Source organism: Alexandromys fortis, unplaced genomic scaffold, assembly GCF_014885135.2.
Source record: "Alexandromys fortis isolate MF-2015 unplaced genomic scaffold, M_Fortis_MF-2015_v1.1 scaffold_157, whole genome shotgun sequence".
Lineage (NCBI taxonomy): Eukaryota > Metazoa > Chordata > Mammalia > Rodentia > Cricetidae > Alexandromys > Alexandromys fortis.
The window spans coordinates 70,035-202,974 of NW_026068041.1; the positions used below are offsets into that span (position 1 = coordinate 70,035).

At 52.9% G+C, this 132,940-nt stretch overlaps 1 protein-coding gene across 1 annotated transcript; it reads right to left on the reverse strand.

The window, feature by feature from the left end:
- Nucleotides 1-19,592: 19,592 nt before the first annotated feature.
- Nucleotides 19,593-116,118, reverse strand: Cacna1i (calcium voltage-gated channel subunit alpha1 I). Its single transcript, XM_050165686.1, has 36 exons — nt 115,889-116,118; nt 96,103-96,214; nt 95,149-95,282; nt 80,113-80,210; nt 69,131-69,290; nt 62,459-62,774; nt 61,106-61,198; nt 58,239-58,551; nt 55,051-55,460; nt 48,091-48,242; nt 46,930-47,115; nt 46,535-46,652; nt 46,248-46,403; nt 45,724-45,817; nt 44,932-45,134; nt 43,950-44,423; nt 43,651-43,751; nt 43,082-43,205; nt 42,816-42,884; nt 42,192-42,376; nt 41,600-41,726; nt 41,205-41,330; nt 39,746-39,835; nt 38,054-38,246; nt 37,263-37,414; nt 35,956-36,065; nt 35,230-35,363; nt 34,032-34,102; nt 26,994-27,072; nt 26,360-26,481; nt 25,422-25,790; nt 25,041-25,187; nt 24,012-24,134; nt 23,199-23,367; nt 21,406-21,599; nt 19,593-20,240 (listed from the first exon to the last, which is right to left on the reverse strand). The coding sequence occupies exons 1-36, from the start codon at nt 116,116-116,118 to the stop codon at nt 19,593-19,595; spliced, it is 6,582 nt and encodes a 2,193-aa protein (XP_050021643.1).
- Between the last annotated feature and the right edge of the window lie 16,822 nt (nt 116,119-132,940).

Genomic DNA, 132,940 nt, shown 5'->3' on the forward strand with positions numbered 1-132,940 from the left:
CTCGTGGACTCCTGGAATGTGGAGCCCACACTTGTCCAGTCACTCGAGAGCTTCCCAGCTGGTTGGCACCCTGGCACCTTGAGGTCCGACCCCAACCTTACTGCTGAGACAACACGATGAGACCAAGATGATGTCATTCTCTTGGGACTGAATAGGGACTCTGAGCTCCATGGCCCTTCCACAGATATGATCCACTGACGGCTGCAGTACCCAGCAGGATGTGGGGCAGGCTGCTGGCTCGATAACCCTGCTCTCAGACCTTCTTGCTCTTTACTAGAGAACTCACAGTGGGGATGGGGACCCCTTAGGGCAGGGCAACTGGTCTTGCAGAAGCAGATTCCAAGAACTGAGGAGCCCAATGGCTAAGACGCTCCCCAACACAGCTGTCAATCTTCTTTTGGGGTCCCCCAGGCACTAGCATGGCAGCCAGCTTGTTTAGGGACTGTTTCATTATTTGGAGTGTTCCAGTTGTAGCCTGCAATTCGGGTCACAGGAAAGACAGTCAGTGAAGTTTATAGGCTGGAATTTGGAGGGGAGGTAGAATTCTGGAGAGACAGGACAAAAGTGACAACTCCCAAATAGCCAAACAGGCAATGAATTCATGTAGTATAGTGCGGGAGAAGTTCGTAGCTCAGGGAGAGCTTCCTGAATGAGGAAACACTGCAGATGGATCTTATAAAAACTAGTATCAGGGCTTGGAAGTGGCCAAGTTGGTAGAGTTCTTGTCTGATGTACCTGAAGTTCTAAGGCCCAACACTGAATAAACCAGGCATAGTAGTACACACCATATCCCAGCACTCTGGACGTGGAAGCAGGAGACCAGAGACTGTACAGAGTTCTAAATAAAACAGGCATAGTAGTACACACCGTATTCCAGCATCCTGGACGTGGAGGCAGGAGAACCAGAGACTGTATAGAGTTCAAGGCCAGCATGGGTTACACGAGACCTTGTAAATAAATAAATAAAAATAAAACTCACAGGAATTGTTTCTTTTAGCAAAGCTCAGAGCTCAGAGAAGTAGAACATTTAGGCTCCTTAAGGAGAGGAGCGGGGAACAACAGAGGACACCCTGACTGGACTGGGACTGGAAGACAGAGGGTTAAGATGCTAGGCACCTTCTGATGGCACCAAAATCTGCCGAAGGTGAAGGACAGGTAGAGCAGGCCATTTGTGTCCACCCTAGATCCTGGATGGGGGATGGACTGGGGGTGCCCACTTCCCCACTCAGTCCTCAAGCCCCCTGCCATGGAGGGGGTGAAGCTCTGAAGTTCTCGGAGCTTAACATCCAGATTCCTTTGGCTCGGGCCTGAGCACAGACAACCGCAGGCCAGGGCTGACCTGGTCCCAGAGCCCAGGGAGACATCATTCTGCTGGTGGCACTGGAGACAATGACTGTCAAGGGAAGAGGCCCGAGGAGGCAGCAGGCCAGAGGAGGCAGCAGGCCAAAATCATTGAGCAGAGCCCGGTAGAGGGAGATGCCTCCCGGGGCTATTAAACCCAGGCATTAATTTAAAGAGTGGAACCTTCCCTAATGATAGCCACGGGCCGTCTGTCCCCAGAGGCTTCTGGGAGGCTGGGTGCTGCTTATCAGCTCCAGAGAGCCTAAGTGGCATTAGCGTATCACAGTCTCAGCCCTGGGACTCGGCTTTTATGTTCTGAAGACAGAGGATAAATGGCCATGATCACTTTTATGACACTGGTGTCACTGCAGAAGCTTTTTGTGAAGGATCTGAGTGTGTGTGTGTGTGTGTGTGTGTGTGTGTGTGTGTGCGCGTGATTAGGCACATCAAAATCGTTCTCCACCAAGAAGGGAAACCTGAACTGAGAAATGGTTCTGCCCACCTTGGAGCTGGGTTACTTACTCACACAGGTCTCATTTAACCAACTCCATCTCTGTGGGACCCATGGGAAGACCTTGAAATCCCAATTAAAGATGCAGGGAAGAGGTGAGGAGACAGTTCAGTGGGTAAAGTGTTTTGCTGTGCCAGCATGAGGACCGGAGTTTCTATCCTCAGCACCTCCACAAAAGCCAGACATTGTAGCACACATCTGAACTCTGAGTGGGAAGTGGAGAAGGGACGATCCTAAGGCCTCACTGGATAGCCAGCCTAGCCAAAATGGCGAGCTCCAGGTTCAGTGAGAGACCCTATCACAAAAAAGTTAGGTAGAGCGCAATAGCAGAAGATACTCAACATCCACTTCTGATCTCAATATATTCACACACACACACACACACACACACACGCACTTCAGGGGGATGTGGGGAGAGTCCTTGAACTGGGCTGTCCTTGGCTGCAGTCCCTGCTTCCATCCTATAGTGTCCCATTGGGGAGCAAGTGGCCTGGATCAATCGACAGCTTGGCTTGACAACTGGTCTCAAGGAAGTTGGCCTCTGTCACCAACTGCCCAGGTGGGACAGAAGACACTGGGCTTCAGAAAGAGCCTGAACAGCTCACGTTGAGCATCTCTGAGACTGCCGTGCAGGCTGGACGCTAATGGCCATTCAGCAGTCATGACACAGAGGTTCCCAAAAGACAGTGCCACTGCGACCACAAGAACACGCCCCTACCCATGTTGTCTGTGAGGCTGGAGGATCAAATACAGATCTCTGGTAGACAGGATCGGGACTTTAAAGCCACCCACCCTGGGCAGAGCCTCTTTGAGTTGAAAGCTGGATGAGTTTGGGGACCTCTGTGAAGGTCAGAGCTGGAACTGCGGCATGGCGTCAGGTCTCTAGACAACTAATCAGGACTCAATCTATTTTCTTCATTATGGGCTAGACTCCTAGTTCATCCTTCAAACTAATGAGAAATCTTGTTTGGGCGTGCTGGGCTGCTTCTGCCTTCTCCTGGTGTCATTATTATTACTACTTCCCCACGTGCCCAGCGCCCTCGCGGCTGAACATTTCACCGTGGTCCCGTTCGAGCTCTAGGGAGCCAGAAGGTCACCCTGAGAAACAGGGCTAAGCCTCTTACGACGGGGCTTGTGGGACGGGGGCTTGTGGGACGGGGGCTTGTGGGACCGGGGGCTTGTGGGACCGGGGGCTTGTGGGACCGGGGGCTTGTGGGACCGGGGGCTTGTACTTGGGCTGCAGACACTCCTCCAGTCTGTCAGGCTCCGCCTTCCACAGGGAATCAAAAGCCGGCAGGTGTGCTGCTGGTGCTCCCAGCTGCTGTTCTCTGCCATCTGGAGAGGAACCAAATACAGAGTGGGGCACCTAAGTGTGGGAACGGGGAGGGCCTTCTGGACCTGCTTGGGGGACACTGCCATTGTGCAGGGGATGGACTTTCCACGATGGGTGTGGCATCCCTGGTTTGCCGCACGGTGACCTCAGAAGGACTAGGAGAAACACGCTGGTCCTCAGACGGGAAGAGGCACGCGTGACTATCACCTAAGGATATTGGCTATCTGGACCCCTATCTATGTAGGCAGGTATTTCTAGAGGGGGTCTTTCTCTCCCCTGACGAGGCTGGGAGCAGTGAAGCCATTCACATAAGGGCTCATGATTAATCGCGAGGCAGGTGATCAAGTCAGATCTGCCTCTCTCCTGGTGAGAGGTTTGAGGAGCAGCAGCAGGAGATGAACGAGAGGATGAGCCCTGGGATTGGATCGGCCAGGGCTCAAGCCCACATAACAACCACATAGTTTGCCTTGTACAAGCCCCCTTTCCCTGCTGTGAGGACACACTTCTGTCTTCCAAGGCAGCCCACGCCCAAGTAAACACTCAGTCAACATGGGCTGCAGAGCTAGGCATGCGTGGTGGGGCCATACCCTTCAGCCCACACTTCCCAGGGTCCCAAATCTCCAGGGAAGGTACCTCAACCAGCACAGCCCACGCCCACAGGCTGGGCACTGAGTCAGAACCCAGTCACAATCATTTCCTGGGCAGGGACCGGCCTTGGCATACACGGACCAATTAGTCAGAGATGGATAGTGACGGGGGACGGGGTTGGCATCTGAGCCCAAGGAAGGTGCAAGAGCTGCTGTCTGGCTGTTAGTTTGAGAAAGTTCAACTACCTATTCATGGTGGCTGCAGGGGGTTCCAAGATGCACCCTACTCCTCCAAAAATGATCTAGCTCCTCTGTTCCCGAATGTATCTCAGGCCGCTCACAAAATCCTTTCCACGAACACAGCGAAGAAGCCCTCCTAGCCTTCTGGTACCTTCCCCTTGGGCATTCGCCAAGTGGGAAGGAGGTCCCTATGGCAGCTTGTTTAGGGGTCCCTTGGAGGACTTCTCAGCAGAAAACTGAGCTCTGGAATGGACCTTCATGGTGCCTGCATTCCCCAATTAACATTCGCCCAAGCCCCAGGTGGTCTCTATCATGGGTGCCCTTGCCTGCTGGCCCAACCCACAGGATCCAGATTAAAGACAATCACCAAGGATAGCTGAGACCCAAGCCATACTGGCAATTTTTCTCCTCCCAGGACTCTCACTCTTGGGAGCCCTCACGGTCTCCTCCCACAGACAGCTGACGGGGCTGCCAGCTGGGCCGGGCCCATTTCAGGCCTCAGAAAAGAGGATGTCTATAGTGCCGGCAGAGGCTGTAGATAATGCTGTTGGGGGAGACCAGTTCTGTCCATGGGCCTCCCAAGCCTGAGCCATCAGCATCCATGATCCAAGGCGGCAGGCGCTGCTCCTGCTGCCGGAGTCACGGCCATCCCTCACAGGTGCCACAGCCAAGACATCGTCCTGGTATTCAGCTCTGTTTCAAACCATTCTTCCTCATTACTCCACTGAGCACTCCTCGAGCATCTGCCTCCTCCGCCTCCGTGCCCTGCAAAGGACTACAACAGGACTCATTTCTTGGCTAAGGGACAGGCCATCCGTCTTCTTAATCTGCCCTCATAAATCAACCAGCTGAGCACCTCAGGCTGCCCACCTCTGCTTCCCTAGAACTCTCCAACCCTCCGGATACCTCCCAGGGAAGCCCCCAGGCCCCAGTTCTTTGTGGAGGGACAGTCATGTCCCCAGGTCACCCAGCAAGCCTCTCTACCAGAGCTCGCCTCACATGACAAGGTGGGGGGCCTGGCAGATGCCTCTACAGGAGGCTTGCCAGCAGCCACAGCAGCTGCTTCTGCTGTCAGCAGGGCCTTCTCCTGGAACGGGATGTCTTAAGCTTGTTGGGATCAATTGCCCGTGGTGTTCTGATTAAGGCCCCTGCCAGGTGGCTGACAACTCCAACAGAGAGGGGAAAGAAGAAAGAATTTGTTGGGACCCTGACCAGATCTAAGGGACAAGGGCCTTGGGGTAGAAAGTGGAGGAAGAAAAGATGGAGTTGAAGGGCATGAGAGGGGCTCAAAGGTGTTTCGCTGGGCAGTGACCTGCTCTGTAGAAAAAGACCCAAACAAAATGCAAACCAAAACAGCTCTGAGACAGCATCTTTCACAGATATCAGAATGGCTAAGATCAAAACCACTGATGACAACTTACGTTGGAGAGGATGTGGAGTAAGGGGAACACGCCTCCTCCATTGCTGGAGGGAGCGCAAACTTGTACACCCACTTTGAAAAATCAATATGGCAGTTTCTCAGAAAATTGGGAATCAATCTACCTCAAGACCTAGCTATATCACTCTTGGGCATATATCCAAAGGATGCTCAATCCTACCACAAGGCCATTTGCTCAAGTATGTTCATAGCAGCATTATTCATAATAGCCAGAACCTGGAAACAACCTAGGTCACCCTCATCCAAAGAATGAATAATGAAAATGTGGTACATTTACACAATGGAGTGTTACTCAGCTGTAAAAACCATAACCTTATGAAATTTGCAGGCAAATGAGTGGAACTTGAAAAAAAATCATTCTGAGTGAGGTAACCCAGAAAGACAAACATGTTCGTAAGTGGATATTAGAAGTAAAGTATAGGATAACCAGCCTATAATCCACAGCCCCAGAGAGGCTGGATAACAAGGAGGGCCCAAAGAGGGAAGTATGGGTTTTCCTGGGAAGGGGAAATAGAAGAGATCTCCTGGGTAAACAGGGGAGTGGTATGGGGAGGATGGGAACTTGAGGGAGCAGGTAAGCCAGGCTTGGCACAGGAGGTGGGTTGGGGTGGAATGGGAGAGGAGAGTAAGTAAAGGGATGTCTTGATAAGGAAGCTCATTTGGGGGTTAGGGAGAAACCTGGTGCCAGGGAAACTCCCAGGAATCCATAAGGATGAACCCAGATAAAATCCTAGCAATAGCAGAAAGGGGGCCTGAAGTAGCCATCTACTGTAATCAGATTGGTGACTACACCTTTAAATCCACCACCCAGAGGCAGAGGCAGATGGATCTCTTGATGGCAAGGCCAGCCAGAGTTATGTATTGAGATCCTGTCTCAAAGAAGAAGAAGAAGAGGGAAGAAGAAGAGGAAAGGTAGAGAGATTGAGAGATATACCAGAAGTCAACTCCTAGCCTCTACATGAGCACAAATACACCTGCACACACATACACACACACACATACACACACACACACATTAATAAATATTAATTTAAAAAACAAAAGCAGGGTTGCTGCTCTCGTCTGACATTGTCATGGACATTGAGAGGTCAGACCTTGCTTCCTGCTCATCTCAGACTTTCAGAAATGCCCTTTACCTCCTTGCAAACTTATCCCTGCACTGAATAAATACATTTCTGGCACCTGCCTACCTACCATACCTTTCTTTTTTTTTTTTTTTTTTATTTTTAAAATATTTATTTATTATGTATACAATATTCTGTCTGCATATANATATGCCAAAGATCTTATATGTATATAAGAATGTGTGTATATATGTGTGTATCTGGGTGTAATATTCTTTTTCCCATTCATCCTCCAATTTTGTGTGTGTGTGTGTGTGTGTGTGTGTGTGTGTGTGTGTGTGTGTGTGCAAATGCCTGTGGATGGCAGGAGAAGGTATCAGAGCTCCTCAAGCAGAAGTTACAGGTGGTTGTGAGTCACCCTCTGTGGGTGCTGGGAAGTGAGCTCAGGTTCTCTGTAAGAGCAGACAACACCAGCCCCTAATTTCTCATTATTGTTGAAACCTTTTTTACGCTTGTTTGATCTTTATATTATCTTGCTTCAGAAAATAGAATTAATTTCACATACCCAGTTCAGTGATGCTCTTGCCTTACATTTAATTCATTGCTCCCTGTTGGTGGCAGGCTAAGTCCTGAAAAAAGGATCCATTTCCACACATGAGGAAAATTTCTCTCCAGAGGACTGCAAAATAAGTTTATTTTCCACTCTCTGTTGCTGATTGTGAGTTAAGCAGAACTTTAGAGCTGACAATTTAAAAATGGGTGTGTTGACTCTCTTCATTTTAACACATATTTTGTTTTCATGCAGCTAAAATATCCTTATAATTAATTTTATTGGGCTCTACATTTTTCTCTGCTCTCCTCCCTGCCTCTCCCCTCCCCTTCCACCTCTCTCATCATCCCCACGTTCCCAATTTACTCAGAAGATCCTGTCTTTTTTAAAAATATTTATTTATTATGTATACAATATTCTGTCTGCATATATGCCTGCAGGCCAGAAGAGGGCACCAGACCTCATTACAGATGGTTGTTAGCCACCATGTGGTTGCTGGGAATTGAACTCAGGACCTTTGGAAGAGCAGACAATGCTCTTAACCGCTGAGCCATCTCTCCAGCCCTACCATACCTTTCTTTATTTGTGGCTCCCAGCTGGACTGCATTTTCAGCTTCCCTTGCAGCTAAGCATGGCCACTATAGTACAAGTGATGACTGCTATTCCCAGGCTCTCCCTACAAATGCCTCCCACGGTGAGTTCCCCAAGCTGGGAATAGCGTTTCCCTAGGCCACTGATCCTGCTTAGGGGAGAGACACACGCCATCCTGGACATCGTTTGAGCAGGATGACTTGAGTGATGGACTTGACATAACAGCTTGCACACCTTAGCCAACGTCAGTCCATCGTTGCCAGGATTCACATACCCTGTGCAATGAGCCTGTGCATTAGTGCTGTGCTCTAAATCTTTACAAGATCCAGAGACAGGACCGGGACACAGAGCCTGGGGGGCCTACCCCACTGCAAATGGAGAGATCCAACCGAGAAAGCCTTTCGTACCTCCCAGCATCTTAGAGCCCTACCTTAAGCCCTTGGTTGGTCCACAGGGTTTTTACTTTCAAGGAATTCCTCGGTAGATCAGGACATGAGTGCCCACACAGGCGACCTGAGACAAAGGGGTGATGGCTGTTGTGGCTCTGAGGATAGACGCTGTCCCTCAAGGAGATGATGGCCTATTCAAGCTGAGGTCATGAGGCCTGGGTGGGACTGTGCCTGACAGAGGTTCCCTGTGGCTAGAGCATTGGAAACAGAGTACCAGGCAGGGCCCTGCCTAGTCTGGAGTAGATGGGACCCTTGAGAGAAGCCTGGCTACTCCCTGGGAAGGGTGTGGGCATGCCGTGGTGACGGTCTCGGGGCCTGGAGCTGGCAAAACTTCAATCCACAGTGTTTAGTGACAGCTTGCCTGGCAGTGGTCAGAGCCTTCTGTGCAAACATGTCAAGCGACCATCAATCCCTTGATCACTGTGGAGGTTTGGACTGCCCTCCAGCTGCTAGTGACATTCCTGAACAGTGTCCGCAGTGACAGGCAAGCAGGAGGAGATGCAGCTAGGACCTGACACTCATGCCTCCCATTGTCTTTCTCAGCAGCCTCCTGAGAGGGATGAGATTCAAATATGCCGAATGGCTTGCTACTAGCGAGGCCGGAGTTGAAGTCTGAGCCAAGCGGTGATGGTTGGTTCCAAGGCAACACAGGCGGGTTACTGAGCCAGATAGTTTAATCAAACAGAATCTAGGTGTTTCTTAGCAGTGCTCTGTAGATGCCTTCACCTTCAATGAGTTTCCTAGAAGAAACGGAGAGGGCCCTTGGTGACGTGAATGACCACATCCCATCACTTACATAGGGAGTCTGCTTAAGGTTGTGACAGGGTAGTTCCAGCCTGCCATGCCCTGCCCCTTGGTGTTTGGAGTTACCATCCCCACAATCATGTCAGCCAATCCAGCACCAAGGTTAAACCATATTGACTGATAATGAGAATCCATTCTGACAAATGCATTATTTAGGAGATTTTGTCATTGTGCAAATATTACAGCATCTACTTGCCCAGAGCTGGGTGGCGCAGATATACACACTCAGACTATATGGTACAACCACCATCATGCATGCAGTCCATCATGGACTAGACAATCGGGTGGCACGGGGCATACATGTGTCGTATTGGCTGCTTTTATGTTACTTTAACTAAAATATCTGACAGAACCAAGGCAAGGAGATGGTTTATCTGACTCAGTTTCAGTCCACTGTTGCCCTGTGTGCCTAGCCAGGACATCATGTCGGTGGGAATGTATGCTGGATACTTCTCACATCATGGTGGACCCAAGAAGTGAGGTAGGGGGCCGGAACCATAGGCCTTCCCCTAGTGACCTGTTTCCACCAGATAGACCCTGCCTCCTAAAGATTCCATGGCCTCCCAAAACAGAGTAACCAACTATGGGGCAAGCAGTTCAAAACATGAGCCAGTAGGAGATCATGTGGGATTCCCCACTGTATGCTGTGAATATGTTTTATTATCGTTGGTTAATAAAGACGCTGCTTTGGCCTGTGGCAGGACAGAATAAAGCCAAGTGGGAAATCTGAACAGAGATATTAGAGAGTAGGCGGAGCCAAGGAGATGCCATGTAGCTGCCAAAGCAGAAAGACACAGCCTCTTGTTGATACACAGATTAATAGAAATGGGTTAATTGAAGATGGAAGAGCTAGCCAGGAATACGCCTAAGCCATTGGCCAAAGAGTGTTGTAATTATTATAGTTTCTATGTGATTATTCGGGTCTGGGCAGTCAGGAAAACAAAGTGTGATCTCCAATTACAAGGATACAAACCTTAACGTGTCTTATTCCCATGGGGACTCCTGGGTGACACACCACCATCCTTCTCTCTCCACTGCAGTTCCCTATGTCAGACCCCAGCATACCTGTCTCTCCAGGAGTTCGTGGTTGGTTTCTGCTTTGGACTAAATGTTTTTGCCCTAACCCCCAACTTCACAGTGAGACCCCAAATCTCAAGCAAAGGTTCTCTAGGTGGAGGCTCCGAGGGCTGATTTGGATTAGAAGAGGGTAGAGCCGCCACGACAGGAATGTGTCCTTACAAGGAGGAGATTAGAGCTGGCTGTCTCCTCACAGGCACAAAGGAGGAGAAGTGAGGACCCACAGGGAACAGTGGTTTCTCTAGGGGGGTGGGGGTGGTCCATTTAGGCTAACGTCATAAAGCCTGGAGGGACTGAGTCTGTAAACCAGAATGATGAGTCTCACCAAGTACTGGGAGCAGATCTGCCCTTTACCTTTGCCTCCCAAATGTGAAAGGGGGGGGGGGGAACCTTGCTGCCTAAACTGTAAAATCTCCCAATCACCCCATCAGTGCCCCATCCATGGCCTGTTGTAACAGCAGCTGGAGCTGGCAGGAAGTCAGAGTTCGGATGACGCCAGTCAAAGGGAAAGCCGTGGGAGTCAGGAGGAAGGATACCTGACTCCACCTGGCCAATCAGCAAAGACTCAGAAGCCAGGCCCCGGGGAAGGAGAGAGATGCTGGAATGGCACTCTGACTGGGATCAGATCCCAGACCCAGGTCCTGGTCCAGCCCAGGGACATGAAAGTCCAGGGCATGGCCAGACAAGGGGACTGCCCTAAGGTGTTATAACAGCCAGGATGGCACACTGCAATCAGCTGTAAGAGGGTTGTCAGGAGAGGGCTGAGAGTCAGACCGAGGTCCGCGGCTGGCTAGATTCTGGAATGTGACAGGGTAAACACAGAAAGGTCAGGGGAGGCTGGCGGGGCCGGGGCCGGGGTGGGGGTGGGGGCCGCGGTGGAACAAACCAGAATGCCAGCACCAGCAGGGCTCCTCGCTCTGCCCACCGCTGCATCTGCGCTCTGCCCACCGCTGCATCTGCGCTCTGCCCACCGCTGCATCTGCGCTCTGCCCACCGCTGCATCTGCGAGGAGGAGCACAAAGGCTTCATCCCCAGGTGTTCGGGCCCAGTCCTGAAGCCTCTGCCAAGCAGGCCGGTACAAGGTGTGGCCCGGCCTGGCACTATGGCCCTGAGGAGACCAGACCCCACCATGCCTGGAGAGCTGTGACACACCCAGGGCTGTGTGCTGTGGGGTGTCTTGAGGTACCTTGAGTTTTCTCTTGAGGAAACTCAGAGAGGCATGAACCCACTTATCTGTACCCCGAAGACAGATCAGCGGCTCCTTGAGAGTGTGTGCCTTGGAAGCAGAGCCACTGACTCACCAAGACCCTCAGGTCCTGGGGCACGAGCCCATGGCGACTCTGCTGCCAGACTCCTTGCAGGGTACACAGGATTCCAAAGACCTTTACTAAGTGGATGTCCACTGTGCTCTCCTCTCCTCTAGGGGTCAGCAGGCAGACTCTCCCTCCTCTGCAAATTCCAGGGTTCCTTCTGACCTTTGGAAACAAAAGTCAGGAAGTCCTGACAAAGTCACTCACCTCCCTGAGACAAGCAGGCAGGTGCCGGCTAAAGAGAGTAGAGGGAGGGAAGGAGAAATACACACACACACACACACACACACACGACCCGCTCAAGTGGGGAAAGGCGAGGTGCTGTGACCAGCAGGGAAGCCAGCACCATGGAGCCTGGCAGTGGCCCTCACCAAAGGGGCAGCAGAGTTTTTGCCACTGACCCCATGATCCCACTTGGGTGATACACGAAGGAGAGGCAAAAGTAGAAACTGCCCAGAGACGTGTACATTTGCAGCAGCTCAGCCCGCCACAGGCAAAAAGTGGCTGCAAATGGGGCGCCTACCAATGACGGGTAATTAGCGGGTGTTCATCTACATGGAGATGCTCCTCGGTCTCCGTCAGCCTCAGGGTAGGGGGGCCAAAAAGGACGAACACTGTGATTCCACCTTGTGAAGTACTCAGAGGAGGTGCTCAGAAAAAGTAGAAGGGAGCGTCCTAGGGGGCTGGGGGCTGTGGAGTTGTCTCCCCAGAACTGAAATTCTGACTGGAGGGAAGCTACGTAAGGCTCAGAAGTCAATAACTTATCAGATTCACAAGGATAGAGGACCGCCCCAAGACTATATAAGCTGTAGGGACTGTGGGGCAGTGGCGGGGAGGAGATTCTTGGACCTGTCAAGTTGCTTGCCTGTCCCGCAAAGAGCTCTGGAGTTCCAGCTGCGGTGAGCTGGTGGTTTTCGATGGTGTAGCTGCCTTTCAACTGTCACGCTCCTGTAAATAACCCCAAGGAACCGACTCAGCCACTTGGACTTTGGACTGGCAGGGGGTTCCTCGTCTGGGCTAAGTAGACATTTGTTCTACTCCCCCAGGAATGGTGTCACACAACACTGCGGGAGGAAATGAGTAGCTAGTGTTTGAGGGGGTGCAGAACCTCCTTTTGGAAAAAATGGTTTTGCGTGGATGGTAGCAAAGGCTACACAACACCGTGGATATATTTGATGCAATATGGTCTCAACGTCATTACATAGTTAAAGATGGTTTTGAACTCTTAATTCTCATGTCAGCGCCTCTCAGGTGCTAGGATTACAGATGTGTGCTCCCACCCTTGGTCTATGTGGTGCTGGGGATTGAAGATATGAATGAATTTTTGTAAAGCAAGGCGCTGAGGATCAGCGCGGCATGGCCTCAAGCTGGAGCTGCGGGGACGTTCCTAAAGATGGCGATGCCTGACTTGGGCCTTAAAAGCTTGACAAGGCGGAACCAGCTCGGGAGAGGCTAGCAGAGGAAGCAGGGTCAGGAATAGAGCGGCTCCAGGTGAGATTTTGTTGACTGTGGGTAAGGAACAGTGTCCCCAGGGCTGGCAGGGGTCACACAGGTCCTGGGAGCCACCAGAGCCATGCCATCCAACTACAGAGTGACAAGAATGAGATCAGATGGCATGTCACCTAGATGCCATGCACCCCAGGCTCAGACTGAGAAGGGCTGGTAGGATAGTGAGCATCCTGCCACAGGACCTGGGCCACGTGAACAGAGATGGACGCCTCTGCAGCTCAGTACCTGGGCACATCACTTCTGCTCTCTCAAGGCTGGCTGGATTTAGAAAAGAATACAGGACGGCCAGTGAAACCCAAATGTCAGGTGGCAACAAATGGCTTGCCAGGGTTGTCCCTGACTGCATGAGGCACACATGCCATAAGCAATTCTTTGTGGTTAATCGGAGTGTGGAGTGTGGCTTGTTTTCTTTTCCGGTGCTGAAGTTGGAACCCGGGGCCCTGTGGATGCCAGGCAAGCATTCTGTGACTGAGCTCACCTCAGCCCCTATTTGCAATCCACTTGGAGTAGGATATCCTGGCTTTGTTCTCCTGCCCCTTATTTGGAAGGGGTGGCTGCTGCCTTCCACATCCCTCTCTCGCCTAGCGGGTATCCCCTTCTTGCGCTCCCCAGACCATGATGGCAGAAAGATGTACCAACAGCCACACCTTTGGCCCATGACCTAAGTTGACCTTGCTTCTGGTTCTATTATCTGCCCCTTGCTCTGAGAGGCTGCATCTGTCCGTCCCTCTGACATGGTGGCTTCCACAAGCATGGGCACCTGTGGCTATGCCCCCAGAGCCTGGCACAGGTCTGACACACAGTAGGCACTCAGTATGGACAGACAGATGCCAAGACTGGCTCTATGAAAGAGCTACCTAGTGCAGAGGGGAGGAGGGAGGTAAGCGTGGGGGGGGGGTGCTCTACCCCCTACTGTTTTACTGTCTGCCCCCTCTCCAGCCTCTCACACTAGCCACTACTCCCCACTTTTCTTGATGCTCAGGGTTGACAAGGGGGTCTGCCCTCACTCTACCCCACAAGCCCTGCCTCTAGTCCACACATTCCCATGGCAGCATGGTTACCATGGCAATAGCAACCAGAGGTCACAACGCTGTAAACCAGAGGATGCCTGCCCTCCTGGAACACCACCACCGAGGCAGAATCTAATTTTCATTACAGCCATAATACTGGTTTTGCATAATGGTACATATATTAATACCTAACACGCCTGTGTTTATTTGGTTAGAATTCATGAATGCGGGTCTAAATAAAAAGTGCTGATAGCTGAAGTTTGTCACTCGCCGAAAACACTCTTGGAGTGTCGACTTAGTCCAATCTCTCCTCGGCAGCTACTGGCTTCTAATCTCATTGCTAATGGGTAGTCAGGGACACAGAGTTGGGACAAGGTGAAGTGGACACTCAGCCAGGTGCTAGACCTTCCCAGGCTGCTCACCTCTGCCACAGCGGGTGGAGTCACACTCCCCTGCCAGTCAGTCTCCTTGCAGGGGTGGATGCAGCCGAGGCAGGACCTGCTGGGGCCTCCCACTGTCCCTTTGCTGCCCACTGGCCAGTAAACGTGTAATGGAAGACATGGAGTGTGTTGTCGCCCTGGCAGCTCAGTGGGCTGGCCCTGCGCTCGCAGCTGCCTTTCCGCACCTGCCACCTGCAGAGGGAGGGAGCAGGCAGAGCTGGAGCTGCCAAGGCAAATAGTGGAGGCCTGGAGATGATTTGGAGCCAAAAGGAACATGGGAGGGGGCGGGTGGAGGGACAGTGTGGCCAGTGACACAGTGATCCTCTCTGTCCCCGACCCCACTCTGGGACCTCAACAAAAGAAGTCACAGCAGGCTCTCCTACAGGTCTACTGTCCACTCAACCTAGCCACTGTTCTGCTTCAACTAGCCAGTTCCTCCGTCTCCCCTCCATCCACACTGCCATTGCTACCTGAAGTACTGGCCCTGAACCTAGGTATGTTGCCACTACCATGCCCCCAGCCAGGCAGCCACATCTCTTATCCCTGCTTGTTCTTCCTTCCTTCATCACGTCATCCATCCATCCATCTACCCATACAGACTCCATCTATGACTCTCACCTGACCCAGCCCAGAGCTACCCTCCAGGGCTCAGAAACAAACAGAGGAGAAAACCTTGGGAGTGAATTCCCAACACTCAAATGCTATTGGAACATGGTAGCACCCACAAATATCAGACAGCCAAGAATCAGAAAGCCCTGCACTCATTCTAAGAGGTCTCCCTGAAGTCTGGAACACGGAACTCAAGGGGCAGAGAGGGCTACCAGGAGAGAAGAGCTGGAAGAAGGGCAGCAGGGGACAAGGAAGAAAGGAGCCAGGGTGTTGTTTCAGGGCTGTGACAGGCCAGGTAGGTAGGGGGCCTTGGTGGAGCAGGGCTGGGGAATGGTGTGACAACCCATAGCCTCAGAGAGGAAGAAACAAACACAGAAACAGCAGTCAGGAGGCAGAAAGACCATGTCCTAGAGACTTGACCAGAGCCTTTGATCCAGCAACGCCTGAAGCCAACACTACATCTGGAATTCTTAAAACTTTGAACCACTAAGTTATTTCCATCTGTGTCCTTCTTGCTTCTCTTTTCTTCTGCTCTTTTCTTCTTCTTAAAGATTTTTTTAATGTGTGCGTATGTGCAACTGCGTGAGTTTCTGTGTACCACAAGCATGCAGGAACCTACACAGGCCAGAAGGAGGTGGTGGATCCCCTGGAACTGGAGTCATAGGCAGTTGTGAGCTGTTGGGACTAATGAGTCCTGGCCTTCAGCTGCTCTTCCCTCCTAGAACCTTCTAATTAAAGTTACTAGAAGCTGTGCCTAGCTTAGAGGATCAGAGGATGGGATTTTCACCTGTTGGCCAATGACTGCAGTGTATTTAAGCCTACATGGTGCTAATAAAGAGGGGCTTTGGTATCAGTGTTAAAAGTTCTGTGTTCTCAACCTCCAGCCTCTTGCCCGAAGCTCGCAAACTGGGGTCTAGCACATAGAGCACAGACCGGGACCCGCAGTGCGCGCGGCAGTGAGCCACATGACTTGCATGCTGGGAACTGAACCGCAGACTTCTGCAAGAGCAGTGTCATGGTCCAAATAAGAATGGCGCCCATAGGCTCATGTATTTGAATGCTTGATCATCAGGGAGATGCCTGAGAATGATTAGGGGCTGTGGTCTTATGGGAGGAAGTGTATCACTGGGGGCGGGCTTTGTGGTTTCAACAGCCCCAAACCAGGCCCAGGGTCACTCTCTTTTCCTGCTGCCTGAATATCCAGATGTAGAGCTCTCAGCTCCTTCTCCAGCACCATGTCTGCCTGCATGCTGCCAGGCTACCCACCATGAAAACAATGAGCTAACCCTCTGAACTGTAAGCCAGCCCTAGCTAAACCCTCTCCTTTGTAAGAGTTGCCGTGGTCACAGCAATAGGACAGGGACCAAGACAAGCAGCAGGCACTCCTTCCCTCTGAGCCGTTGCTCCAGCCCCTATCTTTTGCTTCTAAGCCCGTTTGAGTTGGGTTTTTGTGCTTTGGAGCCGTGAGCCCTCGTAGTACCAGGTCTATGAATTCAGGCTGTAGTGTCGAGGGTAAGCAGCTTGACCTCTCCCCGCCTCATTCCCAGCCCTGAAGGTCCACCCAGACCCTGAATACAAGGGGATCCTTCCACAGGGTCTCTGAATCCCCCCAAAACCCAGACCCCACAGCTGCAGGATGAAGACATTATCACGCTTCCCTTGGCGGGGTCGGGGAGGCAGAGGACCAGCATGATCCCAACCCTGCAGGGAAGGAAGAGCAGAGACATGGAGAAAGTCCTCCGTAAGTTTCTGGGGTTTTATTCAAAACAACGCTGGCTGGCGGTACGGCTTGGTTTCTCTATGCCCGGGCCATCTGGGCCAGCAGGGACCAGCGCCTTCAGCAACTAAGAGGGAAGTTCATTCACACTGTAGAAACTGTAGAAACTGTACAGTGACCAGAAGGAAGTTAGAGTCACGGCAGCAGAGCCGGGCTGGGGGCTTGCAGGACGAGGTGGCCTCTGCCTCCCCTCGGGCCCCAACTCTGCTAGGGACACTGATTATTGCACAATGACAAAAAGAAAAAGAAGAGTATGTGTGTCTGGGTTAAACAGCAGCTTCTAAGACCCCAAGCCCTTACACAGAGTAGCAAAAGGGGCTGGAGGTGACCCTGGGAGCTGTGAGTCTAGGAGAAATATTGGGGACAAGCAGATGGGTGAGTACTGCTCACGGTTCATCCTCCTCAGCGGGACTGCCTGGACCAGAGCAGGAGATAGCAAGAAGGCAGGGCAGGCTCCGTCTGGCTCCAGATCCTTTTCTACAGATGCTGTGTGCCCTCCACCCCCACACCACACAGCCTGGCAAATTGACAGCTTCCAGGCACTGGCACCTGCGTTCCCATTCTCCTCACATCCAGGCCCATGTGGATTGGGAGAGTTTGTGCTTTGGTGATGGACAGGCTCAGCCTGAGGCCACAGCCTCAAGCCACAGTGTTGAAGAAGGGGTGCCCGCCCAATCCTTGCCCATTAACAACCCATCTTGCCAGCAGCTCACACCTTTCCTGGCCCCTGACTCCCCACTCACAGACACTAGGCCAGATACCTGGGATTGGTCCTAGGAAAAACCCACCCTGGGTAGTGTCTGTGCTTCTGGGCTCAGCAAATCATTCTCTCTAGATGCCCTGCCATACCTAGCTACAGCCCTTGCATAGACCTTGTCATTTCCCTAAAACAGCCTTCAACACATCTGCCTGCTCTGGGGTCACACAGTTCAGCGTGAAGGTATAGATGCCTGAACATCTGCACCCAGCCTCAGAGGCACGGCAGGGGGAAAGCTGGCTGTGAAGAGCCGCATAAGCACACACGCACACAGAGGCAGCCTGAAGATGACATTGTACCCAGAAAGCAGAAGGTGGAAGATGCTATCAAACACCACCGTTGTAAAGCCTGAAGACCATGGGCCTGACCCAGCCCTCTCTACCCCAGTCAACTCCACACTGGGCTCCTGGAGTCACCTTCCCTTCAACCACGGCTGTGTGTGCACAGTCCAAGTGCCCTTCACAGGTGACCCGGGATCTTTGCTGCACTCACCCAGAGCCTCAGTTTACTCATGTGTAAAGTGAGTTTAACAACCACTTTCCTCCTCCTCGCCTCTAAGCACTTGGCAGGCAGTACCCCTCAACATCCTCTCCTCTTCGCTTCCTCACAGCGCCCTGATCCCAGGGTCCCTGTGCCAGATGGGGACACCCCAGAGCCTACAAACACAGCTGCTGCTCACTAGCCTGGCTAGAAGCCCACTTCTGTGAAGTCAGAATCTGGGAGCAGGGACAAGAGATGCACATGCTCTTAGCAGGACCCACAGCAACCCTCAGCCATGTGGCTGAGCACCCCACATCACAGCCCTTGTCAGTAGGCCACCCGCAGCAGCAGGCCCCGCCCTTCTTCAGGCTGATTGTAAACCCACCCACTTAAGAGCTGAGCCTGTGAAAGTCAAGGGCTCAATACAGAGTAAGTTTTTTTTAAGATAAATGGGTAACCATTCCAATAAAAAAAAAAAAAAAAAAAACCCCTACCCATCCTGAACTCCTCCGGAAAGCACTACCACGGGAGACCCGACGTGCAGCTTGAGACAGTGAGACATACCCAAGGGTAAGCAGGAGTCGGAGGATGTGAATGTCCGGGTAACTCGGTGAAGCTAAGGGTGCTGGGGTGGGGAAAGGCTGGAGCCAGGCTTTAGGCAGGTGCTCAGAGACCCCTTTAGATTTGTTGCTACCCTAAACACTCCTGGGGCAGGGGTGGGGTTGATTAGGGCGAGTGACCGTAATCCCCAGGAGCTGCTGCAATTTGAGGCCTTCATGGAGGACAAAAAATAGAAAGTTCTCGTGTAACTGACAACCCAAGCTCGGGGAATCTTTGTGGACCAAGCCAGTCCGGGGACCCCTTCACCTGTCCTCTCTCTTGCATGAATTATTCCTGTTTACTGCCTTCCTGAGGGGCTGATTTGCCCCTCCCCACCCCAAGTACTCACAGAAGTCAAAAGTTGACCCAAATCCTGAGCCCCCTGCCCAGCTTCAGAAATGCCCTGTTCCCCAACCCTGCTCTAAGAAATAAGACTAAAATCCCCCCCCCGCCCAGTTTTTCTAAAGAGAACATCTAACTGGCTAACTAAGAAAGTCTGTGTGTCAAGAGTGTCTACAAAAGACTTCACAACAACACGACAGAGGGACAAGACTGACACCCCGACGTGTGGGTAGAGGCTGGGGATCTTAGCAGCATCTCCTCTTTAAAAGGGAAAAAAAGTGCACCCTGAATTGCTTCTCTTCTGTCTCCTGGGCCCTGAACATCCTCCCAAGCTGCTCTCAACTGAGGGAGATACCCGAAACTACAGCCACCGAAGCCACAGCAGGAGCGTCTGTGCTGTGCAGGCCTGTGTCCTAATCAACAGACGAGACCCCCATCTGGGCCCTGGCCTGCACCCTCAACTTTAGCACTTTCTGGAATTCATAAGCTCTCCGTAAAAAAAATAAATAAATATATGTCTGTCTCTATATATATATGTATATATCTGCATATACACTGGAAGGGCCACGGATGGGGCCACACATCTGAGCCTCAGCTAACCCAGACCCTCCTCAGTCGCCTGCCCAGTGGCCCGGCGCTGGCTGGCCCCTATGCCACTCCCAGGTGTGGACAAAGTATTGCTGTCTGCTCCCTGGCTCCTGAGGTAAAAGAAGGCAAGATGGGGCAGGCGGGCGGACAGCAGCTGGCAGGTCCCCCGCAGCCCCTGCGGCCCCTCATCTTTTCCTCTTGCTTGCAGCATCGGTTGACTCCAGCTTCCCAGGAGGTGGCTGTGGCTCAGGTGCTGAGGAACCCAAGCCTGAGGCCAGCTGGGCCTGACCTGGTGGGTCCTTGCTGCGGTCTGCAGCCCATGATGGGCTCCTGGCCAGGCCGCGGGCTGAGACTGTGGTGCCAGGACGGCCAGGTCCAGCAGCTAGGCTGCTGGTACTGCTGAACTTCCTGGCGGGGGTGAGGCCCGGGGGTGGCAGCGTGGGTGGTGGACAGAAGAGAGACGTGAGCGACAGGCTGCTGAGGGTCTCGGAGTGCTCACTGCCTGCACCCCCACCGCTTGCACCCCCGCGGCCCTCCTCATCAGAGGGGTCCATGGAGTCGTGGTGGGTGCACCCAGGACTGGTGGAGCCCCCGCTGCTGTGGCTGCGCTGATGGGCTCTCAACCCACGCAGACTAAACAAGCCACGGCCCCTTAGGCTGAGGCGGCGCCGGGTGGCCGGTGACAGGCCAGCACATGGCCCTGGCACCTGGACCGGCGGTCCCAGGGCATGCCGGGGACTGTCACTCAGTGTCAGACTGTCCTCCAATGTGGTCTGCAGGCTGCCCGCTGAGCTGCTAGGGCTGGCATCCAGTGATGTGTCACTGACAGTAGCCTGCAAGGAGGTAAGAAGGGATGAGGCTCCCTGAATCATCTTCCCCTGGTCCTTAGTGGACAGTCTGATGATGGGGACCCAGGATGCTTCCCTTCTCAACATATCCAGGATCCCACCGCATCCCTTCTGCCATGTCACCCGTCCCTGGGACCTCTCAGGGCAGTTACAGCGAATGTCAAACAGGCTCTCTGTCCCCTCGGGGCAGCCTGAGCCATCTTTCCTAGTCCCAGTGTCCAGTGACAAGACCTTCCCTGGTATAGTTCCCAGCTGACTCGCAGCCACCCACATCTCCAGCATCACTTCCGCCACCTGTCCCTTCTTCACAAGCCCTTCCACCAGCTCCCCCATGGCCCTGCTCGTACCAGCTGCTCCATCCTCTCTCCTAGGTAAGCCTCCAGCCTTTGCTCGCTCTCCCAGCCACCCCTCACCTCCCCACAGATTATACTCCAGCACTCATTTGCTCTGCACACACACACACACACACAATACACACACACATACACACACACACACACACACACACACTTTAAACCCTGAACTGCTTGGGAGGCAAGAAGTCGGTCCATTGCCTGCTGCAGAGCACAGCCTGGTGAAACTGGAGATTAACCGTGTCTCACTAAGTGATTATTAGGAAGCCTGCAGGCCAACCTCTACTATTGTATGGGATCACACATGGCCCACCAAATGTGCTGGTGGATTTTTGTTTCGTGCTCCAGAGGCCCTCTGTGCCCAGCTGGCATGTGGGCTGTGGCTCCAGCCATCCTGATACAGACGACCATACAGCCAAGACTTCCCACTTCCCAACCTGCCCGTCTGCAGTCAAGCAATTTACAGTCTACAAGCAGTCTAGCAATGACACCCCTACCACTCACCAAGAGCACTCAAAGCATGGTCCCTGACCCCAGCACTGTGTCACCCCACAAAGCCCCCTCAATGCCATTCTTTCCCCTCATCGCGAGCTAGGACCCCTGTTTCAGTCATCTCAACAACCTTGGGGCTCCTCAGGAGCTGGTCTTACTCATACACATCTTTGGTGTCACCTCTCAAGTCTCAGAGGTTCCCCAACTTTCCCAGACTCAGCTGCCGTGGCTTTTTTTTTCTGTTCTTTCCCTTCCCCTCCCCACGCATCACCCGTGGCTCTTCAGAGTCCAGGAGGTGCCTGTACCTGACGCAAGAGGGTGCAATTGACACTCGGAGACCTCAGGGATGCCCAGGAGCCCTGAAGGGCGATCTTGGGCAGGGTCCCTGTACTCATGCCCGGTTCCTGTCCCTTCTGGCTGGCAGACACAGCAGGGTGGAAGAACTCAGCAGGCATCTGCAGGAGAGGGCTGGAGGCATCCGGGGAGAAGGGACTCGATGCTGCAGGGAAGGAAGTGGAGGTGCTGGGAACAGCCCAGGAGGCAGGCATAGAGCACCAGCTCTCACGTGAGCAACTCAACAACGACTGTGAGAAGACTCTGGGCAAGTCTCCAACTCAAAGCCTCGGTTTCACTCTGAGCATGTCTGTGAAGAAGTGTCTAGATTGGGTTGAGGTGACAAGACCCACCCTCACTGTGGGTGGTGCCATCCCACAGGCTGGGGTCCTGGGATGAACGCAAGGGAGAAAGTGAGCTGAGCACCAGCATCCATCTCTCGCTCTGCTTCCTGCCTGTGGAAGCCATGTGACCTGCTGCCTGTTCCTGCTGTCGTGCCTTCCCCGCCATGACGGACTGGACCCTTGAACTATGGGCCAAAATAAGCACTTCCTTAAGTTGATTTCACCAGGCACCTGGTCACAGCAGTGAGAACAGACACAAGAGGAGGGACGTGGGGAATATCAGCAGGTATGGAACACCTGGCCCAGCACCATGCACATAGTAGGTATTCAATCACTGAAACTCATTATCCTTTGGACCCTGACAACTCCACATGGCTAAGTCAAGCCTGGGGCCTCCTCCTGGACAACGCAGGGTCGAGTCTCAGGTCTATGCCAGGCCCTGTGTTGATGGTATAGAAGCTGCTGGGTGGGCCTGTTCTGCTCCACTGTGGATAGAAAGGGACAAGGCCAGGTTGGAGGAGCCTGAGGCAAGGCAGACGTTTGTATGCCAGCTCCAGCAGCTCCGCCTACAGTCCCCTCTGAACCTCACAAAATGAAGGAAGAATGTGAGGTTCAGAATATGTGACTAGTCACCAGGCAGCTGTATAGGCTGTGTCCTGGTAGGTTGCCGACTCACTGAAGGAATGTTCAAATAAACAGTTAACTGAACACTCCATCAGAACAAGCCTGGGGGCAGACCAAGGGCTCAGGTTTTGAGATCAGGGAATTTGGGGTTCTGGCACCCCAGCCATCATGCCCAGTAGAAGTCACTGGCTTTACAGAGGGTCCATGGAAAAGCCGGTCACCCAGCCATCCCAGAAGACATCTTGGGGTGAGTTTGGGGTGTGAGGGGGTCACTCTTGTGTTAGACTGTCTCCCCTTCCCCCCACCCAACCCGTGATGCCACCCAGATCCTTGTCATCTTCCAAGAGGGAGGCACAAGTGACAGGCAAGCCAGCTCAGTCCCTTGCTATATCTCAAGACACAAACCAGCTGTGAAAGGAGGTTTGGGGTAGAATTCTTTATCAAAGGGCCATTGAAAACACCAGGCTTCTGGTCATTGTGTCCCCCTCAGATTATTCTCTATTCCACCTCAATAATCTGTGAGCCTTCCTTCTGCTTGATAATAAAAGCTGTGGGCAGCAACCTGGCTCCCTTTTCATCACTGAACACAGGAAATTCAGCGTGTCGCTTCCTTCAGGCCAGGCTTCAGCTAGCATTAGCTCATCGACCGCTCCTTTGCTACCAGTGTAGCAGGCCTGAGTCTCTAATTCTCAGAACCCCACTCGCTTCTTTATGGTGTGGGGAACCTCTACCGCCTCCCTCATGCAGCAGATGCTTAGGATCAGGGTGTGGGGAGCTGGCAGGGCTGAAACCCTCACCTTGGCTGCTCTCGTGTTTGAGCCAGGACTGGACGGGATTGAACGGGATGGCCTCCATCTCACACTGCAGGCTCTCTGGGCCTGCAGACACTGGCGCACTGGCAAAGGGGAAAAAGCATTCATCCAGATCTCCTGCCTGCAAGGGCTCCTCCGGAGGCTCTAGCTCACCCTGCAGGCAAGGGAGGTAGGTGGTATTGAGGGAGACAGAGGCAGGGTTCCTATATAGCTATCCCCATCCCTACCTCGGAAGCCCTTCCTCTCGCCTCCTCCACCTGACCAGCAGTCACCACCTTCCAGTCCTCAAGTGGAAGGTCCTGACCTCTAGGAAGCCCTCTTGGATGCTCCTGGGCAGCTGTGGTTCCCCTGGCTTCTCCCTTCCTGACTCTAATGGCCTTGAGACAGCATGGGCTCTTCTTCACACCTATAACCAAATGCTAACTCAATGTAGTGGTCGCTCAGGCTGAAGGCATCGGAGCAGAACATTACATGAACCCCTGCCTTTGCCAGAACTCAGTTTCCACATTCATACTTAGGGAGAGGAGTTCATTTCTGGCTGCTGCCCGGGGTCTTGTACATGGAGCAGAGGGTTGTAGCGTCTCTTTGCCGACTTTCTCAGCTCTGCAAGTTCCTTGAGAGCCACCCAAAGTCTACTCTGAGGCGGATGGGCTCCCGCTATCCCAGCCTGAAACTTGCTGCTGTGTCTGACAGAAGGTGTGGCCTCAGTTACCTAGACTGTACCCACCTGAGCCCAACCTGGCCAGATAAACTGGCATCGCACATGGAGAAAAATGTAAGGAACTCCTGGCCACCTACCTTGCTCTCCTTGGGGCCCTGTGGGCAGGCTGTGGGGTCCTCAAGACTCAGGTCATCCCCCAGCAGGATGGACGAGGACCTGTCTGAGTTCAGGGAGAAGGCCTCTGTCTCAGCCAGCTGCACCTGCAGGGGGAGGTGGTGGCCTCGGGTCACCCTGGGGCTGGAATGGGGCAGCCTGGGCCTGGAGCGCTGAGCAACAGGTCCCTGAAAGGACATGGGGCAGTGGTCAGAGTGGTTCGCAGGCCTGCTGGGCATGGATGGTGGGCACACTCTGTGTAGGATCCCAGCCTGGGGGACACATGATGGCACAGGGGCCACTCCCAATAGAAACCAGGTCTGAGTGGCCCACCTTGGTGTCTGAACACAAAAGAAGACACGGTACAGCGAGCTACGGAGCTCTGTTGTCCACTTGCCCCAGACCAAGAGTCCTTAGAGCTGGGCTGGGCATGGCTTCTCTGAGGGCTGTGAGGGCTACTTCTACTGCATGTCCCTGCAAGACTGGCTAGACTGACATGGGGCAGGAAAGTTGAGTAACCTCCATGTTCAGCTCCTGCCCAAGGCTCTTGGGGATGACCCCACAGCCCTAATCCTATAGAACAGCATGGGCTGAGCCCCGGAGCACCGTGTGGAGGATGGGGTATATAGGAGGAGCTCTTGGGAATAGCCTGCCTGAGAGATGGCGCCTGAGCAGGGTGGGGATGAGCTGCCTCTGAGAGGAGGCCCAAGAGAAGTATTGAGACACTCAGGGGGACCACAGTCACTAGGGAAGAAGAGGCACCAGGGACCCTTTCTTGGATCACAGAGGACAAAATGCCCCAGAGGGGACACAAGGACGAGCAGCTTCTGAACACTTTTTATATCCAGGTGCTGAGGTGGGCTCTCTAGGCGACACCACAGGGCCACACTTCACAGACAAACCACTATGACCAGTGGGACCAGCATGTTGCTAGGGGCCTAGAGCCACAACGTCCCTCAACACCTCACTCCCAGGTGACTCCCGGGAGCCAGCTCCTCTGAGGCTGCCAGTACCTCTTGCTTGTCATGGTGACACTTGTCACAGCCAGCAGGTGAGGAGTAGTGGTGGAAGATGGAGCCAGACAGGTTGTCAATGATGGTCAGCTCCCCCTCCAAGGAGTCCTTGATGATTAAAGAGACGCTGTCCAGCCACAGGGTCTCCTAGGCGGACGGGGCAGGGTGGCGACAGGTGGGATTATCGGCTGGGTCCCTGGACTTTGGGGTGGGTATGGCAGAGCTGCCCTCCCGTTCTCTGTGCCCACAGCCTGGGATCACCCTATCTTAGAGCTGAACACAGAGGGACCCCAAAAGATAGGGCACCTCCAAGCCCAGCTGCCCAGCTGGCCCCGTGGCGCCTGCCCTTTGAGCCCCATTCACCTCTCAGCCCCTGCCCACCTGGGCTGGAGAGTAGCAGTGCCGGCACAGGTGACCCTCGGTGTCACCCCCAACGCCCGGCCCTCCTGATCCACGACTGGGGGCTCCTGGTGAGTTAGTGGGCAGCCTCGGGCCAGGACAGGGACACGGGCCGGGGCTAGGGCCAGGGCCCAGGCCATGGGCCATCTCCAGCTCGATTTCAGCATCCATCTCCGCGTCCTCCTGGGCCTCCTTGTTGCTATCGTCCAGGTGTTTCATGAGCACAGCAACCACCACGTTGATGAGCACGAACTGAGCCGTGAGCACAAAGCTCACAAAGTACAGCGGCGACACGAACTGCAGGCTGCTGAGGCAGCTGCGCTCATCATGGGTGCAGTCTCGCAGAGTGTCCTACCACAGGGATGCCACACGCAGGGTCAATGCCATCCACCACACCTGCCCTGCCACACACTCCACCTCCATAGCACAGAGGACACACATGCACGCACGCATGCCTGCACGCACACACACATACACACATGCACGCGCACACGCACTCACGCACACCAAGGGGCCTAGATTAATCCCCCTCCAGAGTTCTAGTAGCCTTCATTGCCTTCATACCCATAGTAGCCTGAGCTTCCCTTAGCTTCAGCCAAGTCCCTAGGGCCCTAACCTGGCCCTTTTCATGCCCTACTGGGGCTGATCCCACCTCTCAGAGCCCCTAGCAAATCTGCGAAGAAGCATGCTTTCTCAGGCACCCATTGTTGCTTTTCAGGCCAGCCCAGGAAGGTCCTGCCTGACCTGAACAGGACTCTCTGGAGTCAGGGAGGTTCTGGACGTCTCTGGTCCCTGACTCTCCTCCTGTGCACAGTAGGATGATGGGTGTGCATACTGGGTATGTCTGGATCAGTCATACCACCATGCATCCAGGACTTGAAATTACCTGACCGCCCCCCCCAAAGCTGGCCCATGAATACCTTCATGATTCCATTCCAGTTATCGCCCGTGGAGACCTGGAAGAGCGTCAGGAAGGCCATGCCGAAGTTCTCGAAGGTAGCGTGCCGGCTCATGCCCTCACATGGGTTCTCATCGTTGCAGACTGAGAGGGAGAGGTGGTCAGCTTGTCCACCAACAGTACCCCAAGCCGCCACCCCTCAGCATCCTCTCAAAATATCCCCTGCAACCATGTGCATGTGGACTGTGCCCAGCCTACGGATGGGACAACTGAGGCTCAAGGAAGTGGTGCGCTGGCTGGGGGCTCAGTCTTAGGAGCAGGTGGCTCTTCTATCCAATAGTCAGCTCCTGAGAGAGGTAGTGGGGTGAGGTGAGGGTCAGCCCCTCAGGGAGCCCTGATTTCTGGAACTGACTTGATATGCAGGACTGGGCTATGTTATTGGGGTAGCCCTGGTTCAGGACAGGCAGTGGCTGGGAGCAGAGGATGGAGGCTCCCCCAGAACTCCACCACACAGGTCTGATGAACGCTCATGAGCCAGGCCTCAGCAAATACCCCATGCTAAGAGCGGGTTTGATGAGAATCCTGCTACTGAAGCATCTCCCCCGCACAAGGGCCTTGGGTGGCAGGCTGAGGAGCCCGGCCTAGGCATCACTCACCCAGCTTCCCAAAGAGCTCCACTCCCAAGGCGGCATAGATGAAGAAGAGGAGCATGAAGAGGAGGCCCAGGTTGCCCACCTGTGGGGAGAGATGGCTGGACTGGGGCCAGAGGCCTAGGGGCATCCAAGGGGAGAAGGGGGAGGCTTGGGGGGAGAACAGGGAGTAGGGAAGAGGAGTCCTAGGTCTGGAGGAGGGCAGGGAAGGTAGGGGATGCCTGGAGCAGGGGGGTAGAAGTGAAGGACCTCGGGTCAGGGTGACAGAGGCAGGGCCAGGCTCAGGGCAGCTGTATTGTTACACCGGGCTGAGTATCCATGTCTGCTGTCTCCTTGTAACCTCCTGAAGGGCAAGACTAATGAATCATAGGTTACCGAACAAGAACTGAATGTTTAAAGTCTTTGCCGTGAGGATATCACTTGTTCCAGAAACCTATGAGGGAGTCGGGATGACTCAGTGGGTGAAGTGTGCAAGCAAGGGGACCTGGCTGCAGTCAGCAGCCACGCAGAAGCTGGGCACAGCGGTGTGCATCTGCCCGGCTGATGACAGAGACCGGCAGGAGTCTCTGGGGTTCATGGACCAGGTATTCATGAGCTCCAGGCTCAGGAAGAGAGCCTGCCTTGAAAGAAAAAGAAGGAGGGAGGGAGGGAGGGAGGGAGGGAGGGAGGGAGGGAGGGAAGGAAGAAAGGAAGGAAGGAAGGAAGGAAAAGAGAGAGAGGAAAAAAGAAAGAAGAGGAAGAAAGGAAGGATGAGAAAAAAGAAAGAAAGAAAGAAAGAAAGATAGAAAAATAACAGAAGATACTAGATGCTACACCCTCACACACATGTGTATACACACACATACACCATCCACCCACCCTCAAATGAATCTACATGTCATCTCAAGTGAAAATGAGACAGCTGAAGGACCTGTTTAATCACATGGATCTCAAATAATGGGTCAGAGATTCAAGTCCTTTGTTAGCCTGGGAAAAACTGGATGAAGTCAGACTTGCCTCCACAGGCCAGCACAAGGCTGGTCACGAAAAGGAATTAGGAGAGAAATCACACACAGCCGTGGTCCCAGGAGCCTCCTGCAAATGTAGCCACCCCTGTCCCATGGCTCCTACAGAACAGAATGCCCCAGATTCTGAGCCTGGTTCAAACCCACATGTCAGTGGGAGACTGCCTTTACCTCGCGCTACAGATGAGCCAAAAGGCATTCCTGCCCTACAAAGAAAATCCCTCCTGGTCCTCCAAAGGCTCCTGTAAATTGAGCCAGGCGATGGTTGAGGTAATCACTATAAAGTAAACCCCTGTGGATCACAGACCGCTCTAGAGGAGGCCTTCCTTCCCGGCCACTCCACAAGGAGCGCAGACTAATTAATAACATCCTTCTCATTAAGGACGCAAGCACTTAGTGGACACTGCAAGCCACAGTGTGTGGCCCTGACAGCCAAGGAAGACTCCGTCTCACCAAGGCCCGCAGAGCTCATCTTCTGCCCTGCTCGGACTTGGCTGGTGGTGTTTCCTAACCAGGAGCGGGTCCTCCTCATTCCCATCAGTCCCCTACCTTCACCCCCGGGCCCTCGGGGTCTGAGAGCTCCAGCAGCCTCCTCATCTACCTCCTTGCCTCCAGCCTTTCCTCCAGTCCCCTCACAGAGGCAGCTCTGCTTGAAGCCCCCTTGCCCAGATACTCCTATGGTCAGAGTCCACAGCACAATGCCCCCATGTGTTTTGTCTCAGAGCCAAAGACCTGCTATGGCATCCCCCGCCCACGCCCTTCCCAGGATGATCCCCCTGCTTCTTGATCCTAACCATGTGGAAATGGACGGCTGGGGTCTCTATGCGCCATGTTCTGCTGCAGGGGAGATGCTTCGCCCCTCATCCTCATCTCTCAAAGCCCAGTCCAAGTCACCAGTTTGAGCAGAAATGATGCTCAGACTTCGGGATACCTGCAGAATTTGTAGCAGCCGTATCCTGGAGTATGGACTGAGGATAATCCACCAGGACTGGCCATCCACTGAGCACCAATTATCATCCAGTTACTAAGTGCTACTGCCCAGTATGGGTCAAAAAGTACCCTGTGAACCAGGAAACCAAACGGGGTTGTTAAACTCAATGCCTGGCTAGAGAAAGCAGGGATCCTCATCCCCTGCCATTCCCCTTGGAACACTCCCTGCTCCAGGTCCAAAACCAGGCACTAGGGACTACAGAACTATGAAGGATCCCAGAGAGATAAACAAAAGAGTGGATACAGCCCAACCCATGGTTCCCGACCCTACACCCTCCTGAGTCCCCTGCCAACAGAAAAACAAGGATGTGTTGTTCTGGGCTTAAAAGATGCCTTCTTTTGCCTCATTTTGACACCTATATGCCAGTCCATTGTTGTCTTTGAATTAACTAATCCTGAGAGAGGGTTTACAGCCAATTGACCTGGACTAGGCTGTCCTGAAGGTTCAAAACTTCTCCCACACTCTTCAATCAGGCCTTAAGTGAAGAACTCCTTTTTGGCAGAGGGTTCCAAAGAGCACCCTGTTATAGTATGTGGATGACCTCTTGATGGCCTCAGAAACAGGAAAGATATAGGAAGGCCAGTGGGGGCCTGATAGGGACAATAAGGTTCCCAGGATACTGGCTCTCAGCCAAGAAGGCCCGATTATGTGCGCCCACCCCAGGTCACCTATGGAGGGTACAAGTTGGGAGGAGGCAAATGAGCACTTTCCCAGAGCCACATCTACTATTCACACACAGACACACACAGACACACACAGACAGACACACACACACACACACACACACACACACACACCTTAAACAAAGAAACAAGTGCAGGAATTTCTGAAAAGGTCAGGTACTGCGGCTTGTGGATACCCGAGATCTTGAAGGTACCTAAGTCACTGTGTACCAGTACCGCTGTGGTGGCACCCAGTCACTACAATGGACTGATCTTGAATGAGGAGCTTCTGAGGCCTTGAAGAAGACCCTCATTTCTGCACCAACCTCGCCCTTGTGGATGTCTCTAAGTCCTTCTACTTGTATGTGAATGAGGCCTAGGCACTTGGACCCTGGAAGAAGTCAGCAGCCTACCTATCCAAAAGACTGGATCCTGTTTCTGCCTGTCGGCCAGTTTGTGAGCAATTGTCTCTACAGCCATGTTAGTGGCCGACAAGCTGAACTTGGGCCAGGAACTGTTCCTAACCACCCTGTTGCTCTGCAGAGGCCTTGCTGAAGGGGAATCCCCAAAGGGTGGATTCCGATACCCCAATAATGCCCTATCAGGCAGTTCTGAACCAGCCCCATATCAGATTCTGTAAGTCATCAGCCTTGCCTGCCTGTTGCCAGGTGATAACCCAACAGAACCCCTCCATGACTGCCTGGAAGTGACTGAGGAGATCCAATCTGCCACACCTGATCTACCAGATGTCCCACTGAGAGAAGCCAGAGAAGTAATGTACCCTGATGGAAGCAGTTTTGTTCAAGACAGAATCATGTATGCTGGGATGCAGTTGTCACCTTGGACAGGATGGTGTTGAGGGACCTCAGCACAAAGGGCTCAGCTTCTGGCATTAACTACACTGGGGGAAGGACAAAACCATCATTTATCACAGTCCTTGCCCATGAGACCCCTCAATCAAGAAAGGGGACTCCTCACCTTGACTGGAAAGGAAATAAAACAAAAAAAAACAAAAAAATCCTGGCTCTCCTAGAAGCCTTATGGCTTCCAAAACCAAGTAGCCATTGTCCACCATGACAGGCATCAAAAAGGGGATTCCCTAAAGGCCCAAGGGAACCAGTGTTGTCCCATGACTTCACCAAAACCCAGTTGAGGCTACAGAGGACAAAGATGGATGGGCTGTCACCATGTCCTCCAACCCAGTAAAGATAAGACTGGCACAGGCCTTAAGACTATGATTGTCCTATTTTGTCTTCTTTGTGTCCCTGTGGAAAATCTTCAAAATCCCCAAGAGCCAGGACCTTGCTTGAGAGAACTAAGAAAGAACAGAACTGGAGAGCTGACAGCCAGTCGATATATACGCTGAGATCAACCCACCTTCCAGGTGGGTTTCTGTAAAATAGGACATCCAGAGGCAACTAGGAGAACAGGCTGCAAAGAAGTATGCTCCTGGGGTTGGGGGTCCACTTTTGAGGAGATGGGGCTCCAATCTACCCAACTATGCCTGCTCTACTGACGGCCCCCCAAACTGCCAAGAGCCAGGGGAATGCCATTGTGCTCAGTGGGGTTGTGGACCCAAGTCCTCCTAAGGGCACACTGACCCTTTCATGGTCCTAAAAAGAAAATCATCATGGTCTGCCTGTAATTTCACAAGTCTTGGGCAATGCAATCCCATATCCATAAAGATAAGGGCCTGGCAGAAAACTGAAGGTCATTATTGGGAAACTGGCAGAATCCGCGGACTCAAGTTGTATGTGAGGGGTCAAGACCCAGGCAGCAAATTTACTATCCAAAGAGAACCTCCACCTAGGGTCATCTGGCCCATGTTCCCCAAACTGGCCCATCTTGGTACCCCTGGAATATGAGATCCCTAAGGTGGCAAGCCCCAAAATTTCAATAGCTGCAGGAATTCCTTCAGTGATCATGGAGGGTAAAGGTCCAGGAAGCAGCAGAAGCCAGCCCCTCAGTGTTTGGGATGCTAGAGGGAGTGTATTGGTTCCAGAGCCATTCTCAACACGACAGGTGATGTCTGCTGGCTACCTCTGCATCCCAAACCCCGTAGTATGGGATAGGAACTAGTCAAACAGTGTGCTCTACTTCCATTCCTGAAAACTGTAAATGGGACCAACCTAAGCTCATCCTGGGAGACCACCAAGAAAAGACTGCTCAATGGCACTAAGATGCCCCCTAGGTAACTCCCCCTTTGCAGATTCCTGTAGCCATACATGGTAGGTTAACTCCAAGAACAGCAAGCAAGTGTATTTCCAGGCCCCAACCCCTACTTGGCTTGCACGCATGAACAGCTTAACCAAGTGTGTATCTTCTGAACGGTTTGCACTGGAGGAGACCCTACTCCTTGAGTCCTTATGTGTGCCATTCCATCTCATCTGTGATGAAGGACTGGGCAGGGCTGACTTAAATCTAGACGGTGGGCTGCCCTGTGTGTGGCAAGCCATTCCCATTTTCATTCCCCTATTGGTGGAGGAATGCAATCACAGGCTCCGCTGAAGCTGGAACTTCAGCCTTAATTGCAGGGAATAAAAACTTTAAGGAACTCGGCACTCAAGTGAGTGAGACCTAGGCCATCTGGGAAACTCTGGTCCCCATCTGGAAACTCAGGTGGATTCCTTAGCGGAGGTTGTACTCCAAAACAAGGAGGTCTCTGCAGGGTACCAGGAGAAACCTGCTGCTTCTGTGCCAACCAGTCAGGGTGATTAGAGAGAGTTTAGCCATGGTCAGACATAACACTGAAGAAAGAGAAAAAGACACCAAGGATCTGACAACTGGCATCAGTCCTCGTTCTTCTGGTCCCCTGGTTAACCACTCCACTTAAGGCCGTTGCTGGGCCAGCAATCCTGTCGTCCTTAGTCCGCACTGGAGGACCCTGCTTGCTCAACTGTCTACTCAACTATATAAAGCAAAGAATAAATCCTTTCAAATTCTTAGCGCTAAGGGGACAATGTAACCCCTTGCCCCAAGATGACACCAGTTTGACTCATGCCCATAGAACCAGTAGGGAATGTAACAGACCTTGGCACACTGAGACCATGTTATAGGCACCATCCTGACCTTAAACCCAGCACATAGGCCGCAGCACCTGCCAACATGGGAGCAAAGTCCTAATCCATCAAAGACCTGATCCATAGCTCTAAGGAAGTCTCTAACTGCACAAATCTTGCTTTCTTTTTTCTTCTGAGCTACACTTCTTGCTAACTGAAGTGTGCCAACCAGAATGTGCTTTATCTGCATAAAAATCCAAGAGCTGCCAGGTAGCAACTCTTTTAAACCCGGTCCTTCAGGAGGCAGAGACAGGCAGATCTCTGTGAGTTTGAGGCCAGTCTGGTCTGCAGAGCAAGTTCCAGGCCAGACAGGGCTGTTACACAGAGAAACCCTGTCTTGAAAAAACAAAATCAAAAATACAAGAGCTTAGGGTTGCACGATTTGGGTGAGTTCCCCATGCATCGCTGGAAGGCGATAAGGACTTTATATTTCCAGCTTTAAGAGTGCCTGTGGTGGTCTCTGGTGGGCTTACCTGTGACACTGGTAAGCTCACACCAAACTCAAGAACGGTTCTCAAGACATAAAGCTCCCTATGGGCATCATAATGAGTGATGTGTGCATTGTGTGTGCAAGGGTCAGCTCAGCACAGGCACTCATGTGCAAGGGTCAGCTCAGCACAGGCACTCGTGTGCAAGGGTCAGCTCAGCACAGGCACTTGTGTGCAAGGGGTCAGCTCAGCACAGGCACTTGTGTGCAAGGGTCAGCTCAGCACAGGCACTTGTGTGCAAGGGTCAGCTCAGCACAGGCACTCGGCACGAGTGTACGCAGTGGGAGGGGACTATAGCTGCCCAAGCACAGTGGAGAGAAGACAAATGCCCCGCTCTGTGAGCCAGATCCCAGCTCACCTTCCTCTGGACAGGGACATGGTCCTCTCACTCAGCCTGGGGCTTGTGCCTCTGCCCCTAGAAGGCTGTGTGGGGACCTCACTGTCCATTAAATGACATCTTCCCATAAAGCCACTTTTCTAGGCCCAGATCCAAAGTTACATTCCCTGATTTCCTAGGGAGTAACCTGTGCCTCCTCCCTCCTGGGAGCAGAACACAGGTCTCTTCCCATAGACCCTGTCTAGCTCCCCCACAAACCTAGGGGCTCCTAAAAAGTACTGAAGAGAGCCTCAGAGTCCTCATAAGGCTGGACATGGAGTAGATGCTGGTAACCATGTTATGAGTTACCAAAGAGAAGCTCAAATAACTTACCAGGGAGCAGACTCTGCCCTGGGTCTTGGCAGGACTGGAGAGGAGGAAAATCGAAGCCCGCATCCCTCCAGGCCCAGTCCCACACAAACCCTCGATCTTAGGGCAGGGTTCCAGGAGGGTGTGGCTCTTACCTGGGGCAGAGCCTGTACCACTGTGTCCAGTAGGGCCCGCATTCCTGTGGCCATCTTCAACAGCTTCAACACTGTGGGTGACATTCAGCCCTGACTGTTAGTTCAGGCTATGAGTGTGTACACGCAATTGTGTACATGCAAGTGTGTGAACTCGGGGAAGAGAGGGGACACAGGGCAGCATGTGACCAGGGCACCACAAAGGTGCCTCTTGGGCACCACACAGGAATATGGCTGCAGGGTCTGGAGGGATGGCCTAGTGGTTCAGAGCACTGGTTGCTCTTCCAGAGGTCCTGAGTTCAATTCCCAGCACCCACATGGTGGCTCACAGTTGTCTACAACTGTAGTCCCATGGGATCCAATGCCCTCTTCTGGTGTGTAAATGTATACGTAGACAAAATACTCATTTACACAAAGTACACAGATAAATATTTTTAAATAGTTTTTTAAAACTATTTTAAAATTTATTTTAAAATATTTTTTAAAAGCTACAGCTGCAGAGTGAGGGGTTTATGAACAAAACAGAACACAAAATGGGTACAGAGAAGTTCAAGACCACAACACGGACAGTAGAGTGAGGGGCACACAGGTATGTGGATGGACGAGCCAGTCAAAGATGGCTGACACAGGGGTCCACATCCCTTCTTGTCCCTTCAGGCTAAAAGGGACTCTGGTGTCACCCACAGAGTTTCTGCACATCTCTCTCTCTTTAGAACGTGAAGGCAATGGGCAGGAGGTGGGCAGAGGATCAAGAAGCACCCAGCCATCGCTGTGGCAATAAGACTTTGAAAAAGTAGGGAAAATTTGGGGATGAGAGAAGGGATTCTGGGGAGAAAAAGAGGATTACAAGACACGTTGAGGGCTGTGCCCTGCTATGGTGCTGGAGAAGTGCCAGGTAGCACACGAACCTGGAACTGAGTCCTCGTGGTACAGCCTGAGACTCGACCACCCAGATTATGTTACCACGAGGAAGCAGAGGTGCACACAAGTATGGGGGTGGGCAGCTCAGTGTGCAGGAGGCTGTGCACATATATGGGTGACATGGGGGCTTCTTTTGGATCCTGCTCTGCCCTACTCAGCAGAGAGCCCCTCTTGCTCACATGCTCTGTCTCTCACCCCACTCCTACAGGCTCTCCCCTAGGCAATGGGGAGTCCCCTTCCTGACCCAGCTTGTCTCTGTCCTGTCCTGTCTCCTACTTACCCCGGGCGATGCGCAGAACACGCATGATACGGATGATGGTGGGGTTGATGGGCAGAGCTGCATTGATCTCAATCTCCTCCAGTGTAATGCCCATGACGGACAGTAGCACAATGGCCAGGTCCAGCTGGTTCCATCTGTACAGCAGGGCAGTGGGAGGAAAGCACAGTGGCTCAGGCACCAGTGAGTGCAGGGTCTTCTCCCAGCACTTCACACTCCTGTGGGGCCTACTACAATGTGTGAATACCCTAGCTTCTACCCATCCTCTGTGGTACCAATGAGTCTGCCTCCCCCCACCTCCCACACGTGCTTCTTTTCCTTCCTAAACAGGGAGTTGCCTGAGCTGAAGAAACATCTCTGTCCTATTATAGGGAGGAGGCATGGACTCTAACTTCTAAGTCTAAATCCTAAAATATCTAAATATCCTCAACTGCCTTCAGGTAGCATTTGACCAGTCTGTTGAGCTCTCTGAGCCTCAGCTGCTTCCTCTGAAAAGTTAGTATGAGGCAGACCATTCTCTATCTTCAGGTTACAGAAGGCCCACAGGAGATGAACTGAGACAACCTGCGTCCATCCAATGAGATTTAATTGCTTCCTGTCCAGGGATCTAGTCAGCAACTAGGAGTCTGTGACCATAAATAGACAAATGTTACTGGCTCCTTCAGGTTGTTTCAAAGATCTGGACTTCTTCCTGACCCTGCTTTGCCCTAGTATGGCTCAGCCACTCACCGGTCCTTGAAGAAACGCCTTAGGCCAAATGCCACCAGCTTCAGCACAGCCTCCAGCACAAAGACAGTGGTAAACATGTAGTTGCAGTACTTGAGGGCTGTCTCCAGGGACTATGGGAAAAAGAGAAGCATGGTCCAGGATTATGATCTGCCCCAGTACTTTTCTACAATCAAAGAGTCTCTGTCTTTTAAATGGATAGTTTAGTCTATTTACATTTAATATAATACTTTGTTCCTTTTTATTTATTTATATTCTTTTCCATCCCTTATGTCTTTATGTGTGATATTCATTTCACATTGTTATCTCCTTATTTGTGCTGGCCTGACCCAGTTGCTTCTCTTTGGAGACAGTATGGGATAGTGGTTAAGGATCCCCAAACCAGACTGCATAAATTTGAATACAGGCTTAGCACTTGTTCCTTATTTAATCTGTGACCTGGGAAAGTGCTTGACCTCTCTGGCACTTAGTTTTTTCAATTAAAAATTTAGAAAATAATCCCAGTTGCCTGTCAGAAAGCTCCTATGATGATTAAATGAGCTAGCAATTCAGTGTTGGGCACAGGACAAATGATTGGTTGTTGTAAACTAAAATAATCCCATTTCTTCACATTAATTTGGAAATTCTATAATTACTGTTCACTCTGCCATGGTTCCCTTCCTTTTGACTTCATAACAGTCTTCTCTGTCCACTAAAATACGATGCTAATTCTTCACTTGGAGACTTGGCTCCACCTTTCCTGCCAACTCTGCCAAGTGGAGCCTTTTAGAAAGCTCCTTCCCCTTAAACTCTTCTCAGGAATACTGTTTGACCCCAAGGATGCTTGCCATGGACCTGCCCCCAGAAAGTCAATCCCTAGACCCAGGATACTCAGGGGGCAGGGGAGAACCCAGTAGACTTTGAACACAATCTAAGTTCCAATTCTATCTCTGCTATCTACTCTCTGAGGCTCAACCTCTTCATCTGGAATCCCCAGACAAAGGTTCTCCCAGCATTGACATTACTGTGAGGATTAAAACACACACCATGCCTTGCACAGTCCATATTAACACACCGTAACCACTTGTGCTCTAGGCCGCTCACCAATGCCACCTCCCCCGCACTCCTGGAAGGAACGGTCTTTTTCTTTCAAGCTTCTAATTCCACCAGCATCTCCTCCCCACAAGTGCCTGGCATAAGCATATCATGGAGGGACATCATGGATGCCGCAGTCAGCTGGCCCTCTACCCAACCCTGTCCCTGAGGTGGGATCCTGTTAAGGCTGGTTCTTACCATGTGACCTTAGACTAGATGATGACCCCAAGACTCACTGTAGGCTGGTTGTAGTGCTCCAGGGACATGGTGACCACGTTGAGGCAGATGATGAAGGTGATGAAGATGTCCAGGTAGTGGCTGGTACACATGGAGTGGATGAGCAGCCTTGTGGGACAGTATGTGGCATAGTAGGGCAGCCTCTGGGCCTCTGCAAGGAGTATGGGAGAGCGGCACAGACCATACAGGGTTGGACCAAGCAGAGAGATGAGCACAAAGGAGGGAGAAAGCAAGAGAGAAGCATGCTGGCTCATACCAGGTCCTAGATGAGAGTTAGTATTCCTCTACCAGCCAGAGCACCCACCAAGAGGGAAACCAGGAGATACTGGGGTCAGGTAGCAGAGATGTTGGGGCACACATTATTTCTAAATACCCAAAAGGCCCATGATAAAGACTCTAGGTCTGATAGGCAGAGACAAGGGTCCTCAGGCTGGCTATCCAGGGGTGGATGACTGTCCCCAAAACTATACACAATTTGCATGAGGGAGAACATAAGGGGAGGTGTGTTCTGAAAGTTCCCACTCAGTGATGCCCACAGGGAAGGCCTCCTCTGTCTCTGCCTGCACTGGACAACCTGGGGCTTCACTCAGATAGACAATGGTGTCATTACTGATGGTCTCAGGTCACCTGCACAAGCAGATGCCAGGGCATAAGATGGATTAAATCTTTTGTTCCCTTCCAGTTCCAAAGACTCAACAGGCCTCAATCAAGTGCCCGCTAGGACACCGCCCAGTAGGCACCGCAGTGAGAAGAGAGACCCTGCCCATCCCAGCATCCACCATCTGCTCACTACGGCGCTTCTTCTCCAGGCGCCTTAGCCGCTTCTCCTCGCGCCTCCGGGCCTCTTCCGCCTCCTGGTGCTGCCGGCATTTGTGGAAGTTCTCCACCACCACGCCCACGAACATGTTGAGCACGAAGAAGCTGACGATGAGCAGGAAGGAGATGAAGTACAGCAGCATCCAGGGGTTGTGGTTGGTCACAGGCTGCAGGGGAGGCAGAAGGAGGGCTGAGGAGGCTGATCTGCACAAGGCCACAGGTGTGCTTGACTTCACCAAGCCTCGGTGTGAGGGGGGAGTTAGGACAGCTTGCCTCCAAAGAGTAAGGTGAAAAACAACACAGCATGGGAAATGTCTGGCCTGGACCTGATGTGAGGAAGGAGGTCAGCAAACGATCCCCCTTCCCTGCTGTACTTGTTTTCTGCATACATTGGTCTTCTGTCTTTACATTGACCTTCCACCCATTCACCCATACAAGCATTCATCTACCATCTACCCAACTCATCTATCACCCACCTACCTACCTACTCAACTATCCACCCACCCACTCACCTACCCATCCATTCATCCACCCATCCATCTACCCATTCACTCATCTACCCATCTACCCACTCACCTACCCATCCATTCATCCACCCACCCATCTACCCACTCACTCACCTACCCACCCACCCATATACCCACTCAACCATCCATATTCACCATATATCTAATTCATCATTCCATTACCTACCCATCTATTCACTCATCCACTCATCCACTCATCTATCCAACCTATTTATATCTGCCCATCATCCCACCCCCTCATCCATCTGTCTGCCCACACATCTCTCCATCCATAAACCCAATCATCTATCTGTCATCCCACCCCCTCATCCATCTGTCTACCCACACATCTCTCCATCCACAAACCCAATCAGTTATCCATCCACCCAGCTACTCATTCATCTTTTTGTTGTTGTTGGTGGTGGTGGTTTGGTTTTTTGTTTGTTTGTTTTGCTTGTTTTGTTTTTCAAAAGTCGCTTTCTCTGTGTAGCTCTGGCTGTCCTGAAACTTGCCCTGTAGTCCAGGCTGGCCTCAAACTCAGAGATCTGCCTGTATCTGCCTCCTGAGTGCTGGAATTAAAGGCATGTGCCACCACTGCCTAGCCCCTCATCTATCTATCTATCTATCTATCTATCTATCTATCTATCTATCTTCTATCTATCATCTATCTATCCATCCATCCATCCATCTATCCATTCACCCACTCACAGACTCATCTATGCACCTGTCCATCCATCTATTCATCTACCTTCCCACCCACACCCATATCCAACTATCCACTCACCCATCCTCCCATTCACGCACCAACCTACCCACTTATCCATCTATCCATCCATGTACCATCCATCCATCCACCAGCCTTCCATCCACTCAGCCTGCACTCATCCACCCACCCTCCCACTTATCCATAAACAAAGCAGACAAAGCAGAAAACTGAGCAGGAAGCAGCCAGCTCAGAATGGTGAGTGGAGTCCATCGCTAGGAAGAGGAGAGAGGCAGTCAAGGACAAAGGAACACTTACAGGTCTACTCATCACCACTGACCCTCCTCACCTCCTCTAGCTCCAAACCTAACCTGGTGGTTCTAGGAGACCAAGAGCCAGAGGTGACTTCAGGTCCCTCCCCGCCATCCTCATCAGCTGTGGCCCAAGCCATGCCCACCTGCTGGTCCACGGCAACAGCATCCAATCCATTATACATGATGTTCACCCAGCCATCCTTGGAGGCCAAGACAAAGAGGGACATCAGAGCCTGGAAGACAAAGGAAGGGGTAGAGGTGACAGATGTGGGTACCTCAGGCCTCTGCTGTCCTGTCTCTAGGAGACTAAAAACAAAGAGGTCTCCCTGAGTGGTCGAGCTGTGCCCTTGATGGATGAGGCCTCTGTGAGCATCCCCTGTGTGCCTGCTGGGTGCCCACGGCTGCTATTGTGGAGTTAGAAGGCGAACTGGAGCCAGAGTCCTGAGCCACCCTCTCAGTTCTAGTAGTAACTGGCTGTGAGATGTCCAGCAAGAGAGTCCACGAACTCCCATGCCCCGGCCCACAGCAAGAGCACAGGATCCCGTGAGGGAGCAGTGAGTCTTTAGATGGGACGCTTCCTGGCAAGCCTGGGGCTGTGCCATTGTCACCCCAGGAGTCCCCAGCACCTGAATCAGAAGCTCAGGAGCCCTGAGCCTCAACCCAGCCTCTGGTGTTAACTCAGGTATGAGAGTGTGGACCTGTGAGTGAGAATCAGGGGATCTACCACAGGGCCACCAGCAGGGGTCACCAGGGGAGACACCAGTGAGGGGGACACCAGTGAAGGGGATACCAGTGAGGGGACACCAGTGAGGGGGACACCAGTGGGGGACACCAGTGAGGGGGACACCAGTGAGGGGGATACCAGTGAGGGGGATACCAGTAAGGGGACACCAGTGAGGGGGACACCAGTGGGGGACACCAGTGAGGAGGATACCAGTGAGGGGGACACCAGCAAGGGGGGCACCAGCGAGAAGGCACCAGCGAGAAGGCACCAACCTGGACCCTGCTTCTTCTTACATCCCCAGAGAAAAAATAGCCCCCTCTCTGGAAATACCTAGCTGCTGGAGTCTTTGTGGGGCTGAGGAAATGAGGCCCTTTGGAGGCAGCTCTCACCTGGAACCATCCCCAGGAGGGGACCAAAGGCAAAGCAGGACCCTGCAAGCTGTCTGAATTATTAGAAAAGAGAAGATGCCAGGCCAAGAGGCCCAATGGACTAGTCACCAGCTGAGTTTGTCTACTGGACTATCATATGCCCATTTGACAGAGGAAGAAACTGAACCTCAAGAGGAATATCCGTACCAAAAACAAACAAACAAAACAAAACAAAAAAGCTGGGGTGTATGCCCAGGTGTGGACGGCTCTAAAGCCCCCATTACCAACCCTTGGTTGGGAAGGTAAGACCAGAGCCAATGTTCATGAAGCACCAGCCAAGTTTCACGTGCTGGCAGATTCTGCACTCAGGGTCCCAGCCTCACACCTCCCGGGAGCAGAGCTCCACCCCTACCCACTTTGCAGGATGGGAAACTCCTGCTCGGAAAGGGAAAAGGGTCTGTGGCAACAATGCAGGACCCGAGCCGGGCCCATGACCCCTGAAGCGCTCACCTGGCCCAGGTTGTCAAAGTTGTACTTGTGATGCACCCAGCGATAGTTGGCGGCCACGCAGTCAGATCTGTTGGTGATGTTGCGGGTGTCCACTCCCAGACAGTGGTAGAACTTTCCCTTGAACAGCTGTGCGCAAGGAGGGGAGAGCTGGTTGCTCGGGGTGAGGGAGGCACAATCAGAGGAGGGGAAGCTCCCCCAGGAACTGACCCACGCAACCCGCCCCTTGCTCAATCAACCCAGGTTGGCTCTGCCTCCTTCAACTGGTTCCATCAAGACCACCTGAGTCCCCATGTGCGTGAATACAGGTGCAGGGGCAGAGCGCGCGGGGGGGGGGGGGTTGGTATGAATAGGCTGGGCTGGGCTCTTTGTCACCCGCCAAGTGGGCACCCCCTCACCTGCACCCCCAGGATGCCGAAGATGATGAAGAAGGCACAGCAGATAAGCACGATGTTGCCGATGGGTTTAAGGGAGGAGATGAGCGTCTCTACCACCAGCTTCAAGCCAGGGGCCCGGCTAATGACCCTGCAGGCAGACAAGGAAGGACAGGGCACTGAGCCAACAGAGAGACAGCCCCAACTCAGTTCACAGCCACCAGGCCTCCTGAGAGGTGAGGTTCCAACAGGGAAATGAAGAGACAGTTGCCAGGTGACCTAGGATGGGGGTGAGCAGTGATCTCTACCTAGGTCAACACACAGAAGGACACTTGACTCCTCACCCAGTACCCATGTGGTACACATTACACCCGAGAGATGGCAGTGAACCACCCAGGAACACAGAGGAGGTCACACTATGGAAGCCATTTGAGCCCCTGCCCTACGCTCTCTGGCTCCTCCCCCAGCAGTGTGGTATGCTTGGCACAATGCTCTTGGGAGCCTGCATTGTCAAGCCAGAGTGACAACCCACTTAGACTCAGGTAATTTCCCTACACGGCGCAGCCACCTTGTCCTACACTTCACCCCTACTACGCATTTTTGGCAGGGTCTCTACCTCAAAGGACGTAAGGTGCGTAGGAGTCGCAGGACCCGGAGGACTCCCAGAATCTTGGCTCCCCCCGCGGAGGCCACAGATACCACGATATCAATGATGGACACAAAGACCAGGAAGCCATCCAGTACATTCCAGCTGCTGCGTAAGTACGCCTGCTCGCCGAAGTACAGGCCCAGAGAAACCACCTGGGGACAGGGTTAGGGTCAAGCCTTGGGAAGTGGAGGTCAGGTCCGCCCCCTGTAAAGAGGTGATGGGTGGGGTGTGGCACATGATGGCTCTTCTGAAGACTGGTAATGGGCAGGAAGGAGCAGGTCTGGGCCCAGGGAAGGCTCCAAGCTATGGTCTCAGAGAACAACAATGAGATCTCAATCCAAAGCCACCCACACTGGGAACCCCCAGGGTAATGCTTCTACCCAAACACGCCCTTCTAGCTGGGTTTAATAATTGGAGAAGAGGGAGGCATTGATCCCCTCTCATCCCAGAGCTCCACCCAGGGTCTAGAGCCCAACAGGAAGGACCTCTGGGGCCTGTGGAATGTTGCTGAGCACCAGGCCAGCAGGAGGGGTAAGGCCTAAGCCAGGGGCTCCAGGTGGGAGTGGGAAGGATGCAGGTGAAGCCCACAACCTTCAGTGTCATCTCGCCCACGAAGATGGCTGTGAAGATGTAGTTAGACACCGTGAGGAAGATGCGCTCCTGAAAGAGTGGGAGAAGCCGTGAGTACAAGTCTTCCACAGCTGTCCATGTGCCTAATCAGCCTCTGCTTCAGCCAGTAGCAGCCACGACAGCTGCCGCTAAGTGTCTGGCTTAGCCGAGCTCTTCCTGGGCTCCCCCACCTTGGCCATCCCCAGTGTTGAGAGCCTCTGCCCAGCCCCAGGGTGGCAGCCACTCACAGTGCTCCCGGCTTCAATCTGAGGCCTCTCCAGAGCAATGGTGATGCAGTTGAGGAAGATGAAGGCCAAGACCACGTAGTCAAAGAGCTTGTGAGCAATGATGGTCTGACAGAGGATCCGGAACCTAAGTGGAAGTCAGGAAACCCCTGCAGGGTCAGTTTGACCAGAAGGAAGATGGAGGACCAATACACACTCTCGGACCAGAATGGCTGAGAGGAAGAGATCCCTCTCCCTTCTTGTAGCCATTCAACAGGTGCCAACTTTACATCTGCCAAAGGTGCCCAACTGGAGCCTCCTCCCAACCATACACCTATGTAATGAGGTCAACCAGCTGCCTCCAACACCCAACACAAAGGCCTCTGATGGGAAGGGCTCCATCTGAGCTTTCAGGCTGGATTGTGCATTTGCCCAGGTTTGAGCCCAACACAGGAGATGCTCAGGAAAGCCAAGGAGGGCCATCTGGACTCCCCCACTTCCCTTGAAGACCCTCCTCTCTCTAGCATATGGAGGCACTCTTCCAAACATGTCACCCTCCTCCCTGGGCCTCACCCCAGCCAGCCACCACTCACTTGTTCTCAGGAGAGAAGAGGTAGACGGACCAATCCTCACGGACTTCACACCAGTCAGGCTTGTAGACATCAATCATCTTGCGGACCCGGAAACACAGGGTCTGGCAAGACAAGGAATTGGGTGCCAGGGTTGGTGGTGCACAGAGCGGCCCATCTCTTCCCACTCGGTCAGCCACCCAAGGAGGTGGGGGTGGGGCTACGGGATGAACTCTGAACTCTTACCCCGACCCCAACCATAGGATTGGCAACAGTAGGTCTGGGGTGGGTAGTTCTAGGGGTCCTGTCCAGTCCCAACTCACGTAGTCGATCTCCTCCTCGTCTTCTCCACGGTCGCGGCGGTCATCCATCTTGGTGAAGACATCCTTGGCGATGTTGGGCATTCTGCCATTGCAATCCTCATGCCCCGGAGTCTGCCCCGCTGCCCTCCAAACAGTCCGCGAGTGAGCGCCCACCACGGGCACCAGCTCTGCCAGGTCCACCGAGTCTCTGGTATCGAGGGACAGCGTCCGGCGGTGGTGGCGGTGACGGTGTGCAAGGTGGGGTCCATGGTGAGCATGGTGGGCATGTGGGGCATGCAAGGGTGCCGTGTGGCATGGCGCCTCCTCCCGGGCACCCTCACAGGCCCTGGCGCAGCTGCCACCATGCTCCCCCGACAGCAGGGACTCGTGCTCAGCTGAGGGTGGCTTGTGCTTCAGGCTGTTCCAGCTGGAGCGGCGGCTGGCCCAGGTCCCGCTACGTCCCCAGGGCCCATAGTAGGAGCTCCGGGAGCTGGACTGCGGAGAGGCCCAGGCTTGGATCAGCAGTCACCCACACCGTAATCCTAGCACCAAGGCCCGAACCTCCTGCAAGCCATGCTAGAGTGAGCCCACCCACGCCAATGTATGACGGGCATTAAACCCCCTCCTTCTTTGAGGAAAGTATATAGTAAATAAGGGCCTGCTTTACAGGTAAGAAAACTGAGGCTCAGGGAAAGGTGATAATTTGCTTGCTTTTACACAGCTCAGAGGTGGCAGAGGCCAGATTAAATTTCCACTTGGCCTTACTTCCAGTCAATACACTGCTGCCAAGATGAAATCCCAGATCTCTCCACCAGACCACAGCCTTTCATTCCAGCTACCAAGACCTGTTCTGGCACAGAGCACCCAGAACTGCCATAAACACAGACCCTGCCTGGTTTAGACTAGATAGTAGGGTACCCTAGCCAGGGCACTTCCTACCACGGTCCCTCAGAGCCTTCCACCTCCAGCAGGGAGCGTCCATCATGGCACCCACAGGACTCACCAAGGAACGCTGGTCGTAGCTCATCCTGCCCAATGACATGACACTGCTTTTGCGGGAGTCAAGGGCCACCAGTACCGGGTCTGGCTGCAGTGAGAGGCGAGGGGCAGGGCCCATGGCACCAGCAGGACCCAGATGCCCACCTAGGGGGAGGCTAGGGTCCAGATGTCCATTGGGTGTCATAGGTATGGGGCAGAGCTTGAGATCTGGAGGTGTGAGATGAAGACAGCAGACAGACAGACAGACATGAGCCAATCAGGAGATGTATGTATATGGAGAGCTTTTTCTGGGGAGACATCCTTGACCAGGAAATCCCGGAGGTTGCCATCTACTTTGCACGCCTTCCTCCATCCTCCTTGCAAGGCTGTTTATTTGCTTCCTCATGAACCCTTCCTTCTGTTCTGGGGCCTCGACCTCCACCCAGCAGGAGAACCTCACTCCCATGCTCACAGGCAGACACTGTCTTCTTGGGTTACCCTGGCCACTGGGCTTGGTTGGAGAAGGCTACCCTAGTGGTAGCAGACATAACCAGAACACAGGCCACATCCTAAAACACTGGGGCTTTAACTCCGGGTCCCATGTAGGAAGGGCAGCAGGTGGGCTTTCTAGGGGAACCCAGGAGGTCTGTGAATGTCCATTTCTGAAACCACGCATCTCTTTTGGATATAATTGTAAAAAAAGAGACCAGTGGCAATCCCAGAGCCCAAGCTTCATGGGGAAGTCATCGTACCCTATGCCCACCTGGGAATCTACGGAAGCCTCCTGACCCTGAGTGGAAAGTGGGTGTGTGCTTACCCCCGCTACTGTCCAGGCCCTCTGGGAGCTTGTCAAACTCCTCCATGTTGGATGAACTCTGGTCCTCGTCAGAGTAGGAGCGATTAGCATCACCCTGGAAATCAGCTCACATTGGCACAGGTCGGCCCTGCCTTTTCCTACCCTACCCTTGGGATTTTTCAATGGGTGCTTCCACCCTCCTTTTACAGATGGGGAAAGTGGTTCAGAACGGGGACCTGAGAGGTTAGTGAGGACGTCGGCCACAAAGCCCAGTCTTCCTGATCTCCAGGACTCCCCAAAGCCTCACAGATGGAGGGAGAGGCAGGCTCTGGAATGCCAGGTCTTGGAAGCTTTAGAATCTGAGGTAGTGAAGACACCCATACTGGATGCAGCTTCCATTTGCTTCCAAGATCGGGATGGGAAGCTTGCTGCCTCAGACAGCTCTACTTCAGGGGGACATTTCTTGCTAAAATTATAAGCTGGTACTTATCCCCCAACCAGGCTCCCTGTCCCCTGCCCAGTGACCCGCCCAGGGCGATAGTTACCTCAGCCTGGAAGCCCTCTACCAAGATGGCCACCAGGAGATTGAAGAGTACATAATTGCCAAAGGTCATGAGGGCAACAAAGTAGAGGGAGGCCCATGGAGTGGTGGAGGCCATGCCATTGTAGAGGACAACGTTCCAGTCCTCCTGCGTGAGGATCTGTCGAGAAGGATACAATTCACCCCTGGAATCCTCCCAAGCCCAGGCTGTAAGCCTAAGACCGTCCAGGACCTGCCATACAGACGCTTCTCCCTACACACCCCATCCAAGAGCTGTCAGCTATCACTCACCTGGAACACTGTGACAATGGCCCACAGTAAGGAGTCAAAGTTCTTCCTGTCAGGAACTGTGTCTCCAGTGTCCGTGCGGAGGCTGAATTTGCAGCCAAAGATATGCATCCCAAGGATGCTGTGCAAGAGAAAGAAGCGGCTCATGAGACTTAGCGCACTGAGCTCTCTGCAGCTGCCGAGACCACCCAGAGCCAGAAGAGAGGGCAATCTCAAGTCCATGTTAATAGAGGGGAATGTCGAGGCTCAGAGGAAGGACCTGCCCAGAGCCCTCAGGGTTGAGTGATGGCGTTGGGTTCACAGCTAGATCCTCCCTTCACCAGCCTCCACATCCCAGGCTCATGCCCACAGCCCCTATCAGGTTCCCCAGTGTTGAGTCCTGGCTGGGCGGGGCGCACCTGAAGATGAAGATGAAGAGCATGAGCAGCATGCAGAAGGTGGCCACGTTGTCCATGGTCTTCATGAGCACCACGAGCTGGCGCCGCAGCGCCGGCATGAAGCGCACCAGCTTCAGCACCCGCAGCAGCCGGAAGGTGCGCAGCACCGACAGGCCTCCGTCTGCCTGTCCCACGATTTCCCAGATGCTGCAGCCAGTGTTGGGGGAGGGAGGCAGAGGGGTCAGTGGGAGGCCAAGAGGACGAGAAGATGGAAGAGGTAGACAGGGCAAGGAGGACAGAGAAACAGCTTGCATCATCCATCCATCCATCTAACAAATGGTGTTGGGTGCTACTCCACAGCACCCCTTAAATCAGGTTTTCTTAGCCAGGAGCCCATGGGTCCTGCATTAAGAAGCCTATGGCTCTCGAGTTGGTGAGATACCTAAGCAGGTCAAGAAGCTTGGAACCAAGCCTGACGACCTGAATTCAATCCTCAGGACCCACATAGTAGGAGAGAAGTGACTCCTGCCAAGTTGTCCTCTGACTTGCAACACACACACACACATATGCACACACTGCATATGCACACTTATAAAGAAGGACAAAGAGGCCAGGTGGTGATGGTGCACGCCTTTAATCCCAGCACTTGGGAGGCAGATATAGATGGATCTCTGTGAGTTCAAGGCCAGCCTGGTCTACAGAGTGAGTTCCAGAACAGGCTCCAAAGCTGCACAGAGAAACCCTGCCTCAAAAAACTTAAAAAAAAAAAAAAAAAAAAGACAACGAGAAGGCAACAGTCTTTGTCTAAAGCCTCACAAGGCTCTAAATGTCACTGTCCTCTCTCTGAGGTTGCGTGCTTCTTTTGATTACGAACATAAACAACAAACCAGAGATTCAGCCAGAGCCATGACGTCATGGGCAATCAGAATAGCTAATATCTTCAGGTGGCAGAATGACTGATGAGGCCATTTCTGTGTTTCCAACCCCTGTTTGGAACTCGGTGGCCTCAGACTCACTGCGACCCCGACTGAGCGCATTAATGCAGAAGCATAGATTACTAAATGACCAGTTTATTCGGTATTTGTCAGTAAGAGTTTCTCTTGTTATTCAGAGACTTCCTGTGCTATCAGGGCTTGGGGCTCTCACTCCCGCTCCTCAGCTTCGAGGTGGCAGTGTGGTTACCTGATGATGACAATGATGCTGTCAAAGATGTTGTAAGGGTTTCGCAGGTAGTCGAAGAGCCCAAAGGCAGCCAGCTTCAGGATCATCTCCAGGGCAAACATGCTGGTGAAGACGACATTACAGATCTCCAGAATGTTGGTCAGCTCCTCAGGCTGTGGGATGTAGGGTGAAGAACGTGTGACCCTGGCGTGTCCCTGTCACGGCACTGTAGTCTTTAGGGCTTCTTAGCTGTGCTACCTTTGGATCCTGGGGTGGTGTCTGCTAAGGAGTGAGGCAGCCCACCAGTGATGTTGGTACTGTGCACCGGAAGGCATTACTACCCATGCTACAGATGGATCAGCCGCTCACACACTGCCAGGAAGCAGAAATCAAAAGACAGGGTACCTACTGCATGCCAGGCACAACCCTCGGCTCAGACGCCTCCACAGTGACTTTCAGGGAATACCACGGAGATCAAGGGAAGTGTCCAGAGTCACTAGCCGGTGGCAGCGGACCCCAATTCTTCAGCCACGGGCCTCCCTCTACCCTGGAGCTATTTCTCTCAGGGTTTCTTTTAAAAAAAAGTGGTTCCATTTTAAGCAGGTAGCAGCTTAAAATGGAACCACTGAGAACCCTGCTTTGAAACAGACGGTGCCATGGGGATAAAAAGGATGGATCCAGGCATGGCCCCTGCCTCTGACCCTCCCTCCCCTTATCTACAAGCAAGGTGTAGAAGACACAGCCTATGGCTAAGGGTGAGCCAAAGAGGCTCTCCTCTCCATGGTGAAGGGCCTAGCGCTCAAGGGAACACCAATGGCTCCTGCCTGAATCCTAGAAAAAGAATGGGCCGCTTATTCCTCCATCACTGAACCTCAAAGCCTGATAGGCCATCGCTGACCTTTCCATTTGAGAAGTAAGGGAACCGGCTGGGTGCTGGGAACTGGCTTACATGGAACCACCCAGCAGCAATAGCAGACTAGAAGGAACCGGCTGGGTGCTGGGGACTGGCTTACAAGGAACCACCCAGCAGCAATAGCAGACTAGAAGGAACAGGCTGGGTGCTGGGGACTGGCTTACAAGGAACCACCCAGCAGGAATAGCAGACTAGACTCCGCTGCAGCACACAGAAACTGCCTGAACCAGCTCATCCACTCATTCATTCATTTGGTTCCTCCTGGGTGCATCACATAGGTCTTCCAAGAGCCCACACTGTGCTGGACCTTTATGTTCCTGAGGGGGCCAGGGGATGCCCACTTTCATTGGCAGAGTCCCACAAATCACCCCAAAACAAAGCAAGCCGATACCCACTACGCTGGCAAAGCTAAGCTTGGGAGACAGTGCTGGGGAGCCAGGCAGTATCTTGGGGGAAGTCAAAGAAGAGGGCCAGTGACACGGGAGAACAAAGCAGGCTAACCAAGCCAAACTCCCAGCCAGCAAGGGGTGGGTGGCAGGCAAGTGCAATGACAGCTAGCCATCCCCCACCCTGCCGGCACCCTAACTCCAAGCTCAGGCCTTCCACTGAGCGGCAGGGAACCCCAGAGGCCCAACTTTGATTCCATATGATTTACAAGAAGAAAGAAAAATTTATGCAGCCACCAGCTTCCCATCTAGTGCCCAGGAAATCCAATAAAACTGCCAGTTCCTCTCAAGTCCAGATAAAAGGAGAGGGACCCATTTCCATCCACAATTACATTTGACTCGCAAAGCGCAAGATGAGCAGGACCCTGGAAAGGCCGTGGGACGGAGGGACTCTGATGCTGCTCGCTCGGCCCACCCAAACCAGATCTTTGGAGATGAGAAGGGAGGCTGCTGACGGGTCCGTGATGGCCCTCCGCTGGCTCTCAGCCGCACACAATGTGTACGTGTTCCTTCCAACTGTGCTCGAGCCGAGCCACGGCTGCGCTTCAGAAAGGTCACTAGCTCGCCTCCCTCCTCCCCCGCAACAGCCTTGTCTCCAGGCAGCGCACACCTGTTAATCTCTCTCTAATGGACCATCCATCACTCCCAAGAGCATTTTTCTGGGAGAGAGGCAGGCTGGAGAGAGGCAGACAGATGAATATAGACACCGCCAGTGGGAGGCCACGCGGGGGATGGAAGGGACGAGGCAGAGATGCAGAGAGACGCAAGCCAGGTGGATGGACAGACAGACAGGAATATGGAGAGCACAGAGCAGAGGCGAAAGCCCTGGTGAAGATGTAAGGAAGGTGGTCTTGGGACCTGGCACGGTCGGTGGAGTGCTTGCCTAACAAGCACGAGGTCCTAAGTGCAACCACCACACCCATTAATTGTAATCTTAGCAGTCAGAGGTAGGCAGCAGGAGGATCAGAAGTTCAAGGTCATTGTTGACTATANGTTGTACACATAATAAATAAATAAAATCTTAAAAAAAAAAAACTAGGTGTGGTACACATACCTTTAATCCTAGCACTCAGGAGGCAATCAGATCTATAGAGTTCAAGGCCAGCCTAGGTTACCTGACGTCCTATTTCAGGGGAGTGGGGAGGAAAGGGGTGGATTGAAACACAGCGATAAGGTAGAAATCAGAGACAAGCCAGGAGAGACAACACAAAAATCACAGACGGACAGGCAGACAGAACAACAGATAATGAGAGGTCTGATGCCTAACATGCTCCCTGTGGAAGAGCAGGTGGTCCAGAAACATCAGCTTGCATCTAGAAGGTACAAGGGGCTCGTTCTGGCCTAGTGCTGGGCTTAGCGGTCCTAGACTGTCCAGTTCCTGGACACCTCTATAGAGGTAGATGAAAGGACATACAAGGGTCTTTGAACCGTCCAGGAACCCCTCAAGCCCAGTCTATCACCATGGTGACAATGGCAGCAGGTGTCAGCTAAGTTCCTCCTGGGGGCAGGCCTACAAAGCACTTTCTAAGTGCCTATCATCTAAGTTCCAATCTGGCCCACACTGCGCCCATTTAGTAGTTAGGAAATACATGGCTCAGAAAGAAGTGAAGGCTCAGGGTCAGGCCAGGCCAAGATGGAGTCCACTCGGGAGCCGTGCCTTCTCCCTCTCCTGTGAACCGAGTGCCATCACCTGGCCACGTTTTAGCAGAAGTTTGTTCAGCACGTGTTATTCCCCTGCTTAAAGCCTTCCCTGGCTCCCCACTACACAAGGGTAGAAGTGTCCTTGAGGCCCTCGGTGGACAAGCAGCCCTGCTTGCCCCACGGGCTGTCCACCTCAACGCCATCTCTTCCAGGACGCCCTCCCTGGTTGCAACCCTTGTTAGTGTCTCTCTCCCGAGACCCTTACAGAGTTAAAACTTCAGGCACCAAACCATACCATAATTCTCTTCCCAGAGTCACCCTAAGCCTGGTTTATGTTTACTTCATAGGAGCTACCCAATGAGCTTTGAGTTGCCCACAGCTGGGGAGGTCTTGAACACATTCCCCTGGGAGCTAAAGCCAAAATGATCCTACATCCTAGATGGGGCAGCCCTAAGCTGGAGGGACCCCTTCCTGGTGCCCATTCCATAGAACCTCTGCTTTCCACTCTCCGCCTTGACCAGCCTTCACCGAGGCCAGGATGAGGCTTTGGGGTGGCCCTGCCCAGCCTGAGAGGAGGCCCAGGTCTAGTCAGAGAGACACTATGGCAGGGCCACCCCAAAGCCTCCGAGTGTCTTCCTGGCCTGTGCCCCCACATTTGTTGTGCTCATCCACAGCTGCCCTCTGCACCCCAGAACCAGTCCTGCTGGCTGCTTGCCAGGTCACCCAGGCAGTCTATTTGCCTTCCTCAGTTTCCCCACCTGCCCCCACCTTCCCACTTCTGTGAAGATGAAGCCTGGCAGTCAAGTTGACCTGACTCTCCTTATGGTCCCACAACTCAACCAGAGACTACCCAAGGGGTGTGGGCTTCTCAAGTCTCCCGGGTCTCCTGGGATTTCTCTTTTTCAGTGCTGGGAATTAAACCCAGGACATGCTAGTCAAGTACTCCGCCATCAAGATACACCTGGTCCTTGTTGGTCATTCTCTCTGTCTTCATGAAACACAGGCAGGTCCATAACTGGCTGACTTCCTTTCACCTGTGAAGTCCCTCCAGGCCAGGCCCTACACGGAATACCCACGCCATACAGAGCCTGAACAAACAAATTGTTCACAGGGCTGGCCCGCCATTATTTGAGCAGCAGTGGCCATGCTATAGGCCATGAGCATCTATACTGAGCTCCCCATAGTTAGAGAGGCAGGGGTGACAAGCCAGGACCTCAGCACTTACCCCCTTACAAGTGGTATCCAGAGTTCTCTGCAGGCTTGGGTGGGGTGCAAGGCCCAGTGGAGGCGGGGGGGGGGGGAGGAGGACCCATGACCCTCTCCCCTTTTTCCTTGCATGCCATCTGCAGTCCTGGGCCACCTCACACTGTGGGGCCACCTCAGTGGGGGGATGCTCGAAATAAACCTGGGGGCGGATCAGTTTCCCGCAGAGAGATGTCTGAGAGCCCAGGGCGAGGAACAAAAATACCAGCGGGCTCTGCACAGAGCTCAGCGGAACAATGGCTGCCACTCGGTACTGCTTTAAAAAGCATGGTTTAAAAACGCTTCCTCCTCCTCGCTTCTTCTTTAATTAATTTTTGAGGCTCCAGACAGTGGATGGGAAACTCACCCAGGCTGGTGGCAGAAAGCTTAAACAAAAGATCTGCTAGTAGTCATGGAGTCATGAATGCCTACTAGACAATCAGAATTCACATGTTTGTCCTTCCTGGCCACTGTGTGTGTGTGTGTGTGTGTGTGTGTGTGTGTGTGTGTGTGTTGGGTGTGTGTGTGTTGGGTGTGTGTGTGTTAGGTGTGTGTGTGTGTGTTGGGTGTGTGTGTGTTGGGTGTGTGTATGGAGGGAAGGGTATCTGACTTTTCTGTAGATAGAGGCACTAGCTAGGTAAGCATGTGACTTTCCCAGGGCCACTGTCCGTCAGCAGCAGAACCAAGGTTGAAATCTGGACCATGAATAAAGGATATGGCCCCCGAGTAGCGGCCTTCCAAGTGTGAAAACAAGAAGCCGTGATGCTAGCCTGGAAAATATTTGTGAGGACTCAGGGACACCTTGCTCTCTCTAGGCCTAGAGCTTACTAAGTTCCCAGTACACAATCTGCCTCGGAGGGAGACATCTCAAGGCTGAGGTTGATCTGGGTAGACCCTACTCTTGGGAGGAGCCTCTTCCACCAGGTGGGGACTCCAGGTAGGAGGCAACTGCACACCACGTGACTTCTGCTGTACCAATGGGAGAAGCTCCAGCAGAGTTAGAAAGTTTGGGGCCCGACAAGGTAGCTCGATGGGTAAAGAACAACAAATGGTTGATTTTTTTTTTCTTTTCGAGGCAGGGTTTTTTGTGTAGCCCTGGTTGTCCTAGAACAAGCTCTTAAGACTAGAATGGTGTCAAATTCAGAGATCTCTCTGCCTCTGCGTCCCAAGTGCGGGGATTAAAGGTGTGTGCTATTGTGGCCAGCTCAAAACAATTTTTTAAAGGAAGTCAGCCTGCTCAAGTGGGATACAGCAGGGTCAAGAGGTGAGTCAGAAAAGACCCTGAGCAGACTCATGTAGAGACCGTGACTAGCCCGAAGTCAAGCAGGGGGGCAAAGGAAGAGCTGCCTCTGCTGTGGTGCTGCCTTGGAGAGGCTTCAAAAATCAGAGACCAATGGGGTTCAAATAAACCCACCAGCAAGAAAGAATCCTGATTTGTGGCCAAGTTCCATGGTGTAAATTCTTTCCCCAGAATCCATCTCAAACAAGCAACTATTTGACAACTGCTTGCTACATTCCCAGGTGTGAGAAAACTGGTGCTCACCAGCTGGTTCCAGCAAGCCACAGACAGTGCCCCCTCTGGTAGAGCAGGGCGTAGACACCAGAGCCAGGCTCCGGAGAGCAGCTCTTCCCCCAGCACCTTCCCCAAGAGCGTAAGCCCAGCTGGGTCCCCTGCGCTCTGACCGTCTAGAGCCTTAAGGTGGTAAAGTTTAGTCCTCTCCTCTCACCAGCTTCTCCCTGCAGAGATCCCACCCAGCAGCCCTCCCCAAAGATCTTCTTAATTAAGTCAGAATAGCTGGCAAACCTGCAGTACCAACCGAGTGTCGGGTGGCAGCCCCAGGGGCCACATTTAACTAAATTGAATGAAGCCTGTGCTTGGTGAGCTAATGAGCAGAGAAATGAGGAGTGTGGCCCCCTCTAGGCACAGGGGAGGGCTCTGCAGAATGACGAGGACACCATAGCCAGGGGGGCTCAGAATCCAACTCCTGCTGGGATGTCAATCTTGCCACAGGAGGTGGGTTCAAGCCGGGCTGCTAGCTATCTCTGGGACCTCAGGTCAGTGAGCCTGGGCATTCCCAGCTGGGAAGTGGGGGTGCCCCACCAAGCTGAGGAGCAGTCCAAGGAAGCCACACCCTCCAAAAAAGATTAGTGGACAGGAGCCAGGAAATAGGGTTACTCCAAATGGAGCCAGCATTTGACAGGAGTGCCCTATGAGCTGCAGACTTTGGGGCAGCTTAGGAGGAAAAGAAGCAGGCAACCTCTGAGTTGGGTCCTAACCCATGAAGTCTTATCCTGCCAGTGAACCACATTCATCATGAACCACATTCATCATCCAGTCTTTTTTTTTTGGGGGGGGGGGGCTTCGAGACAGGGTTTCTCTGTAGCTTTGAGCCTGTCCTGGAACTAGCTCTTGTAACCCAGACTGGACTTGAACTCACAGAGATCCACCTGCTTCTGCCTCCCAAGTGCTGGGATTAAAGGCGTGTGCCACTACCACCCAGTTCCATTCATTCTAAAGACACCCAAGAGCATCTACCCCCAAGTGTTGCTTTGGGCAAGGATTTGAAGCCATGTGAAAGGATTAGACCACCCTAGCCAGGGTCAAGGAGATAGATATGGTGGTGGGCTCAGTCTGGCCTGGGTGTGCCCCTCCACCCCTGCCCAACCTGAACCCAGTGCTCCACACTGGCCTGCTTCTCCCTACCCCCCACCTGGCCCAAGCCCTGTACCCTCACTGGCCTGTTCATGGTGCTCGATGCCCATGCTGACAGTGTTGACCAGGATGGCCATCATGATGCCTCTGTTGAAGTACTTGCTGTCCACGATGCCCCGCAGCTTGGCTCGTGTCTCTCTCCACACATCACCACACAGTCGGGCTGCTCCGTCCTCCTGCTTCTCTTCCTTCCCCAAGCCTGAGGAGGCCCCATCCTCACTGCTCTGGGGTCCATCCCCGTCGGCTTCAGCCTCCGCGGAGCCACCAGAGCCAGAGCCTTCCTGGCCTGAGTCTGTGCTGCCCGGGCCCGAGGGCCGCCTGCCTGCCTCATGCTGGCAGCGTGGGCAACTACTAGGGTCAGAGGTCAGAAGAGCAGAGATGGGCTGCACCAGAGTGTGGGGCGTGGGGTCCAGGGGACTGTGTCGTGGGCACAGCTCTGAAAAACAAACAGAGAGCAGCATTAGTGTCCAAATCGGGTCCCCAGCTGCCACTGCCTGAAGCAAGTGAAGTCCGCCTGGTGGGCCTGGTGCTGCTTGGGAAAACATTTTATCTCCACCCGGGCTTTGTCCCTGTACAGAAGCAGGGATGGAGGACCCACCCACCAAAGTTGCAAGAGGATTGTCTTCACCTCAGTCCGTGCTAACTCTTGGTCATCTTTGACCTTGATTTTGGGCCAGTCACCCAAGGGGACCTTCCCAGGCACAGTTATAAGAATCTGAGACCACAGGTCTGCATGGAAAGTGGACGCCCCTCAGAGGAAGCTATGGTAGCTTTGGCATTCCCCACTTTGCTCATCTGTGTGAAGTTCTCAGGGAGGAGGCACAGCCCCAGATGAGGCAACCTCATTCTCTGGGTTCCCAGGACTTCCCTTCATACAAAAGTCAGGCTAAATGGGGACGGGGCAGGAAGGATCATAACAGATGGGGTCTGTGGCCCCCATAATCTCATAGGGAGTGGCACTATTAGGAGGTGTGGCTTTGTTGGAGTGGAAATGGCCTTGTTAGAGGAAGTGTGTCACTGTGGAGGCGGGCTTTGAGGTTTACTATGGTCAGGATACCAACTAGTGTCTCAGTCAACTTCCTGATGCCTTCTGATCAAGCTGTAGCTAGCAGCGTGTCTGCCGTGCTCCCAACCATGCTCCTCACCATGATGATAATGGACTGAACCTCTGAACTGTAAGCAAGTCACCCCAATTAAATGTGGCCACGGTGTCTCTTCACTCCGATAGAAACCTAAACTAAGACAGTGTCTGAGGCTTTCAATGCTGGGCTAGCCTTGAATCGCCTGGGCTACCCTTGGATCTGTAAGCCAATTCAAAGAGATGTCAGGAGGCTTCCCTCTAACTAGTTTGGTTTCTTCTTTTTATTTCTTTTTTTTTTTTCTCTGTTTAGCCCTGGCTGTCCTAGAACTCATTCTGTAGACCAGGCTGGCCTCAAACTCAGAGATCTACCTGCCTCTGCCTCCCAAATACTGGGATTAAAGGCATGAGCCACCGTGCCTGGCTGGCTTCTTATTTATGCTTTCCTATATCGTAGTGACATAAGCACATTTTGCTTGAATAAGACAAAGAAAAAGGGCGCTAATGGGAAAGAAGAGCAGGAACCCCTGCACTTTTCCACACCGGCTTCCAATACTGCAAAGCAACCAGATGCCCGAGCCACTCTGCTCCAGCCTTGGAGAATTAAAGCCCTGCTCAGCCACATCACTACTAGACTCAGGAAAAGAAGGTCTGGAGGCCCGAGGAGTGGAGGAACTAAAAACGTGAAGGGCTTCCCCCCACAGAGTTCCAGGGTGAGGGTGGTGGCAACAGCAAGAAGCCCTCCTAATACTCACACCCCTAGGAAGAGCTAGCCTTGCCCAGACCCCAGCTCCCCTCTCCACTTGCAAGTCTAGCCCACAGGTCACCTGGAACCACATCTAGATGGCTAGCATCTGAGGACAGTGGGCAACTGTCTGGTCTCCACTGGTCCCTAACTGGCAGGGTGAGAGAGCTGGGAGCATGGAGCCAGGGCCTGGGCAGTAATTGCTCTGGAGAAGGAGATGGGTAGCCCCGTGGTGTTCAAGTTCCTAAGGAGAACAGGACATGCCATGCCCCACAGCTGCTCCAAGGAACAGTCCTGGGGCCTGCCAATTTCTCAGCACCAGCTGGGAGAAAGTGGACCAAACCTGGAGTCCCCTGGTAGCCTGGGTGGCCTCCACTTAGGGTTGGGTGCATTTGCAGCTGGAGACAGACACTCAGCAAGGCCCAGCACCTCTGACACTCTATGGGGCCGGGCCTTTCGTTGACATGCCAAACCACTTAAGTGATGTCCTCATCTCCCTGGACCTTGGTTTTCCCCTCTCAGAACTGGAGACACCATTTTTAGTCTGCCCCCTTCTCAGGACTCTCTCTCTCTCTCTCTCTCTCTCTCTCTCTCTCTCTCCCTCTCTCTCCTTGCAACAGGGTCTCATGTAGACCAACCTGACCTTGAATTCACTATGTAGCTAAGGATGCCCTTGAACTTCTGATCCTCCAGTTCTATGTCCCGAGCACCAGGATTACCACCGTGCCCCATGGGGCTTGAATCTCGAGTTTTCTTTCACACGTGCTCAGCAAGCACGCTAGCCACTGCACTACGTACCCAGCCGAGAATATCCTTTCTAAGCTGAACACCAGACTTACACAAATAGTCCAGCGCCACTCAAGCACGAGGCAGGAGCAGAGGATGGGGACAAGGGGCCCCATGTGCCATGGCATGCACTGCCCATGTGCCAGGAGCCTGACATCATTACTCAGGTGTGCTGGTAAGCAGGGAACTCAGGTGTGCTGGTAAGCAGGGAACAGCCATGGGAGCCACAGTGGGAGATGATGTGGGCGGTGACAAGAGGGAGGCTAGTCTTACAAGGCTGCCAACCAATCACTGTGCACTTGACTTTCAAGTGTAGGTTCAAGGGAGTGGCACCCAGGTTTGCCTGAAGAACTTGGGAGAATTTCTCCAGGGAGAGGGCTACCCCACACAGGCCGGACAGGGAATAGGGCAAGGGATGAGGAGAGCAGATGAGTCCTGGATAGGCCCTAAGGGAAACACCAGAGTCTAAAATGAATCCTTGGGATCCCACATCTGATATGGACACCTCTTGCTCCAATAGGCATGACCCGCTTGTAATATTGCCATTCTGAGACCCCCCCCTCCCCAGGTCATGTTATATGAGCTGCAGGGGCAAGGCCACTTACTGCGGTGGCTGGGCTCCTTGGCATGGGGCCCAGGCTTAGCAGGGGCCTGTGTCCCCGAGCCTGTGGCCTGACGCCGGTTCTGCACGGCCTGGTAGAGGCCCAGGGCACGGCGTTTGGCCTTGCGAAGGATGTGACAGACATACTGGAAGATCTCCTCATAGCAATCGCCAGGCTCGGCGTAACTGGCCACCGTGCTGGAGGACAGGTAGCGCTGGCGCTGCTCCAGCATCAGCCGGTGCTCCCGTTGCTTGGTCTCCGAGAACTGGGTCGCTATGACAACGAGGCACAGGTTGATCATGAAGAAGGAGCCCACCTGTGACCAACAGGAGGAAAGGACAGGAACAGGGGGCAGAGGGAACAGTGGGGCCAAGGAAGTAAAGAGAGGAGTAGAGCCAGCAAGAGGGCACAGGAAAAGGGGACAGAGATAGAGAATGGGTTAGCAAGAGCAGGAGACAGAGAAGGAAGCCAGAGACAGCAAAAATGGGGAAGGGGGGAGCGAACAGACCAGAGGCACAGAAGAGAGGACAGAATACACAGCAGAGAGACAGCAAGACAGGGACAGCCAGAGCACAGAGAGTCAAAGACAGAAAGGGGGAAAGAATGGGAGGGAGAGAGGAGAAGAGAGAGAAAAGAAAGGAGATGGGGAGAAGGGGGGAAGACAGCGAGAGGGAGGAAGGGAGAGAGAAGCAGCATGGGGGCACATGGAGAAGGCAGAGTTGGTGGAAACAGACAGACAGAGGTTCAGGGAAGATGGAGGGGCCCAGAGAGACAGAAACACAGACACAGATGGGACAGGAAAAGATCACTGAGTCCTTGCAGGGGAAGGCACAGCCTAGGTGACTTCCCAGATCAGACTAGGACTGCATCCAAGCCCAGGCCCCATCAGGACCAAGGCCTGGCCTCCCTATCCACCCATGTAGGACAGAGATGCTGAAGCCAAGAGGAAAGACACAATCCTTCAAGTCACTGAAGCTCCTGAGTCCTGCTCACTGGCATGGACTTCGGCTGCGTGCTGGAGGGGGGAGATGGAGCCGGGTAGCCCTACTGTATCCCATCTAACTATTCTGGTACCAGCCATCTCCCCTGGTACTCACTAACCCTGAATGAGCACCTCTGGCCTGGCAGGAGAGATGTGGCCTCCAGCCTCCTGGGACATCACCCACAGGTACATGCAGATGGCTGCCCCAGTCACTGGCTTATCCTTCTTTCCTCTCCCTGTTACACACAACTGGAAGGGCTAAAGGCGAAGAGGACTTCCTGGCCCAGAGGACTCTGGAAAACAGACTGCCTCTTAGACAAAGAGATGGCCAGCAGTCCTCTGCTCCATCGTCTTCTCCATAGCATTTCCCAGAGAGCTGCATTGCCATGCCTGGACTGGTTAGGGACACAGGAACCAGAGAGATTACACTCTGCCCCCTGTATGGTCACCACCTAGCCTTTGCCCAGCAGTGGTTGCCATGGGTGACCCAGGCATCCCTCGTCCTCTCTGAAACTGGAGCAAAGTGGGGACAGGACTTTCCTAACCAGAGGAGTGCTGGGAGCTGTGTGTGAAGATGGAAGACCCCCCATCAGCCTGCAGATGGTACCCTCTGTCCAGAGACAGGACACTTGAGACTCAAGCAACCCCAATAACATCAGGGCATATTTACTGATCAGTTACTGGATACCAAGGGTATACAGGCTCCCAGCCGCGTCCCAGCTAACCCTCCCCATCACCTGGGTACTGTGTTGTCACTGTCCCGTCTCACAGAGTCCGTGAGTAGCCTGCCTCAAATCATACCATGAGTCAATGGCTTCCTGTGGCAGAGGATTGAGCACCTGCATCCCTCCAGCCTTATGGGCATCTATCATGATACCTAAGGCTCTATATGTCATTGTCACCTGTCAGCCCTTCCTTCCCAGACTATGAGCTCCTTGGAGTGGGGCAGGGCCTGGATCCCTGCTCTGTCCCTAGAACTCAGCCCATCTTTCCGGGATGTTCTGTTGAAAATTTTCTGAATAGCCAGTGAAGCAGAATGAAATCCTGGCCCTTCTTTCTTTCCTCCACGATCTCTCCTGAGTCCAAGGCCCCAGGGTCCCCAGGAAACCACTGGAGTTACATCACAGCAGGTGTGTCTCTGGTCAGCAGCCAGTCTCTCCAAACTCCTCAGTCAAGGTGTTCCTCATTGGGAGCCAAGCTTGCCTTCCCCCACCACCAGTAAGCTGCAGAACTCAGCCTTCATGCTGGGGAGCGAATACAGCTCTCCCAGAGGCCTGGCCTCCGCGGATTATGCTAAGGGAGAAGCCACAGGCAGGCAGGACAAGGTGGACATTGGAAAGCAGGGACAGGAAGTGCTAACCTAGAAGGGCGGAGAGACCCCTGCCTCCATCACCTGGCCACAGACAGAGCTGCAGAGAATCCAGAGTTCAAAGACTTTCCCAGAGCTCCACCAAAGCCAACCTCCCACCCTATGTCTTGCCTAGGAACGAGGTCCATGCCATCAGTCAAAGCATCTTGACTTCCCCAGGAAAAATGGGGACCAGATGGTACCCCTGGGAAGCTCCATTTTGGAACTATACCCCTGGCTAAAGCCCTGGAAGAAGATAGGGGCAGAGAAAGACAAGCAGAATCAATGGGGCAGAAGTTAATGTAGAGAGATGAGAAGTGAAGGCGAGGGGAAGTGATGAATGCTCCCAGCCACAGCCCTGATGAGTCCCTTCAATCACCGGCTGCTTGGCTGCATTTAAAATATTCCCTCCTTGGAGACGGATTGCCGACGCCTCTGGCTGCCTCCTGTCTCACCAGGCTCCCCTAGCCCACCCCTCCTCTCCCTCCCACCCAGACCTAGTGCTGTGGTACACGGTCCTGAACTTGCCCTGATACTTACTATGATGAGCAGGATGAAGTAGATGAAGTTGTAGAAAGAGTGTGCATCCATCACGTAGTACATGATCTCCACCCAGCCTTCCAGCGTGATCACCTGCAGCCAGCATGAGGAGAGGGCGGAGTCTAAGACACTGGGCCCTCCTGAGCACCCCAAGGGCTGGGGTAGGGGGCAGCATGGATACAGAAACCAAGGTTCAAAGAGACACTGGTGTTACAACATCACACTGCCAGGCAGGAGGGGAGCAGGGACTCCCACACGATGGAGAAGCAGAGAACCCTGCACTTAAAGCGCACTGACTTCTTCCGTACACTGACAGTAGAGCTCCCAGCGAGGCTGAGGTGTGACAGGTCAGCTGACTGCCATTCAGAGACTAGGAGCCACCTGGGGCTAAGCACTGGGGCCTCCCTGGCTCAGCCTTACCTTCGCTTGTGGCAAAGCATTGAGCAGCCTCCACCCTCTGGGCTGACCAACCAAGAGACCCAAAACACAGTGGCTGAGCATGAGTTCAGTTGCCGCCCGGCTCTGAATCTCTGTTATGACCCTTCCCAGAGCAGAGTGGGAGCCCCCTGCCCTCCTCTGCTCTCCTTCTCCTCTTCCTTCTGGAGACAGCGGAGCCTCACGGCACAGGGGCTGGCATCCCCACTCACGGCACTGACTACTTGTCAGGGACCCAAGGGAAGGGGTTTGTTAGCACAGTGCACCAAAATGAAGAGTACATTCAGTATGAATAGGAGAAGACCGAGGCAGAGACAACCCCCCCCAATGTCCTACAGCCCCTGTTTCCCAAACGAACCATGCCTAGTTCCCTCAAGAGTACAGAGATGGAGTTGGTACAGGAGCCACAATGGTCTGCACAATGGCTGCATGGGTGCAATGGCCCCAGGGTGAAAGCATCTTCTCTGCCAGCTAGTCATGCTCTGCCCAGGCCTGCCCCAGTTGTCACCGCTCTTGCAAAGACTTTCCTTAGCACGGTGGGCCTTGCTTTGGCTCAGCCCAGACCTTCCAACAGAGTCATGCCCTGCTTCTGCCCTCTGTGAACAGAACTCCCTGCTCTGACCCAACCCACTTGGGCATCTGTAAGGAACAAAGGTTTAGAGAGGAGCCCAAGTGGATAGAAATCTTGATTGGCTATTTAGCCACCGCAGACTCCTTGGCCAACAGGCATGGTTTCCTCCTTCAAACATTGAGTTTCCTGCCCGCAAAGTGAGCAGGATGAAGCCTAGCCCACCAGCATGTTGGACAGATCTCAAGGAGTGGATGACCAAGTCCAGCTCAAGACTTTACCTGCTGAGTAAGGCTGCCAGCCAGGTCACCCACTGCTGGCCGACCAGTCCGGGGCCTGAATGTTCTCACCTGGAAGATCACAATCCAGGCATAGCCGATGTTGTCAAAGTTGATGGCGCCCTTGTGCGGGTTGGCATTGCCCGTGCGGCAGACGTTGTAGTAGCGGTTCCAGTTGACGCAGAGGCCGCTGGCGTTCAGGTCTTGGCGCCCCGCCCCAAAGTCATACACATCATCTTTGGACAGGCAGCATTCTCGGCCCTGCTCCTTCAGTGGGGGAATCTCGTGACAGCCCATGATGCCGTTGTCCCCCGACAGGGAGCAGATAAAGGGCATCTCGTCATCCTCCTCGGGCTGGTAATAAGGGGGTAGGGCCACATCCCCTTGTCTGCCATAGAAAAAAAGCAATCAAAGAACGACAGGGGAGAGTCACTTCCAGGTGTACCAGGTAAAGAAAGGCCATGCTGTGGCAAGACTGATATAAGGCCCCATTACCGCCTCCGGGCTCAGGAACATGTAGTCCCTTCCTGAGACACTCTTTCTCACTTCTTTTTTTGTTTTGTTTTGGTTTTTTGTTTGTTTTTCGAGACAGGGTTTCTCTGTAGCTATGGAGCCTGTCCTGGAACTAGCTCTTGTAGACCAGGCTGGCCTCAAACTCACAGAGATCTGCCTGTCTCTGCCTCCCGAGTGCTAGGATTAAAGGTGTGCGCCACCACCACCCAGCCTCCCACTTCCGTTACAATCACAAAAGTCTCTATGGGTCTATTGTGATCCCTTTCCACGATTCTCTCCTCTGAGGAACCTTCCCCGGAGGATCCTCCCCTCCACAGAGCTAAGTCAGGGCTCCCTGAGCTACACAGTGGCCTGGAACAGATGCCACCCAGCTTCCTGGCTGGCCCAGGCCACCGTGTTTGGAAAGGACAGAGAAAGAACTCAGCTAGCAGCCACTACATTTTGCTGACCAGCAGATGAGGGAGTGTGTGGCCCTGGTCTGATCTCTTCCACCCCTGAGCCTGGATTAACTCATCTATGATACTTGGTCATAAGCTTGGCCCACCACACAATCACAAATGATATCCCATTGTGATCTTAACTATGGAACCCAGCTAGACGGTTCAAGGAAAAACCATCCAGACAGGGTTTCAAAGTAAAAAGGTAAGTGGAAACTGGAGGACTCTGAGACAAGTAATGAGTCTAATGTGCTGTTCTATAAAACAGGGGCCTTAGTGGAGACCACAACACCCAGAGACAGAGATGTGTCTTAAGGCAAACACAAAAGTCAGCACTCAGGAGGCTGAGGCAGGAGGATTATGAGTTGGGGGCTAGCCTAGGATAAGTGTTAAGTTCATGGTCAGCCTGAACTGAATGACAAGATGCTTTCTTTTCTTGATTGGCTGGTTGGTTGGCTGGTTGCTTGAGACAGGTCTCATGTAGCCCACGCTGTCCTTGAACTTTCTGTACAGCTAACAATGACTTTAAACTCTAGATCCTGTGATTTCTGCCTCCTGAGTGCTGAGATCATAGGTACATGTCAGTACACCTGTTTGGAAACGCTATGTCAAAAAAAATATTAATCTAATTTAATTAAAGACAAAAGGGAAGGAAGGAAGGAAGGAAGGAAGGAAGGAAGGAAGGAAGGAAGGAAGGAAGGAAGAAAGGAGAAAAAAACAATCAAGTTTAGGGTAGCAATGGCGCATGTCTTTAATCTCAGCACTCAGGAGGCAGAGGCAGGAGGATCTATGTAAGTTCAAGGCTGGTTGGTCAACATAGCAAGTTCCAGGACAGCCAAGGATACGGAGACACCCTGTCTAATAAAACAAAAGCGAAAACAAAAAAATAACAAACAGAAATAACACCAACATTGTCTCCTCTCATATGAATGGTCACCCCGAGGTTCTGTACCAAAGTGTGAAAAACGTAAACAGGCACTCACACCGTTGGTGAGAGCGTAAACTGCACCACCCCTGTGGAAGGCAATTCATCAACGTCCTTTAACAATCAAAATGTCACAACCAACCCCGCAAAGGTTCACGACCACCTGCTTCCAATACAAACATCACCTTATTCCCCTGCAGAATGGCCGGACCATGCCCCCACGTGGTTCTGGGAAGGCTGAATACGCATTAAACAAATCACCCTTGACGTCACCGCACCCATCATGCGCCACAAGCAAAATTCTTTGTGATAGAGTAGGCCAGACTGAAAGATGAAGCCAGAAATCTTTTGAGAATGTTTTTTTCTGAACTCAGGCTCTGAGATTAGTTCAATACATTAGAAAACTGAAGGGGATTGGGGGCCGAGTTTTTGCTGCTCAAAAACACCATTAGCAGACAGAGTTGAACAGCCGCTCCTTGGGACTCTTACCTATGAGTGTGTTCACTGCGTGAGCGAGCACACTGCTATTACTTATCCAACTGTCAATTTGGGTCATTTCTGGGTATGGGGCCCTTATGATTCAGAACTACTCTTGTCCACATGCTTGAGTGGGCACAAGTCATCTCTCTCTCTCTCTCTCTCTCTCTCTCTCTCTCTCTCTGTGTGTGTGTGTGTACGCACATGTACATGGGGGGGGGGGTATTTGTAAGCAAAGGTGACTGACTTCCTAAGGTCTTTCTGCCAAAGCATCATAAACACAGGAACTGCAGGTGTGAGCTACCACTCCCAGCTAACGCTCAATGGCTGTAATTTTCTTTTTTCTTTGTAGTGCTGAATGCTGAACCCTGGAGCCTCATGCATGCTAAGAGAATGCTCTGCCAGTAGAGCTACCCCATTGGCCCTATCCAGCAAGCCTTTCTTCTGAGTAAAGCCCCTGGGTACCACCTGGCAATCCAAGAGTGTGTTTAGCACTGGGTCTGTCCAGCCTTTCACAATGCATCCTGAAACCACCCTGATGATCCACCAAGAGCTCCCTGAACACAGCAGAACATCCATCGCTTGCTCTGTGTCTGTGGCAATAATGGTCCTTCTCATTTAAACCATCCTGGTGGGGTACTGTGGTACCTCGCTGTCATTTCAATTACAACCCCCTTAAGACCTGGAAGGAGAAGGGCCTCTCCAACTACTCATCCGCCACTCCTGCAGCCCCTTGAGAGGTCTCTGGTAAGGTCTTTTGGGCCATTTTTAATTGGATCCTCTTTGCTTTCTTAGCGGCGTATAGTCATTCTTTTTATGTCCTGGATTTGAGTTCTCTGGTGGATGTGTGTATAGCAAAGTTTTTGCTTCAGTCTGTTCTTTTTTTGGATTTAATCACTCCTGCAAACCGAAAGACATCTTAAAGTCACAATTCTTCAAGGTTTCCAGTTCACTGTGGACATCAACCCAGACGGGAGGTGGTGTCCCTGGCTCTACAAGTGATGGATGGAGAGACTCGGGAGATCTAGGACTCGGGGATCAGTGCAGCTAGCATTGAGGAGTGATGAGCTCACCCCCATCTGTAGGTGATGACCACTTGCCATTACTGAAGACCCTCCTGTCAGTCTTCCCCCTGGTGCTCTTCTGCCAGCCCTACTCCATGAATTCAGAAACCCCAGGGCAGTTGTGCCAGAGGCCAGCCTACACCCAGATACCAGTTCAGATAACCAGTCAATAGCATGGACAGCCCAGCCCCGATCCCACACTTGCCCACCCCCAGCCCTCCTTCCTCTGTGGCGTGGCTGAGCCCCTCTCCTGGGGTTCTCAGGGCTCTGCTGCTGCCAGCCTTAGCTCGCCAAGCGCTTGCTTTGCATAAGGACCTGAGTTCAGATCCCCACCGCCTTCATATAAACCAGTCATGGTGATTTGTGCCTATAACCCCAGTGCCAGGGAGGTTACACGTGAGGGTCCCAGAGTCTGCGGGCCAGCTCATCCGGCCAAATCAATCGATTCTAGTTTCAGTGAGAGACTCTGTCTCAAAATAAAATAGAATAAGGTGGAGCACAATCAAGGAGACCCCCAAACATTGGCCTCTGGCCTCTACACATGTGTACACATGTGTGTACTGGCCATAAACACGTTCCCACAAGCCAGCAGATAAGGATAATCTGCTTTTCGCACAGGATGTTGGAAGAAAACCGAACTGGTCCTGATGAGCACAGTGTCCAGTGTGTACCAAGAAACCCATGAACACCAGCTGTCTTTCTCCAAGACCAGATCCGGGCCCATCCTGTCACTCAGTGCTCATTTAGTTAGGGCTGCCATCCATATCTGTGGCACCAGACTGAGGTGAGCTCACACACCCAGGATTGCAGGTGCCATTCCCAATAAATAAACAGTCATGCACACGCACACGTGTGTGTGTGTGTGCGCGCATACACACAGAACTTCCCAGGCTGGAGGAACACACATGACGTCATACATGGCTCACTCCTACTCAGTGCTTTGTGAGGTCAGACACCATCCTAGCATTCCACATTTTCTAATTTGAGGCATTCCCAAAACAACTCTGCGGTAGAGACACTGAGGTACGAAGTTGCCGAAGCCACATGGCTAGCAGGTGGCAGAAGCAGAATTTGACCCTGAAGTCCTGACTCCATTGCTTCAGTCCCCACCTGCACAGCAGTGATGGAAGGCTCTGTCACACCCTTGGCCTTGCTCTCTTCCCAAGCCTGAAGTACGGTCAGCCTCTACCAGTGAGGCCTGTAAGTCAAGGCCCCCTGTCCTGAGAGCATGAGCTCTCAGAGCTCAGGAGAGTCCCCCAGCCTTGCCCTATGGTCCCCTCGCTCCACTCATATTTGGAACTCCTCTTCCAGATGGACCAGCTACACACTGGGCCCCTTAACACTGAGGCCCAGGCACGTCCACAGCTCTGTGCCCCCATCTTCCCCCATCTTAGCCAAAGCAGGGCTGAAGCCACTTCTCAGGGTCTGGACAGGACAAGGAAACAGCCAACCTCCAACCAGCACATAGACTCTCCTGCTGCAAAGCCAAGGAGAACCAGCCTTCTTCCCAGCCCGCCGCTGTGCAGTGTTCGCATTCACTCATTCACCCTCCATCCATCCATTCATTCATTCGCGATCTCATTCATGCTATCATCTAATTAGTCCCTCATTCATTCATAGTGAAGAAATTAGGCCTCTGTTCCAGGTCCTGAGAAAACAGTGAGGACCAACGATTCCTGGTCTTGGGGAGAACTCACATCCGAGGGTCCCCCCAAGACCAAGTATGCAACTGCTCCAGAGACTTCCCAAATCCTCAAGCTGACAAATGGGACCATTGCAAGAGAAGATCAGCCAACACGGAAGCTTAGCAGAGAGTGTGTCCACTGCTTGGGGAAGAGAAAGTGATCCTCCGGCAGAAGGTGACATGAAGGCTGAGCATGTCTGTGACATGACAGGGCCAGTCACAGAATGCTGTAAAAGATCCACATGGGACAGGACGGGGCATGGATGTGCTACCAACACTCAACGCCAAGAGGTCACACACATGCTACTCTGTGAAGGCCTTCCCCGCTTCCTGCCCCTGACTACTGGTCTCTGTTGAGCGCTCACAGAAGTGGAAAAGGCCCTCTTCCACTATCCATGGGGCCCTCACCCAGCAAGGTGTCCCTTCCCTGGCCTACCCAGGTACCCCACCATTCCCCACAGCACAGCAATGTCCCTACCCAACTTTTACCTCCCGTTACATCGCATTACACCTAACATTCCGAACCCTGAAAAGGGAGACTGATCCCAACTTAGGCAGTGTCCCTACACCACACATCCAGAAGAGCCTGAGCAACCAAACCCTAGCCTGATGCTCCCCATGGGTGCCCTAGCTCAACTAAGGGCAGACCCTGGGTACATCTGCCAGGATAAAACAGACATGGTTGCTATTTCATTTCAGCCTCCCTGGAGCCTGGCACACAGCAGCAGCCCAATGGCTTGTGGAAAGCTTTCTTCCAATCACATAGGGCGTGCACATGCACTGGGTAGCCCTCATCACTTAGAAAGAAGGGATTCTAAAGACATCGCTTTCAGAAATTAAACCTGTCTTTTAAGCAGATATTGACATTCTGCCTTGGGGGTACCTGGCTCCCACTCTGGACCCAGCAGCAGGTTGTGAGTTGATCCTGTGGTGGCACACAACACACACACAACACACAACACACACACAACACTCACACAACACACACGCACAACACACACATACACACACACAACACACACACCTCCTTGGGTTCTGGGCTCTGAAACTTTCTATCCTTTTCAATATTCAGGCCTCCCTCTCTCTTCCTATCCAGCCTTCCCAAACTGGCCATTCCTATTTTGCTGGCCTGATTCTCAGTTAGCAAATGAGTTAGTAAGAGGTGGGTCAGAGTCAACAGGAGTAGAGCAGGTTGGGGATGAGGGTAGAAGTGGGGGGTGCTGGCTAGTTTTTTATAGCACCTTGACACAAGCTAGGGTCTTCTGAGAAGAGGGAATCTTAATGAGAAAATGTTTCCATCGGATTGGCTTGTCGGCAGATCTGTAGGACGTTTTCTACTGATGACTGATGTGGGAGGACTCTGTGGGAGGACTCAGTGTGGAGCCTACCACTCCCGGGCTGGCGGTACTGAATTCTATTAGAAAGCAGGCTGAGCAAGCCATGAGGAGCAAGCCAGTAAGCGGCAGCCCTCCATAGCCTCTGCATCAGCTCCTGCCAAAGGTACCTACTTCCTGTCCTGACTTCCCTGGATGATGGACTACGAGCTGTAAGATGAGACAAACCCTTTCCCCTCCAAGGCGCTTCTGGTTTCAGTGTCTGATCACCGCAGTAAGAAGCATAATTCAGACAGGGTAGGGAACTCACATGGTGAAGTTCTCCTCCAGGAAGCAGCGGTTCCGCAGCAAGCCTGCCCACAGCTGCACGCCAATGATGCCGAAGATGAAGAAGACGAAGAAACAGAGCAGGAGCACATTTCCCAGCATGGGCAGCGTGTCGAGCAGGAGGTTCACCAGGATCCGCATGCCTGGGAGAGGAACGGCAGAGAAGGAGGCATCAGAGAAGCCAAGAGAACAGGTGAAAAAGCTGAGGGGTGTTTGGAGGAGAGATGGAGTCTCCTGCTCCTGATGGGATGACCGGAGGACCTCACTCGTCCATATCTGCCCCAGCACCCACAAAGTCAGGAAAATGGCTCTGGGCCCTGACGCACTTCCATGAGATCCTGGGTGAAGCAGCAGACATTTATGGAGCCCTCTTTCAGGTGACGAGTGCTGTCGTGGGGCTGTGCACAAGAGCACGTTTAGCACAGTTAGAGCACATGGAGAGTCTGTTCAGGCTCTCCTTCAGCCTTCACAGTAACCGCTTGAGGCTGGCAATAGTGTTTCTGCTTCGTACAGGAGGTTCAAAGAACCCGCTGGAGACCCATTGCTAAGAAACAGAAGGATGTGAATTCAAGCTGTTGCCCGATACTGAGTCTAGCCCTCCTCCTATGACCAATCCTCTCACCTCTACTGATGGCTCTTCTTGAAGTACCCTATCAAACACCTATTCATCCACCATAGCCAGCCCTGAGACATCTCATTCTGCAAAGCTGTCCAGACCTTTTCTCGCCCAACCCTCTACTCCCCTGCTCCAGGCAATCTCCGCAGCTCCTAGCCTAGGCTGCCTTGTACAGTTAAGTTTGTATGCTACACAACCCTGAGAGGGCTTATTTGAATCAACATTTGACCCTAAGGAATATTTATCTGTCTGCCTTCCTGTCCTGTCTACTAGGCTGTAAATTCCTGGGGACAGGGTCTGTGTCTGAATCGCCTCAGTGTTCCCAGAAGCCATCGGGGCCTAACCCACAAGATAAGCGTCATCAATGTCTGTTGGATGCCTGCTCGTGAACAGGACTGGAAAAGAGAGGAAGGCTGGAGGGGGAGGGGTAATGACGACAAGTAGGAGAGCTGGTCCTGTTGGATTGTGATTTACCCCAGTGTGATGCTGAGGTGGTTATTAATGAGGATAATTATCGTGGATTTGCATCACGCACTCAGCGTGGAGGGATTTCCAATCAATAATTAATGTCCACCCCCATCTTTCCTCCCCTCAAATCTAGGTCAGAGTCCACTCAGGAAAAGCAACGGGGCTCCCTGGCAGGCTGCATCATCCAGCTGAGAACAGTCAGGGCCAAGGCTCAGCACCCCATTGCCTTACATCCACCCCCTAACATGGGAACAAGGGGTACATACTAGGGGAGACAAAAAAAAAAAACAGGTTACCGCAGGCTCCCCAAAACAGACCAAAGGACTCTAGTCAGCCAACTTCAGGCCTTTCTGGGACTGCAATCATTCATCCATGCATGCATGCATGCAGGCATGCATTTATCAAGCAGTAGATTGTCACCGCAATGCTGAGAATTCCCCCTCAGAGCTCACAGCCCAGCAGCAGGGGTCAGGGACAGCAGTGTTGAGCAAAAGGACCACCGCCAAGGACACGTTTGTAGGGGGGATGCAGTAGGGCTGGGCCCTACAGGATGTGAAGAATCGGGGGGGGGGGGTTAGAGGAAGTATAGCTTGTGAACATGCAGAGCTGTCTGGAGACAGGCCTGGGGTTACTGTAGAGGCCTGGGCCACTGTCATCAGCAGATCTCGGAGCAGGCACAGCTCTTGAGTCGCCCTGGACTCTGGGAAATGAAGTCCTAGGGTCCACGCAGAGGCAGCTGATGGAGAGAAGGCTGGACCAGAACTACCCTGAGGAGGCCACAGGCTCCCCTCACTCCGCCACTCACTAGCACTACGCCAGCCTAACTACTCCTGGCTGCTCCCAAGGGTGGCCTTTGTTGCTCAATTAATTACATTTCCCTTGTTCTCCAGGATATTGAGATTCTGAGCTGCCGGTTCCGTTCCCTGACGAGCAGCCCTTTCCCTCCGTTCCCCTCTGCCCAGGGGCCCAGCTTCCCTCCCAGGGCTCTCCAGGGCCTGGGGAGTCCCAGGGCTACAGAGGCAAGGTGTAATTAGGTAATTATGGATTTAGCACAAATTGAATTCATCCATGGCTGCCCAGGGAATTGAGACTACAGGATTAGGAGCCAGGCAAGGCCCTGAGGAGCCTGGATAAGCCTTCCTTTACACACTCGGTGTAGTAAGTAGCCAAGACTAGCAGGACACTGATGCTCTTCCTCCAGTGCCCTAGTGCCAGGCACATGAAAAAGAAGAGGTGGGAAGAAGCGAAAACAGAGACATAAACAGGAAAGCAGAAAGAAATGAAGACAGAGAAGGGGGACCTGGGTAAGAAGACATGGGAAAGGGGGGCTGAGGGAAGGGTAGGTGCATGGGACTTCTCTCTCTCGACATGCTTTCTCCTCCTCCAGGCAGCCTTCCTGGGTTCTCGCCATACCTGGTCAAAAGTGCCCATCCTCTAGCATTGCTGCCCCCTCCCAATCCCAATCTCCCTCTCTTAGGCTGGGCTTACTTTGGGTGCGATCAGCCTGGATCAGGAGCCAAGTGGCCCTTGATGGAGACATTGGCCCCAAGAGTGTAGCTAAGGACCTGTTCCCCCGTCAGTAAGAGACAGAGGATACAGGACATCTGATGTAGATCATCCCTGGTGGCACCCAGCACAGACCGGATGAAGAGTGAAGTTCTAGTCCCAGCTGGGTGTTTGCCTCTGGGGCCACAGTGGCTGTAGGAGCCTCATTTATAGGCAGGCGGTCCCATGTGTGCACATATATTTGATCTGAGAGCTTGTATATATACATACATACACACACACACACACACACACACACACACAGAGGCGCACGCGCACACGAAAAGAGGCACACACATCTTCTACAGCTCAGCCCACAGCCCATTCCAAACGTTCCTATGAGGATGGCTGTGGGTTCACTCCTGGAAGCAGGCCTGGCCCATGCCACCACAGACCCCATTTTCCTGCTTCCCTCCTGACCAGCACATACTCAGAAGGGCATCTCACTCCTCTGGTTCTCTCTGTCCTGGGAATGGGCTGATACCTGACTTGAGCCCACTCCTCCTCCGTCAAAACGCGTACCACCCTGAATGACTTCTCTAGGCTCAGTCCTCCTCTGCTCTGGATCTAGCTTGGGGACCCAGGCAAGTCTGCATGCAAGGCCCACATTCCCCAGTCCTGCCCGGATCCTGCCCAGAGCAACAGCCCCTCCCGGAGACAACAGGGCAAAGGATGAAAGACTAATAATGGTGGGGGCTGGACAGATGACTCAGCAGTTAAGGACACTGACTGCTTTTCCAGAGGACCCGGAACCCACATACGAGGTCAGAACCATCTGAAACTCCAGTTCCACGGGATCTGATGTCCACTCTGGCCTTTCTGGGCATCCGGCACACACACAGTGCACAGACATACATGCAAACAAAAGACCCATACGGACAAAAGTAAATAGATATTTAATGAAAGAGTGATAGGTAAACAGATGTTCCCCCTCCACAGCTACTACACAAGAAGCCTGCCACCACCATACACTGCTCTGGGCCCCATGGACTCATCAGCTTTAAAAAAAAAATCAAAATAGATGAGGTTGGATTGGTGAAAAATATTTGTAATTCCTCTGCCTAGGGTGACTGAGGGGAAGAACAGTGCCTCAAATTTTAGGCCGGCCTGAGCTACAGAGGAAAACCCTATCTCAAAAGTTAATTAACTAAGCCAGGTGGTGGTGGTGCATGCTTTTAATCCCAGCACTCGGGAGGCAGAGGCAGGCGGATCTCCGTGAGTTCAAGGCCAGGCTGGTCTACAAGAGCTAGTTCCAGGACAGGCTCCAAAGCTACAGAAAAACCCTGTCTTGAAACCTCACCCCCCCCAAAAAAAAGTTAATTAACTAATTAATTAAAATAAAATAATTAAATTTTTAAAAAGACAAAGCTCCCTGTGTAATGTTCTGCTCTGTTCCTTTAAGAGACAAGCCACGCCCACTTCCTCCCTGCCTCGCCCCCCCCCCAGTCCTCCCCAGCCCACCACTGGGCTCAGGAGAGAAGGGTCTGGTCCAGGAGTGTGACATAAGTAGCTTCAGGATAGATGGTCTAGATGGCATCAAAACTGGTACCATAGTGGCAGGTTCCAGGCAGGGAAATGACTGTAACAGCTCCACCCCAACCCTAAGAGATGGAGACCCCTGGAGCAGGTCCTCCACTGCAAGAGAATCTGGAAGGTCCCTTGGTGGCCACGGACGAGATGGCAAGAGGGAGGCTCACTTCCTAGCCGGCATCTCCTCTCCAGGCCCAAGGTGCTCCACAGACAGGGGCTGTCAGGCCAGATTAGCTCGGCCACTCTGCCAGGCCAGTTCAAGCAGAAATCACAGGACATGTGCCAGCCTCAGCCAGGGGCACACCCCATTGCCGGGGTGGGGGGACAGCAGAGGGAGAAAGGTGTGCCACGGCTGGGGCCCGGCCCCCAAGGTTGCATACTTTCTGATCTGGCCAGGTTGGCCGAGAGCACCGAGCAGCCAGGAGAGGAAGGTGCTGAGCGCAAGGAGAAGCCGTCTGCTGCCCTGCCACTGCCAAGCCAACTAATCAGAGGCACAACGGGGGCTAGGAGGCCGGGCCAGGCAGCAGACGGTCGGACTGCCAGGGTCACAATTGCTGGCACCAGCCCGGCCGGGAAGGGGCCTGCAGGTTGAAGGCAGACACCAAGTCACAGAGCACCCCGCCTTCTTCATCCCACAGGCCCCAAGGCCCTCCCCCAGAGCAGCGTGTGCCCACCCACAGTGTCCCAAACAACCCTCATCATTCTGAGGTCCCATCACCCTTCCTCTGTGAGTCTCCTTAGCCCTGACCCTGGGCCCTGGCCCAGCGCCTGGGGCTCAGGTGTCAGTCAGCAATGCGGGGGTTATGCACGAATCTTTGCTTTAAGCCTGTACCTAGCTCGAAGCCTGGTGTAGCGACCCCAGGCAATCGTACTTCAGATAAAGAGCAGTCAAGAGGCCAATACACTGACCTATTCTTACTGCCTGTGTCCTACCCAACCTTCTTCAGGATTCCTAGAGTGCGACTCAGCCCTTGACCCTGAACTGACTGCCCTGACCCCACTCCCAGCACATCCTATGATCCCTTTGGGCTCCCACCAGACATCTGGCCAAGTGTTCTCCACCCTCCTCTTCAAAGAAGACAGCAGCTCTTGGCAGTAGGGCCCCTGCCTCATCTCTCTCCCTCCCGCAGGCTTTTGTACCCCAAGAGGAGAGAGTTCATATGGACCAAGGACAGGAAACCTTGGAATCCCAGATGCATCCAGAGATGGTCAGCTCACGGCATCCCTCTTGCCTTCCCTGAGTCCAAGGAGCCACACACTCCAGAGAAAGAAACGAAATGTCCATGTCAGCTCTGACCCACATTTTTTCTTTCTCCCAGACCCTGTCCCAAATAAAACTCCCTAAGTTCTTTCAAAAAGGACCCCTGGGTCTTCCTCTCCCTCAACACAGTCGGCCTGACAGCGATCCATCTGGGACCCTATCTGGATAGGAAGGGCCAAAGCAGCCCTGGGTACCAGGGCAGGTACGTCCCCTGTACTTGCTACTGCCTCATCTCAGTCAACAGAGAGCTCAGCACTCCACAAAGTGAGTCTCCAATTCCCCACCTATAAAGCGGATACAACACAATCCCAACATCCTATAGTTTATCAGAGGATGGAGTAACAGCTCCCGTGGGACTGTGAGGGGCTCAGCCCATTTATCTTTAAATTCCAGATGTAAGCCGCCCCCTCCTGCTATGTTCCTGTCTTTGAATCCTCCAACAAGGGCGTGGAGATAACTCTACCAATTTCCATCCTGTCCTTTGTGCATGGAGAGCCACGTGAGGAGGTGGGTAACAGTAACAACACAAGTCAGTATAGGTGATAAGAGGTAAGTTCTCACCCCTCCCAGCATGCCCCTCCCTGAGCTACCACAGCAGCCCTAGGATGTCGCAGTATCGCACTCTGTCTGCAGGGATGCCCGCCCACGGCCTGAGACCTCTGAGTCTCTTCTAAGACAAGCCTCTGCTAAGATGTCCCCAAGACCCCCTGGTCCTCATCACAGAAGCTGTCCATCACTTCTGACGCCCGGCATTCTGCAGGAAGTTCTCCAGGCCCACCATGCCATTTCAGCCACACAACAAGACAGATGTTGGTAAGATTAACTCAGCTTTCTAGTCGGAGGATTCCAAGACAAGGGGGCTAGGGTTTGCTGAACCGGAACCAGGGGCTGACAGTACAGTGGAGAGACCTGCAGCTCGGGTCCCTGCAGCACTACTGACGTTTCTCTCACTGCATCCAAGGGCATCTTGAAGTATCTTCTTCATTCTGTTCAGACAGCCCAGGCCAACCCAGAATCCCTTGTGGGGAGGTGAGTTGTGACAGAGCCAGCAACTGCCAGCCTAGGACCCTGGAGGTTGCTCAAAGTCCTCCAAGCAGACTCCCTTGCAACAGCCTCGCTTGGAATGCAACATCGAGCTGCAGCATGGACTGGCTCCATGCTCTCTGGTGACTGCTCAAGCTTCTAAATGGAGGTAAAAAAACAATCTTTCTCTTTGAAAGCACTCAACCAAGGGGGCTCAGGGAAACACTGTGGTTACTGAGGTGAGGCACAGACAGAGGCAGGGCCTCTCTCCTCAACCTCTGTCTCTTTCCCCATATCTGTCCAGGGCTGGTGCTAAGAAGAAGCTGCAGGGGTGGGCTGAGGGACATACTGAAAAACACTGTGAGGAGAGCCCTGACTTCTGGGTCCTCTACCAACCCCGTGCAGAGCTGAGAACCATACAGTTAATTCAGCTCCTCTGCTTTGTGCCTGCAGGGAAACTGAGGCCCACATCACAGCAGAGTGAAGAACAGGACTGATACTCTCTGACCTCCAGTTGAGTCTTTCTGGATGGGCATGTTGGGACTCTATTCTCCACTACCTTTAGAAAGGTTCTGGTAACCTCCCTCCCTGATTTCCCAATTAATCACTAATCATTTGGCTGCCCAGGGCTGGCTCTCTAGCTTGCCACCTAGTGGTGAAATAGAGAGCTGCAGGCTACAGCTGAATACATACCAAAGTGGACACAGCTAATGAGTCCAGGCCCCTCCAGGTCACACATTACCTGGTGACTCCTCATGGAACACAGGGCAACCAGGGACAAATAAGGCTTTCCTGCAGAAAGAGGGGCTCAGTTGTTGGACTTCGGGGATCTCCATTTTCTAACCGCCATGCATTCCTGGAGTTTACTTAAGAAGGTGAGTTCAAGCCAGGTGTGGTGGTACGCACCTTTGATCCCAGCATTCAGGAGGCAGAGGCAGAAGGAACTCTGTGAATTCAAGGACAGCCTGGTCTACTAAGTTCCAGGAAAGCCAGGACTATGTAGAGAAATCCTGTCTCAAAATAAAAAGGAAGAGGCAGAGATGGAGGAAAAAGAGAAGAAAGAGGAAAGGGAAGGAGGGGGAGAAGGAGGAAGAGAAGAAAGGAGAGGGAATGAGGAGGAGAAGGAAGAGGATGAGGAAGAGAGGGAGAGAGGGGGGGAGGAAAGGAAGACAGGGAGAGTTGTTTATCCTAAGGGGTTTTTTTTTTCCCCAGGAACATAGCTGTTTACTCAGCCTGGTGGTATTTTGGCTCCTGGGGGCTCGTGCCCTCAGCATCTCCACAATGCTGGACTCTGGGAGAGGTGACTGTCAGCTGAGCAGGCTTCTGAGGGTTCCCAGGGGGGCCATTAGCTGTTAGAAGGTCCTGTGGAAAGACCTACAGCCTCCATTGGCTATCTGTGCACAGAGCCTCGGTAATTGGAACTTCCAGAAACACAGGGATGTTGGGCTTAAGACTGACCCTTGCCCTTCTCCAGAGAACAGGCAAGCTGCTGCTTGGGCCATGGAGTAGCCACCTTAGTCCCAAGCCACTTAACAAGCTCTGTACACGGCCATCCAGGGTGGCCCAGGTTCCACAGATGCTCCCATGAGGGACAGACACCGTGACATAACATATACACATTTCCTCCCATGCACACCCATCTACATGCACTCACATGTGTGCATACGTGTTCTCCTGGGAATACATACAGATCTCCATATCCACACACCGAGGTCCAGAAAACATCCAGCAAGAGAAAGACCCACCCCTGTATGTCCATCCTGTCCCTTTGGGCCTTCTCCCATTCACTGACATTTCTTCACATGGCTGCCCCGTCCTTGTCAGATCCCAGGCCTGACAGAGACCATGGCGTGAGATCCTGTACTAATGCCCTTGTGGATAAGAATACCCTGCCACATGCCCCTCGCCTCTGAAGTAACCAGGCTTGTAGGCTCCATGCCAGAAACACAGTGTAGAAGAAGGCAGCTACAACTGCTGTCCCCGGGACAGAAATAGAAACATTGCAGGTGAGGCCAGGAAAGAGGGAGGGCCCCTGCTCTGGGATCTCAGTGCTGAGGCCCTCAGTGTTTTAAAGCTAATGCCGATGACTCTCAGACCTGGACTCATGGGTACCTCCTCCCTCCCTCTGCCCTGCCCAGCATTAGCCATCGCTTCCTGGCCACTGGAGCAGCTTCTCAGACCAGCTCACCCCACCTTCCTGCCAGGGCCATGTCTGAAACACCCTCCTGATGACCTCTCCTATCCCCCCAGCCTCAGCCCCACTCCCTGAGATTTATCTGGCCCCTGCAGCAGCCAGTACCTGGGATCCCCAACAGGCAGAGGCTAGTGACTTCTAGACTTTCGCTCTGACCATGCCCCACGCCCCTTCGCCTCACTGGTCTTTCCCACTACCAGTTCATTCCCAGGTTTCATGGATCTCAGCTCAGATGCCTCTTCCCCGTGCTGCTTCCTGAGCTTGGCCGGGCCCAAGGCACCACTGTCTGGGCCTTAGCAGCACGAGAGGACGAGAGGATGCAGAGATGTGTTTATTGAGCATGTGCATCTCCCACGTGTTTGAGGGGTTCCTTCCACAGTTCTAGGAATGAAATGGCTGAGATCTACCCTGTGTCGGGTTGAGGAGACAGCTCGGTGGGTAAAATGCTTTCCTCTCAAGCATGAGAACCAGAGTTCCAATCCCCAGGAGGCATGGAAAAGTCAGGCTATCCTGGCAGCCTGCAATTCTAGCCCTCAGAAGGCAGAAACAGAGCAAACTGGTGAGCTCTGGGTTCCGTTAAGAAATTGTCTCAAAGAATAAGGTAGAAAGTGATCAAGGAAAATTCTTTGGCATCAACCTCAGGCCTCCATGCATGCAGGCATGTACACACACATGCAAATACACGTACATACATGTACACTAAGCACACAGACATGAGAGAGGAAGAACAGTTCCTGGTTCCCAAACAGATCTGAAAGTCCCAAGTCTATATCCTCCTCCTTCCCTTCCCTATCTTCCCACTCCTAACATAGGGCAGTGGAGGAGGCATCCTACATCTGCTACTTGCTGGCAGTTGCATCCTTCCTTGATCAGGGAACCAGGTCTTCAAGGCTGTTTCTTCATCCCCCAAATAAGAATAGACCAGATTCCTCTTTGAATGATTGTAAGGTTAAAAACATCAAGGGAATACAGACTGGGCAATATAGAGCAGACCCCAAGCAACCTCTCAATTTAAGTTGGGTTTGGAATGGATGGACAAATATATGGATATGATAGGTGAATAGATAACTAGGTGGAGAGACAGAAAGTGGGGCAAATGAATAGATAGGTTTATGTGTGAGCGGATGGATGGATGGATAGATAGATAGATAGATAGATAGATAGATAGATAGATAGATAGACAGATAGATAGATAGATAGATGATAGATAGATAGATGAGTGGATGGGTAGTAGATAGATACAGATGAGTGGATAGGTGAGTGGATGAGTGAATGGATGGATGATGGATGGATAGATGGATGGATAGATGGATGGATGATGGATGGATGATGGATGGATGGATGGATGGATGATGGATGGATGGAAAGTGAGTAGATGGTTGGGTGAACATATAGAAGGATGACTGTATAGACAGATGAGTGAATGAGTAGCAGTTGGATAGATAGGTGAGTAGGTAGGTGAGTGGGGGTAGGTGGATGCATGCATTCATGAACAGGTGAGTAGAGGGGTGAATGGATAAACAGAAGATGAGTGGATAGATGGATGGATGGATGGATGGATGGATGGATGGATGGATGAGTGGGTAGGTGGATGGGTGGATGGGTGGTGGGTGGATGGATGGATGAGTGGGTGGGTGGGTGGATGGATGGGTAGGTGGATGGATGGGTGGATGGATGGGTGGTGGGTGGATGGATGGGTAGGTGGGTGGATGGATGAGTGGGTGGGTGGATGGATGGATGAGTGGGTGGGTGGATGGATGGATGGATGGGTGGTGGGTGGATGGATGGGTAGGTGGATGGATGGATGAGTGGGTGGGTGGATGGATGAGTGGGTGGGTGGATGGATGGGTGGATTGGTGTGGGTGGATAGATAGACAAATGTGTGAATGGATAGGAAGGTAGGTGTGCAAATGAGTAGACAATCCTATGGGTAAGTAGGTGACAGATTCAAGTTCTAAGCCAGCCATGACCGGCTTCCCAGTGAAGGACTAAACTCATTCTCCCTCAGGCTAATCACTTTCTTTTCTTACACAAGCCCCCTTTGACAGTCTGTATGAACCACCCCCAAGTAACCTTTTCTCTCAGAACAGTCAGACTTCCCAAGTGCTGAAATCCAAGTTATTTGAGAACTCAGAGTCATCAAGTCCCCCCTCCCCAGCACTTCTGGGTACCACATGCTGGCCCATGAGTTCAGTGGGAACAACGTGACATCTGCCCAGCACCGTGAGCATAGATCTGGCCTAGGGAGGAACTGATCTATCTTCTCTGAGTAAATAAACAGGGAAAGCTGGGCAGGCAGTGATGTGTGGGCAGAGAGGTCCAACTCACTGGGTACACGGTTGATGGCTTTGAGGGGCCTCAGGACACGCACAGTGCGGATAGCTGACAGGTTGATGTTCTGAAGGTCCAGAGAGTATTCGACCATCCTATGAAGAAAGGAGAGAATGAGGGACAGTATAGAAAATACTCAGGACCAGGTCCCAGGGTGGGACCACCCAACCACCCACACTCCCTAGAACAGTGAGGAAAGGGACCAAGATCCAGCTGTGCTGGGTTCCAGTCTCCTCTGTAAGCAGGGTTAGCAGCAGCAACACACCTGTCACAGGGATGCTGCAGGTACAGTCAGGAGTGGAAGTGGAAGGAACAGAAAAAGGTCCCCACTATAGAGTCAGCACCATGCCAAGCAGCCCCCCACCCTCTATACCCTATGCATCTGACCCCTGACTTATGTCAGCCCTTCTCTTCCAATGTGGATGGTTGGCCATCAGATTAAACCTAGAAAGCTGAGGGGCCTCAGGTTGGTATCACGTGGAAACTGGGTGTCACTGACATCAATAATAGCTTTATCAAGCCTCCATCATAGAGAAGGGCCAAGAGGGACCCACCAAGCTGGGAAACAAAGTCCCAGGAAGAAAGCAAGAGGGTAAGAGAGACGAGGCTAGAGCCAAGCATCGCACGGGGCCAGCCTCCTCTCTGCCCATGTCACACCAGCCCGAGGCATCTGGCAGCACATCAAGACGTGACAGGCATTCTGTATTCTTAGGGTGCTGAGGAACGCTGTACTGGTCAACCACACTTCAGGCTCACAGACACTCCTCAGCCAACCAAAACCTTTCTCAGGCGTCTCTTCTGCCTGGAGGAGCCATCCCCTTGTCTGTGATGAAATCATGCTTGGGCTAGCAGTTCTCCCGCACACAGTGCTGGAGCCTCAGAAGCTTTTCCACACTGAGTCCAGAATGCACCAGACCAATGTCAGTACCATGGACCCAAAATGTCTCAAACCCAATCCTGCTGGGCACAGTGACTCACACAGAGACGGGCCTTGGAGCCTCACACTGCCCTAGTCCCCTCTCTGCTCTGCTCCTCATTCCACTTGCCCTGCAGGGCTTTCCTGGCAGTAGCCTCTTCCAGGGAGCCTTCCCAGATCTTGAAGACCCACACTGAGGTCTAAACGCCAGTCAGATGTCACCTGCTGGGACACCACCGTCCTCCCCCTCGCTCAAAGATCCCCTCAACAACTGGCCTCAGGTATCACTCAGTAGAGTCTCCCTCATCTCACCCTGGCTCCAGCATGGCTGCCGTCTCCATATGTCACCAGTGTGGGTGGGAAATGAAGGCTTTCCTACACACCCAATAAACCTGTCCAACTGTTGTGAGCCACCGCCCCCTCCTGTCGCTTGAGGAGTAATTGAGCGAAAGCTGCCTCACCTGAGATGCCCCAGTCCATTCCCCGCTCTGTCCACACCTAGCTCTCTGGCAGGCTCCACTCTGTGCGCACGACCCCCACACGTGCACACCTGAGCTTGCTCATCTGCGAACACACTCGCATATGGACACCCTCAGACACACGCGCTCCTGCTTTAGCCTAAATTTAGAGAGGGGTGACCTCAAAAACAGTGACAGAGATTAGAGTCACAGACAAAGATTTGAGGGGAGGAAGAAGAAGAGAGAAGAAGGGAAGGCCAGCAGAGAGGGTGAGGCTGAGACCTGGCCATGGGGGAGGACAAGAGCGGCCCTGAGCAGGCAGTAGGGAGCAGGCCGCGTGAGGATTCCATGCGTGGGAGAACCAAACTGTCATTTTCATATTGTGTAGAAAGAGCTCTCCCAGCAGCTGGGGGACGCTTGTGACAGAGGCACTGTGGGGGCGGCACATGCTGGCACACACGCACGCACACACACTTGGGTGTTCACCCTGGCATGTTTTTGCTCTGGCACACGAGCACACGCACATACACACCCCGGGCAAGGGGGAGACACCCTGCAGCGTTCACCCACTCCACAGACCCTCTTCCCGCCGACGCAGGTTCTCTGGATCTGGTCGTGAGGGAGTGCTGTGTACATTTTGCTTGGGGGTGTGGGAGAGGAGATTCCCATGGACTGTGCCCAAAACCCTAGGTGGCACACCTGCCTAGCTCAGGACAGAGGGAACATGGAGCCATTTCTACCCCTGTGAAATATTTTTTTAAACATGCAGGTTTGAGAGATAGAGATAGGCAGAAAATCGGGGGCTGTCTGAGGGCTGTCTGGGCTCTATCCTGCCGACTCCTTGTATCCATCTGCCTGAGCCCCCTCCCACCCCCAAATTTGAGTGCAGCCACTATTCTGAACCTGCCTCTGTCAACCTTGGAGAGAGTTCTGCTCTAGAGCAGCCTCAGCAAGGGAGTCCTCAGGACACCCCCTGCCTGTCCACAACTCCAGGCCCCATAAGGTCACGTGCTCCAGTGTTTCCCATCCAGAGCCCCCAGGCCACAGCCTGGATGATCAGCACTGGGCAAAGCACAGGGCCTGAGATACGGCTGCCACGAAAGGTTCAGCATCTTGGTGGGATGCTCTCTGACACTGTTTCCCACAACCAGGGAGAAGAGACAAGCTGCCTGGATGCTGGATGGCATGTGGGCTGCAGCTGGATATCACCAAGGCCCAGCTAGTAAACAACAGGCTGAACACCTCCTCGCAGTGGGAAGTTGATGGGACGCAAGGCTTGGCCTCAGACTCAGCAAACCCCTCCACTCTGGCTCCCTAGAAGATGCAGAGTAGCTGCAGCCAGAAGTACATTAGAACCCTCAAAGCTCAGACAGAACAAACCTAGATAGACACTGCACACTAGCCCAGCCCCTGCCCTCCACCCTGGACCTCACCCTCCAGGGCTTCGAGCAGGAGCACACCCTCACAATGAGCTGCAAAATTTCCTGAGACCCATCTGTGCATCCCTCAGGCTCTCAAAACAAACAAACAAACAAAACAACAAAACCCTTCACTGCCCCCCCCCATGAAAGTTCTTGTAGAATTTAATATCAAAATGTGAATTCCTAGCTTCCTGGCAGCCCACTGAAAATGTGATATTACCAAGTTCTTAACAACATGAACAGAACACTAAAGCTTTAAAGCTCTTAAAACTTCTATGCCCCATGACCCCACTGGAACATTCTGCTATGGCTGTTTCCTGTCTCAGGGAGGAGTACAGTCAAATTTATTTGGGGATAAAAAGCACACATTAGGTGCACAGTGGAGAAGCTAGAAGCTTTCACTCTTCCCAGAGCGAAACATGACCAAAAGGATGCTGGACATGTGTGGGAGGGACAGGGAAGAACACTTGACTGGGAGACACGGACTATGAGTTTAAGTTTCTGCCCTAGGAACCTCACCATCCTGACAGAGACTCTTGCACCAGCAAGTCCAACCTGGGACAGCTGCTGCCATCTCTACCATCCCTGCTGAGACTAAGTCACTGTCCCTGTCTTCTGACAGCTGTGACAGCCTCCCTCCTGTTCTCCTGTCTCCTGCTTCCCCCCCCCCCCCCCCCAGCCCAGCCACATCGCAAATCTAAGTCTCCAGTGCAGCTGTGCTTCCCTAAAACCTTCCATGGCTCCCATTGCTCTCAGAAAAAAAGGTCAGACTCCTGACCACAGCCTTCAAGGCTGTCCCCAGGCTGGCCTTGCCCCTCTTCCCTGCTCCTACCTTCAGCACCCTAGGGGCCAAGCCAGGTTCAAGGACACCTTAGGCAAACACCTCACTCCCCTCCTTTCTGTCTTCTTGACGGCTCTTCTCTCTCTGCACCATCACCCCCTGTTCTGCCTCCTCACAGCCCACACTTCCCGGCAGGGATGGAGTCCCCTCTTCTGAGTCGAAGACTCAGGCTGCTCATTCACTCAAGAACTGATCCAGGAAAGATGAAGAGGGGGAAAGTAGTAACAGGGCTGTCCAGGAGCCCCGAGAGAACACAGAGACATCTGGGAGCTGGAGCAGCAAGGCTGGGCTGCAGCACAGGGGCAGAGAGCTTGCCTACCATGTGCAAAGCCCTGGGTTCTATTCCAAGGACGCGGTGCAGGGAGGTGGGCCAACAGCAACAGCACCTGCAGCCACCCCCAAACACAGTGTGGCACTAGGCGTGCCTCTGACCTTCATGGCCAGCTTCACCTGCTGCCTACACCCTGGAGACACTCAACCTATTGTGAATAACACTACCCACTCTGAGCCCGAGGCCACCTGCAAGGACAAAAGACGTCCCCTCCTCCTGTCACCAGGAAAGTGGTCTCTGGGCCCCTGGTCCTAGCTCCTAACAAGCTGCTGAGTGGGTGAGTAACTACGGGGCTGACTTCCCTCAGGCCCCAAGTAAGACATCGCTTTCAAGAGTGAGAGATTAATTCCTAATTACACAGTTACTTTTATCACACGTTTCGGTGCTAAAAGTCTTTAAGGAAAGAGAAGTCAACAACCCCCTCTGCCTCCTGCCAGCTCCCAAGCACCTAACTGGGCAAAGCGGTTTGGCTTAAAAGCACTTCCACCGAGGAACCTCTCCAGGGGAAGAGGGACTGTCCTCCCTGAGTGGCGGGGCGCAGGTGGGGGCCAGGTGAGAAGGAAGCAGATAGGATGAGGGGGCTCCTCAGGGTTTCTTGTGGTGTTCCTGAGAAAGAACCCTACGTTGAAACTCCTGGCTCCAGGGAGAGGCCCAGGACTGCTCAGATAAAGGTGCGTCCCCCTGACTCGGTCACTGTCACAGGGTCAGAATGGGCATGCAGCCCCAGGTTGTCCTTGAGGGTAATCCAGGCCTTGGGCTGGGCCAGGTGAGAGGAGATGCCCTTCCCTAAATATGTGGCCTGGAAACCGGAGGCGAGAGGACCACTTTGCCTCAGCGTGGCCTGAGGATTGCACCAACGCAGAAGGCTGGGGAAGAGCTGCAGGAATAGGGCCCAGGGGTGGAGCAGCTCTGCTCTCAATTCTGCCTCCTTCCTTCCCTTGAGGCTTGAGGGACAGGAAGCCTAGGATGCCTTGAGCTTCTGCCACCTGCCACTCCATCCTGGCAGGCTGGGAAGGGCCTCTCGAGCATTCAGAAGACACCAAGCAGACACACACATCCCCAGCTAAACTCTCCCACAGTCGGATTATTGCGCCTGTTGTCCGCAGAAGAGGAAGTCGAGGCCCAGAGAACACCGAGGAGACACAGCCAAATGTGGAAGAACCTATCCCTACCCCCATCTCATCACAGTTCACGAGCTCCCCCTCAGCTAACCCAGGGACCACAACACACAGCAGTGAGAAGGCCAGCATCCTTGGAGGCGGTGTTGTTCAGTGGTCAGAGCATGTTATGGGGTTTCAGTCCCAGCTCACTCTTGATACACCAGTGACCTTGAATAGAACATTCAACGGAGCAGGATTCGGGGCTTAGAACAGGACCTGGCTTGAAGGAGGGACAGTAGGTATGAGCCATCATGAGGTTTTTTTTTTTTTTTTTTTTTTTTTTTGCAGCTTTTACATCTCATCCTCACCTACAAGTCACATGTGCCCTGAAGGAAGAGATCATATACACCCAGACAGGAAAATCCAAGAAGGCCCGGGCTATAATTCTGGAACCCCCTTGGCCTCATCCCCAGCACTGCCCACTGCCCACTGTACTCCAATGTCCAGCGACAACCCCAGCTCTCAGAGTGTTCCAGGCCTCTTCGGTCCAGTCTTCATATCTCAAGAGTTCTTTTTGGCTTTCCCAGGCCCACCCCAAGCTGAGCTGAGCTGCTGCGCTCTCCTGCCTTGTATCTCACTGTTGCTTACTCGGCACGTCTCAGATCCTCAGAGATGCCTCAGGGTCCCAGCCAGGTCCCCAGCACTGAGCGCATGCAGCCTCCCTAGTCATGAGAGCTTGTCAAATAAATAGCTTGAAGAACAAGACAGGGGGGGAAAAAGAGCCTTTGGAGCTACTGCGAAGTGACACGGAGTGCCTTTCCAGATGCACCCAGGGCTGGTATCTACGTTTGCTTCCTCCATCTCTGGGAGAACCCTGTGGGGCTTTCTTAAGATGCAGTAGTAGACTGGGCTCATGGCAGAGAAGATGCGGAGGTGGGGATGGCGGATCATCGGTCAGCAGGCAGCTGGAGAGGACTCAGCGGGTGTCACTTGGCAACTAAACCATCACCCTAGGACACTCGCCTGACTCCCAGCACACAGTAGGGGTCTTGGTGGAGCACATGCAGCAAGAATGAGAAGCAAAGGGAGGAGGCACCACAAAAATGGCATCACGGCTCTTGACTCAGGCCAGTTCCTTCACAGTCATGGTGATTTTGCCCATGACTGTGGTCAGTTTATATCCCTTCCAAAGTCATAGGCTAAAGTCCTAACAAAAATCATGGGACAAAAAGGTGATATTCTTGGGGGTACATCAGGGTGAAATTGGTGCCCTTATAGACTAAACCAAAGAAAACTGTTCAACCCCTTATCCATGAGAGTGCACTGAGGAAATGTATCTGTGAAGTAGTGGACCCTCACCAGGTTACAAACCCTCCTGCTGCAGCTTGACCTTGGAGTCTCAGCCTCCAGAACTGGGAATACACGTCTGCTGTCTATAACAATAGCTCCCGGTACCCAGGCTGTCGTGGTGTTCTCTTACAGCATGCCAGTGCTAAGATACCCATCGTTCCTCCCACAAAGTCTCCAAGCCTAGGAGGCTGAGATGGTTAAGCCCACTTGACTTCTGAGGACAGTGAATGTGACTGTGCTAGCCTCAGTTCACAACTCAGGGGGGTTCTGCACAAGGAAGGATAGCTACAAAATCTCAGGACGGGTGACAAAGACAGATCCCAGGAAGGTGGGAACCTAGGGGGCTCCAGGAACTCAGGGATCAAGGGACTCAAGACGCTCCCACGGCGGGCCTACATTCAATGCTCTGTTACCCTTTCCCGGGGCCATGAGAGAAATGCACGGTGCTCAGGCAAATATGTCTGTTTGTTTTGTTTTGTAGACAGTCTTCCTTTTGTGACTCAAGCTCTCAGCAACCTTTCTGCCTCAGACTCGTGAGTGCTAGGTTTATAGACGAGCTGAGCCCCATGACCCACTCAGGAATGCCTGGTTGTTTGGTTTTGCCTGTGTCTTTGTATAGCGTGTATTCAGGTCCCCACGTGTGAGGACGCATGTGTGCGTGTGAACGCCTGAGTCCGATGTTGGGAGTCTTCCTTGATTGAACTCCACCTTTATTCGTTAAGTCAAGTTCTCTTAACTGAACCCAACGCTCACCAATATCAATAGTCTAGCCAGGGATTCCCTGTCTTGGCCTTCAGAACTTTGGAATTAGAGGTGAGCTGCCATGCCCTCCTGGCTTCGAAGAGAGTACCAGAGTTCCAAGTTCTAATCATCAGGCTTGTGAGATGAGCATGGTATGCACTGAGCATCCTCAATGCATGATTCTTTTTATATGCCTCCCACCTCTTTCAATGTCTGCCTCACTGGAGTGAGCTCAGACTAGTCTTGGCACCCCTCCCCGGGGTGGGCAGGAGGGGAAGGGACACCATAAGCTCTGCCATAGGCAGGAGGAAACAAACATCCCTCACAGCTTCCTGAGTGTCAGTAAGACTTCCCAAGACCTTGGGACAGGCCAGTGGGATAATTTTGACTTCTGAAAAGGTGACACTCCCTCATACCTGGGGTGAACATGGGCTGCAGGGCAGCCAGATGTGAGCAAACCCAGATCCCCCGTGTACGGTGGTGACCTGGAGTGGGCCACCAACTTCTATGAGCCTCCATTTCCTCACGGGCAAAGCAGCTTTAACAACCTGAACCTCTTGGGATCCTGAGGCTGAGGACGTGATGGGAGATGTAAAAGATTCCACCCCTCACGCAAGCCACCCGTGAGCCAGCTCCTGCTGCCCAAGCTTCTGGCTGCACTCCAAGGAACCCAAGACCAGGGATTCCTCCTACCCCCTATATCTTCCTGGGATAGCCTCCTTATTCTCAAGCTATGAGGCATGGGTAGAGCTGACACCCACCCAAACTGGCTCAGGAAAGAACACAGAGCCCACTCCAGCCAATTGGAGCCAAAAAGGCTCAATTCTGGGCCTTAATGGCTGAGCAGAAAAGGAAAGATGCGTAACTGTGGGGAGAAGAGGACGCCATCAGCAAACACCAGGGAGGAGCGCTAGCCCCAGAAAACAGAGAGGGCTGCACAGACAAAAACATCTGTCCAGAGTCCGGAACCAGCCATGATGGAAGGCAGGGCTCCTCTGTAAAGGAGCTGGGAGAATCCCTTCACCACATGATTTTGAGGTTCCTGCCTGACTCACACCTGTCCTGTATGACTCATCAGGCAGGTCTGAGGATCTCAAGCAACTCACCCATCCCTCATGGTGGCTACCATCTTGTTTCTATGGAAACAGGCCCACACAGTGACCATCACCTATTCCAACCAGCCCTGTATGCAAATGAAACCAGCATTTACACTCAGATTCTGTCTGGAACCTTCCCAGGTCCACACGCACCCAATCACAGCTCCTCACTCCATTCTGTAGCACCTCACCCAACAGATCGGAAAGCAATGCAGCCTGAGCCTCGGGAGCCATGTCCTTGACTCAAGGCCAGGCTCTGGGGACCTGCCATCAGAGAGAAGACCTGTAAAGTCCCAAAGTAAAGTGATCAGTGACACAGGACACAGGGCCTCTTGAGTCTCTTGGCAACTAGAGGGCTTCCCTGAGCCCCACATAACACAAACACAACCCCATGGGAGGAAGACTCCTCCACCGGCTTCAGCAAACAGCCAGTAATGAGCCTCTGACCACTGACGACGGCTGGATCCACTGGCAGGCACTGGCCTCTGTGGCACTTGTATGATCGGTATCCACTTTAGATTCCTCAACGGGGCACAGACCCTGCCCAGCCAACCTGGCCAGAGCTATCGAAGTGGCAACCAGGGGCCTTGGCTTCAGTGAGGACACTGCCCACCTGATATGAACCTTCTTCTGCAATCTGACTTGGCCCAACAGAGGAGCCCTTGATTGGCTGAGCCAAGTTCAAAGAGGTTCCCTGCTTCCCTTGCCTCCGTGTAGCCAAGAGCAGCCATGAGATGTGGCTCTGGCCAAGAGCAGTAGAGAAGGGAGGGATTTGGTAAAGAAAACATTGTTTTCTGACCCCTGTAGACAGGCATGGCTGGCATAGCCATCTCTCTATCCTTCCATACAGCCTTCAACTCAGATATCCATAGCTCCAGACACTGTCTGTGACCACGAAAGAAAAGACCCAGAAAATCACAAGGACATTAGCTCCTGCATGGCAATGCTTTCACACTAACCAGCACGGGGAGTCATGACCCTTCACCTCTCATAGCTCCCTACGGAGGTCACACGAGCCAGCTTCTCTGACAGCAGCCACAGACCAGCACAGCTGGACCCCTAGATTAGTGCAGATCCCTAGGTCCCGCTGTGCCTGATAGGCCCTCATGCCTGGAGTGGGGCCCAAGAGGCTGCCCCCATGACTCTGCTGCTCTCTGAAACATGGAGAGAGGTGAAAGGCTGTGTTTGAAGGTTGAGGAGACCACTCATCCCAACTGCTGTGCGTGACTATGCTGCTCCCTCAGTGGGCCATACCCAAAATGCCTTTAGCGGGCAGAGAGGTGGGCTTCTCCATAGCCTGTAGATAGAGCCCCCTCCCCCTTAGTCTTCCCTGGCCTGCCACATGCATTTAAGGCAGAGTAGGAGAGAGTGCTGGATACTCAGGTGAGGGTCTTGCGACAAGGCTAGCTGGGATAATCCTCAGTGAGTCACCAGGACCTGAGAAGAAGAGGGGTCGACACTGCGTGCATCTCCTCTGGGAAAGAATGTTAGCAGCACAAGCCTTGTCCCTCACTCAGCAGCTCTTTTCTGCACGGAGGCCCCTCCCTGTGATGTCACAGTCCTCAGGTTTCAAGGACTTTCAAAGTGCTGGCACTCGCTCCCTCCCTTCATCCACCTAGGAGCCCACAGCCCCACCCAGGTTCCTGCTCCCCCCCCCAAAGATGGGCTTTTAACTTTTAACAGAGTTGTCTCACTCCCGCCTGGCTGCTGGCAGTGGTCACTTCATAAAGGCCTGGGCATGGAGGATGAGATGGACTTCAGCATGACGTCAGAAGGGATATATACAGGCGAAGAATATCTCGGGTTCAAGACAATAATTGAATATTTCATGACCCCCTAATGGGCAAGGCAGGAGAGAGCAGCTTAAGGGGAAGGTGGTAGGGCGGCTGAGCCACACCTCAAGAGTCATGGTGCCCGCCTGCCCTGTCACGGGGTGGGAGAGAATGACGGGGCTCTCAGCCTAGACTGAGCAAAAACAGGAAGTGACAGAGAACAGCTGGACCCCTACTCCAGAAACCCCTCTGTGATGAAAGTACCAGCCACAGGGCTGAGTGTAAAAGTCACCTGCTATCAACCCCAAGGTGAAGGGACCCGGCTTGGAGGGCAAGCGTGACTGTGAGACAAGCTATCAGAGCCTACATGTTGCTGGGATGGTACAGCCTCTCCCATCTGCCCCAAAGCCATTGTCACTGCAGGCTATGATCCTATTCTCTGGGGAAGAATAGAGACAGCATGACCAAGTCCAGCAAGTGGAGCTTTCTGAAAACGCTGTCCTCGGACAAGCGGTGGGAGGAACTGGATGTTTCATCCTAAAGGGAAAATGACTTCTGGAAGGCTGTGGAGAGTCTGTACATAAAACCCTTCCTGTGGCTTCAGTTTCCCCATGTGAGAGGCCCCAGATCTTTCTCCTAGCCTCATCTCTCAGCTCCACACATTCCAGAATATTAGCCTTCCACCTAAGATTCCACCGTCTTTTCTCTGCTGGACCGTTCCCATGTCTGCTCTGTGTCTGGAGGACATTCCGACCCCTGGTAAATACTGGACCCGTATCCTTGGATCACTCTGGTCCTTCTAGGAAATATTGTGGAGCCATTTAGAACCTGTCTCTGATGTGTGTTTTGCATCTCTTTTCTACACTCTGAGCCCCATGACGTCAGGAAGGGCATTTGTCTCCCTTATCTTGTGTCCCCACTTCCCAGGACAGTTTGGTGTACAATAGCACCTCAGTAAATGCCGAGTTGAGAATGAACAGTACTAACAGGTGGAAGCCACAGACAGGCAGAGTTTAGCAAAGTGAAGGAACTTCCCAGCTCTTTCTTACGTTCCGATTTGAGACTGGCTGCCTTGCATGATAGTGAGCTCTCTGCAGGAGCAGCATACAAATGGGGCCTCCCATCTCAATTCAGCTTGGCTGTGACCTCTAAGGAACCTTGCAACTCAGAGGTTCTGTGTCACCCTCTGCGTCTTGGAAGAAGCAGCCAGTAATTTGGGGAAGGGGTGGAGCAGGAAGGGAAGAAATATCCTTGGGATGTCAGGCCTGTTACTCTGGAAACAGAACGTTTATAGTACTGGTGGGACTTGGGGGGTGGGTGGGCAGCTCTGGAGGTGGTAAGAACCAGGTGGGGGTGGGAAGGGCAAAACTGGGCTCTGGAATACCAACTATAACCATCAACCTGCCCTCTCCACCCACACCATTCTTAGGATAGTAAAGACCCTACAGACAACGGTAGGTCTGCTTCCGCATCTAGCACAGGGTAGGCCTGCGGGTGTTCTGACTCTGAGAAAGTCTCCCAGGAAGCTGATGGGCAAGTTGCATCATCTGTAGGTCACAGTGGAGGTGACAATGCAGGTCCCCCCCCCCCCACACACACACACTCAGTTCATACAGTAAGACTGTGAAAACATGCTTTGCTATCAGCCCCGTGCCAGCTTTTCCTGATGCTAAGGGTGGCGGTCAGAAGATCGTACCTCCCAACTTGTCCCAAGAACTGGGTGTTGAGGCTGGTCCAGGTCCTCTCCTTGCTCAGCTTGGAGATCCCAGTGTGCCAGCACACAGGAGGGGAACAAGAAACAGAGCTGAGCTTGCGGTCTGTGGGGCAAGGGCCGGAGAGCTTCTAGATGGGAAGGGTAGACCCAGCCAACAAAATGACATTTGTGAGACAAGAGTTGGGAAAAGCTGTCCAATGTGCCGCACACCTTCAATCTCAACACTGGAAAGTTGAAGGCAGACGATCTGTGTGACTCCACAGCCAGCGTAGTCTACATAGTGAGGTCCAAGCTAGTCAGGGCTGCACAGCGAGGCCTTGTTAGCATGAGCTAACAGATGTACCTGATGATTCTTCGGTATCTAGGGGACAATACCTTTGTTTGATTTATTCTTTCCTGCTAATTAAAAGGCGTAGCCGCTGGGAAATTGCAAGCTGATTTGTGGATTTTTACCAGGCAAAGATGGATGCAATTTCTGCCCAACAGGAAACCTTCTGCCTATTGCCAGCCTGCGCTGTCTTCGTGGGAGGCCATCACCACGTCATCACACAGCTCGAGTGTTTCCTCTTCTACACCTGCTCCCAGATGCTGCGTCACCACCTCACCTGTCCCCGAGTTAGCGGAATAACCATGGACATTTCTCAGAACAACACAGCACTCTCGTATCTGTACAAGGGTCACTTTTCTTCACATCTGGGTTTTTTTTTTTCAACTTTTGGAAATGATATTCTGATCTAAGTTTCCTTTCAGAATCGGGGACTTTAGAGCAACAACATTAGTACTCCAAGGAGATGCGGGTGAACACACAACCATAAAACAAAACCAGGTACAAACTGTTCCAAAACCCAGACAACACAACAGCAAGAAGACATCCAGGGGATGGAAATGACAGAGAAGGGGACAATTCTAGCAGGGGCAGGGAGGGGGGGAATGGACCCTGCTGAGCCAGGGGTGACACACAAAGCTGAGTCCAGAACTCCCTCTTGCGCCAGGTGAACACAGGACAGATACAGAGACAAGAGAAGGGAGAGAGAGTCCGGCTAACAGGAACTTGAGGAAGACAGAGCAGGAGAATGAGTTAGAAAATCAAAGAAGAAACAGGGCAAGTGCTCTGAGCCAACGGGGCCCTTGAAGCTGGAACCACAAGTTCTAGACACCCAGGAGAAAGCCTGAATTCTGAAGACAAGGAGGAAAACAGCCAGTTTCTCAGCTGGACAAAGCTGTCGCCTTGCAAGAAAGGAGAGCAAGGTGGTTTGGGCTCTGTGCAGCCCCATGCTATCGATTCACGTGGCACAATGTCACCGGTTCTAAGAGAGTAAAGTCACAGTCCTATGAAAGAGCAGACACACTTTGTCCTTCCTATCCCAAGATCAAAGGGATGAGCTTGCACAGCCAATATTAAAAACTGATACTCTCCAAAACCTTTCCTTTGAAACTCTACTTACGGGTATTCTCCAGTCAGCCCCAGGGAAAATGCACCTGACAAAGGTGATGCCCGGGTACCCAAGAAACCATCTGATGTCTACCTGTTTTCAGGCGGGCTCCAAATCCCTAGGGACAAGGGGGCCTGGATCTGAAGAGCACCATCAGGAAGGGATGCTTGGAACAGAGTGGGGACACAAACTGTCGCGTTTCAGGACAGAGCCTGAGAACTCCTGGGCCGCTACTCTAGTCATTTGTAGGTGTCTCCACTGTCCCTTACCGATGGCAAAGTACTCGTGTGCAAACGCATACATATGCTCACACACACACTACCGGGCATGCACACTTCCCCGGTCACCAGCCTTGTTCTCTCCTGATTCCCACCGTGTGGAGCCCTGGCTAAGTATGGTTAGTACCTGTTTGCCTCCCATGTGCTACCTCCTCAGGACAGAATTCAAGTCCCCGTGTCCCAAGCCTGGTTCCATCAGACTCCTGGGTCAAATGATCTCAGCAAAATACAGCACCTTGCTCAGAGCCCTAGTCCAAGTGTGGGCAGACCTCACCACGGCAGAGCTATGGGCACTGTCTTAGCCAGTGATCCTGGCAAGACTGGCCTGCATGTGGCCTTCTCTCCTGCTCAGCTGGCCTCCAAGCAGCACCCACATTCAGCAGAACCCTCCGCATCCCTGGCTGCTGAACAGACTCCAGGAAAGCAGGAAGGAAGTCTGAGTGGCGCTCCAAGTGGGTAAAATGGGGCCTAGTTTCCCCTGACTTCTCTGACTGTAGCATGTGGCTTTTTCTTTTTCATCAAGTCTTATTCGATGACCCAGGCTGGTCTTAAATTCCTAGGTTAAGTGATCCTCCCACTAAAGCCATTCGTGCTTCATTAGAAGTGACCAGAAATGGGGTCAGAGGACGTCTAAATCTGCCCTCTGTCCAGACTGCTGAGCAACCATAACAGTGATAATGGTGATGCTGACTGTGATGATGGTAGTGATAACGGTGATGATGGTGGTGATGATGGTAGTGATAATGGTGATGATGGTAGTGATAATGGTGATGATGGTAGTGATAACAGTGATGATGGTGGTGATGATGGTAATGCTGACTGTGATGATGGTAGTGATAATGGTGATGGTGGTGGTGATGATGGTAGTGATAACGGTGATGATGGTTGTGATAACGGTGATGATGGTAGTGATAACGGTGATGATGGTAGTGGTAACGGTGATGGTGGTTGTGATAATGGTGATGATGGTAGTGATAACAGTGATGCTCACTGTGATGATGGTAGTGATAACGGTGATGATGGTGGTGATGGTTACGGTGATGATGATGATGGCAGTCACAGGGATAACGATAATGGTTATGATAATGATGGTTTTGATGATGACAGTTTGCAGTAAGAAGATGATGTGACGATGAAGATGACTATAATTATGACGGTGAAAATGAGATGACGGTGAGTGATCATAATGATGATGATGGCAATGATAACAGCGAGGTGGTGACAGAGGCGGAGGTGAAAGTGACAACGATGATAATAATGATGGTGATGGCTATGATGGTGGTGGTGCTGATGGCAGCAACGCTCCCTGGTGTTCATTCTGACCGAGTGGATCTCTTTCCTCCTTTTTACAGTTGGGGAAATGGAGGCTCCACAAAGTTAAGTGACTTTCTCAAAAGTATTCAATCAATCATCATAAAACACCCAGTCTACACTGCCCATCTAGAACAGATGTTCACGGTGGCCGAAGGACCGGACAGCTGTCTGTCCACAGAGGGCACTGTTTCTCCTGTCCCCTGGACCAGAGGCCCCTGGGATAGCTACGCGGCAGCTGGCATGCATCAACAACAGCTCATTACCTACCCTGCCATGACGATGAAGAAATCCAGGCGGTTCCACGTGTCCCCGAGGTAGCACTTCTTGCCAAAAATGCCCAGGGCCACCATCTTAAGCACCATCTCCATAGCGAAGAAGATGAAGATGAAGTCGTCAAAGACCTGCGTGGAAGGAGGAAGATAGCACAGGGCAGAGTGAACTCTCAGGGCAGGAGTGGAAGTCAGAGCCACTGTGAGGTCAAAGGTGGGGCAGGAAGAGAACCTCCGAGGCCCCGGTCCACTCAACCACTTCACAGAGAAGAGTCCCGGGCCCAGAGAAGGGATGAAGTTACCAAGGTTACACAGCCCATTTTCTTCATCGTTTTAGCTTAGGCAATGACAAAGGTCAGGGGCTGAGCACCGGGCTCTCCCTCATTATCTCTGCTAACTATCAAACACTAGGACAGATGGTGGAACTACATCCTCACCCCTAATTCTCGCAATGGCGTACATTGGGTAGCCCACTTTAGAGCTAAATAAGCAGGACCCAGAGAAGTCAAGCAACTTGCCCCAGGTTACACAGCAACTACATAGCAGAATTAAAATGAAACTCAGGTCTGACTCCCAGGGATGGGCCTCAAATATTCTACTTCTGCAAAATGGGTGCAGCCCTGGAGCCCTGTTCGATGGTTCCTCAAACCCTGCCCACCCACGCAGATGCCACATCAGGGCCCACCCAGGATCTGAGAAGCAAGAACAAGAGAAATGCAAGAGGACACTCCTAAAAGACATGGGGAGGGGGACGACTAGGGAACCAGGCAGGCTATAAGCAGAGAAGCGTCAGCCAGTGCACTTCACTGGTGTGAATGGGATGGGGTGAGGAACCAAAGGGGGCCAGAGGGGCAGTGAGGCAGGAGAAGTAGGAGGTGCCAGAGTGGAGCCCTGAGGTTGAGAGAGGACACCCCCAGCTGGGAGGGGGGAAGGAGACAACTCAGAAGCTCACCTGCAGGATCTTGCAGCGGTCTGACAAGCACTCCATGTCGTCGCATGGCTGGTACATGCCCAGGGTCACACAGTTCAGCAGGATGACCAGCATGCTCACACACTCGAACCATGTACACAGAGTCAAGGACAAACTGGTTGCAGTGCGGCCTAAGGTGCTACGCTCCTGAATGTGACATCCCAGGAACAGACAAATGGACTGTTTCTTCCCTCCCTCCCGCCCGTGTGGACACCACAGTGGCCCAGGTCCCCTGCAGTGTGCAGTGTGCAGCTGGCCCTGCCCAAGCACAGCAGTGAGACCAAGGCCATGCCCTGCAAGGAACCAAACCACCGAAGCTTCCAGTGTAGGACTCCCCGGTCCCATGCAGGAAGGACTGGCTCCCAGAAAGGTCCCCAGCCCCAATAGCTCTGATGCCTAAACCCTTCTTTGACCACCTTCTCCCCTCACCCACCCTCCCTCTGCAGAGGCCTCCTACTTCCAGTTTCAAGGGCTCTACTACATTTCTGAGACCTCCTGGACACATTCTCCTGACCTGCCTATCTCCGAAGTCCGCCTCTGGCTGATGCTTGTAGGTCATCCCCACCCAAAGGGTCAGTCTCCCCATCCTCTGGATGATGCTCGTAGGTCATCCCCACCCAAAGGGTCGGTCTCCCCAGGCTCTGCCCAGCAGAAAACTGCTGCCTGGAGCCAGACTAAGATTAGTTCTTCACTCGGCCACAAGCCACCAGCAGGATAAGGCGTTCTTCTACAGCCCCGGCAGAGGAGAACCTCCTAAGTGCCCCTTCCCCCTGCTAACAACCCCTCTTAGGCCATGGCTGACTCCACCCACATTTGCCTATCTCAATCTATCTAACCAGGCACTCAAAACTCAAAGAGTTCTTAGGGCTGTGTTACTCACAGCCCCTAGTTGTCATGATCTAGCTGAGAGAGCTGAAGTCTGCTCGTTTCTCCCAAAATGGCCTCTCCTCTCTTGTCCAAGCCATGGGGCCTAAGGTGATCTGTACCCCCAGAAAGTGAAGCATGGTAAAATGAAGTTAAACCACACATGGCATAAACGACTAAAGTCAGACTCAGGGGTGAACCTCCAGACTGAGGGGCCTGACTTCCCTTGAAGGTGACGACTGACCCAGAAGGGGTTTCTCGTTTACTAGGAGGGAGTCTGACAGCCCCTGGCTCCAGCTGTCTGCACATGCCTATCCCTGACCCCGTCACTTAGCATCTGGGTACAGAGTGGTGATGTGTTGTTAGAGAGACCAGGGCCTGCATGTAAACTCCAGTCCTAGCATGGCTCTGGAGTCTCAAGCAAGCCCCTTCCCATTCTAAGCTCCCAGAGGTTCCTTACTGAAGTTTAGGGGTACCTCACAGGTCCAAGGAGGCTGTCCCAACCCCTCCTCTTTAATGGCATCAGTGAGTCACTAAAAACACCTTTAATCCCGGCACTTGGGAGAGAGAGGCAGGCAAACCTCTGAGTTCAAGGCCAGACTGGTCTGCAGAGAGAGATCTAGGATGACCAGGACTACACAGAGAAACCCTGTCTTGAAAAAACAAATAAACAAACAAAAAAATCAGGGAGATGTTTCCTCCTCTGCTCAGAGTCCCGCTATGACTCCCAGCTTCTCCTGGCATAAGTACAGGAGCCCTTCCCAAAGCTGGCCAGCAAGACCCTACCTCCCTCTCCTTCCCCTGAATGCCTTCCTCCAACCTGGGGCCTCCTGCTTATTCTGTCCGGTCTCAGGAGACACTTCCCAAGACTCCCCAGGGCTAATCCTTTATGGGCACTTCCTGTGAGGAGTTCCACCCACCTCTTCAACCCCAGAGGCCCCTCCCCGACAGCCCTCCAGCTTGACATCTCTCTCAAGCATTTCTAGACCACAGAGATGATACTCATTGTCTCTGCCCACTTCTAGGGCAGAGCTCGGATCGCTGGGATACACACTCTCAGTTCAAACCGTAACAGCAAGTAGGTGCTCAGCCAAGGCTTGCCGAATGAATAAATGATCTCCTCTCGGGGCCCTGACCACACCAACCCAATCCCAGCTCCAGTGTCATGTAGCCACACCAGCCCACCACAGCCAGATCCCGACCACAGTAAACTGGGCCCCTTCTGCCTGCTAGGAGAGCTGGCCTAGTTTCCATGGCAACAGCCCCCTATGTTCCCAGACCCTGCTCACCTTGAAAGCTACTTCCAAGGCCTCCATCCCTGCCCTGCTCCTTCCTGTCCCTGGCCTGGCTGCCACTCTCCCGCCATAGCCTGCAATTAATTTCAGTCGCTGCCAGGCCCCCTTTGAGCCCAAGCCTGGCTCCAGCAGCAGCTTCATCGTTAATTAACTTTTTTGAAGTTCAAACGCTCTAATTACCAGGGAGCATCCCCATTTCCCCTTGATTCCCTGCCCCACACCCACCCCTCACATCCCAGTTTCTGCTGCCTCTGCCTGTCCTAGAGACCCAAACCCAAGTGCATCTGGCAGGCCCATTTACAGATGGGGAAACTCAAGGCCTCTGCTGGGTCACATGGCAGGAATCTGTTTACACCAGACCTGCCAGGCTCCTTGGCCTGTATCTCCTCCTCGTCATGTGTCCTGCCTCTGAAATGCTGTCCCTGCCTCTCTGGGTGCAGGGCACATCCCGGACCCAGTCCCAGCCTCTCCTGCGGCTGCAGCTCTGGTCCCTGCCTCTCTGGAGGGTCCCAGTGATGCCGGGCACTGAATCCTCAGACTCCTTGATAAGCCCACACAGAAAAGAAGAAATTAAATAAGATACAAAGGGAAACAGATTCAGCCAGGCGTAGTGGTCACATCCGTAATGCCAGCACTGGGGAGGCTGAAGCAGGAGGTTCGAGGCTGGCTAGAGCTACATAGAAGTACCTTGTCTCCAAAGCTCAGACCAAAAACAAGCAAGGTGGGGTGGAGCTGGAGATTCGGCTCAGTTGGCAATGTTTCACTTGTGCATACACAGGCCTGGGTTTCATCCCAAGAACCACATAAAGCCAAGCATGGTAGCATGGTAGCCAATTCCTGTGGTCCCAGCAGTACTCAGGAGGCAGAGGCAGGAGAGTCAAGAGTTGACGGTCTTCCTCAGCTACATTATGTGTCTGAAGCCAGTTTAGCCTATTTGAGGCCCTGTCTTGGTAGGGAGGGGAGAGCAGATTTCCTGCAAGTAGCCAGCTGCAGAGGCAGTGCCCGTGGACAACTACCCCTGTCTTTTCCTGCTCCTGAACTGCTGTGTCTCCTCCAGATTAATCTACACATGTCTGTCCCTCTCTTGCTCTAAAGTCTTTCCTGGCTCCCCGTCACCCCCTTAGCCTGACACCCAGGCCTCCTGGATTCTGAGCTCAATGAGTTCAATGGCTAAATCTCCTACTGGTCCTGGGGTACACTAAGCTTCTTGCTACCTACGAGCCTACCCACTGCATGGCTTTACCCTCTCTCTGAGGCAAACCCCTGCCCACCCTTCACAACCTCACTCAACTGCCACCCATTCCAAAAGCTTCCACCTCTTGCCCTCCCCAGCTGGTGCCCAGCCTTCCACCCACCCAGTCTAGCACATACCACAGTGATGAACTTGGCAGTCACTGTGACTGCTTCATACCAGGCTCCCTAGGGAAATGACCTTAACCGTCATTTACGGTCCATCCAGGAGAGCCCAGGAAGTGGGTCTGGAGGGCCAATGTGATTTCCCCAAAATCACACTGCAGGTCAGGCTGAGCAACTCCAAGTACCAACCACTTCCTTTGTAGCTCAGCTACCCTGAGCAGGGCACAGAGGCCCTGCAGGCAGCAGAGCAGATCCAGCCCCTGGGTCCCTCTGCTCCTGCCGGCCTCAGGCACAAGGGGAAATCCCAGATGGCAGGACCTGGGACTCATCCAAGCGCTCCAAGGCTCAGAAGTCAGGTCAGTGCAGCGTGGTCACCCACTGCTCCTGACACATTCCCGCTGGCTCACGGATGAAAGGCCCCGAGCCTATTGGAAGCCGAACCAGACCAAGGATGCGGCAGGGAGGAGCTGTCAGGGGAGTCAGCGCCTCCAGGACTGGCAGCTTGGTGGCCTGGCCCACCATTGGTCATATGCGCCAAGGAGCTTAGAGCTCAAGCAAGCCACGCTGAGTTCTGGGGAAATGGAAGGAGAGATGCAGACCCCAAGAGGGCAGACTGGGAATTCTGGGTTATAAAACAGGTGGGGTTTGAATGCTGTCCTCACAAGAGAATGGAGAAATCGATAGCTCACAGGCAGAAACAAAGCCCTGGACTGGCATCTAAGGATGAGCAACGGGGACACAACCACCCTACCTTCTCTGTCTGGGGACTCGCAGGGATGACAGCAGAGCAGCCCCCTTCAGTCCTGAGACAGCACGGGATCCAAGGCCCCACTGCAAGAAGAGCTAATGGGAGCACAGAGAGAGGCAGAGAGAAACAGTCCTCCTAGCACCTTGACCCCTGGGGATCCTGAGTCACAGGGGTCTTACAAACCCACCAGTCCCGAGCTTCCCCACCTGTCCAAGCACTACCTGTCATCCTAAACAGTCCCAGAGCCGGTGGCCACCCCTGAGGAACCTTACAGAATAAATCAATGCCCATCAGATCAATGCAGTGTCCTTGGTGGCAAAGCTGCCTTTTCAGCAGGCTCAAGAGATGATAATCAAACACCCTTGTTGGTGGCAGGGACCTTCTAACACCTCAGCCCCACCACCAGCCAGACTCAAAGGAACCCAATAGAAGCCTGGACCCTTACCAGCCCTCCCAAGTCTCACTGCCTCCCGAAGCCCTCAAGGCCTCACAGAGAAAATGAGAACATAGAAAGCACCTGCTGTATACCAGGTGCCTTGTGAATGCCTGCTGATTACAAACACCCCCGGGTGACTGGGAGTATTTGCTAATGAGCTTTCGAGCCAAACATCGAGCCGGGAGTGCGGGCGTAGGCCTGCAATCCTGCACTCGGGAGGGAGAAGTAGTATGAGTCTGAGTTTGAGGCCAGCCTGGGCTACATAGATCCTATCTTAAACAAACCTGGAATGTCAGCATGCGCAGCAAGGAGCCAGGAGGTCCCTCCCAGTGTGCAGAGCCAGCCCAGCATGTTCAATAGGACAGCAGAGCCAGGGGTCTCCTAGATAACAGAGGGGACAGAGATCCCACCTGGATGTTCTCTGCTCATTGCTTACTATGGCCTTGGGTGGAAGCTGAAGGTGTCTTTATAAGCCCTTTGGATGACAGCTGCCTCACAGCCTTCCAAAGAGAGTCTGCCTGGCCGGGTATGGTAGAACACACATGCCACTACCGAAGGGGGATCACTAGTTAGAGGACCCCCCCTGGACTACAGGGACCCTGCCTCAAAAACAATGGCAATAAAAGAATTGGGGAACCCACAAAAGCCCAAGCTTGAGGTGCAGCCTCCGCTCTGTCACCTCTGCCACCAAGTGACAGAAAAGGAAACTGAGGCAGCCAGCATTATAGCATGTGTACTGCTTCTTGCTGACTCCAGGTACCATGTTCTCAACCACACCCTGGCCACACTGGGCTCAGCACCTTAGACGTGGGTTCCTCTGATGCTGGTGTTCAGGGGACTCTGCTTTGCTCTTCCTGACTGGCAACTTCAAGAGAGAAAGTCAAGGCTGTGTTTGCCACCCCAGCCTTAAAAGACCAAGCTGAATCAATACGGAACTCCACAGCCCAGCACTGAGTCCTGGGAAGACCAGAATGTGGGTGGGTTCAGGGCCAACAGGAACTCCACCATGCAAGGACCTCAGACACATGCACACGTGGCTGCCAGACCCAGGCAGAAGAGTGAGCAGGTAGAGGGACGGTGCCACTCTCCTAAGCAGACCCTGCAGGGCAGCCTCGTCTCAGAGAGCAGACAGAGACCTGCATGGTTACCATGACGACCACCATCCTCTTCCCTCATAGCTGTTGTGAGCCTTCTATACTTGGGGGTGGGGGCGCTGGAGTGGGGTTTTGGCTAGGCGGGAATGGCCCAGTTTGTTTTTATTTTTGTCAAATTGAAATCGGATCTGTTTCCCAGGATTCTACTCAGTTGTCTAATACGTCAAGTGGAGGACAGGGGTTGGGGCCAAGTCCTCCATGACAGGGAACAGACATGACAGCAGTCTCCCTGCCAGGGTTCCTCGATCTACCTCCAGGACAGTGGAGAGCTCAAGCCGGGGGACCTCAGAGGGCTGGTCTGCCCAGCCCAGGTCTTGAGCCAGTTCTGTTTCCCTGCGGCCAGGTTCCAAGCATCTATGGAGTGTTTGCTGTGTAGCTGATATGTGTGCTCAGTCCATCAGTACTGAGGCAAAGTTAGTTCAGTTCATTCCCTGGAGGTCCCCAGAGTGTGGCCCCATTGCCAAACCATTCCTGATACGTGGTCCTACCGCGTCTGCCACAGGACAGTAGCTACCATGTTTGAATGCCCGGGGATTAAGGCTATCCACTCACCCATTCATTCATCCATCGACTCAACTCATCGGATGGACAATGGTCATTCTGCAGAGCTGTTTTACAGGGTCTACTCAATATGAACACAGACTCAGGCTGGGGCTGGTGGAGGCAAGCACTGACATCCAGTAGGAGGAGACCAAGGATGCTGGCAAACACCTGAATTGCACAGGACAGTCCGGTCGCAAAGAAACCGTTGGTTCAAATTGTCAACAACACCAAGACTGAGAAACTTCGTCGGATAGTTCCATGGTGTATACGACACAACCAGGAAAAAGAACGAGCCCCCAATATTCACGGCAGGAGAGGGGAATCTTTGTTGGGTGAAGAAGACAAACACACAAGATCATCTGCATCCAGGTCTAGGAAGTCTAAAATCAGGCAAAAGCGCTCCAAATAGCGGCAGGGTGGGGAAATTGCCACGGGAGAAGAGGACCAAGTTGCTTCCAAGGACTGAGATGGTCTCAAACTGAGTGGTGGTCACAGAAGACAAATTGTAGGGAACTGTATGGACCCGATGACATGTGAGCTCACCTCCCTGTGTGTTTGACATCATTGAAAAAGCAAAACCAGAAGCAAGGGGGGGGGGGGTCACACACCTGCAATCCTAGCACTCAGGAAGCTAAGGGAGGAGGATCTCAAGTTTGAAACTTTGTCTTAATAAAAGAAAGAAAAAAAGAAGGGAGGGAGGGGGAGAGAGGGGGGAAGCATACAGAACAACTTCTCTGAGGAAAAATAAAAATGCAACAATTAAAACACAAGTTGGCAAGATGACTCAGAACACTGGCTGCTCTTCTAGAGGACCTGGGTTCTGTTCCCAGATTCCACATGGAAGTTTGCCGCCATCTGTAACTCCAGCCCCAGGAGATCCAATGCCCTCTTCTGGCCTGTGTGGGCACCAATCAGTCATGTGATACACAGACATACGTGCAGACAAAGATTCATATATATAAGATAAAAATGAACAAATCTTATAAAAAAATTCAGGGGGGGGTGTGGGTGGGGATGGGACGTGTGTGGTTCAGACGACAGAGTGTCTGACTGTTTAGCATACACGAAGCCTGGATTCGATCCCCGGTGTATATTCCTGTAATCCTAACAGGGCGAAGACCAGAAGGAAGAAGCTCTTCATTGGCTACATAGTGAGTGTGAGGCCAGACGGGGCTATACAAAACCCTGACTCAAAAATGAAGAGATGAAACACACAGGCAACATGTTGGGGCCCCACTGGCTCTGGCCTCCACTGCTATCCTCAGCAGCCCTTGCACTCCGGCTCAGTGACTTACCTGCAGGCATGGCTAAGGAAAGTCCTAGTCAGAATGGGGTCCCATCAATCCCTCTTCTGATCTACCTCACCATTCCCACTGCACCCCAAGGAGAAAGGCACAGCATATGCTACTACATTCACCTCCCAGTCACAGAGAAGAAGGTCTAGAGACTGTACAACCGGCCCCAAACAGCACAGCAGTTGAGTCGGGCAGAAAGCGGCTCCAGGAAGTGAACTGGCACACAAAGGTACAGGTTCCATTCAGCTCGCCTGTCCCCAGTAGAGAAGTGTCCTGGAGGAGAGACAGTCAGGCCTTGTTGGCTCTGCTCACAAGCCCTGAAGTCCCTTAAAATGAAGATAAAAGACAAATCCACCCCCTTCTCTCCCTCTTTGCCTCTCTGCCTTCCTGTCCCCAGCCCCCTCCAGAGTCCCCACCATATGAGAATTCAGTAGATTTGTCCAGTCTCTGATTCCCATATGCCCAGCAAGCTATGATGCCTGGCACAGACAGTCAGAGTGGAGGAGGCAACAGAGAGCAGATAAAGATGCCAGCCTGGAAGAGAACCTAGGGTGGGTGGTCCCCAGGAAGAGGCTCTGGCCAAGAAGACTTGCCAGACATACCACTTGGCCATTGGAGAAGAGAGGGTGGGGCAGTCACCAGGGCTACAGCTATCCAGAAAAAGACACAGCCTCAGGAGCCCACCTCAAAGAAACTGCACCTACAGAACTCCCCATGACTTCCAGCAGTCAAATGGGAACGCATCTGCTAAGACAACCCATGAGCACTATTGACCAGAGCTGGGCACCCTGTGCTCCTCATGGCAGAATATGAGCATCCCATTCAACAAATCCACAGCCCCCTGGAGCCGCATTCCACCCCACGACTACCTTGGAGATCTGTCCGTTTCACCACCAGAACCGTCCTCTCCACCTCCTCCTCACACCCCACATCCCTAAGGAGGCAGCTTAGGAGTCCCTGGACAATCCCCTCCCTCAGCCTTGCCTTCTGGAATGCATCCTCCACATGTAGCCCAGCAGCTCTCTCAAAACCAAAAGCTTGGATGCCCTGCACCACACCACCCCCAGCCTCTTCTCAGCCCTGAACACTTGCTTGACATTCAAGGCCATTTGTCTTCACCACCATCCAGCCTCATCACTGTCCACTTCAGTGTCCTGCTAAGAGGCACTCCATCGAAAGCCTTACCACACGTCTGTTGTGTACAGGGAGGGGGTCAAGGCCTGGAGAAGAGGTACGCATCCACGGACTATGAGCTCGAGCACAAGAAGTTGTCTCATTAGCAGAAGGGGAGTATACTTTACATACCAAAGCCCCTGGAAAGGCTTCATGGGAAGAAAAACAGTGCCCAACAGAGACTTGTCTTGGCACTGTGCAGATGACAGGAGGCATTAAAAATGGGGACGGGGTGGCCAACTAGCATTTGCCAAACATAAACCAGTGGATAAGTGGAGGGGCTGATACATGTGTGGGCAGGAGGCAGGGAGGGGCCTCCTCGCGAAGGACAGGTGGAAGATGGTTAGAAAGCAAATCGATGCCGCACAAATGTGAGGTCTGTGAGTGGATGGATGGAGAGATGGAAGACAGGTAAGGGAAAGGTGGGTGGATGAATGAACCTGTGGATGGATGAATGGATGGATGGATGATGGATGGATGGATGGATGATGGATGAATGACGGATGGATGGATGGATGGATGGATGGATGGATGGATGGATGGGTGGATGGATGGATGGATGGATGGATGGATGGATGGATGCATGTGTAGGCAGGTGGATGGATGAACCTGTGGATGGATGGATGCATGCATGCATGTGTAGATGGGTAGATGAATGAACCTGTAGTTGGTTGGATGGATGGATGGATGGATGGATGGATGGATGGATGGATGGATGGAAGGATGTGTGAATGGTTAAATGGACAGATGATGAGTTAATGGGTAGATGTGTGGACAGAAGACAGGTGGACAGGTGGGTTCTTGGAAGGTGCTAGACACAGGATGCTGAAGGTGATAGCAGTTCCAGCAGTGAATGAGGCCTGGGTGGTATAGGAATCCCTGAGTACAGAGTTTCCTCCCACCTGCATGAGAAACACTCTCAGGCTCTCCCAGATCCAGCTCATACTGATCCTGACCTTCCCCGAGACCTGGGGTTCTCACCCTCAGATGACTTTGAGACAGGCAGTTCTCTGAATGGGCTATCCCATGCACATCGTCTTATGTACCCTGGGGACAAAATCAGCCTCACAGCAATCTCCAGCTCCCAATGGCATGGGTCAGGAAACTGACACGCAGGGAAAGTGTGACTCAGCCCCAAGGTCACCAGGTTTGTACCCTGCAGAGAACAGACCTGAGTCAGGCCCCATCACCACCACAAGCTGGCAATGACCAGGGTCGGTCTAGGAACCTCTCCCACTGCAGCTTCATCCCCAGAGGGACTTCTACCCTAGAGGGACACGGAGCCCAGAGAGGCCAAGGTGTCTGTCCCAGTACCGCACAGATCCACCTGGCAGATCACGATGGTGCAGCAACTGGCAGGGAGACCTTCTGTCTGATTAAAAAGACTATTGATCCCTCTCTGAGGGAGACGAACAGGGCCATTTGTCTCCCAACAACATCCTGATGGTCTGAGGGAGCCAGCAAGTCAAAGTCAGCTTAAAGGCCCTGGGCAGAATATAAAAACCAACTAGAATTCAGTCACTTTTACATCTTCCGTCCATCCGCGTCATGTTCATAGGTGTCTCCCTTGTCACCTCCCGTCACCCTCACCTTCATCCTAGGCCTCCTTCTATTCTACACACTAAGGCTTTGGTGGGCTCCCACGCTGGGACAAACTGACCTCATTATCTTGTGGTTGTGTTCCCAGGATTCCTCTTCCATGCTTTTCCACCTCCCTGCTGCAGAAGGGTTGAGACATGGCCGCCTCTTGCTTTTGACCAGGGGTGCTGTAGATACCTTGGGTGTCTGGCTATGGGGTAGGACTGAACCCTGGGGTGCCTCCATTCAGAGCTAGGAAGTTCCAACTCCCGCTGGATGAACAACAGATGCAGTCAAACAATGTCGCCATAGGAACCTCTTGGCCAGAGGCAGGCTCTGTCTCTCTCTCAGAACCCCTCCACACACATGTCATGGTACATGCACACACACACACACGTACACATATGTATATAATAAATTAGTTAATATTTAAAAGAAAAATAAAAGGGGGAAGAAAGTGAGGGTGTGTGTCCATAGCTCATCCCTGCTGGTCACCTGCCGTGTCCCCACACCACCACCCAGTGTTACACATACCAACCCTTGCCTGGCCACAGTCTGCTCCCTGTCTCACTGTCCCAGGCCCGCAAGTCTCCACCGTTCCCTCTACCAGAACATACTCCTTCAACCTCTCTGGAAACTCCTATTCATACAGCGAGACCCAGATATGACCCCTTCCTGCAGTTAGGTCTCATCAGTGCCCCAGGACTCCATCACAGGCAGCCTCTCCCCCGTGGCTCTTACTACACAGAACTCTCCAGCATAGATTCCGAGGCTGCCCAGAAGGTCTAGGATATCCCCAGCCTGGCCAAGCTCCTCTCAGTGGCTGTTGGGACCCTGGTGGCCAGTTGGAACGCAGTCTCTGCTCTGGCCGCCAGTTGCATCTTGGGGGATGGTACTTGACTCTGACTTTTATTTCTGAGAAAAACAACTTTCTCCACACCAGATGGAGGAAACGGACAATTTCCCGGACATGTGTTGCTTCTCCCAGCAGTGCCTGCCACCGTCTGGACTGTCCCATTAGGCCAGGGCTGGAGGAGGAGGGGACAGCTCCCTTCAGGGAGCCCCTCCTACCCGGAGGGAGCTGAGCCAGGCAGCCTGAAGAGAGGGTCCACAGTGCTGGGCTCTAACTAAGCAGCCTGCTTATAACATATAATATATAATTACATATAAGAGGTGCCACCTCTTAACATTCAACAGGTAACCTTGGGTGAATACAAGCCTCCTGGGTCTCTATCTCACCCCATTCCCCAGCTAAAGGACATAGAGTTAGCACACTCCCTACACACACACACACACACACACACACACATAAACACACACACACCCTTGGGAGATGACAAAGCCACAGAGCAGCAGAGACATGAACTTGGAAACAGAATGCCGACCCAACATTAACCCCAGGCTTGACCGGACAGCAGAGACACCAGCCCTGCTTTCTGGGGTCTGGGGAAGCTGGACTGTGTGAAGCTGCTAGGGTTCATAGCACTGAAGAAGTGGGGAAAATAGTCCAGACAACAAGGAACACAAACCCCATGGGGAAGCATGGGGGGGGGGGGTCTGGACTTTAGAGCAGAACATAGAGTGACGTCAGGGAGCGAGGCAGCAGTCAATCAGAGTCAACAGCAGACACCTCAAGTCCAGGCCATTACACTATGTTGAGCCCATTGCAGAGACCAGGGGACCCCATAGCTGAGTCAGGAAGACAGAGGGAAGGAGGGAGGGACAGACAGAGGGAGGAAGGGAGAGTCAAAGGGAAGGAGGGAGGGAGGGAGGGAGGGAGGGAGGGAGGGAGGGAGGGAGGGAGCAGCATCCTCCAGGCATCTGTGAAGGACGACAAGATCAGGAACCCCAGGCCTGCAGGAGAAAGGAAAGTTTGGGAGGGAACAGCATATCCAGGCAAGGTACTGCCAGAAACAACACAGTCTGAGCCCCTGTCTCCGCTCTAGGAGAAAGAAAGGGGGGCAAGACCAGCTGCTACATGGAACATGAGGGATAAGGACCAGCAGAAGCCCAACCCCAGACCCTCTGCACCCCAATAGAAAAGGTTTAGGTGGCTGGGTGGTGGTGGCACATGCTTTTAATTTCAGGCAGAGGCAGGCAGATCTCTGTGAGTTCGAGGCCAGCCTGGTCTACAAGAGCTATCCAGGACAGGCTCCAAAGCTACAGAGAAACCCTGTCTTTAAAAAAAAAAAAAAAAAAAAAAAAAAAGGTTTAGGTATGGTGAGGAGGGGACGTCACAGTGACCCAGAGCCTTCCCCCCAACACACACACACACTGAGAGATCCAAGATCTTCTCTTATCTGGCAGCTTGGAGTCCTGTCTGATACAGCAGAACTGAGAAGAATCCAATCCAGAGACAGGGCCAGACCAGTTGACCGGGACAGGGGCAGCAGTGATGGGGGCAGGGTCTTTTGCAGTGCTAGATTTCCCTTTCCTTCCTACATTGACAGTGTCCCAGCACACATCATACATGTACATACACTCAAGAGCATGCATGCACACACATACACACACTTTGCCTGCTCTTACCCTGGGGCAGCACACACTTCCCACTTGCATCCCCTGGCTCCTAAGCCCATCACCAGTGCCCAGTTACCCAGCTGCTGCAAGCCCTATTAGCTCTTCCAGCCATGTCGGTATGCACACAGCCATACTCAGCACTTAGCAGCGTGCCCAGCGCTGGCCCTGGAACTCTCGTCCCACCCCGATGTTCCCAACCAGTTTTCACCATGGCCCTGTGAAACACACAAACACACAAGCATAAGTGCAGCAAGGGAAGGACCTCACCAAGGCCACTGGGCATCAAACCAGGCTCGGGCCTTCATTCCCTTGGACACCAAGATGCAGACACCCTGGCTTCACCGAGTCACTTATGTCCAACACTAGCCCCAAAGGTTGCAACATTCCCCCATAACCCTCTCTCAAGACCCCTGGACCATGCTCCAGGATCTATCACTTGTCATCAGGGTCCCTGGGAGGTCTCACAGTCTTCACTCCTAGGGCCACAGAACGACTACCACCGTGGCCTATGAAACACCTGGCACTCCGTGGCTGCCCATGGAATCATCATTCCCATCTCCTCCATGAGTAGACACTCCGAGTCTCTCATGACCAGCATAAACCTCCAGGGCTGTGACCACAAGACCTGTCCCATTTCCATCCAGAGATGGGCCAGTTCAGCCAGGGTAAATACCAGAACCAGCCACTGGCCACCTCATCAGCCCCCCAGCAGGCAGTGGGCTGGAGTTCCACAAAGGTGATAGCAAAGAAGTCAACGCCTGGCTCCCTTCCAAACTGCTGCCTGTCCTGCCAAACAGAGAGATACAAAGAGATCCAGAGGGAAGGGACTGGTCCAAGGTCACTGAGCAGCTGGTGGCTCCTGCCTGAGCCCAAGCAGCAGAGAGATCCTCTCAGCCATTTGGCTTCCCCGCCACGCTTGGGCCTTTCACTGCCCAGCACTGGCTGTCACTGGCTGAGGAACACACAGGAGAGGGAGGGGCCACAGAGGTATGCCCAGCTGGCCACCGTCAGGAGGCTCCTGAGTATACGCACCAAGAGCCTGGGGACCTTTGACCTTATCCCACTGCCTAAAGCTGCCAAGCAAACTTCTGACCTCCAGGCAGAGTGTGGAGAACTGGGTTCAGGTAGTAGCAGAGTTCTGGATAAAGCTAAGGGTGGGAGGAGACCAAAGTAGAGGGTTCAGGCCAGTTTTGCCACTTGCTGTCTGTGTAACCTGGCTGGATAAAAGTAACTCAACCTCAGTGAGCCTCACTGTCCTCATCTGTAAATTGGAGTCATGAAGGCACTTGTCTCCAAGAATGGCTAGGATAGTTATTCAAGACAATGCTGCAGGTAGAGCCCGCCAGCCAGACCACGGCGGGTGAACATACACTGGAGGCCTGAGGGGAGCCACCTTTAACCCTGTGTCATGGCCCAATTACAGAGATGGAAAAGGTGAGTCTCCAAGATGGGCAATGAACGTGAGCACAAGCAACCACTTACCCCTAGGTGAAAGCCCAGTGGGGGTGGGAAGGGGGTTTCCAGATTAGACACAGTTTGGGGAGGGAGCAGGTGGCAGATACCATGGTCAATTGATATCTGCCCTGACCCTGGCTTGACCACGAGCAGCCAGACTCACAGTGTTTCGTGTTAATAACAGAGATGGAATCAGATTTTTCCCGGGAACAATGTCCTCTGAAGGTATTACGTTCCATCTAAGGGCCTGTCGCCTGGCATCTTATTGAATCTCCTGCAGGCAAAGTGTTTACTGAGCCGTGTGTGCATGCATGAGAGCCCCGTTCACCCCATGACTCTCAATGTGGTGGTAACCATGCCAGCCTTCCTCCTTTGTGAAGCTCCGCTGTTGCATCCCTCTCCCCTACGACACTGGTCTTCAGGATGCCCTGTGAAGAGAACACCACCACCCTCTTCCACACACCATGGGATTGAAACTTGGAGGGGCTGTGACATTGGCCACGGTTGCCCAGCAATGATCAGAAGAACCAGCCCCAGTCTGTGTGACTCAGGTAACCAGCGACTTCCACAAGTCACACTCGTCTCCCCTGTGAGTCAAACAGCAGCACAGTCTGTGCATCGCAAACCCAGAGGCCTCCCAGTTGCTAGCGAGTGCCCAGACCTAGGCCAGGCAGGGAGTAGGTTGATGCTTGGGTGAGCGGGGTCCCCGCCTACGAGGGTCCCCACAGCCTGGTGGCTCACAGTGAGTCAGGCAGTGACTCAGGCCTTGCTGGCTCTGAGCTGCACAAGAAGCTGAGTCAGGAGCACCAAGTTCCAAAGAACCCTGGGCCAGGGCCCCAGGAACCAGGAAGGTGAGCTCAGAATGGATTGTCGAGGGCTGACCCCCATTACCCTGCCCTGCCTGCAACTGGTAATAATGAGGGGCAGCTCTCCCTTGCCTGGCCTGACATTGCAGGCCTTTACCCTTCAGGCTCAATTTTAGCGAGGAGTTAAGCCACCATCCGCAGAGACTGCACATGCAAAGGGTCATATCTGGTGGTCCCAGTAACCTAGGGATGCTCAGCATTCTGTGCCCAAGGTCAGGAATGACCAACATCCTATAATGTGCAAGACCGTCCAGACCCTCAAATGCCAACAGCCCAAAATCCAGGCAGGGCTCCATTATGGAGGAGCATTAGATGAAGTGCTTCCAAGTCTCCCCTAACACTGTGAGGACGAGGTTAAACGTTACCCTACCCAGGGCCCTCCCACAAGGAGAACTAAGTTAAGTACTACATACCCACTAAGGAGCACCAGTTGAAACACTACCCTAACTTCCTCCCACTGAGAAGGACTAGGTTAGACACTGCCTGACACTGCTCCCGCTGATTGCTGGAGAGACATTTCCAACTAGAAGAGCTTACCCTCGACACCTCCTAGGAGTCCCCTCTCTAACACAGGCTTTCTGAGCACTTGAAGCCTATTCTGAGGTCCCCCAAGTCCCAGCCACAGAGTCCCCTGTTGATACAGCAGACTCCTGGCTCCCACCTACCTATCTGCTAGGAGACTTCAGCCCCAGCTGTGTGATCACAGCCCCAAGTCCCAGGTCCCTGGACCCCAGGCACACATCCCAGCTGCCAAGGTCACACATCTGGAACATGAATTTTTCAGAGCTTGGATTATTGAAGTGTCCAGTTTTTTTACTGCCCAGTCTTAAATCCTACCTGTAAACTCTTAGACTTCAACACAGAAGCTTCTAGACTAATTGATTCTGAGCTTGGAATCCTTGAACTCACTCTGCTTTGACACCACCCCAGCTGTGATCTGATGTTCCCAACTCCAGTACAGAAACAGCAGCTGTTGCCATGGACAGCACCAGACATTCAGGATTGAGGAGAGTTTCCTGAGGAAGACGGGGAAAAGACAGGAGGAAGGGAGGAAAGAGGTAGAAAATGAAGGATGTGGAAGGAAGATGGAAATGGAGGAGATGGAAGACGGAGGATGGAGGAGATGAAGGAGATGGAGAAGATGGAGGAGATGGAGGAGGATGGAGGAGATGGAGGAGGATGGAGGAGATGGAGGAGGATGGAGGAGGATGGAGGAGATGGAGGAGGATGGAGGAGATGAAGGAGATGGAAGAGATGGAGGAGGATGGAGGAGATGGAGGAGATGGAGGAGGTGGAGGAGGTGGAGGAGGTGGAAGATGAACAGAAGGGTGAAGAAGGGGAAACAGAAGGTGGAAGAAAGGATGAAGGGTGAGAAAAGAGAAGGGGTATTGAAGGAAAAGCAAGATGGAAGAAGAGAAAAGAGGTGGAAGCCAGAGAGGATGGAGGAAAGGGAGGAGGGCTGAGAATGAAGAATAAAGAAAGGAAGGAGGATCAGGGAGAAAAGATGGAGGACAGAGGATTGGAAATGAAGAACCTTCCAAGAGGACGGAATACAGAAAAGGAGTATGGGGAATGGAAATTGGGTTAAGAAGGAAAGAAGGTGGAGAACAGAGGAAAAGGAAAAGATGGAGAAAGAAGGCCAGAGGAGGGATGAAGGGTGAGGAGGATAGAAGGAGAAGAAAGATGGTTGAAGGTGAAACAGGGGGCATAAGGATGGAGGGTCGAGGGGGAAGCGGGGTGCAGATAAGGAAATGGGAGGAAGGGAGGATGGTGGAAGAAAGGGGATGGGGAAATAAAGGAAGATGGAGAAGGTGGAAGATGGAGGAGATGAGAGATGGAAGGGATGAAAGAGAAGTGGAGAAGATGGAAGATGGATGGTGGAGGTAAGAGGATAAAGTACGTGGAAGGAAGGAGGAGTGGGGTGCAGGTGGAAAGCAGGAGGATGGAGGGAGGAGGGGATGCATGTGGGTACCAGGAGAATAAGGATGGAGGGAGGAGTGGGTGCAGATGGATAGCAGGAAGATAGAGGGAGGAATGGGATGCAGGTGGGTACCAGGAGGATGGAGGGAGGAGGAGGTGCAGGTGGGTAACAGGAGGATGGAAGGAGGAGGGGATGCAGGTGGGTAGCAGGAGGATGGAAGGAGGAGGGGATGCAGGTGGGTAGCAGGAGGATGTGTGAAATCAGAAGAGAGCAGAGAAAAAGGAGAAGTGTGGCTGATCTGTGTTCCTTTGGTTAAATCTCTCTTTTTAAAATTTATTATTTTCGTATGTTTGAAATATGTCTTCAGGGGTCTGCAGAGGCCAGAAGAGATCCCTCAGAGCTTGTCTTAGTTAGGGTTTCTATTACTGTCATTAAACACAATGACCAAAAGCAGCTTGGGGAAGAAAGGGTTTATTTGACTTACAGCTCCATCACTAAGGGAAGTCAAGATAAAAAGTCAAGGAAGGAACCAGAAGACAGGAACTGAAGCAGAGGCCATAGGGGAGTACTGCTTACTGTCTTGAGCCCCATGGCTTGCTCAGCCTGCCTTCTTATAAAGCTCAGTACCACCAGCCCAAGAGTAACACCACCCCAAGTGTTTGTGAGCTGTCCGTGGGTCTTCTAGAAGAGCACACACTGTTAACTACTGAACATCTCTCCAGCTCCGAATCTTTCGCCCAGCTCCACCAAAGGTCCCTTCTATCCCTCCCAAGCCAGCTCCATTGTGTCCCGCCCCAAGTGGACTCACTGAGCAGAGGAGACAGGGAGGGTGACATCAATGGGCAGTGACTGGAGGGCCCTATTTAACCAACAGGTCAGCAATGTAGCTGCCCAGGCTAGCAGGTGACAACCTGAGTTCTAGTGCTAGGCATGTCCAACTGATGAGCATGGCCGGCCCTGGCTCCCAAAGCTGGAAGGAGACAGCTCACCAGCCCCTCCTCTCCAGATGGAGGCACTGGGACTCAGAGAAAAGGACAGGCACAAAGTCACACACACTCAGCAGACAGGACACTGGCCAACTCCCTAGTAGGGACCTCTCCATGGCACTTGGGACAGACAGCATGTGCCATGTCAGCCCAGTCAGCCCTGTCAGAGCCAATCAGAATCCACATTCCCAAGCCAAGGTCTTCTGCAGGCCAGAGTCTTGGTAATCAGCCTACCAACAGAAGTTCAAAGAGGTCCAGTGATGTCATACAGCACCCAAGATGCTCTTCTGTCACCCGGCAAGATAGGCCTCTGACCTTGCCCACTGTCTCCCTGGTCCTCTAGCCTTCTCTTCCTTGAAAGCTCAAACCTCAGCCAGGCATGGAGGGATCCACACCAAAGGTTTACCTTCCTTGGAAAGCCCAACACAGACCTGGGTAGTGGTGGCACACACCTTTAATCCCAGCACTCGGTAGGCAGAGGCAGGAGGATCTCTGTGAGTTCGAGGCCAGTCTGGTCTACAGAAAGAGAAAGTTCCAGGATAATCAGGACCACATAGAGACCCTGTCTCAAAAAAGATGGAAGGAAAGAAGGTAGCTCTAACCTCTGGCAGCACTTCATCCTGGACAGTCTGCTCATGTGCTCCATGCTCCTAAAGTGTTGTTCTCAACACTTTTTGTTTGTTTTTGAAGACAGGGTTCCTCGGTGTAGCTTTGGAGCCTGTCCTGGAACTCGCTCTGTAGACCAGGCTGGCTTCGAACTCACAGAGATCTTTTGTGTCTGCCTCCCGAGTTCTGGAGGTAGAAGGATCAGAAGTTTAAGGTCATCCTTAGCTTCACAACTAATCTCAGCTATAAGAATCCTTGCCACAAAAAGAAAGAAAGAAAGAAAATTCCACAACTTGATGTGAGTTTGCATGAAGAGCTCCAGGTAATCACAGAGGGCTGCCTAAGGAGGCAACACCAGAGATGTGATTTAAAGGTGACAAATCACAACGGATTTGGCCAGGTGAAGAGGAGAGGAAAAAGCATTTTAGCCAGAGGGAACAGTATGTGAGAAGCCCAGAGCATGGGTGACCCAGGGGGAAGCAGAGTGTGAAGGAGGAGGCTAGGTCAGGGTACCGAGGGTCTGATGAGCTAGGTTAGCATGTCACAGAAACCTTGGGGTCATAGGAACCTGTAAAGAATCTTGAACGTGTGTCCCAAAGTTTAAGAACTGGAAACCTTATACCCCATGCAACAGTAATGAGAAGGGAGATTCCACAGAAGCAATAAGGGCTCACAGGTTGAGAGCCCCAAGTAGAGTATTGCTGAGGGAGCTGGTCCCTTAGCACAAAAACAGCCATCAGCAGCTTCCAGAAGTTTCACCTCAACAAGACCCCAGGTCCAGCCTCCACCCTTGATACCTCTCCAGATGGCTATGTGCCCACTCACCATAGCCCAAGAGGCTCCCTGCAGCCCTCAGTTCCGCTGGCCAGAGGACCATGTGGGCAGCCAGTGTCTAGGAAGTAGCGCTGGCCATTCTCTCTTCCCAGGCTGGCCCCTGGGCAGAGCACAGACACACCGGCCTCCAAAGGATATGGGTTACATACCATCTTGATGCACCAGTTCCGGGGGCTCGTGGTCTGGCGCAGGCAGAAGAAGGCAACAGGTGCCAGGTCTGGGTGTGGGACGTCAGGGTTGGTTCCATCCAGTGGCTCCTCCAGGCCAGGAGGGGACGGAGGGGGACTCCGGGGCCCTGGCTGCTCAGTGATTCCTGGCTCAGGGGCCGGGGCTGCTGCAGATGAGGGTGGCAAGGTGCCGTCAGCCATGTCAGCATGGAGCAGGGAGCCCTAGGGAGCAGAGGACACATGGGGGGACTGGTTTAGCACCTACTACCCAGCCTACCTCCCCGACAGTGGGTGACACAGCTCAGACAGCCTAGCCACAGGTCCTCCCTCCCCTCCCCCTCACTGTAGCCACTGCACTTAAGTCAGAATCACTCAGCCAGATGGTCATTGGGCAAGCCAAGCTAGAGCGGGTTTCAGCAAGTCAGAACTATAAATAAATCAATTAAAAAAAAAAAACCTCAGAATGTAAATGATGTCTTTTCTTTTATTTTCATAGTGCTGAACTAGAGTTCGGGTTGGGGGTGTGACTCGGTGGTAGAGGGTATTCCCAATACTGTCATAATTAATTAATTAACTAAAGTCTAGGGCTAAGGATGTAGATCGGTTAGTAGAGTGCTTGCACAGCATGCACACCGTCCTAGATTCAGTCTCCAGCATCACACAAACCAGGCACAGTGGCACGCCTATATTCCTAGCACAGGAGAGGTAGAGGCAGAAGGGGCAGAAGTATAAGAGCATCCTCAACTACACGGGCTGTTTGAGGTCAACCTAGGCTAGAGAACCTGTCTCCAAAAATTATTGAAATATCAAATAAGTTTAAAAGGGAAGGAGAGATGGCTGCGCAGTTAAGAATGCATGCCGCTCTGGCAAGGACCCTAGTTCAGTTCCCAGTACCCACATTAGGGCATTCACAACTGTCTGCAAGGGATCTGATGCCCTCTTCTGGACACCTTGGGCACCTGCACTCCCATGCACATACACACACACATAGACACACACACACATATAACTTTAAAATACTAAAATAAATCTTTCTAAAATAACACATAAAAAAGTAGAATTATCTGTTCATCAAACCGTCAAAAAATGAAGTAAAATTTTAGGGAAATAAAGATGTTACCATGAACACAGGCTGGGCTGCCAGAGCAATGTGTTACAAAGGAGAAAGTGGGTGGAGTCAGACACTGAAGAGCAAGGAGGGACCAGCAGCAGCTTCCCTGAGGAAGTGACATTTGAGACCTCCAGAAAGCTCACACACACACACACACACACACACACACACACACACACACACCAGGATGAGAACCCAGGGCTCTACAAGACTAATCTCTCCGTTTTACAGGTGGAGAAACCGAGGCCCAGAACAGACAGGTAAGAGCAGAGCTGGGCCTTAGTCACATAACTTCTGGGTCTGTCTTGCCTCTCTGAAATCCTTAGTGCTTTCCCAAGGGGCCTCGATTTGAAGTGTCCTTGGCCTGCCAATCACACACTGGCCCCTGACTCCACCCAGGGGCAGCTCTACATGCTAGTCTTATTCTGATGCACCCGGCCAGTTCATGGGGCTATCATAGGGAAACTGAGGCCCAGGAAGAGGGGTAGCTTGAACAGAACCAGGGGTAAATGAGAAGTCAGAATTCCAGTTCCAGTCCTCCAAGCGGCAACTGGCACTGGCCTGACTTGCCCCCTGGCAGGCTATGAAGGGCAGGCACTCCTAGATCCCAGCGCCCTATAGCCTCCCCCTAGGGGCTACGCATCCCTGAAGGCTTATCCAAACTCGGCAGCAAGAGGAGGTCAGAGGGCCTGCACTCCTGACTGCTGCTGGCAGCTGCAAGGCTATTGACTGAGCCACCTTGAACTGATGGGTCCAGACACTTCTTTGTTCCCATGAGCAACGGACAGGAGCCGGTACTTCCTGCCGCTTCGCCCGGCTGGTCAGGGCCGCAGTGTTTTCTCCTGAGCTCCAAGTTTTGCTCCCATTTCCAGAAAAACAGCACAAACCTTACATAAGCACGTTGGCTAGCCACGCATCAGCCACCCAGGTAGAACGGCACCCTCCCTGGGGTGGCTCCAGTCTTCCCATCACTAGAGGCCAGCTTTGGAACCCACCTCTCTCTCCACCAACCATCACTGTAGCCAAAAGGGACCTCCTGGGTCCCTAGGGCTGCGCTGCTTCTCCCAAGCCTCAACTCACGCTACTCCCTCCTACTACAGCATACTCTCTTGGCCTCCATATCCCTGCTTGTCCTGATTGTCCTGAGCCCCTACAGTGTGCACAGCCTCCATGGCTATGGTAAACTTGCCCTCGTTCAGCCCACACAACAGCCTAAGAAAAGGATACACACACATTCAATCCGCTTCTCTTTCTGGCTTTTCACTACCCCAGTCTCCCGCCAATGCAGTGTACAGTTTCTGCGTTCGTATCTCTGTGGTTTCAGACCTGTCTCCCCAGCCTTCGACAAGGCTGTAACTGAGAGCACAGATTGTTGCCTATTACCTTTACAGCTGTAACTCCAGCCCCTGGAACAGCGAGTGCCTGGAATAAATGTTTGTTGGATACATAAATTAAAGGTACTGAAAAGTAAATAAACAAGGGGGATATGGTGGGAATCACAATGAATCACCTTTTCTTCTAAAGGAAGAGCCATTTAAGAGCAAAAGAGAAAGGCGCCGCCAGCGACGCTCTGGGGAAAGGACGCTCCAGGCAGAAGGAACGGCATGCGCGAAGACTAGGAGGCTGGAAATGGCTGAGCGCGTTTAAGGAATGAGGCCAGTGTGGCTAATGGAGCAGAGAAAGGGAACCTGAGAGCTCCATGAGGAGCTCCGAGTGCAACCTAAGTCACTGGAGGGCTTTAGGCAGGGGACTGATGTGCCCTGAGCAGCGTGGCTAAAGACATACCCTTTAGGGGTAGGAGTTAGTCAGGGAGTGTCAGAGGTGGGACACGGAGACAGAGGGCTGGGTAAATGGACCGGGAACATAGTAAAGGCTCTGGGTCTAGCATCCCCGTCATGGGAACCCTCCATGCAGCCACACAGAGGGGAAGCTGCTGGGCATAGAGGCCTCACACAACTGGCTACACCTTCTCCTCCTGCCACCTGCTGTTTGGTTCTCTCGCCCCTGTTTAGCCACACTAAGTTACCGTCCTCCATCCTCCTACCCCTCCTGCTAACCCTGTGCTTACTGCCACTCAGGCCACCATCTCCATGACAGCCCAGCTTCCTACCCCTGGCCTGCTTCTCACACTCACCTAAGCCTCCATCCTCAACTTGATTCCTAGCGGCCACCCAGTCTCTGGCCTCTGGCAGAGGTTGGGCCTGCATTTGACTTGATTTCAGCGTTCCTTCATCCAGCCTCCTTCCTTTGACTTGGTCCCAAACACCCACGCGGTCTCTACTCTAACCTGCTCCCCAGTGACTGCTTTGCCTCCACTCTCCATCCTTAGAGTTCCCAAGTCTAGCTCTAAATCCCCTCCTTCCTGCCTGTGGCCTGACTCCTTTCCCCAGGTGCCTGACTAGAACCTTGGAGGAATCAGCAGCTGAGCTCTTGAGCTTCACCCTGTTGGCAAATAAAGCCTCACCAGGACAAAAAGACATCAGTAGGTTCAGAGTCAGAGTTCCTCCACAATGCCAAAGCACCTCCCTATTGGCACTCTCTGGATCTGATCCTGACACTTTCCCCAACCATCCTTCCAGGTAGTTGTATGGCAACCACAAGGAGAGCATAGCAGAAGCCCACTGGATCTGGAATCCCATCCCCATTCCCAGTCCTGCTGGCCTCTTGGAGCCTCTCTTCTCTATATATAGCTCAACCTTTCTCTCACCTCTTCTAGTGCTATGGGTGGAAGTCACAGTGAAACCCATGGGGGAAAAGGTCTGAGCAAGCATGTGGCCATGTGTACCATGCATAAGGGCTTTTAACCCCGTGCTCCCTCTGCCATTACTATTACCACCACCATCAACATTGTCATCACAATCACTACCAATACCATCATCACTATCATCATTACCATCATTACCACCTTCATCACCACCATCTCCACCATCACCACCATCACCTTCACCACCATCACCATAATCACCTTCACCACCTCCACCACCATCACCACCTCCACCACCATCACCACCTCCACCACCATCACCACCTCCACCACCATCACCACCTTCACCACCATCACCACCAACAACAACAACATCACCACCTTCATCATTATCATCATAACTTTTATCACTACTAGCAGTATCACTATCATCACCACCACCATCACCACCATCAGACAACAATCAAAGGCCCAATAAATCCCACAATTCCATGAACATTTTCCTCCTTGAAGGAAGAGATCGGGACCCAGAGGAGTTCCACAGTGCCCAGTGTCATCAAGCTGACATAGAAAAGTGGTGGGAAAGATGAGTCCCAGCTCAAGTCTGCCCATTCCCAAGTCCAAAAACCAAACTATTACAGCAACAACTTAGTGGGTACCCTAAAAACAGGTTCCCCTCCAGGCTGAGTCAAGAGGCAATGGAGACAAAGCTGCTGGTCCAGATAAGACCTTCAGTCTCCCAAAGACAGTAGGAAGCCTATCTACCTATCTTACAGAGTATCCAGCCAGCACCAAGAGTTCTTGATGTCCTTATGTCTCCATAATTCACAGCCCTGGTAGATACCCGAGGCCTGGCCTGGTCAACCAGATTTGAGTGTGTGTGTGTGTGTGTGTGTGTGTGTGTGTGTGTGTGTTTTCACGGGGTCAGGCAACCTATTTGTTCTTCAGTCAACAGTCACAAAGCAAACAATGTCACTTCTCACACAAGCAATAAAATCATTCAGAGAATGTGATGAGTCTAGGAATCCCAGAATCAGGGTGTCTTGCTCTCATCAGAGCCAGAGGCAAACAATGCTACAATGGAATGAAGACCTTCAGTGTGGTGTTTGGGGCGTGGAGCCCAGAACAGCAACCTCAAGCCCCAGCTCTAACACCAGCCCACCTTGGCACCTGACAGCCTGAAGGTGCCTCCTACCTATGAAATGAGAAGATGACTGCCCAGTGAGCTGGGGTAACCCCACCAGGCACAGGGCTTTACACAATGAGACCACAGGCTGTTCTGCCATACCCCACAGTGGTATCTGTCGAGATTTCTACAGTCCTGGGTGTCTGGAGTCCTGGAAACCATGCCTGGTTTCACAGGTTTTCATGGTCTCCAGATCTTCACAGATGGGGGACTCTGGAAACAAACAGAACCCTCAAAATGGCCCAACCCACAACCACACACACAAACAGCACCAAACACGAATACATACCTACAGTCTCATGCTCACTGTTACACCCAGATACATTCCCATGTGGACACACAGAGGTGGCAACAGGTACTCACACATATAACATACAGTCACACACAGGACAAATACACAATACTATACACACAACATACCTTCACATACAACCACAGACATGGATAACATGTAGCACACGGATGCATACAAACACCCCATAAAATGCAGATACATACACACAATCGCACACATACATAACACACGCATAATGAATACATATTCATTATGTATACCACAGACACACAGCACTCACAGGCACGCACAACATATGCATATACTCATAGCCAAATACACACACACCATATGATCACACAAACCAGTACACCACACACTCACAGACACATGCTCACATACACATACAGAAATCACAGGCACACCAGGTGTCGTGGCACATGCCTTTAATCCCAGCATTCAGGAGGTGGAAGAAGGCAGATCTCTGAATTCAAGGCCAGCCTGATCCACAGAGTGAGTTCCGGGACAGCCAGGAATATGCAGAGAAACTCTGCCTTGAAAAACCAACCCAAAAAGAAAGAAAAAAATCACAGACAGATACATGCACACTTAGGACCTCAAACAGATACACAGCCCTCACACATACAAACCAAGGCAAAGCCTGAATTTGGGGGCCACTAAGAAATCTGGTAAGGCTTTGGGAAGACTGCCTCCCAGAATCTTTCAGGCACCATCTCAGAGCCCCTAGCATCCTGTCTGCTCCCTCTTCCGCATGACAGCCCTGCAGATGCGTGCTGACAGGCTCGCCCACCCTGAGCCTCATCTGCCCCAGGCCGCTTGTCACCAGCTCCCTCAACCATTCCTTAGATGACAATTTCCAGACCGCCTGCCTCCCAGAACCCCTCTCGGTCTAACTTGAGCTTACCCAAAGTCCTCTGCAGGGACAGGGCCAGATTCCCAGTGAGGCAGCAGGGTTGTCTGCCCAGTGCTGCAGGAGAGGCCTCTCTAAAGCAGACTGGAGCTCTAGAGACCAAACACAACGCAGACCCCAGCGCCTATGCTTCATGGGGTCCACGAACCCCCTCGGATCTCTGAGTTTCTGTGCAGTTGCTCAAATGCAAAAGGCTTACCTTTGGCCCCCAAGTGCATGAACTCACTCTAACATGCTCTGGTCTGGCCAACTGAGCCTGCCCACATGCTAAACTCCTCTTGGAAATTCAACAGCTAGCCTTTCCAGGATATGTTTGTTTGTTTTCAAGACAGGGTTTATCTGGGTAGCTCCTGTAGACCAGGCTGGCCTTGAATTTACAGAAATCTGCCTGCCTCTGCCTCCCGAGTGCTGGAATTAAAGGCGTGCGCCACCACTGCTCGGCCAGGGCCTTCACAGCTTTATACTCAATTGGCTCAGCAACTCCTCCTGGGACAACTAACCAGTGTCACAGTCGGCATTGCTTGGGGACACTCACAGCCCAAAGATGCAGGCATATGTGTTCTCTCCTGCAAGGAGGAAACCGAGGCACAGAGAGAGGAATGGGTTTTTCCAAGGTCGAGACTACTTAGTGGAAGAGCTGGGAGTTCAACTGTGAGTTAGGAGTTAAAATGTGGGCCAGGTGCCCCTGTCCCACTGAAGCACCTGCCCACCTGGCCCCAGACACTGCCGTGTTTGTTTTCAGTGGCCCTTGGCCCTATGATGAAAATGAGCAAGGAAGGCCGTACCTGAATCCTCACCAGCAGGTGTCTCTACTGATTGGTTTCCTCACTGCAGTAATTAGAGCTCTGGGTCTCACTGTGAGTGAGGTGGGTCCCACGAAAAGGAACACTGGACGGGAGTCCCAGAGTCCCGGCCGGGCCCAGCATCCCTTCCCTGCATCCCTTTTCATTTCCACCTGTGAAAAACACGGAGGATGATGCCTCTCTCCCTCTCCAAGCAGATAACAAACGGAGCGAAATGGGGAAAGTACCTTAATGAAAGAAAAACAGCTTCCCCCTCCGAGGCCCCATGCTAGGTACTGCAGAGACACTTCTAAGTCTCGCCAAAAATCCTTTAAGGAAGCAGCATTAGCCCAATTACAACAAGCTGAGCTCGCCATGCTGAGAGGCCTGCCCCTCCGAGTCCCCGATCACAGACTTGCTTATTCGTCTCGCGGCTGGGATAAAAGCTAGGGTGGGGGCACTAGGGCCTTAACCCAGCCCTTGTTGCTCAGTAGGTCAGGGTGCACAGCAGGGAGGTGGAACAAGAGCCCAAATGTCCATCTCAGGATGCATCATTAGCCAAAGCCAGCAGAAGGGGACAGCTGGCCCAGGGAGGACACTGGAGACAAAGGTCCCTTCTGATTTCAACCCCGAAGAGACACTGGCTCCAAGGCCCCAAGTTGCCAGCCCCTGCTTAGGGTCCAATGACAATGTGTCCAGCACCCCCACAAGTCAAGACCACAGCCTGATTCTCACTCCCAGAACACAAGAGGATAAGGAGACTTGCAACTATGTCTCCACGATGCCCTCAGCAAGGAAGCCAGACCCTCCCTCAAGGCGTGGAAGGCCCTAGAAGGCTCATTTAGCCTGTTCTCTTCTCTCACCTCTGGGTTCTAGTGACCAGAATGAGGTCTGGCACTCAGTAGGTGCTTAGTAAATCACAAATCCAGGTTTCGTTTCTTCTCTTTTCCAGCTGGCTACTTAGGATGGGAAAGATTTGTCCTACATCTTTCAAATGTCAGGACCCACAGGCCTGCAGACCAGGGACCTGCAGATGTTCACACAGGAGCCTGCACCCACACGTCTGTGTAGTCAACAGCTCGAGCCCAGACCTAACACTCTGGAGGACGCCGGGGTGAAGAGAGAGCACTATGCAAGGCACACTCTGGGAACACGTGGGAAGAAAATGTTCTCCAGAAAGGAGAGAGGGAGGAAAGAGATGGAGTGGGGGAAAGAGGGGAGAGGAGGGAGAAAGGATGGAGGAGCCAAAGCTGGGGGGTGGGCCTTGATTTCCCCTCCTCTGACCTCCACTCCTAGCCCAGCATTCACGCCTGGCAGACAGTCTTGAAGCACCCCAGATGCAGCCCAGGAGAGTCAGAGAGCAAGACAAGGGTGAGAGACAGCACAGATCAGGAATCCACACCAGCCTTGAAACAGAGATCTGAGCTGCTGGGGGCGGGAGCGCATCTCTGCGGATGGGGGAAGGGTAGGGCCCAGAGTCTGTCCTGGGAGCTGCACTTGGGGTGTGGAATTGGGCAGGTAATTGGGGTTATGATGAAGGGACTGGGGACAGAGAGGCCAAAGTGGCCAAGTTGTGAGCTCAGGGCAGATCTCTGAGTTCAGAAGCATTGGGCACTGATTTCAGGGTGGCGCTTGCGGTAACTGCTCCCCACTGTGAGCGGATGACAAGCAGGCCCTCGGAGGGCCAGCCAGGTCTAGAGCCAGCTAGAGTGGAGGAGTGAGCAGGTTCCAACAGCAAAACCCCACCCACCTGCCCAAGGTCACGGGGAGTCAACCTGCGGGGATGAAGACTTCTTGGCGCCCTCTGGCGGGCTTAGAAGATACCCTCTCTGGTTCAGCCTTGAAGAAGCTACTGATACACAAGAGTCTGAAGTGGAAGAGACAGGCAAGTAGGCTAGACAGAAACTTAGGTAGGGAGGATGGAGAACTTCAGTCAAGGCAGAGAGGGGTCTCCAGACAGGCTTTTAAGCCCCTCCCCCAAGCTGATCTGGCTGCTTGAAGAGCCTCCCGCTGACTGGCGGAGCTCTGAGCTGTCAGCATGGATCCTGCAGGACAAAGTACAATGAGGCCCAGGCTTTGAGGATATGGAAGATTCTCCAGTTCGGTGCCAGTCCAGCATGGTGTCCCCAGGATATTCTCTTCCTGACTCTGCATTCACCCCTAGACTGCTGCCCCCAAGCTTGGTTCCAGCTCAGCATCTCCCTATCCCATCCTGAATTCTCACCCACTAATACCCCTTGCCTGGGATCACCACTGTCCAGTCCTAGGACTCAGAGCTTAAACAGAAAGTTTGTCCTGAGGGGTGGACAAGAGTTTTGAATGAGTCCTTGGAGCCGAGTGGGGATGCTAATTCAAGAAATGATTGGAGCTGCCTGAGTAAGGACAGGGGGAAAGCAGGCCTGGACTTCCACATCAAACCCCCTCCCCTCCGGCCTGGCCCCTGGACTCACACCCTTGTCTGTACGGCCTCAGAGTCTCCAGGCAGTGGCCAAGTCTGCAGGGACAAATCTCACAGGCAGTGAGGCTGACAGGCTGCTCAGGCCAGCACGAGCCCTCCAGCCTAGGGCACTGTTCACATGAGATTCAGACCCTGTCACACCAGGAAGACACAGACAGGCTCTCTCTCCCTCCCTCCCTCACTCCCTTTTTCTGTATCACACACACACACACTCACACACACACACACACACACACACACAGCCCAGAACAGACTCCAAAGGCCAGAACCCATCTCAGGGGTCTCTCCTCGGACCCCATCTCATCCACAGCCTCCGATCCTGACGAGAAAGGACACACAGCAAAAGAGCTGGTAGCTGTTTCAGCTGGGCCTATCCTGAGTCCCCCTCCCCCAGGCATCATAGCCTCCCCCAAAAGAGACCTACCCACCTCCCTGCCAAGCCCTCTTGCCCCTTCACCCCACACACACCACCCAACAGACAATTAAATCCCAATCAACACAAATGCTCATTATATAACCATTTCCCTGGCAGCTGAGGACTCCTCTTGGCCCCTGGAGTGCCCGCTCCAACCCGACCTGGCTCCATGCAGTGCGACCTGGGTGGGCGCCTGGGGTACTGGCCGAGGAGAGGCCCTCCAGCCACCTCCTTTCCTCCGGCCTGGAGGAAAGTTCAATCCTGCCTGGGGTTCTCACACTCAATCCTGCCGCGGTTCTCCTTCCCTAGCTAACGCTCCCTGCTCAGCCCTGCTGGACACTGGCACCAGCTCTAATCCAGCTGGTCGCAGAGCCGCAGCAGCAGAGGGACAGCAGGACGGACAGACAGTCAGCCCGGCCCCGGTCAGCAGCCTGACTTGTTGAATAAATTTCTGCAGCGCTGGTTCAGACGGCTTTGGGCTTCGGTATTGGCACCAAAAGAACTTTCGTGGCCTTGGAGAGGGGCCCGGTCAAAGTTCCCTGTCCTTCCTCCCAATGCAGGGCCCCTACCCCCAAGCACAAGATGTAGCGCCCACCTGATGGGCACGCGCGGGAGGATGGGGGGTCAGTCCCCAAGAATAATAAATAAATAAATAAACGCCTCTATAAAGAAAGAGCCCTACGCGCCAAGAAGCCGACCAGGGGGCTGAGCCTTTTCTTCTCCCTTCATGGCCACTGCCTCGCCTACCTTGGCATGGACGTAGCCGGGCAGCTGGGTCGTCCCAGGCAGAGATGCGGGGGTGACGCGTGTCCCCGAAGCCGGCGTGGAGAGGGACCCCGCGCCCCGCCGGCTCCACGCCTCGGATTCCGGGATCAGCTGCGCCCCCGGGGCGAAGGGGGCGGCGCGCGCAGAGTGGTGGGCCCGGGGGCGCGGGCCATGGCAGGCGGGTCGCCGCGGCTCCGGGCGGGCGGCGCGGACGAGCGGCTAGCCGCGCGGAGTTGGAGCGCGCGGCGGGCGGCGGGCGCGCGACGCTCCGGGCCGGGGGCGGGGGCGCGGGGCCGGGGGGGGGGCGGGGCGGCGGGCGCGGCGGGGCGCGGGGTCGGGCCGCCTGGGTCCCCGGCTTCAGCGCCACTCGCGCCCCCGGCCCGGACTCGAGGCGCAAGGGGGCTGCGCGCGGCGGGGGCTGCGGAGGAGCCGGAGCGCCGGGCGGTGCGGGGACGTGCGGCGGCGGCGAGACCGAGCCGCGCCGCGTGCGAGGAAAAGCCGTCCTTATACTGACACCAAATGTCTTCGGGGAAAGCTGCAGGCTTGGGGCGCTGGAGGGGGAGGCGTGCGGGCGACAGACTGAGTGACGGCAGCGGCGAGTGAGCCCCCTCCCGAGGGGCGGGAGCCCCGGGGGTGCTGCCTCCCGACAATTTAGGGTTGCACCCCGGGGAGGGTCCTGACCCCTTTGGCACTGGCTGCGTCATGCGTAAAAAAAGAAAAAAAAAAGAAAGAAAGGGGGACCCTGTGAATGAGCGGCCCAGGTGCCGAGTGCTTGTTGGTCTTGTCACACTTCAGATTCTCACTGGGCTTCCAGTTGGGGTGCTTGCTCCACTACCCAGTGACCCGGTCACCAGGTTAGCGGTGATAGTCTAACCAGTTTCCAAAGGTCCCTCGGAGACTCAAGTTCCCACCAAGCTTCCCATTCGGGCCCCTCTTCTTCCTGCCCTTCAAGACTGACTCAAAGGCCACCAGTAGTGAGTGGTACTGCACGCCTGTAACCCCAACAGAGGCAAGCAGATCTCTGTAGGTTCGAGACCAGCCTTAGTTCACAAAGTCAAGTCCAAGCTATACAATAAGAACCGGTCTCCACATTGGAGCACCAGACAGAAATCTCAAGGTCCAAATCAGGAGCAGAAGGAGAGAGAGCACGAGCAAGGAACCCAGGACCACGAGGGGTGCACCCACACAGTGAGAGAATGGGGATGTTCTATTGGGAACTCACCAAGGCCAGCTGGCCTGGGTCTGAAAAAGCCTGGGATAAAACCGGACTCGCTGAACATAGTGGACAATGAGGACTACTGAGAACTCAAGAACAATGGCAATGGGTTTTTGATCCTACTGCACGTCCTGGCTTTGTGGGAGCCTAGGCAGTTTGGATGCCCACCTTACTAGACCTGGTTGGAGGTGGGTGGTGTTTGAACTTCCCACAGGGCAGGGACCCTGATTGATCTTTCGGCTGACGAGGGAGGGGGACTTTTTTGGGGGAGGGGGAGGGAAATGGGAAGCAGGGGCGGGGAAGAGACAGAAATCTTCAATAAATAAATAAATAAACAAACAATAAGAACCGGTCTCAAAAAATAAAATAAATTAATAAAAGACTACCTCTTTTTAGATTTCCTAATGACCTCCACGCTCCTCTCCACCCACACAAGTGGGGCAGATGCCTATCTTTACCCAGCTGCAAGGGCAGCCCTCAGCCTCACCACCCTATGGGCAGCCTGAAAGGCCAGCCTTGTGCATGAAATGGGCACCATCTCCCTTGTTTTGCAGCTCCTGCTGCGCAGTCCCAAGCCCTCTCAGCAGGTGGCCCCGCCTCTTCCCCTCCCGCCCCCGCCCATGGGTTGCGGACTCGGAGAGACTTGTGATCACCTTTTACTAGTTCATGTGTATATACGTAAATTAAAGGCATCAAGATCCTGCCAAATGCCAATCAATTCCTGACCCTGTGACAGGACACCTCATTCAATTGCCAACAAAACAGGCCAGAGTGGAGGCCGTATATTTTAAGCCAGAGGTCACTCATCTGGGAAGCCGCCACCCAGTACATGAACTGGGAGCTCCCCAATCCATACCCACTGTCCGCCTGTTTTGTTTTGCTTTCTGCTGCTGTGATGAAACGCTAACCAACAGCAACTTGGGGAAGAAAGGGTTTATTTGGCTCACGGGTCCTTCATGAGAGGAGGGCAGGAACCTGGAGGCAGGAGCTGAAGCAGAGGCCATGGAAGAGTGCTGCTGACTGGCTTGTTCCTGGTGGGCTGCTGAGCTTGCTTTCCTAAACAGCCCAGGACCACCTGCCCAGAGGTAGTACCACAGTAGGCAATCGTTAACCAAGAAAACACTCCATAGACAGTTCCACAGGCCAATCTAAGGAGGCAGTTCCTCAACTGAGCAGCTCCCCCACCACCACCCAGCTCAGCCCTTCCAACTTCCATGGAGAATGAATGGCAGCGTCTCTTCCCGAGACTGGGGTTCCCAGAAAGACACAGTGCCTGTCCCAGGGACCAGCTGTTCTGACAGAGGGGCCTGACTGCGGAGGTGAGACAACCTTTCATCAAAAGACTCTAATAGAGAAGTCCCGTAAGTATGTGCAAAGCTATGTGCCCTGCAGTGTGAACTGACCCAGACAGCAGCCCGAGTTGGAGAGGAGGGCTCCAGATCATCGTGGGTTCCAAGAATGGCTCACCAAAGGTGAGACACATGCAGTGGGTCCCGCAAGACTGAGCCAGGAAGAGAGCTGGGTGGAGGAGTGGCAAGGGAAAGGAAGGACAGGGAGCCCTGGCCAGCAACATGCACAGCTGAAAAGCCCAGGGCATGGGGAATGAAAACTTTCAGGGTGGGAAGAAAACCACAGCCGTTCTCTCCTGACCTCGTTGCTGTAATATTCCGGAAGTTCCACGGGACTTTGAGAACTCACCTGGTGTGAGCTCACTGGTCTAGGCCCTCGGTACAGCCTCCTTAAGTGTTACCCAGGCCTAGATTGCAATCCCTAAGGTGATGTACACCTGCAACCCCTTTGTTCCTCTGGATGCCTCTGATCCTCAATCCACCCAGCCTATCCTACCCCACTCCCAGGACAGTGAGCAGATCCTAGAGACATGGATGGTTCAAAGAGAGGCCAGGATGGAAGTAAGAGTAAGAGAAGCCATCCACCTACTGCAGGCTGGGAGTGCAGCTCCTGTCTCCACAAGAAGCAAGGTTAGGGCAGTACCTCTCAGAGGCCTCGCTGGCTGCGGGAGCTTCATTTATTCATTATTGCTATTTATATTGTGCCTGGTATTTGCAGAAGGCTGCATCAGCCGCACACACTCATTAGGCCCCACCATACCCTGGGAACTGAGCCTTCCAAGTCCTGCCAGGTGGTGGGTAAAGTAGATGGTGACCTAGGGTCCCCCATCATACCCACCTGGCAACCGACAGACTCCCCATTGCTTCTGCACAAGCTGGCTCCCAGGGACAAAGCCTAACTTGCTCAGTACTCTAATGTCACTAGACAGAGCATGTGCACACATGTATATACACACGCACACAGAGTCACCCTGTTGGAGAACTTCTCACAATTGCAGTAGCCAGACAGTCATGTATTGCTGGAACTGAAGGAAGCTGGGGAAGAATTCTGACCCTGTGATCTAAAATTAGGTCCTCTCTGGACTTAAAGATCATAAGGGAATGGAGATAGATATTTCAATATCTTCACAATCATACTGATTTGTCTCTCAGATACTCACGGGCCATTTAATCCATCTGTGCCCGGGATGCCATTTAATCTACCTGTGACTGGCTCTGATGGGAGCCCCTGGCAAGGACTAACATTTTCAATCCTTGCCCCAATCTTATAAAATCTTTGCTTCTATTTTACAGATGAGGGTCAATTGGTACAAAGAGGTGAGGTGACATATTGGAGGTCACATAACTGAGTGGTGGAGCTGTACCTCGTGTTTGGAGCATGTATTCTTAACTAGAATTCTAAATTCAGAGCACTCCAAAGCAAGCCAGCAAGATGTCTCAGCAGGTTAAGGCACTCACTGCCGATTCTGACAGCCCAAGTTCGATCCCCAGGAACTTGTATGACAGAGGGGAAAACCAATTCTCAAGAGTTGTCTTCTGACCTCTACTCGCATACTGTGGTGCGCGTGCGTGCACATAAACACATACACACACTAAACAGACAAATAAAAATGTAGCCATGTTTTTAAAACTCAAAAACTCCCAAAGTCAAACTCTCCAGTATTCCAAACCTAGAGTGGTTTTGGCAGCTAAAGAAGGGAGACTCCTGGCCCAAGGGGTATGGGTGTGAAGAAGGGGTGCCCCAATTGGCACTGCTCAGTCCCCATCCCCCCCAGTTATCCTCCAAACAGAGCTGTACCCTGACACCCAAGAGCAAGATCTGCATCTCTGGGGCCCACTTGGAAAACCCTGGGAGCAGCCCAGTACGGGAGGCAAAGAAGAAATTCACAGTGGAAACTGAACTTCGACCTTCCCAAATCTCCTACTTGATTCTGGGTGTGAGCCAGGGTGGAGGACACTTCAAATGGAAAAGCCTGGAAGTGCTGACTGCAGGAAACAAGGAGGAGGTTTGGAGCTCAAGGCTGAGAGAAGGAGGGAGGAAGGGAGGGACCAGCATCCATATGGGAAGGGCAGGCTGGGTTGACATCTCATGAGGTCCACAGAGACCCTTGAGGCCTCAGAATCCACTGTTTAGGGGAGAGGAGGAAATGAAGAGGGGGAGAAGAGATTATAGGATGGAGGGGAAGTGCCCAGAGAGAACCCCAAAGGAGCCTAGGACTTCACAACTCCAGACAAGACTTTTTATGCAGTTTTGTTCCTTCCCACAACGTCTCAAGAAGATCAGGGAGACACACAAGAGCCCGTCTAGTGGGAATTTCCACAAACGGCCTCCAAGCTGATATGGCCAAGAACAGCTCTGGGTGGGTCAGTCAGTGCCCCCAACCTCCAAATGGGCCAGCCAGCAGGAGCAAAGAGCCAAAGGCAGGGCCCAGAGAGTGTGAGATGCAGCTGACTCCCCCAGCTAAGGAGTGGGGAGGCCTCCTCTCCTCTGGCAGGTGCTCACTTGCTTCATTAGTCCGCTTAACCCCCCCCACATCCCAAGGTGACAGGGTTGGGAACCTCCACGTACAGCAAGGGAGAGTCAGAGTCCATCAAAATTAAATGAATTGCCCAGGGTCACATAGCTAATGAGCAGCAAAAACTGGATTCTATGCTAGGGTGAACAGGGTGAGTGTGCGCAGGTATGGGAAGGAGGATACTTCTCCTACTTCCTCCAGATGCAAGACAACAGAAGGGCAAGTTGGGGATGGGGGAAATCTGCAAAGGACCTCAGGTCCTGCCAGGTGAAAACACCTGACAGTTAGCCAAATGTGATAGGTGACGGCTTAGAGCTTGCTGGAGGAGGTCGGAAACATCCAGTCTGGACACATATGGAAGAGCTACCTGGCACCCAGCATCTGCCCCTGGCAAGGGGAGAAGAGTGACAAGAAAGAACTGCTCAGACCCCCACCCAGGCAAAAACACCCAGCCATCCCCCCAAAACTGCACTTAACTCACACTATCCTAGACTCCAGCATACGGAAGGTGCTCAGTATTTGCTGGGTGTCTCTTTATTTTCTTTTCAAGGCAGTTTCAAGCAGCTCAGGCTAGCCCCAAGCTTGCTTTGTAGCTGAGGATGACCTTGAACTTAAGGTCCTCCTGCGTCTGCCAGCAGAGAGCTGGGATGACAGGCATGGACACCACGTGGGAGCTTCTGCAGTACTGAGGGACTGAACTCAGAGCTTTGCACAGCTAGGCAAGCACTTAATGAACTGAGCCACATTCCCCAGTCCTCTGTTTGCCTTTCTTGATGACAAACCCGTAGAAGTCATTTCCAGACTTATTTGCTGAGAAAGAAGTGAAGATGGAAGACTGGTAGGAAGGCTCAGTGGATGCCTGAGTTCAATTCCTCGAACCCACAAGTTACACACACACACACACACACACACACACACTTAAAATGCTATTCAGAAAAAAAAAACTTAAGAAATAAAAAAGTAGATGAAGTGGAGAGATGTCCTATGACAAGCCAACTGGTCACTCGGTACTGTTTCTTGAATACCTGCCACATGTCAGGTGCCAAGTACACAAAGATGCAGCCCAGCAGGGAGACTGCCATGTCTAAACAGCCCGAATAAACATTTGCAGGAGAGAGTGTGGAGACCAAGATGTGGGTGGGGTCACAGCAGGTAGAGTGATGTCTTGGCCTGGATGGGCCCATTGAGTAGAGGAAGGTCATTCCCAATAAAGTAACAGCAGGAGCAAGTTATGAAGAGCCAAGGACACCATAGGAGGGGAGAAGAGAGGAAAGGAAAGGAAAGGAAAGGGGAGAGGAGGGGAGGGGAGGGGAGGG

What these genes read in the sequence shown, in the direction of transcription:
- Cacna1i (XM_050165686.1), bottom strand. Translation starts at nt 116,118, where the DNA reads ATGGCTGACGGCACCTTGCCACCCTCATCTGCAGCAGCCCCGGCCCCT. An exon ending in AGGCGTTTCTTCAAGGACCG is followed by an intron (nt 35,364 to 35,955) that starts GTGAGTGGCTGA and finishes CCTGCTGTACAG; the next exon opens with ATGGAACCAGCTGGACCTGG. An exon ending in CAAACACGAGAGCAGCCAAG is followed by an intron (nt 21,600 to 23,198) that starts GTGAGGGTTTCA and finishes CCTTCCCTGCAG; the next exon opens with CATCGAGTCCCTTCTCCCCG.